This window comes from Scyliorhinus torazame, chromosome 7 (genome assembly GCF_047496885.1).
Source record: "Scyliorhinus torazame isolate Kashiwa2021f chromosome 7, sScyTor2.1, whole genome shotgun sequence".
NCBI lineage: Eukaryota > Metazoa > Chordata > Chondrichthyes > Carcharhiniformes > Scyliorhinidae > Scyliorhinus > Scyliorhinus torazame.
The window spans coordinates 233,464,845-233,609,023 of record NC_092713.1 but is presented as its reverse complement, the minus strand read 5'-3'; positions in this window follow the sequence as shown (position 1 = coordinate 233,609,023).

Genomic DNA, 144,179 nt, shown 5'->3' with positions numbered 1-144,179 from the left:
GGCGCCCGCGGGATCGCCGCCGCGCCGGTCGGGGGCCGTTGAAACACCCCCCCCCCCAGCGATTCTCCGGGCCTCGACGGGCCGTGTGCCCGCCGGGTTTGGCTGAGTCCCCCAGGCGTTGGTCACATATGGTCCCACACGGCGGGACCTGGAAGTTCTGTGAGCGGCGGCCGTCCTGGTAGGGGGGTGGGGTCTTCCAACCCCGCGGCGGGTCGGAGAATCCCCAGGGGGGCGCGAGAATCGTGCCATGCCACCCCGACGCCACCCCGGCTGAGTCCCCCAGGCGTTGGTCACATGTGGTCCCACACGGCGGGACCTGGAAGTTCTGTCAGCGGCGGCCGTCCTGGTAGGGGGGCGGGGGGATCCGGCCCCGCGGGGGGTCTCTACGGTGGCCTTGGCCCGCGATCGGGGCCTACCGACACCCTTCTGGGTTTTGGGGAATCCTCATATTGAGCATCAGCGAGGTTTGCAAAGTAGCTTACCTCCTGATTTCTCAAAGCCTGTCCACCAAAATTATGATGCCCCTTTCTCTAGTTATTGTGCTATGGATATGGCATTCTTTCCCTTTGATGTTACCCAGGCTGTGGACCTGACCTTTTAGTGTATTAGTGCAATATCCCTTATCTCTCCACTTTGAAGTTACCTCTTCTATACCCCATTGTTTTCCCATAATCACATTGGAAAACACTTGTTTTTCTCACTGGTATGCTAATTTGCAAATCAAAACCTCCTTTAGACAGCTGCCCTTATCAATTCCCTTTTTATTTTATCCAATTTCAAATTTTAATCTTAATTTCCCCCAATTCTTAACATCACTCACCACAGATAACCCAGCCCGGGATTCTCCAATCCTGCAGCCAAGTTCTGATGCCGGCGTGAAAAGCGGCGTGAACCATTCCAGCATCAACGGTCCTCGATTTTCAGGTATTCACCCCTTCCTAGGGAGCTAGGTCGGCGCCAGGGTGGTCTCTGCTGCTCCAGCCGGCACGGCACGTGCGGCATGTGCGCTACGGCCGGCATGGGTTTGTGCATGTGCGTGGGTTCCCATCTCCACGTCGGCCCACGGGCAATATGGAGGAGCCCTACAGGGGCCCAGCGTGGAGGAACATAGGCCCCCACGGAACCAGCCCGCCCGCCAATCAGTAGGCCCTGATCGCGGGCCATGCCACCGTGGAGACCTCCTGTGGGGTCGGATCCCCCCGCCCCCCCACCAGGATGGCCGCCGCACACAGAACATCCAGGTCCCGCCGTGTGGGACCATACGTGACCAACACCGGCGGGACTCTGCCGAACTTGGCGGGCACATGGACGTCGAGGCCCGGAGAATCGCTGGGGCGGGGGGTGCTTTCAACGGCCCCCGACCGGCGCGCCGGCGATCCCGCGGGCACCCGAGAATCGGTGCTGGAGAATCGGTGAGCCGGTGCGGGGTCGGAGAATCCTGGCCCCAGTCTCTAACTTGCTCTTGTATTCACTGTTGTGCTATTCAGGTTAAACTTTAGTCCTTGACAACACTCCAAAAGTTGATGATGGAGAATTTGACTGACACCAAGCGGAATTAGTTATATTCTCTCTTGTTGCAGGTAGTCATTACCTGGCACAAAGTCTGCATATTGCTGAAGTCTTTCTGCATGCAAGCGCGGACAAGAATCTGAGGAGTTGTGAATGGAACTAAAATCTGTGCAATCAATTGTGAACATCCCGACTTTTGATAATATTGTGGGACAGGGGGCAGCATGTGGCACAGTGATTAGCACTGGGGCTACGACACTGAGAACCCGGTTTCGAATCCCGGCCCTGGGACACACTCCGTGTGGAGTTTGCACATTCTCCCTGTGTCTGCATGGGTTTCACCCCCACAACCCAAAGATGTGCAAGTTAGGTGGATTTGCCATGCTAAATTGCCCCTTAATTGTAAAATAAAATAATTGGGTACTCTAAAAAAAAATTTTTTTTAAATGTTAAAAAAAATATTGGGGTCAGAAGTTCAGTGATGAAGCAGGTGAAGGTGGTTGAGCCTTCTCCAGTGCCTAAGATGATTGCTCTTCAACATCTACAACCATTTTCCTTTGTGCTAGGTATGACCCTAATCAATGGAGAATTTGACCTCCAACTCCTTTTGACTTCAATCTTACGAGGGTTCCTGAATGCCTCATCTTGTCAAAAACTTGCTGGAATTTTCCAGCCATTCTCGCCGGCGGGATCTTCCAGTCCTGCCATTGGCAAACCCCCGCCACTGAAAAACCTCACGTTACATTAGCTCACCGACACAAATCTACTGGGTCAGGACAAGAATTTCTTTGGGAGCCATGCCATCAGCCACCTACTTATTTCTATGAATTTCCCATTCATCTACAATGTGGCACTCAAATTAACTTAACCTTCCTCTGGCCTTGTTGTAAATTCCAGATTCTATGACGTCCACATGTACAAACATCACCATCTGGTTCACTACTTAAACTGAGATTACCTGAAGCACAGGAATGACCAGATGAGCTCAGACAACTTTGTGCGTATTTTCTGAAGATTCGTCTGCTTACTGTCACAAAGCAGAAAAATAGTCTACAGAATATTTGCATGCATTGTCCCAAAATATCTGGTAACATTTCAAGCCTCTGTTTCACAATAAACTGAAAAAAATTAACTGGAGAGAGTTGTGACACGTTTTAGAGATGATTTCCTCAAAGATCAGCCATTCAGATCTATTCTAATGATCCATCAAAAATGCATATTTGTTGCAATGCTGTTTTGTGATTTCAGATAGATACAAACTCGCTTCACCCTGCTCAACCATCACAACTTCCAACACTTAAATGATTGTGTTACTTTCCACCATTGCTGTATCTGAAAGTCCATCTGCAGGATTCGCCATCGGTGGGGTCCTCCGCTCCGCCGGCAGCGCACCCACACCCGCGGGTTTTCCGACGGTGTGGGGTGGCCACAATGGCCGGCTGTGGGAACGGAGAATCCCACCACTGGCGGGTGTGCGCCCGCATGGGAAAATGGGGCTGGCGGGATGGAGATTCCCGCCCATCATTAACCTCACTTCCAAGTCCAGGATTTCAAGGCCAGAATTTTATGTTGTTTGAGTGAGCATGCACCAAACCCAGTAGCGCATGAAGTTGCGCAAGCAATTGTCAGACACGCATCCTGACGTCATCATGCACTTGCGCAGTATTTCGTTTGACAGGCGTGCGCTGCTGTCAGAAGCACATCTGCTAAAAATTAAGCAGGCAATCAAGCCCATTAAAGATAAAAGCAAATTACTGCGGATGCTGGAATCTGAAACAAAAACAGAAAATACTGGACACTCTCAGCAGGTCTGACAGCATCTGTGGAGAGAGAATGGGGCTAACGCTTCGAGTCTGTGTGACTCTTTGTCAAAGCCCATTGAGGAGCCAATTGAAAATGAATTTATGTGGCACGCCCACTTTTATGGTTGGCGGATAGGCAAATCAGCCTTCCAACCGTTGCAGTTTCCTTGATCCAGGGCGGGATGAAATATCCAGGGGTGAAACATAATTTTAGAGAATGTTCGGCGACAGGTATTTTGAGTCCTGTTGATGGTATTTGACTGTGTTGCTTAGACACAGTTTGCTACATATTTTTCACCTCACTTAACCTGTCCAGGTCCGCAGTTTCTTGAGGCAGCCCCGCAGCAGATGTCGCATTCAAGGACCTCGTTAGACGTGTTTGCCCACACTCTCACTTTTCTCTGTGCTTGTCATCTTCCTGCTGCCCCTTGCCAGCAGCGCTAAGTCTTTCTCAGCAAGCATTTCACGCTGGCTGTCTTTAATTGGCCAACAACGCTGATCGGGCATACCTGCCCAACGGAAAAGTTAGCCTCCCTCCAAAATTTTAGCAAGTATTCCAGGCTGAAATTCACATGCATTAATGAGGATGACATACATTGTTAATGGTGCCATCACTCAGATAAAACCCACAGTTTATGTGCCTTTATCTCAGGTGATCACTAAAAATCTAATAATACTCACATCTGAAGAACAAAGAGTTCTCTGGTGTTCTGACCAGTATACCCCACCCTCCCACCCCCTCACATTAACAACATTAAAAACAAATTAACTGGTGACTCATCAGTTATCATTTCTAGGATCATACTGCGGCATCAATATTTGCCAACATAACAATTACTATATTTCAAATTGTTTGCAGTGTGTTTCAAGGACCATTTCTGATTGATGTTGTGATGTACTTTCCTTTTACAATTCTACGTGCAGTTACTTCTTTATACCTGAGCTCTTCATGGCTTGCCTTGAAGTAGGAATCTGGGATTAACATTTCATTACGAGTAGCTATCCTACAACAACTGTAAAAGGGCCAACTCAGCCACCTTCCTCCAAGGCTGCAGAGCAAGTCGTACAAAAGCTAAATTCAACAGAGTATTGAACGAAGGAATTTGGTGAGTGAGGGAATTCAGCAGAATCACAGGATTGTTACTATGCAGAAGGAGGCCATTTGATCTATTGTGTCTGCATTGGTCCTCCAAATGAGCATCATGGCTTAGTGTCATTCCCGTGCCTTTTCCCTGCACCTCAGCACATTGTTTCTATTCAAATAATCATCTCACGCCCTTTTAAATGCCTCGATTGAACCTGCGTCCACCCCAATTCCAGGCAGTTCAATCGAGACCCGAACCACTCCTTATGTGAAAACGCTTTTTCTCACATTACGTTTGCTTCTTTGCAAAATCATTTTAAATCTGTTGAAGGTTGAACCTTTTATGAACGGGAACAGTTGCTCCCTATCTACTCTGTCAAGTCTGGACATGATTTTGAACATCTCTATCAAATCCCCTCTTAGCCTTCTTCTCTCCAAGGAGAACAGTCCCAATCTCTCCAATCTATCCTCATAACTGAAGTTTTTCACCCATAAACATTCTTCTAAACCTCTTCTGCATGCTGTCGAATGCATTCATGCTCTTCATATACTGTGGTGCCCAGAACTGTACACAATATTCCAGCTGAGGTTTAACTAGTGTCGAGTGTAGGTTCAGCATAATCTTGCTCTTGTGCTCTATGCCCCAATTAATAAAGTCTATAATTCCACATGCTTTATTAACTGCTCTCTTCACCTGACCTGCCAACTTCAATGCACATATACACCCAGGTTCTTCTGTTCCTGCACCCCTTTAAGAATGTTATCCTTTATTTTATATTGGGTGTGATGCTGACACCGCCTTGACCCTGGCATGACACGTTACACCCGGCACGATCTGGATCACTACTCCTGTCTGGACTGCTCTCTAGTTTCCAGACAGGTTTCTCTTTTCTTGAGGGGCCTTTTGGGGAGGGGTCTCTCTTTCATCAGAAGGTCCCTGTAGTGGGTCCCTTTAGTCAGGGGGTCTCTGTGAGGGTTCCTTTAGTTGGGGGGTCTCTGTGGGGGAGGCCCTTTAGTTAGGGGGTCCCTGTGGGAGGGGGGGGGGATTCTATTGGTTAGGGGATCTCTGTGTGGATCCTTCTAGCTAGAGGGTCTCTGTGGGGGGTCCCTCTAGTTCAGAAGTGTGCAGGGTTCCTTCAGTAGGTGGTCCCTGGGGGGCACCCTCTTAAGGGGGCTCCTGGAGTGTTTGCTTATTAAGGGAATCCCTGAAGGGGATCTCCCTATTAAGGGGGTGTCTTGGGAGAGTGGGGGTGGGATCTTGTAGAGGAGGGGTGGGCAGGTGGTGCATTCTGGGGGGAAGAGTGGCCCTTGGATGGACTTTGAGGGTAACCCCCTTAATAAATTACCCCCTCGGCCCACCGCGAGGACCACCACATCTGGCTCACGTTTAGTGAGACCTGTAGTGATCCCCACCTACAGGATTCCCAGCCCAGGGACCGGAGAATCATGGGGGGCTGGAGAATAGAGTACTGGGCCTGCTAAATGGATGGTAATAGGCCATTAAGATCCATTTACATTCATTGATATCCTCCTGCTGGCGTGCGGGTGCATACCTCGATCCGGCCGCCACCGGGAAGTCAGAGCATTGCGTTCGAATCGGCGCCCGCCGATGCCCAGCACCAATCCCGATTTTTGGTGCACTACAAGGATCTGTTTTGGGGCCACTGCTGTTTGTCATTTTTATAAATGACCTGGAGGAAGGCGTAGAAGGATGGGTGAGTAAATTTGCAGATGACACTAAAGTCGATGGAGTTGTGGACTGTGCGGAAGGATGTTAAGAGTTACAGAGGGACATAGATAAGCTGCAGCGCTGGGCTGAGAGGTGGCAAATGGAGTTTAATGCAGAAAAGTGTGAGGTGATTCATTTTGGAAGGAATAACAGGAAGACAGAGTACTGGGCTAATGGTAAGATTCTTGGCAGTGTGGATGAGCAGAGATATCTCGGTGTCCATGTACATAGATCCCTGAAAGTTGCCACTCAGGTTGAGAGGGTTGTTAACAAGGCATACGGTGTGTTAGCTTTTATTGGTAGAGGGATTGAGTTTCGGAGCCATGAGGTCATGTTGCAGCTGTACAAAACTCTGGTGCGGCCGCATTTGGAGTATTGCGTGCAATTCTGGTCGCCGCATTATAGGAAGGATGTGGAAGCATTGGAAAGGGTGAAGAGGAGATTTACCAGAATGTTGCCTGGTATGGAGGGAAGATCTTATGAGGAAAGGCTGAGGGACTTGAGGCTGTTTTTGTTAGAGAGAAGAAGGTTAAGAGGTGACTTAATTGAGGCATACAAGATGATCAGAGGATTGGATAGGGTAGACAGTGAGAGCCTTTTTCCTCGGATGGTGATGTCTAGCACGAGGGGACATAGCTTTAAATTGAGGGGAGATAGATATAAGACAGATGTCAGAGGTAGGTTCTTTACTCAGAGAGTAGTAAGGGTGGAATGCCCTGCCTGCAACAATAGTGGACTCGCCAACACTAAGGGCATTCAAATGGTCATTGGATAGACATATGGACGATAAAGGAATAGTGTAGATGGGCTTTAGAGTGGTTTCACAGGTTGGCGCAACATCAAGGGCCGAAGGGCCTGTACTGCGCTGTAATGTTCTATGTTCTATGTTCTATGATTCTCCGTCTAATCGGGGACCCTGCTACTGGCGGCAGGCGGCGGAGAATTCAGGCCTAAATATTCATCAGATTTCAATGGGATCACCTCTCATTCTTTGAAACTCTGGAGAATATAGGCCCAGTTTTCCCAATCTCTCCTCATAGGATAGTTCTGCCACACCGGGAAAAGTCTGGTGAAGTTTCATTGCAGTCCCTCACTTACACATTTACACAAACCAGTAAGTGTGTGTAGTTCAAGGAAATTTGATTCAGAGTTGATGACCAGGAAACTGAGCTACAGACGCTGCAATGCATTAGCGAGGAAAAAAAACCTGGGGCTGGATTCTCCGATCGCCGAAATCGCATTCGTCGATCGGCCGGAGAGTCCATGTTTACGCCAGAATCGGGGGGGGGGGGGGGGGCAGCGCTGTTTTTGCGATGCTCTGCCCTCTCAAAAACAGCATGCTCAGAGTTGGCTGCACGCCGTCGGGACGGCCTCAGGACATCACCTGAGGCCCTCCCCCAATGCCCCGATGGGCCGAGACCTGGCGTCGCTCACCTGTGCTCACACCGTTCGAGGATCTCGTGTGGTGGCTCTGGACTGAGTCCAGCACGGCCACAGTCAGGGAGAGCCGTTCCGCTGGTAGGGGGAGGGCTTCAGCAGGGGCTGGGGGGACTGGTGGGGTGTGGTCCAGGGGTTGGTGTAAATGTGCCACCTTGGGCAGAAAGGCAGCAACAGAATCACAGAATTTACAGTGCAGAAGGAGGCCATTCGGCCCATCAAGTCTGCACCGGCCCTTGGAAAGAGCACCCTACTTAACCCCCACACCTCCACCCGATCCCCACACTTCCACCCTATCCCCGTAGCCCCACCTTACCTTACCTTTTCTGGACACTAAGGGCAAGTTAGTATAGCCAATCCACCTTCCCCTGCACATCTTTGGACTGTGGGAGGAAACCCATGCAGACGCAAGGAGAACGTGCAGACTCCGCTGACAGTGACCCAAGCCGGAATTGAACCTGGGGCCCCTGGCGCTGTGAAGTCATTGTGCTAACCACTATGCTACCGTGCTGCCCCCAAGATTTAGTCCCCCAAAGTTATTTTACTGCCTGAAAAGCTTGTCTGGTGCTTCACTATGTGTTCATTAGACTTTCAGCAATATTCACCAGAGTCAAAAGGTTCCTGGTTCAAATGCTATTTCAAAGACATGAGCGCCAAATCTAGTGCAACGGCAGATTAATGACACTCCAATGAACAGATGGCGTACTGCTGGAGATGCCACTGTTCAAGTGAGATTTTAAACTGAGGTCCCATCTGCTCTTTCAGATAATACCAAAGATCCCATAGCATATTTCAAAGAGCCTGCAGTTATCTAGTCAATATTTCATACAATCTAAGTCAGTAAAAAAAAAATCTAGTCATTAATACATTGTCATCTCTGGTAACTTAGCTGCCAGGTTTCCTATATCATAACAGTGACATTTGATTGGCTGCAAGGGGTTTTGGGGTGCCCTATGATTATGAAAGCAGCATGACCCCAACTATTAAATTCAACTAAACTGGCTTCTACCGTCCCCAAATGATCATGTCACTTACTTTTGTCACGTTCACATTCAGGAGTTAAAATCGAGTCATAGGGATCATCTTCCTGCCTTTCCTTTGCACCACCTCGGGCTTGAATTTCTCTCCATCGTATTGGTCACAGCTACACCCAAAACTCAAGTTGTGGCCTGATCAAAACTGTGAACTTTCAGGTTGACACTCCATGATCTATATGCTACTCATTTAGCAAATTAATTCAGTGTTCTATCTCCTTTCTCAATTATGGCTCCAGAAGTGACTGGATATGTTAAAGTTTACTCACAATCCAAGGTCTCTTTCAACATTACCCTTCGCTAACTCAACATCATTTAAAGAGTATGCATGCTGCCCAATTTTCTTTGAATATGTAGTATACACTTATTAATGGTGAATTCTGGGCAGCACGTGGCACAGTGGTTTGCACTGCTGCCTCACGGCGCTGAAGTACCAGGTTCAATCCCAGCACTGGGTCACTGTCCGTGTGGAGTATGAAATTAATGAAATGAAAATCTCTTATTGTCACGAGTCGGCTTCAATGAAGTTACTGTGAAAAGCCCCTAGTCGCCACATTCCGGCGTCTGTTCAGGGAGGCTGGTCCGGGAATTGAACCGTGCTGCTGGCCTGCCTTGGTCTTCTTTAAAAGCCAGCGATTTAGCCCAGTGAGCTAAACCAGCCACATATTCTCCCTGTGTTTGCGTGGGTTTCGCTCCCACAACCCAAAGATGTGCAGGTTAGGTGGATTGGCCACGCTAAATTGCCCCTTAATTCGAAAAAATGAATTGGTATTCTAAATTAAAAAAAAAATTAATGGTGAATTCCATCTGCTCCTGTTCCATCTCTGATGATCTTGAGAAAACTGTGCTGAGGAGAGAGATGGAAAATGATAAAGTAGCCAGACAATTAATTGGGAACATTACGATACAAAAGATGCTGAAAAGTAGTTTAAATTAATTTGTGAAATGGCAACAAATAATATTTAAGAGAAAAACACTTTGTTGAAAGTCCAATGTGAATTCTCCACTCTTCTTTTCTGATAAATTGGAAATGACTGAAATCATTACACTGTGTACGTTGACGTGGGGACACTGATCACACCTAATCTGAAGGAGCAGAATGGGGAGAATAGAGCATGCACATAGTGCCTTTGGTGGGAAATCACAAAATTGGGATTGTCTGTTAAAACCTGGATCAGTGGAGCTATGTAGGACATAATTCTTCCAGCGGCCTCGGTGATAACCTGGCAGTGAATCAGCCGTCCATTGTGCAGCGGGGCGGGGCGTTCCGGCGTAATGGAGTGGCGGGAACCGTTTCGGCGTCGGGCCGCCCCAAAGGTGCGGATGTCTCCACACCTTTAGGGGCCAAGCCCTCACCTTGAGGGGCTAGGCCCGCGCCGGAGTGGTTTCCACTCCGCCGGCTGGCGGGAAAGGCCTTTGGCGCCACACCAGCCGGCGGCGAAAGGACTTCGCCGGGCGACGCATGCACAGGAGCGTCAGCGGATGATGACATCATCCCCGCGCATGCGCAGGGGAGGGGGTCTCTTCCGCCTCCATCATAGTGTAGACCATGGCGAAGGCGGAAGAAAAAGAGTGTAATCACGGCACAGGCACGCACGCGGATCGGTGGGCCCCGATCGCGGGCCAGGCCACCGTGGGGGCACCCCCGGGGCCAGATCGCCCTGCGTCCCCCCCAGGACCCCGGACCCCGCCCGCGCCGCCTTGTCCCACCGTTCAAAAGGTGGTTTAATCCACGCCGGCGGGAGAGGGTTGACAGTGGTGGGACTTCGGCCCATTGCGGGCCGGAGAATCGCCGGGGGTGGGTCCGCCGAAGGCGCGGCGCGGCGTGATTCCCGTCCCCGCCGAATCTCTGGTGGTGGAGAATTCGGGACACGGGGGGGGCGGGATTCCCGCCAGCCCCCAGCGATTCTCCGACCCGGTGGGGGGTCGGAGAATCACGCCCGAGTTATCCATTTGAAGGTGGAAAAAGTACAAGTAATCCCAATAAAGTCTTCTGGTCAGACAGGTTGGGACAGAGTCATCGAATTTTACAGCTCAATGGGAGGCCGTTGGTTCTGCCACACTGATGCAAGTTCTGTGAAAGAGCTATTAACTTAGTCCCACATCTCCAATTATTCCCCTATACCATTTTACACTTTTATTCTTCAAATATTTATGCACTTATCTTTTCAAAGTTGTTATGGATTCTGGGGCAAAATTCTCTGGTATCGGCGCGATATCCGCCGACCGGTGCCACAAACGGCGCAAATCAGTCCGGCATCGCGCCGCCCCAAAGGTGCGGAATCCTCCGCATCTTGGGGGGCCGAGCCCTAACCTTGAGGGGCTAGGCCCGCGCCGTCTGATTTCCGCCCCGCCAGCTGGTGGAAAAGGCCTTTGGTGCCCCGCCAGCTGGCACGGAAATGACATTGCCGGGCAGTGCATGCGTGGGAGCGTTAGCGGCCGCTCACAGCATCCCCGCGCATGCGCTGTGGAGGGAGTCTCTTCCGCCTCCGCCATGGTGGAGACCGTGGCGAAGGCGGAAGGAAAAGAGTGCCCCCACGGCACAGGCCCGCCCGCAGATCGGTGGGCGCCCCCCAGGACCCCGGAGCCCGCCGGCGCCCCTTGTCCAGCCGGTAAGAGAGGTGGTTTAATCCACGCTGGTGGGACAGGCATTCTAGCAGCGGACTTCGGCCCATCCAGGCCGGAGAATTGCAGGGGGGGCCCGCCAACCGGCGCGGCGCGATTCCCGCCCCCGCCGAAAATCCGGTGCCGGAGAATTCGGCAACCGGCGGGGGCGGGATTCACACCAGCCCCCGGCGATTCTCCGACCCGGCGGGGGGTCGGAGAATCTCGCCCCTGCTTTCGATTGTTTCTGATAGGGCACTTTCCATGCATTGTCCCTCTGCAGATACAAGAATTTCTTTGTCTTTCTTTATGATTTGTAGGTGAAAATTTCAAATTAGGTACCTACTGACCAATGGAATTGATGTTTCCTGATTTACCGAATCGAAACCTCTCAGTTTTGAATACCACTGTTAAATCTCAGCTTAACCTTCTTTGTTCCAATGAATAAAATCTAGTTTCTGCAGACCTAACTCGACCCTTTTTTGTCTGGCATCACCTTAGCAAATTTCTTTTGCACCTTGTCAAGGATCCTCCAGCTTTTTTGAAACAAAACCCGAAAAACTGGATACAATATTCCAATATTGACCATCGGCCCTCAGGAAGCGGAGGTTGTTCCCCCCTTTAACTCAGTTATCCTACAGTACCAAACTCAGTTATCGCTGACGTCATTCAAAAGAGTAAGTATGCGGAGAAATGTTTTATTAAAAAATGTAAAAGAACCCAAGATAAGGGCCAAGCAATTAATTCTAATTATTATATTAAATGTTTATGGGTTCTTGAATATTTTGATGTTAGGCGCGAATCTCTGGCCGTGTTAGGCTCTCGCTTGATCGCAACGCGGCCAGAGAATGCCAGGAGAGACCATCAGCGAGCCTCCCAAAAGGGGCCACGCCTCCCGGGATTCTCCGAAGTCCCGCGAGATGTCGGAGTCGGAGCCTGCCTCAAATGGGCGGGACCAAATTATGCTCGCGGAAGTAGATGGTAAACCTACTTAAGACATACGTAAGCAGGACCTACTGGCCCTCCGCGATTCTTCGGCCGCCCCACAAATGAGGAGCAGGCGGAATGGGACTCTAAGTCTCTCGGGCCACCGGAGACCCCAGGGTGGTCAGGGTAAGTGTAGGGTGGTCCCCTGGCACTCCCCATGGAACATGGGTATATTGGCACTGCCCAGCTGGCACCATGGCACTGCTACCCTGGCACTGCCAAGGTGCCCAGATGGATCTGCCAAGCCAGCAGGAGCACTGCTTGGGTACCAGGGTGGCAGTTCAAGTGTGCCTGAGTGCCAGGGTGGCACTGCCAAGGGTCAGGGGGCAAGGGGGGCCATGCCCATAAAAAGAGGGTGGAGGGGGGTTTTGAAGGATGGGGGAGTGCAGGACAGGTAAATGGGACCTCCAGGAGGTTGGGTGGGTGATGGATGGGGGTCCTAGAAGGAAGGAAGTGCTGCAATGGGGTTATGGGGGGCCTGAAGAGGGGGGACCCTTGGGACCCCATAGTGGGGTATCCTCACTTGGGGGGGGTGAGATTGCATCCATGTGTGTAGGGGGTGACACTGCCCATGGGTGGGGTTGTGCTCACCTAGAGATCGAGGCACCCTTTCAAAATCGCGACCCGATCTCTGAGATCAGCTCCCCAGTGCTGTGGTTTAAACTGGTGAGAAACTCCCCAGGGCTCAAAAAAGTGATTAAATGTAATTGAATGGCGGTGGGGAACTCGCTGGTAGAGCCGACGGGAAACTCGCTAAAAATTAATTTTGAAATTTTGGGGGAGAATCAGGCCGATTAAATCTGTTAATTTGTTCGACAGGATTGTTACAGTTTTCCAGTGTTTTATTGCTGATGAGCCATCAGTGAATAATTGGGGGCTGCGCACTGCAATGATCCTGAAGGATTTGGCTGTGGGAAGTTGGAATTGCGCTTTGTTCCCAACACTCCTTGAGAGAGGGAGCGATTTATATATCAAAATCTCTGCAGAGCGGAAGAGAGGGAGAGTTGTCGATGCTCCTTGTTCAGGTTCATCACAACATTCAGATTATTAATTACTTGGCTCGCTCCCAGGGTGTGATTGCTGTGGTACTGTAATACAGAAGTTTCATCTTTATAGTCCAGGCTTAGGACGTCAGTATGGAACCAACCCTGTGACCCCACTTACGTAAATCATGAGTCATGACGATGCTATTTTGGAGCATGCACACGCCGAAACCAAACATTCATTAAGCTATCTTCAACTTGTCAGCAATGAAAGAATAGTTAAATGCATGATAACTTATATATATATATATATATATATTATTATTCTTATGGATAAGGCAATAGGTATCTGGCATTCAAGTCAAAATATATACTGAGGACGATCTTCCAGCCCACACCCCACACAGATCTCGCCGCTATGTCGGGAAAATATCGGGAGAGCCCTGAAACGGATTTGCACCGGGCACCAAACAGTTCCTGATGTACCTGGGCCCTCCCAGCAGGCATAATCAGATTTGTGTCCAGCAAGGGCTTGAACCTGATTACCGTGCATTAAATATATTTTAATATGCAAATTTGACGCCAAATCTTCCGGGAACATGCAATGTTCCCACCCGCCAGCTTGACATGGAGCTGGTGGGAATCACAACTGGTCTCCACAAATGGAGACCACCTATGATGATCTCACCCGGGGTCTCAGAAGCCATAGTAGCCCCTCCTTGGTCGGGGACATGACAGGGCAGCCCCCGGCACTGCTCCCTGGCACTGCACCCCGGCAATGTCAACCTGGCAGTGCTAGGTGCTGGGGGCAGTGCAAGGAGGGGGGTGTCGTGTTATGTACTCTGGGATAACACAGGATGCAACTGGATGCAACTTTAACCAAAAGATACTCCAGACCTTGAAGTTAGTTCAATCTGATTTATTGAACCAGTAGCACAGTTAGCACAGTTCTCTATGAGTTCGACTCTCTGCTAACCTGATGCACTATCAAATACGACGAGACGAGAGTAGAGAGTAATTGAGGCTTTATTACACAGAGATGTGTGGCCTCCTACAGCTGCTGCCAAAATGGCTGCAGTTTGGAGAGCACACACATTTATACTCCGCCTACTGGGCAGAGCCAGCAGACAGGGATCTACCCCTGTACCTGTAGTGCAGGGGCCTTACCGTAATACCCTCGTATGCAGTGCAGTATAATACAACAGTGGTGACTATCACATAACCTAAGTGTAGTTACTCTGTCTGACTGAACCAGACTAGCTCTTAGCCATGTGCTGGAGGTGTGAAACTGTAAATACACCCTGACTCACTCTGTAGATGCTCATCAGTGGAAAGCGCTGCAGTGTGAGTGCCTCGTGCCTTTTATAGTGAGATACCACCACTGAGTGTCATGCCTGCTCATTGGTCATGTCCTGTTCTCTGTGTTCATTAGCTGCCTGTTTGTGCCTCTCTGTATATCATTATCTGCATGTCTGCATATCATGACATCTCCCCCCTTTTAAAAAATGTTTTGTTAGCATTTGGGAACGTACTTACATGTGGTGGCATATATTAACATATTTACAAGCGGTGGCTTATGTGAACGTATTTACATGTGAAGACAGCTGACTAATGTGAGAAAACAACATTGCAAACAAAGCAAATGTTCATAAGTCCAGTCTCTGGGGCTTGCGTCTGATCCTTGTCGACCGCCGGAGAGGTGGTGGTGGGGACGACAGCGCCTTGACAGGCGGGATGGAAGCCTGACTGGTGGCCTCATAGTTCGAGGTATCAGGAGGTGGCAAAACGGATGGAAACGGAGAAGAAAGCGGTTGCGGGCAGGCAGCTTTGTGCAGCGCCCGTCTCTTTCATCGCACAACAGAACCGTCAGCCATATGTACAACATACGAGCGGGGCGCAGCCTGACGAACAACGACAGCTGGAGCAGACCAGCCACCATCCGGTATCTTGATCCTGACCGTGTCTGCCGGGGATAACACGGGCAAATCAGTGGCATGAGCATCATAGCCCTGCTTTTGCTGGTTTCGGAGCTGCTGCACTTTCTGCAGCACTGGGAGGTGATCCAGGTTGGGCAAGTATATGGCAGGAAGTGTCGTCCGCAGGTCCCTGTTCATCAGGAGTTGAGTCGGTGACATGCCAGTGCACCGTGGGGTCGCCCTGTACACAAGCAGTGCGAGGTAGATGTCAGAAGCAGAATCTGCAGCTTTACAGATGAGCTGTTTCACAATGTGCACCCCTTTTTCAACCTTCCCATTGGACCACGGATAGTGTGGGCTGGAAGCGACATGTTTGAAATGGTATAACTTGGCAAACATAGACCACTCGTGGCTGTTGAAGCATGGGCCATTGTCACTCGTGACAGTGAGTGGGATTCCATGCCTGGAGAACATCTCCTTACAGGCCTTGACGACGGTCCGAGATGTGATGTTTGAGAGCTTCACGACTTCAGGGTAGTTGGAGAAATAGTCAATGACCAACACGTAGTCATGACCATTCGCACGAAAGAGATCGATGCCAACCTTGGACACGGGGAGGTCTCGATTTCATGCTGCTGGAGCGTCTCCTTGCTCTGCGCTGGATGGAAGCGTTGACAGGTCGCACAGTTGAGGACCATGTTCGAGATGTCCTGGCTAATACCGGGCCAGTAGACAGCCTGCCTGGCTCTGCGTCTGCACTTCTCGATGCCCAGGTGTCCCTCATGGATTTGGCGGAGCACCAAGTTCTGGAGACTGGGTGGAATGACAATCCGGTCCAGCTTGAGGAGGATACCATCAATCACCGTCAGGTCATCCTTTACATTATAAAATTGAGGGCACTGCCCTTTCTGCCAGCCATTGGCGAGGTGGTGCATGACACGCTGCAAGAGGGGGTCTTTGGCTGTCTCCTCGCGGATACGGACCACCATCTTATCAGATGCGGGGAGGGTGCTAGCACACAGCTGCGCCTATGATTCAATCTGCCGGATGACTTCCAGCGGTTCACAAGGCAGTGTAATGGAGCAGGACAATGCATCAGCAATGATGAGCTCCTTGCCAGGCGTGTACACTAAGTCAGAGTCATACCTTCTGAGTTCGAGGAGGATGTGCTGCAACCGAGGCGTCATGTCGTTCAGGTCCTTGTGGATAATGTGGACCAGAGGCCTATTATCCGTCTCGACAGTGAATGTCGGCAGGCCGTAGACATAGTCGTGAAACTTGAGAATGCCAGTGAGAAGACCCAGGCATTCCTTCTCTATTTGCGCATACCTTGTTTCGATGGGCGTCATGGCCCTCGATGCATAGTCTACCGGTGCCCAGAATGAAGTGTCATCGCGTTGAAGCAGCACCGCACCGATGCCATCCTGGCTCGCATCTGTCGAGATCTTCGGCTCCCTGTCTGGGTCGAAAAATGCCAAGACGGATGCAGTGGTGAGCTTGGCTTTCAGCTCCAACCACTCTGCCTGATGTGCTGCCTTCCACTCAAAGACAATGGACTTTTTCACCAGGTTTCGTAGGGCCGTGGTGTATGAGGCCATGTTTGGGATGAACGTGCCCAGAAAATTGACCAAGCCCAGGAAGCGCAACACCGCCTTCTTGTCTTCAGGGACCTTCGTGGCTTCGATGGCCTTGACCTTGTCTGTGTCCGGGCGCACGCCCCGCTGAGAGATCTGGTCACCTAGGAACTTGAGTGTCGACATGCCAAAACAACATTTGGACCTGTTCAACTTCAGGCCATTGGCATTGACACGGCGGAATACCTGCTGAAGACAGGAAACATACTCTTCAGGGGTTGTGGACCATATGATGATGTCGTCCACATACACACAAACTCCTTCAATGCCCTCCATCATCTGCTCCATGATGCGATGGAAGATCTCCGATGCCGAGACAATGCCAAACGGCATGCGATTATAGCAGTATCTGACAAACTGTGTGTTGAAGGTGCAGAGCCTTCTGCTGGACTCATCCAGCTGGATTTGCCAAAACCCATGTGACGCAGCTAACTTGGTGAAAAAACGTGCGTGTGCCATCTCACTGGTGAGTTCCACCCGCTTCGGGATGGGATAGTGTTCACGCATTATATTCTTATTGAGATCTTTGGGATCAATGCAGAAGCACAGGTCTCCCGAAGGCTTTCTTACACATACCATCGAGCTGACCCAGTCAGTCAGTTCGGTTATCTTGGAAGTGATGCCCTGTTGGTGAAGATCCTTGAGCTGTGCCTTTAGGCGCTCCCTCAGCGGAGCCGGGACCCGGCGTGGTGCGTGGACCACTGGCTTGGCATCAGGTTGTAGCAGAATCTTGTATTGATATGACAGCGTGCCCATCTCGTCGAACACATCCGGATACTGAGCGAGGATGTCGTCAATGCCGGCCTGAAGATCCACATTGGAGGATGTCATTGTGTAAACCCGCTGCACAAGATTCAGCTGCTTGCAGGTATGTGCACCAAGTAGGGATGCCCTGTCTGGCTTGACAATTTCAAAACATAACTGTGCATGGATGCTCCGGTTGGAGATGAGTAGATGGCAGGATCCCAGTGCCGTGATGGTATTTCCGGTGTAGTCCAGGAGCCTGCAGGCTGCTGGAAGGACCTTGGGGGGGCTTCTTGATGCGTTTGAAATCTGCCTGTGAGAGGAGGTTGGCAGAAGCACCTGTGTCCAGCTTAAACTGGATGGAGCAGTGGTTGACCTGCATCACCGCACGCCATTCGTCCGCAGAATCCACAGCGAGGATGGATTGAATTTGTGATGAGTTGGATGTGGCATATTCACATTTGATAATGATGCCCACACAGTAGGCGGAGTCCAGGCATTCTTCCTCTGGATCCGTTGTGCTGCCAGGATCAGAATCCTGTAATTGTTGTTGCACACTCTGAACGCACCGTCGTCTGAATTGGGAGCGCTGGCCCCTGACTGGTGGTGCAGACCTGCACAAGGCTGCATCGTGTCCAGGCTTCCCGCAGTTTAAACATCGCCTGCCTCTTGTGGGCGTTGCCGCAGTTCGAGCACGTCATTACGTCGGCATCCTGACGCTCTGCGCGTCGTCGCACATGTGCAGTACGGGTGTCGGCCACTTCGTTATCCCATTCGCATTGCGCATACGTGGGGCCACGGGAAAAGCGCGCGAAATGGCTGCGTTCAGCAATGCTGAGGCGCTGCATCCGGGAGATGGCCCGCACACACACTGCCTCGTGGGAGGCAAGTTTCTCATTTTCAGCCGATTTGTGCTGGGCATAGTGATTTTTGGCGTGCTCATGCACTGTGCATGTTTCAATCGCATCTGGCAGGGTCATATGCTTGATTTTCAGTAGCTGCTCTCTCAGAGGATCAGAGTGAACTCCAAAAACGATTTGGTCTCTGATCATGGAATCAGCAATATCACCAAAGTTGCAGGACAGCGCTAGCAGGCAGAGGTTAGTTAAGGAGTTGAAAGATTCATCTTTACCTTGTAGACGCTGTTTGACTATGTAGCGCTCGAAGATTTCATTGGTGTCCACTTCACAGTGACTTTCAAACTTGTCCAGGATGGTCTGAAACATTGTCTTGTCCTGGCCTTCAGTGAAGTGAAAAGAGTTGAAGAGTTTGATGGCTTGATCACCCGCTGTTGAGAGGAGAAGCGCGATCTTCCTTTCATCAGATGCACCCGCTGTCATGATATTCAAACACACACATCATGATGGACACACTAACAGGCAAATCAGAGTACACAACACCACAACCAATCACAGACAAGAACACCAACCACATAAAAAGCACGAGCACGACACCTGGAGGTCAGTAGGTCTGGGGAGAAGGAAGCATGAAAGAGCTGTTGAAACACCACAAGCAGGGAGCCCCCCACGTGCAGAGTGCAAAGACCAAGTTGTAAATAGTGAGTTTAAATAAACAAGCGTTGTACCATATGCAACTGTGTTGGCTCTTCTGTGTGTTAGAACACCCAACACCACATGGTACAGGAGTGGATCGATACCTGCCTACCAACCTGCCATTCTGGACATGGACCACACCGGCAAACCGCAGCCGATGCAAGTCACGGGGAACCTAGGCACCAACTGGAAGCTCTACAGGCAGCGATTTGACCTGTACATCCGTGCCACCGAAAAACAGAATGTCTCGGATGATTCGAAGATTGCAATGCTCCTCTTCTACGCAGGCCCCCACCCAAATGATGTCTTTAATTCACTGGTGTTCGAGGAAGGCGAAAACCAGGCCAAATATGACACGGTCATCCTCAAAATGGACCAGCACTTTCAAACTGAAGTAAACGAAACTTTCGAAAGATACATCTTTCAGCAACGCCTGCAAGGTAAGGAGGAGCTTTTTCAACCCTTTTTGACGCACCTCCGGATTCTGGCGCAGTCCTGCGGTTACGGCACCACCACAGAGTCCATGATCAGGGACCAGATTGTTTTTGGCGTTGCCTCCAGTGGCCTACGCCAGCAGCTTCTTAAAATAAAGAGCCTCACCTTAGCGTCTGCTGTGGAAGCCTGTGTCCTCCATGAGAATGCTGCCTGCCGTTTTGCCCGATTTCAGGCGTCCGAGTTGGCACGGAGGGGGTCCCCAGCCGTCGAATCGGCAAGCCAGGCCGCCCACGACGTTGAACGCATCCAGGCCGTCGATTTCTTCCCGCCCCACGGCCCGGACGACAGCGGCCGCTTCCCGCGCTTTTCGCGGTCTCCCGCGCAGGTGCGCGCCAAGAATAACGGCCACAACGAGGGACGCACTGCGCAGGCGCGCCCACCGCAAGATCGCACTGCGCATGCGCAGTGGCGCAACGAACGCCGTGACGTCATGACGTGCAGCAAGTGTGGAGGTCTACACTTAAAAGGGCAATGTCCTGCAAAATACCAACAGTGCAACAGATGTGCCATGATAGGCCACTACGCAGCCCGCTGTCGTGCGGCTCAACCCATGGATCCGGCGCATCCTCGACAACCTCGCACACGAGTCAGGACCGTCCAGCCCACGCATCAAGACTTCCAGTTAAGTGATGCAGATGACCAGGATGACTTCAGAGTTGCCGTCATTGATGTCAACAAGGTCAATGCCATCAATCCAGACGATGAGTGGTGTGCCACCCTGACGGTCAACCGATCGCGCGTCGCCTTCCGTCTGGACACCGGCGCATCCGCCAACCTGATTGCTTACTCTGCAGTCCAGGCCATGAAGGTCAAACCACTCATCACACCATCCCGGCTTAAGATGGTTGACTATAACGGGAACGTTATCCCGTCCGTAGGATCTTGCCAGCTACAGGTGACTCACAAGAGGTACACGGCCACACTCCCCTTCGAAGTTGTGGGCTCATCAAAGGACTCGTTACTGGGCGCACAAGCGTGTAAGGTCCTTCACCTGGTACAGCGCATCATGTCTCTCTCTCCAGATGAGATATCCGACTTCCCGGATGCTGAGTTCCACGCGAATCTCCATTCCCTCCTCGCTCACAACCAGGAGGTTTTTGAAGGCATGGGGACATTGCCACACACGTACAAGATTCGACTCAGACCGGACGCCATCCCTGTCGTTCACGCACCTCGCAGGGTTCCTGCGCCTCTCAAAGACCGCCTCAAGGCACAACTGCAGATTCTTCAGGACCAAGGGGTCCTATCCAAGGTCACGGAGCCCACGCCATGGGTCAGCTCCATGGTCTGTGTAAAGAAGCCCTCTGGCGAGCTCCGTATATGTATAGATCCAAAAGATCTGAACAACAACATCATGCGGGAACACTATCCCATCCCGAAACGAGAAGACCTCACCAGCGAGATGGCGCGAGCCAACATATTCACTAAATTGGATGCGTCCAAAGGATTCTGGCAGATCCAACTGGACCCGGCCAGCCGAAGACTATGCACATTCAACACCCCTTTTGGCAGATTCTGCTACAACCGGATGCCATTCGGCATCATTTCGGCATCTGAAGTATTCCACCGCATTATGGAGCAGATGATGGAAGGCATCGAAGGGGTACGTGTATATGTGGACGATATCATCATTTGGTCCACCACTCCGCAGGAACACATGCATCGTCTTCGACGTGTCTTCACCCGCATACGGCAAAATGGCCTGCGTCTCAACCGTGCGAAGTGTGCTTTCGGCCAGACGGAGCTGAAATTCCTCGGGGACCACATCTCAAGGTCCGGGGTCCGTCCCGATGCAGACAAGGTTAGCGCCATCACAGCCATGCCACGACCGGCTGACAAGAAGGCTGTCTTAAGATTCCTGGGCATGGTCAACTTCCTTGGGAAGTTCATTCCCAACCTGGCTTCTCATACAACAAACATGCGCCATCTCGTAAAAAAATCGACGGAATTCAACTGGCACCAGTCGCATCAGCAGGAATGGGAGGAGCTCAAGCACAAACTGGTCACGGCACCAGTGCTGGCCTTCTTTGACGCGACTCGCCCTACAAAGATCTCAACAGACGCCAGCCAATCTGGTATTGGAGCGGTACTCCTGCAAAAAGACAGCACGTCATCATGGGCCCCGGTTGCGTATGCCTCACGAGCCATGACCCCTACCGAACAGCGCTACGCGCAAATCGAAAAAGAATGCCTGGGCTTGTTAACTGGACTGGACAAGTTCCACGACTATGTGTATGGCCTGCCACGATTCACGGTCGAAACTGACCACCGCCCCCTGGTCAACATCATTAACAAAGACCTGAACGACATGACTCCTCGCCTCCAGCGCATCTTACTCAAACTCAGGAGGTACGATTTTGAACTGATCTACACTCCGGGGAAGGAACTCATAGTGGCGGACACTCTTTCCCGAGCAGTGAGCACACCACCAGATGCGGAGGGGTTCGTGCGTCAAATTGAGGCACACGTGACTCTGACAGCAGCAAATATGCCAGCTGATGATCCTTGTCTGGCCCACATACGCGCAGAGACGGCGACTGACCCTCTGCTGCAGCGAGTGATGCGCCACATGACGGAAGGGTGGCTAAAAGGGCAGTGCCCCCAGTTTTATAATGTGCGAGATGATCTCACCAATATAGACGGGGTCCTTATGAAATCGCATAGGATCGTCATTCCACACAGTGTGCGCCAGATGATTCTTCGTCAACTACACGAAGGCCACTTGGGTGTCGAAAAATGCAGACGAAGGGCCCGGGCGGCGGTATATTGGCCGGGTATTAATGAAGACATAGCCAACATGGTGCTCAACTGCACAACCTGTCAGAGGTTTCAGCCGGCGCAACCTCCGGAAACACTTCTACCACACGAGATGGTGACGTCCCCCTGGGCGAAGGTGGGTGTTGACCTATTTCACGCGCTCGGCAGAGATTACATTGTTATTATAGACTACTTCTCAAACTACCCGGAAGTCATGCCTCTCCATGATCTGACGTCGTCCGCAGTCATTGGGGCCTGCAAGGAAACGTTTGCTCGCCATGGCATTCCAAGGACTGTCATGTCAGACAATGGACCTTGTTTTGCCAGCCGTGAATGGTCGTCCTTTGCCGCAGCATATGGTTTCACTCATGTGACATCCAGCCCTCTGCATCCACAATCGAACGGGAAGGCTGAAAAGGGTGTCCACATCGCAAAGCGGCTCCTGTGCAAGGCGGCTGATGCCGGATCGGACTTTAACCTTGCCTTGCTGGCCTATCGATCGGCCCCGTTATCCACGGGCCTCTCGCCAGCGCAGCTACTAATGGGTCGCTCCCTCAGGACGACGGTACCTTCCGTCCTGGCACCGACAACAGACCATGAGGCGGTTCTTCGGGACATGCAACTGCAGCGTGATCGCCAGAAAGGTCGGTACGACACACGAGCGACGGACCTGCCCCCCCTGTCCTCCGGAGACAAAGTACGCGTCCATCAACCGTATGGTGGCTGGTCAGCACCGGCCGAAGTCCTCCGACAAGTGGCTCCCCGCTCGTTCCTGGTTCGCATGCCGGATGGTTCCGTGCGTCGCCGCAATCGGCGCGCCCTTCGCCGACTTCCACGTTCACAGCCACACAACACGCCAGATCCTCAACAGGCTTCCGAGGATGACTTTGTGGAGCTGCCGCACATCACGCCCTTTCCATCGCCACCCATGGCCATGCCTGCACAGCAGCCGGTGGTTCTTGATCCACCCTTAAGGCGGTCAACCCGAATTCGTCGCAAACCCATTAGAATGGACTTATAATACAGTTCATATGTTTAATAAGTTGGACAATTTTACATGATAACCTGTTGTTGTTTATCGTTCCAGATGTCGTCTGACTGGACAACTGTTCAAAATTTTTTTTTCTTCTTCTCTCGTTCGCATTTCTGTTATGTTATGGTACAACTGGATTCATGTGACGCACTCGACATCGCCCCATGTACATAGTTCCGTCATAGACACATGCTGCACACGACACACACACACTCTTAGATGCACTCACGTCACGATCATATTTATTACCACGTAGGCACATATCTTTGTAAAAAGGGGGGATGTCATGATATTCAAACACACACATCATGATGGACACACTAACAGGCAAATCAGAGTACACAACACCACAACCAATCACAGACAAGAACACCAACCACATAAAAAGCACGAGCACGACACCTGGAGGTCAGTAGGTCTGGGGAGAAGGAAGCATGAAAGAGCTGTTGAAACACCACAAGCAGGGAGCCCCCCACGTGCAGAGTGCAAAGACCAAGTTGTAAATAGTGAGTTTAAATAAACAAGCGTTGTACCATATGCAACTGTGTTGGCTCTTCTGTGTGTTAGAACACCCAACACCACACCCGCGAGGTCTGAAACTTCGATGTACAGCAGAAACTTTTGCTTGAATGTCCGCCAGTTGGCACTGAGATTGCCGGAGGTCCTGAGCTGGTGAGGAGCCTGAATCTTCTCCATGGTGCCGGGATACATTCGTTGGTCGCCACAGAACTGACTGAGGTAAACCACCTAGATTAAACAGTCTCCTGGTAGCATGCCGTGTTATGTATTCTGGGATAACACAGGCTGCAACTGGATGCAGCTTTAACCAAAAGATACTCCAGACCTTGAAGTTAATTCAATCTGATTTATTGAACCAGTAGCACAGTTAGCACAGTTCTCCATTAGTTCGACTCTCTGCTAACCTAAGTGTGGTTACTCTGACTGAACCAGACTAGCTCTTAGCCACGTGCTGGAGGTGTGATACTGTAAATACACCCTGACTCACACTGTAGATTTTCATCAGTGGAAAGAAGCAGAGTGAGTGCCTCATGCCTTTTATAGTGAGATACCACCCCTGAGTCCTGCCTGCTCATTGGTCATGTCCTGTTCTCTGTGTTCATTAGCTGCCTGTCTGTGCCTGTCTGTTTATCATTATCTGCATGTCTGCATATCATGACAGGGAAGGGTCCTTATGGGGATGGGGGTCTTTGGCAACCCCATAGCAGAATGTCACTCATTTTGGAGAAGGGGGTTCGGGACACCCTGATGTCTGCGTGGTGTGGAGGGGGTGGGTGACCCGAACATTTAGTCATGGTTGGGAGGTTGTTCCTCTGTGGTCAAGGATTGGAGGTGTTCCCCTTGTCTGTGGAGGTGTGAGAGGGACGGGGGCCTGCCACTTAACTTTGTGATCGGGGCTCCCTTTATAAACAGTGCCCAATCTCAGTGGAGTCAGACCTGCCGGCATGCTTAGGCCGCACCTTTCTCAATGCCAGTGCAAAACACGCCCCCTTCAAAAAAATGAGTAAGTCCAGGAAGATCGCAATCAAATTCATGCCAGAATAGCCAGCACAATTCGCACCGATAGTTGCACCTGAAATGACACTTAAGGGGTGATTCTCCATCCCCATTCATTCAGGCGCTTAATCGCATTTTGGCCAGAGACTCTCGCGAATGGGGGCCATAACACGAGTTGCGCCAGGAAGAACTCATTTTGAGATTCTCCCCGCCCCGCCGATGACGTGATCTGGTTCATGCCCAGTGAGGGCATGAACTACATTAGCATAATTAAATTCTCATTAACATATTCAGATTTGGCTTCATGCCAAATTTACCAGGCTCCTTCAACCCTCCCAATGGCCGACGCAATATGATGCCTGTGGGACTCACTACTGGTCTCCAAAAACGAAGACCAGAATCGATGACCATGCCAGGGGGTATTGAAGCCCCTTGGTAGTCAGGCACATGTCTGGAAAGTGCCCAGGCACTGCCCACTTGCAGCAAGACAGTGCCAACCTGGCAGTGTGCTGTATTGGCACTGCCAGGGTGTCATTTCTCAGGCGCAGGGCCTGAAGGGCGGGCATGAGGGGCAGGCATAAAGGGGGCCTGAATGGGGGGGCCTTTGGATGTTAAAAAAGGCACCCGATCCCTGAGGAGCTGTACCTACCAGCATCTTTATGTCCCACACCTCACTCTGGTGCAAATCGTCCCAACCTCCAAAATAATTTCTAAGTGTGGGTGGATTGCGATCTGGATCAAGTCAACCGACCGAACAGGAATTGCACTATGTTTCCCGCTGGACACCACAAGAACTTATTTTCGAGAGTTGCACCCACTATCTCAATTAAAAATTAACTTCAGTACCTAACAATGCAATGGATTCAAATATAAACAGGGAGTTTGATGACAATTCAAAGTTGATTAGTGAGGGACATGGATAAGCTGCAGCGCTGGGCTGAGAGGTGGCAAATGGAGTTTAATGCAGAAAAGTGTGAGGTGATTCATCTTGGAAGGAATAACAGGAAGACAGAGTACTGGGCTAATGGTGAGATTCTTGGCAGTGTGGATGAGCAGAGAGATCTCGGTGTCCATGTACATAGATCCCTGAAAGTTGCCACTCAGGTTGAGAGGGTTGTTAAGAAGGCGTACGGTGTGTTAGCTTTTATTGGTAGAGGGATTGAGTTTCGGAGCCATGAGGTCATGTTGCAGCTGTACAAAACTCTGGTGCGGCCGCATTTGGAGTATTGCGTGCAATTCTGGTCGGCGCATTATAGGAAGGATGTGGAAGCATTGGAAAGGGTGCAGAGGAGATTTACCAGAATGTTGCCTGGTATGGACGGAAGATCTTATGAGGAAAGGCTGAGGGACTTGAGGCTGTTTTCGTTAGAGAGAAGGTTACAAGGTGACTTAATTGAGGCATACAAGATGATCAGAGGATTGGATAGGGTGGACAGTGAGAGCCTTTTTCCTCGGATGGTGATGTCTAGCACGAGGGGACATAGCTTTAAATTGAGGGGAGATAGATATAAGACAGATGTCAGAGTTAGGTTCTTTACTCAGAGAGTAGTAAGGGTGTGGAATGCCCTGCCTGCAACAGTAGTGGACTCGCCAACACTAAGGGTATTCAAATGGTCATTGGATAGACATATGGACGATAAGGGAATAGGGTAGATGGGCTTTCGAGTGGTTTCACAGGTCGGCGCAACATCGAGGGCCGAAGGGCCTGTACTGCGCTGTAATGTTCTATGTTCTATGTCTGTGATCCCACTGATACTATAAAGATTCATCTGAAAACATCTTAAATAATAAATCCTTATTTTCCAAGGAGGGTTGATATGGCACAGATAAACTGTAGATATAATCATTAATCACAGATCAGGGGCGTCATTCTCCGACCCCCCAGCGGCGTGACAAAAAAGGTGGTGGTGGACCAGAAGAAGGGAGGGAAGAAGGACAAAATGGCGGCGGGCGGAGACCAGGCAACGTGGAGGCAGTGGGCGGAGGAGCAACAGGAGGGTATCCAGCGCTGCCTCAGAGAGATTAAAAAGGATCTGCTAGAGCCGATGAAGGCTTCTATTGATAAGCTGCTGGAGACACAGATGGCCCAGGGGGTGGCGATCCGAGAGGCTCAACAAAAGATCTCTGTCAATGAGGACGAGATCTTAGTCCTGGCGGTAAAGGTGGAGGCGCACGAGGCGCTCCACAAGAAATGGCAGGAGCGGTTCGAGGAGATGGAGAATCGGTCGAGGCGGAAGAATCTGCGGATTCTGGACCTCCCGGAGGGGCTGGAGGGGCCGGACGTGGGGGCCTATGTGGTCACCATGTTAAACTCGCTGATGGGAGCGGGGTCCTTCCAGGGGCCCCTGGAGCTGGAAGGGGCCCATAGATTGTTGGCGAGGAGGCCCAAGGCTAACGAGCCTCCGCGGGCGGTACTGGTGCGGTTCCATCGGTTCGTCGATCGGGAGTGTGTGCTCAGGTGGGCCAAGAAGGAAAGGAGCAGCAGGTGGGAGAACGCGGAGGTTCGGATATATCAGGACTGGAGTGCGGAGGTGGCGAAGAGGAGGGCCGGGTACAATCGAGCGAAGGCGGTGCTGCACAGGAAGGGGGTGAAGTTTGGCATGTTGCAGCCGGCGCGATTGTGGGTTACCTACAAGGACCGGCACCATTATTTTGAGTCTCCGGAGGAGGCGTGGGCCTTTGTTCAGGCCGAGAAGCTGGACACAGACTGAGGGTCGGGATGGGCGATTGGGGACTGCGGTGGATATGTTATGCCTATTTTTGGTTGTGTGGGGGGGGGGCCTTTGCATTGTTTTGGGTTTCTTTTTCTCTGTGTTTTTCTCTTTCAGGTTGGGGAGGGTGGATGGGGCGGGTTGGGCACTGTTTTGGTTGGTGGCGGGGCCTGGTAGGTGGAGAGCGCGGGATTTTTTTCCCGTGCTGAAGACTGGGTGGGACGGGACCGGGGCGGGGAAGCGAGGATTGTTTCCCACGCTTAGAACAGAGGGGGAGAGCCTGTGAATGGGGAGCGGGAGAGGAGGGTGTGCCACACAATGGGAGGAGTCGAAGGGGAGGTGGGAGTGGCCGGGGTCAGCAGGAGTCAGCTGACTTGCGGAAGTGCAATGGAGGGAGTAAACCAGCTAGGATGGGTCCTAGCCCGGGGGGGGGGGGGGGGATCGAGTTGCTGCTGCTAAGATCAAGGAGGAGCTGGAGTGAGTGGGGTGGGTCAAGATGGGGGTATGCCGCTGTGGGGAACGGGCCGGGTGTGGGGTGCGGGCGCGTGGCTGGCCGAGGAGGGGTCATGGCTAGTCGGTGGGGGAGGGGGGCGGGTAGCCCCCTAATCCGGCTGATAACCTGGAATGTAAGGGGACTGAATGGGCCGGTTAAGCGGGCCCGCGTGTTCGCGCACCTGAAGGGGCTCAAGGCGGATGTGGTTATGCTCCAGGAGACACACCTGAAGGTGGCAGACCAGGTAAGACTGAGGAAAGGGTGGGTAGGTCAGGTGTTTCACTCGGGGCTAGATGCCAAAAATCGAGGGGTGGCGATCTTGGTGGGAAAGAAGGTATTATTCGAGGCGTCGAGCATTGTGGCAGATAATCGGTAGGTACATAATGGTAAGTGGTAAGTTACCAGGGAGAGAGGGTGGTACTGGTCAATGTGTATGCTCCGAACTGGGACGATGCGGGTTTTATGCGGCGTATGTTGGGTCGGATCCCAGACTTGGAAGTGAGGGGCCTGATAATGGGGGGAGACTTTAACACGGTGTTGGATCCTGCACTGGATCGCTCCAGGTCTAGGACGGTAGGAAGCCGGCGGCGGCTTGAGTGTTGAGGGGATTTATGGACCAAATGGGAGGGATGGACCCTTGGAGATTTGCAAGGCCGGGGGCTAGGGAATTTTCATTCTTCTCACATGTCCATAAGGCTTATTCTCGAATCGACTTTTTCATTTTGAGTAGGGCGCTGATAGCGAGAGTAGAGGATACCGAGTATTCAGCAATAGCCATTTCGGACCACGCCCCGCATTGAGTGGACTTGGAGATGGGGGAGGAGAGGGACCAGCGCCCGCTGTGGCGCTTGGAGGTGGGGCTGTTGGCGGACGAGGAGGTGAGCGAGCGGGTCCGAGGAAGTATAGAGAGGTACTTGGAGACCAACGACAACGGGGAGGTCCGAGTGGGGATGGTATGGGAGGCACTGAAGGCGGTGGTGAGGGGAGAGCTGATCTCCATCAGGGCCCACAAGGAGCGGAGGGAGCAGGGGGAGAGGGAGAGGCTGGTGGGGGAGATGGTGAGGGTAGACAGGAGGTATGCGGAAGAACCTGAGGAAGGATTGTTGAGGAAGAGGCGCAGCCTCCAGGCCGAATTCGACCTGGTGACCACCAGGAAGGCGGAGGTGTAGTGGAGGAAGGCCCAGGGGGCGGTCTACGAGTATGGGGAAAAGGCAAGTCGGATGCTGGCGCATCAGCTTCGGAAGCGGGACGCAGCTAGGGAGATCGGGGGAGTTAAGGACAGGGGAGGGAGTGTGGTGCGGAGTGGGGTTGGCATCAATGAGGTCTTCAGGGACTTTTACGAGGAATTGTACCGATCCGAGCCCCCACGGGAGGAGGGAGGGATGGGCCGTTTCCTGGACCAATTGAGGTTTCCAAAGGTGGAAGAGGGACTGGTGGCGGGACTGGGGGCCCCGATTGGGCTGGAGGAGCTGATCAAAGGGATAGGAAGCATGCAGGCGTGGAAGGCACCGGGGCCGGACGGTTTCCCGGTCGAGTTCTATAAAAAATATATGGACCTGTTGGGCCCGCTGTTAGTTAGGACCTTTAATGAGGCAAGGGAGGGGGGGGGCTTTACCCCCGACGATGTCCCGGGCACTGATCTCCTTGATCCTGAAGCGGGACAAGGATCCCCTGCAATGTGGGTCTTACAGACCGATTTCCTTGCTAAATGTAGATGCCCAGGTGCTGGCGAAGGTCTTAGCCACGAGGATTGAGGATTGTGTGCCGCAGATCATCCATGAAGACCAGATGGGGTTTGTGAAGGGGAGACAGTTGAACGCGAATGTGCGGAGGCTTTTGAACGTTATCATGATGCTGACGAGGGAGGGGGAGGCGGAGATAGTGATGGACGCTGAGAAAGCCTTTGATAGGGTAGAGTGAGGGTACCTGTGGGAGGTGCTGAAGAGGTTCGGGTTTGGGGAGGGGTTTGTCAGGTGGGTTAGGCTGTTGTACGAGGTCCCGATGGCGAGTGTGGCCACAAATAGGAGGAGGTCCGAGTTGCACCGAGGGACGAGACAGGGGTGTCCCCTGTCCCCCCTGATCTTTGCACTGGCGATTGTACCCCTGGCTATGGCACTGAGAGAGTCGAGGAACTGGAGGGGGTTGGTGCGGGGTGGGGCGGAGCACAGGGTGTCGCTTTATGCGGACGACCTGCTGCTGTATGTGGCGGACCCGGTGGGAGGAATGCCAGAGGTAATGAGGATCCTTAGGGAATTCGGGGACTTTTCGGGATACAAGCTCAATATGGGGAAGAGCGAGCTGTTCGTAGTTCAGCTAGGGGACCAGGAGAGGGGGATTGGCGAGCTCCCACTAAAAAGGGCAGAGAGGAGTTTCAGATATTTGGGGGTCCAGGTGGCCAGGAGCTGGGGGGCCCTGCATAGGCTTAACTTTACAAGGCTGGTGGAGCAAATGGAGGAGGAGTTCAAGAGGTGGGACGCGTTGCCGCTGTCCCTGGCGGGTAGGGTGCAGTCAATCAAAATGACGGTGCTCCCAAGGTTTTTGTTCCTGTTCCAGTGCCTCCCCGTGTTTATCCCGAAGGCTTTTTTCAGGCGGATTAACAGGAGTATAATGGGGTTTGTGTGGGCGCGAGGGACTCCGAGGGTGAGAAGGGTGTTCCTGGAGCGGAGTAGAGATGGGGGGGGGGCTGGCGCTGCCCAACCTCTGTGAGTACTACTGGGCCGCCAATGCGACAATGGTGCGCAAGTGGGTGATGGAGGGGGCTGCATGGAAGAGGCTGGAGACGGCGTCCTGTGTGGGTACGGGTCTGGGGGCGCTGGCAACGGCGCCGCTGCCGCTCCCTCCAAGGAGGTATACCACGAGCCCGGTGGTGGTGGCGGCCCTCAAAATATGGGGGCAGTGGAGGCGGCATAGGGGGGAGGTTAGGGCCTCGGCGTGGACCCCATTACGGGGGAACCACCGGTTCGCCCCAGGAAGAACAGGTGGAGGGTTTTCGGGGTGGCACAGGGCAGGCATACGAAAGTTAGGGGACCTGTTTGTGGACGGGAAGTTCGCGAGCTTGGGTGAGCTGGAGGAGAAGTACGGGCTCCCCCCCGGAGAACACCTTCAGGTACTTACAGGTAAGGGCGTTTGTCAGACGGCAGGTGGTGGAATTCCCACGGCTACTGCCACACACAGTACAGGACAGGGTGCTCTCGGGGGGGTGGGTGGGATTGGGGAAGATCTCGGAAACTTACCAGGTGATGCAGGAGGAGGAGGAGGCCTCGGTGGTGGAGTTGAAAGGTAAGTGGGAGGAGGAGTTGGGAGAGGAGATCGAAGAGGGGACGTGGGCAGATGCCCTAGGGAGGGTGAACTCTTCCTCTTCATGCGCGAGGCTCAGCCTCATACAGTTTAAGGTGCTGCACAGGGCACACATGACCGGGACAAGGATGAGCAGGTTCTTTGGGGGTGAGGACAGGTGTGTTAGGTGCTCAGGGAACCCAGCAAATCACACCCATATGTTCTGGGCATGCCCAGCGCTGGAGGAATTTTGGAAGGGCGTAGCGAGGACGGTGTCGAGGGTGGTAGGATCCAGGGTCAAACCGGGCTGGGGGCTCGCAATATTTGGGGTGGCAGAGGAGCCGGGAGTGCAGGAGGCAAAAGAGGCTGGAATTCTGGCCTTTGCGTCCCTGGTAGCCCGGCGGAGGATTCTCCTTCAGTGGAAAGATATGATGCCCCCAAGTGTGGAATCCTGGATCAGTGATATGGCAGGGTTCATTAAATTGGAGAGGGTGAAATTCGCCTTGAGAGGGTCGGTACAAGGGTTCTTTAGGCGGTGGCAACCGTTCTTAGACTTTCTGGCAGAACGCTAGACATTGGTCAATGGCAGCAGCAGCTCGGGGGGTGGGGGGGGTGGTTTACTTTATTTTTGTTTATGTTATTTACACTGGAAGGGTCTGAGGGGGTGTATACACCTGTTGTCTTAAGTCGGGGTGTTAATGTTAATTTATTATTTAGGTACGGGGGGGAGGGGTTTGGGGGGTTGCTTTTTTAGATTGTGTTTTGTACTTACCCCTGTTGGGTTCTTTTTTCTTTCTCATTTTGTTATTGATATTTTATGAAAACCTTTAATAAAAATTATTTTTTAAAAAAAATGTTCAATACAGGTCCCCAATCTCCTGATGGTGCAACCCCCCCCCCCCCCACTTCATTCCTCCTCCCCGCTGTGCCCTCAGTGATCCTCGATGCGCTTTGCCCTCCTAGCTCTCCCACTACGTCTAGGTGTTTCCCCAGGAGGCACATCAGTGGTGGAGGCCGCCAGCTGCCTATCTCGTCCGTGGTCTTCGACGCCCCTGGCAGTCATCCTCTGGGGACTCCGAGGCCAGAGAGCCACAGCTCACTTGTCGGCAGCACATGTACAGCAGTGTTGCCCTATCCCATGTGTTGGCCCTGAGACGTGGCTTCATCAGAGGAGTGGAAATTGGGGGAGCTGGTGGCCACCGTTGCTGCCCATGGGACGAATCCAGGTAGGCACCGAGCGTCCCCTCTTCCTGGTCGGTGCCCATAGGGCCCTGAGGTCCACCTTGGTTTGAGCCCCAGCCGCCCCTGCAGCAGGAGTGTGAAAGTACAGTTAGGTAGGGGGTTGAAGGTGTGGGTGGTGGGAAGGGGGAGGGGAGTGGAGGGAGGTTTGGGGGTCACCTGTGGGGTTGGGGAGCTGGATGTTCCCTTGGGGTGGGGGTGGAGGCGTTGATGTCTCCTCACTCGTACTGTCCATGTAGGTCATTGACTTTTTTCTGACACTAGAGGCCATTCCTCCTCACACTGCCCGAGCTGACAGCTGCCGCCACCTCATCCCAGGGAGCACTGGCTGCCTTGCGGCTCACTCTCTGGGGCCCCCGATGGAACAGGACATCCCTCCTGGCCTCCACCATGTCCAGGAGCCTGCACAGGCCAGCATCCCCAAATCTTGGGACTGGTCTCCTCAGCGCCATTGTTGCAGGCTGGCTGGGGTTGATTGAGCAAGCGCAGTTTAAGCGCTGCTCGACCTTGTTAGCGGGGGCTGGCGAGTGCGGCCCCGGCGAATCAGTTGCTGAGCCATCATTTGCGGCAAGAAGCCTGTGAGGCCTCGTTAAGTGGGCCAAGTAACGTTAAATTGCGTTGCCAGCCTCGCTGGGTCGAGATCACGCTCGCTACCACACCAGAATGTTTCCGGAGAATCGCGCCCTTAGAATTTTTTTTAGCACTGGGGAGTCACAATTTTGAAAGCATGCCCGGATCTCTAAGTGAGCTTGTGGGTCCCCCACATTCCCCACCCATGGGCAATGTCACCCCACACACATGAGCAGTACCTCACATACCCCTAGTGAGGACATCCTGCTATGGGTCCCTGGGGGGTCCCCACTCTTCATGCCCCCCATGCCCACTTACAGGCCCCACCCTTCCAGGACCCCAACCCACCATCTTCCCAACCTCCCAGAGGCCCCTACTTACCTGCACACCACCCCCCTTCAAGCCCTCCTCCACCCTCCTTTTTCGGGCATGGCCCCCCTCGGGCCTGGACTTTTGGCAGTGCCACTCTGGCACCTCGGCAGTGCTCCTGCTGACTTGGCAGTGCCATCCGGGCTCCTTCGGCAATGCCAGGGTGGCGGTGCCAAGGAGCCAGCTGGGCAGTACCAACGTGCCTGAATTCAGGGGGTTGGCCAGGGAGTCACCCTGCACTGACCACCCTGATATTCAGGAGATCCCCCCGGTGCCGTTCCGCCTGATCCACATGTGTATGGACCAGTACTGAACAGTGCCCAACTATGGCCTCGCTGGGGAGGCGGGTGGATCCCATGATGACAGTAGATACAGGGTAAGTTCACAGAAGTCAGTTTAAAACTGGCTTCAGCGCGTGCCATTTGGTCACTTCCCTTGTGGACAGGATTCTGACTCCGATACCTTGGGTGAATCCCATGAGGCGTGAAGAGTTCTGGGAAACCATGAGAGGGCTCTCCCAACATTCACCAGCCGCACCGTGCTCAAATGAGAGTATGCCGCTGCTGGTGGACGCCACCCTTAGTCTCAGGACAGATAATTCCGCCGAGAGTATTGCACGATGTTATCGCTATTAGCTCCAGGATCTACTCTGGATGCACCAAGAGTGCACCTTGCACTCAATTCCAATTGGGTGACTTGGCCACATGGCCCTCCTGATGTATACCCCTTAAAGGGGCCAGCTACTGCAATTTTGCAAATAACCTTCATTACATCATCGTGTCTTGTGAGTTCTGCCGAAAGGCAGGTCCTTGGTTCATTGTCGACTGAAGCTTCTTTCGGAGTTGTTTGCTTGGAAGCTTTTGTCAATGTGGTTTACTGTTGCCCCCCTCACTCTCGGGGGCAGGGTGAGGAATCAGGTCCCAAATTAACCTCAGCTGTAACCGGAATTAAACCCACAATGTTGTTGTTACTCTGAACTACATGCCAACCATCTAAGATGCCTGGCACCCACGGTACAGGCAGGTTCAAAGTGGCCATTTCAAAATAAAAACAAAGTAGCCTGGTATAGCCTTGGTTATTTGATCTATTGCTTCAAGGCACCAGTCATGAGAAAAACAATGGGCTGGATTCTCCGCACCCCGACTCCGAAATCACAGCCGGCGCCAGGGCAGAGAATCCAGTTTCACACAGAAATCGGGACCGCCGCTGGTTCGCCGATTGTCCGGGCACCGAAAAGCGGCGTCACTGGGGAGCACACCGCACCGCCTGGGGCCATTGCCAGAAGCTCACTCTGACATCCTCTGCCCCCAACTGGCCGGAGGCCCGACGGCATGGATCTAACCTGGTCCAGCCGGTCGGGATACTCATGTGGCAGCTGCGGACTCAGTCCCTGGCCAGAGGCAGGCGGGTCGGAGGCCAGGGGGGGCCTTATAGGTGGCCGGGGAATCTACGTGCGGGGGTTTAGGGTGGGGCGGGCGGCCGATCGGGGGGTCTGCTTTGTGGGTCTGCCTCCGCGGTCCGAGTCTGCCATGGAGCACGGCGCGGCTGCTGGAGGCCACCGCAGTGCGCATGCTCGGCCTCTGACCCGGAGGTGCGGGGGCCCATATCTGCAGCAAAAGCTGTGAGATTTACTCCGGGTTCCTGCTAGCTCCCTGCAGGGCTGGGAACTCGTGTCCCTTCCATCCAGGATTTTCAGGAGTAGACCTCCACAGTTTTGACGCAGATGTGGGGACATAGTCCCAATAATGGAAAATCCAGTTTTTATTAATCCGCTCAGTTTACAAATATTTCATGGGAGTTAAGTTCTATAAGTGAAACAAAGTGACTGTTTCACGATGCAGCCAGTGTTTTTCCTGTTAGGTGGATGGGAGTGGCGCGGGGATGAGGATCTGCCAACCGGTTAGTCCACCTTTAAGAAACAAAAGGTACAAAGGAAGAACCAGGTTCTCTTGACCTTAATTCTTCCAATGCCTCAGATGCTACTGACAAGGATTGGCACCCACACTTTAAAACATGAATACACCTGCAATTACACCTAACTTCTCAAATTAAGATTCACACCCTCTGACTCAGAGACTGTTTTATTTCTGATTCAACCAACATCTTTCACCTAGGTTTTCGGTTTAATTGGAACATTTTGATAGAATCATAAAATCCCTACAGTGCAGAAGGAGGCTATTTGGCCCATCGAGTCTGCACCAGCCCTTGGAAAGAGCACCGGCCCTTGGAAAGAGCCCCACACCTCCACCCTCTCCCCGTAACCCAGTAACCCCACCTAACATTTTATTTTGACGCTAAGGGGCAATTTATCATGGCCAATCCCACCTAACCTGCACCTCTTCGGATTGTGGGAGGAAACCGGAGCACCCGGAGGAAATTCACACAGACACGGGGAGAACATACAAACTCCACACAGTCACCCAACGCTAGAATTGGACCAGGGATCCTGAAGCTGTGAAGCCCACATGGCCCCAACCATCTCTCCATCTCACTGTGCCGCCCATTAAAGTGAGGGGGAAATAGAAATCATTTGAGGGCAGCTGGAAATGCATCAAATACGAACAATGGGGAGAGACTGTGGTGGTACATTGACGTGGGATTTTGGGATGTGATGCTCCAGGCTTCTACCAAACACCCTGCTGAAATTTGTAGAGTCAGGAGGAAAATCCCTTTCTGTGAATGGCAATTGGAGGACGGGGGGCGTCACAGATTTCCAAAACCATTCGTGGAAAACCAACTACCTAACCGTCACATGAGGAAGTGTCGGTACCATCTAGGAATAATTAAGGATTGCACAACCCCCCCCCCCCCCCCCGCTCCCACCATCTTTGTTAGGGTGCAGCATTTAAGTTTGAATGTTATCTGTTTATCTCTGGGGCTCCAGGTCACGATCCTGGCCTGGAATTCCAGGCTGCACCCATTATCATTGCATGATCTGCTATATTTCACCTCAGTAGAAGTAACACCACTGATTACGATTCTTTGTGAATGGATATGTAGGAAATCCTGGCAATGAGAGTACATGCCATCCTCTCATGTTGTAACAGGCATATCGAGGTTCCAACTCCAGAAGGCCAATCAGTAATTTTCATTGAAGCTCAGAACACAGCTTACTTTCCAGTCATCTTGGTGCACTTACACTTGGCAGGAAAGGTGATGGATTTTCATTCCCAATGTTCTTGGCTGAAATAATTCTTAATTGGGATGAGGGTGAGGAGGGGGCACGTGAAGAGGAGCCAGACAACAAAGGTAGGTCATTTAGATCTGAGATAGCAGAAATCTATTACCAACTCTCTGTCCATTATGATATTCCACTTAAGTTTATTTCTGGTACACTATTGTTACTGATGAAAAGATAAACACTTGCTTGACTTTTCAAATGAGCAATTATGGTTTAATTGACTTTGTGAAGTTGTTCATTTGGAAAGACTAATTACACATTTGTAAAGCTTGAGAGAATATGCAAAATTGTAGTCTGAATTCTTTCCACTCAAAGGGCGGAATCTTCCGGTGCTGCCAGCAGTGGGAATTGTGGCTGACGGGGGCACTTACATTTGGTGGGAGGCAAATAATCTGTTTCCCGATGGGATAAGCTGTTAGAATTTTGTTGTTCTGACTTTCAAGGCGGATCGAGCTTCCTGATGAACAACCCCATTTGCGTGTATTAGCATCTTATGCATGTTCATTAAAAGGCCATCTTGCCAGAATTAAGTTTGCCCTCCAAATTAACTTCCCCGCCACAAATAATTTAGAACATTCGGTTTTACGACTATATATAAGTGGTGTGGAGGACTTCATTTCCTCCACGACTTTAAGGTCAATAGATGATGCTTTCGACTTCTTGGGCACTTCACATAACTTCACTCACATCCAGTGCTGGCAGCAAAAGCTGTGCCAAGGCTGGACACACCCACAGCCCACCCCCTAACCCCCCCTGCAACTCCCCCGGCCCTAGCAGAAGCCGCCCAGCTAGCGGGACAACTGTCAGCAAACTATGGCGATGTTGGACACTTTCCGTACCCCCTCTCCCTCAGCAGCCACCATGCCGGTTTCATGATTTTAAAAAATACGAGCGAACCGTGCCATTGGGAACTCGGCCCATCAGAGGTAGAGCACCATGGAGGCCCCAGACAATACCAGATCAGGCCCGCTAATGATATGCAAACAGTGTCCACTGTACGTGCGTTCCGGTACGCATTGACACTGCTGTCGAGGAGAAGGAGAATCGTGATTTGACGTCAAATCGACGCTCGCTACAATTTTACCATCAGAACCTATTTTCCGCCCAATCGCGTTTTGTGATTTTGGCATCAGGAAACGGATAATCCAGCCCATTTTTTTTTTAAACAGACGAAAGTGATTTTAACCTAATCAAGATGGCCAACACTAATTTGCATGGCTATAAATATTCCACATTCAAAACCAAAGGAGAAGAGATGGAAAGTCTGGCAAGCTTACCAAATACAATGATCCCCCTGACCACATCACCCATCACAACCCAGGGTGGTACTGCTAAGGTGGTACTGCTAGGGTGGCAGTACCAATTGCCCCCCCCCCCCCCCGCCCCGAGAACTATACTTAGCTTTGTGCCCCGTCGGGTTCACCTTGACTGCTTCCTGTTTTTCAATACCTGTTGTAATTCTCAACAACATCACGTCGGAGAGGGGGTAATTCCTTACCTGGGCGGAACAGATTTCGGGGAACCCCTTTTCCTATATTTAAATTTGTTCAAATGCATTTAAATGAGGTCCCAGCCCTTCCTGGGCAGGAACATCATTATATCACAGGCGAGTGGCAGGAAAAATCAGAAAACAAGATCGCGCCAGCGCGAATCCCATTTTCTAACACTTGTGAGAATCGAGGCCCTTTTAGTCATTTACTCTCACAGCCTACCCCGCCTCAACCCTGTGTATGTGTAGGTCGGAACATTGTTCATTATTTAACCCAGGTCGGTTAAAATGTAATAAAACTAACCTGCTCCTTTGCGAGACGTAAGAAAACCTGTCCAATTTGGTTCTTGATGACCACAGTGTGTAAACAGTTAAACAAACACTAAATTTGCAAACAAATCCTTATCTTCAACAAAAAACCTGCTTTGGTAAAATTTGGTAAAAACCTCCTCACCTGGTTCTAATTGTATGATCAGATAAGCATCCAATGTACAACACAAGGGCACATTAATAAACTAGCCTGTCTTGAATGCTGTTTAAATTTTGCCAATACAAAAACAGGGCGCAGATTTTGATGGCTGTAAACAGAATCCAAGGATGTGCAGGTTAGGTAGATTTGCCATGCTAAATTGTCCCGAAGTGTCCAAAAGTTAGTTGGGGCTACAGGAATAGGGCAGGGGATTGGGCCTAGGTAGGGTCCTCTTTCAGAGGGCTGGTGCAGACTCAATGGGCTGAATGGCCTCCTTCTGCAGTGTATGGATTCTATGATTCTATGAATGAGCAAATGTCTCATTGTATCTTCTAATTGTGGGCAATCGTGATTTAGTTTCTTATCTTCACTAATTGGGCAGTTGACTGGCTGAGCAGATTGCTTACCCTGCATAGCAGGCTTGTGCAATTGGCAGCCCATACGTTGAGTTAGGTTGGGACCTGGGGAAACCCATGGCGGAGGTGTACCGTCGGCGGGTCAGGAGGATCCCACCAGCATGAACTACTGGAAAACACTGACCCAAGAGTAAGTCAGACACACACACACACATTGGTCATTTCATACTCCAATGGTCATATTTCTTAATTAATTACTTTTTAAAAAAAATCTATTTATTGCTTTGCATGGCTTTATTTTTGCTCAGCAATTGTTTCTTTTCTTCATACTCAATTATTTTTTAAAGTCATGTATCTTTGCGAAATATGTTCATTGGCCTCTTGAGTGAGAAAAAAATGCCACCCTCCCTATGTAAACAGGTTGGACAAGCCTGCTTCATAGAATGCAACTCAATTACCAGTGGTTCTGGGCGGGATTCTGTGATCCTGAGGCTAAGTGTTGACACCATTGGAAACGCCGTCACGTTTCTCGACAGCGTCAACACGGCCTCAGGATCAGCAATTCTGGCCCCTACAGGGGGCCAGCATGGCACTGGAGCGGTACACGCCGCTCCAGCTGCTGATCCTGCCGTCAACTGGGCGCCGCGGGATCCGCGCTTGTGCAGTGGCACCGGCGCCAACGCGCGCATGTGCAGTGGCTTCCTTCAATGCACCGGCCCTGATGCAACATGGCACAGGACTACAGGGGATGGCGCGGAAGAAAGGAGGCCCCCAGCCAGAGAGGCCGGCCCACCGATCGATGGGCCCCGATCGCGAGCCAGGCCGCTCCTAGGGGGTCGGACACCCCTCCCCGCCACCCCCCCTACCCCCCCACAGGCCGCCCCCCGACCCTTCCATGCCAAGTTCCCGCCGGCTGAGAGCAGGTATGGATGGCGCAGGTGGGACTCGGCTTTTTTATGACAGCCGCTCGGCCCATCCCGGGCCAAGAATCGGCGGGCCGGCCATGTAGAACAGCCCTCACCAGCGCCGCGCCAACCACGCCGGCACCAATGGCGGCGATTCTCCACTCTGCGGAGAATCACGTGCCGGCATCGGGGCAGCGTGGCACGATTCGCGCCGGTCGAGGGGATTCTCCGGCCCGGCCCCGGGCTGAGAGAATCCCACCCCCAATGTCCATTCTTGCCTCTCTCTTACCTTTTATATCGAAAAACTCTTGCAATCTTCTTTTATATTACTAGCTAGCTTACACTCATGCTTCATCTTCTCTCTCCTGATTGTTTTTTTGGTTGTCCTCTGCTTACTTTTAAAGGCTTCCCAATCCTCTGGCTTCCCACTAATCTTTGCCACATTCTATGCTTTTTCTTTTGCTTTTATGCTTTCCCTGGCTTCCCTTGTCAACCATTGTTGCATCGTCCTCCCCTTAGCATGTTTCCTCCTCCTTGGAATGAATTTCTGTTGTGCCACCCAAATTACCCGCAAAAACTCCTGCCATTGCTATTCCACCGTCTTCTCTGCTAGACTCCCCTTCCAATCAACTCTGGACAGCTCCTCCCTCATGTCTTTGTAGTTACCTTTATTCAATTGTAATACCGTTACATCTAATTCCAGTTTTTCCCCCTCAAGCTGCAGGGTAAATTCTATCATATTGTGGTCACTGCCCCCTCAAGGTTCCTTCACTTTAAGTTCCCTAATCAAGTCTGCTTCATTACACATCACCAAATCCAGAATTGTTCCCTAGTGGGCTTTCCCACAAGCTGCTCCAAAAAAAACCATCTTTTAGAAAGTCCACAAATTCCCTTTCTTGGGATCCGCTGATTTTCCCAGTCCCCCTGCATATTGAAGTCCCCCATGATTATTGTAATATTGTCTTTCTTATATGCCTTTTCTGTCTCCTGTTTTGAGAGCTACTTGTCCAGCTCCCTGTCCTATGGAAATATCCCTATCCTCAACAAATAAGGAAAGAAAAGGGAAGCAGAATGGATACAAGATAGTGAAGTAGCATTTAAGGAGGATGAGGCGAGCTAAGTATTGTTCCATCTCCTAACACTTATATACCCCTCACGTATCAAATCAAGATTTGAGTGAGGAGCTCAGCAGTGTGAGATTAAGATTTACTGTACAGGAGAGAGATGAATTGTGCCACCTTTTGAAAGCTGAATTGAGATCTAAATCAACAGTCTGAATAGCTCTCTTGGTTGCTGTGAAAGTCTCTACCACTTTCAGTATTTTTTTTGTCTGTGGCTCCTTTCAAGCTGTACCCAGTCGTCTTTATCGATTGCACACAGTTCCATTTGGATATGCAACTGCTAGGTGACAGATAAATCTTTAGAAGACTTTTACTTTGGGAAAATTCGGGGGAAAGAGCACGAAGGGGGCTGTTAATATTATCGTGTTAACTTCCCCGAGGTGCAAAGTGCTATTAATAGCATTTGCATTGTCACGTGAGCACCAAGAGCCAAATGACTGAATTTTTTTCCACTTAAAGCGAACCTCTTCTTTTACTGTACAAATGTCTTTGACAAGCTGCATATAAATGTCAAATATGCAGGCAGTTTGGTTTGTGGAATTCCAGCCCCCTTATCTATTCAGAGAAAATGTCCATTATTCAGGATTCATTTTGGGGGGGTGCAGCTGGGTCACTGAATAGATCCAAGGCTGTGTTCGACAGATATTGATCTACAAGGACATCAAGGATTATTGGGGGCTGGGGTGGGGGGGGGGGGGGGGGGGAGGGGGTAGAGAGGGGTCACAAGGGGAGTGCAGCCAGAAAACTGCAGTTATTGTCAGAATGAGATCAGTTGTGATTTTATTGAATCGTTCTGGAGAGGGGATACAGAGGCTGACAGCGTAAAAGGATATGGCAGCATTGCAAGGCAGCTATTTAGATGATGATAGCCAGAAGGGACGGAGAGTACACATCTTTTTAAAAATAAAAATAAATTTAAGGTACCCAATTCATTTTTTCCAATTAAGGGGCAATTTAGCGTGGCCAATCCATCTACCCTGCACATCTTTGGGTTGTGGGGATGAAACCCTCGCAAACATGGGTAGACTGTGCAAACTCCACACACCCAAAGCAGGGATCGAACCTGGGACCTTGGCGCCGTGAGGCAGCAGGGCTAACCCACTGCACCACCGTGCTGCCCAGAAAGTACACACCTAAAAAAACAGCAGCAAGTAGGGTCAAAGGGAGAGAAAATGGGATAAAAAGCAAAATTAGAGACTCTTTACTTAAATACACACAGTATTCGGCACAAAGTAAATGAATTAACAGCACAAATTGAGGTTAATGGGTATGATCTTACAGCCATTACAGAGGCATGGTTATAAGGAGATCAAAGCTGTGAACTAAACATTTAGGGGTGTGTGACTTTTCATAAGGACAGGCTGGAAGGAAAGGATGGCTTTGTTAGCGCGAGGTGGAATGAGTATGATAGCAAGAAATGATTTTGAATAGGAACATGTAGAATCCATATGCATGGACGTAAGAAATAACAAGGGGAAGAATACACTGTGGGAGTAGTCAATAGGCCCCCAAACAGTAGCTATACTGTAGGACAGAGAATAAATCAAGAGGTAATGAGGACATTTAAAATAGCCGGGATATTATGGGTGACTTTATTGGGAAAATCAAAGAGTAGCCATGCTCCGCTCACTGGAACTCTTCAGTGCTGGGAGAGATTGGGACACCATTTTTAAACCCACGATGTGACCCCCACAAGCCCCAACATGGGGCCCTCACCATCCCTGCCCCCCCCACACCCATACACCCACACAGGGAACTCCAGGCCTGATCCCCATCGCAGGAAATATGCCAGTTTGGCACCTTGGCACTGCCAGTTTTTCACCTTGGCAGTGTCCCTGGGCTCCCTTGGCAGTTCCAGGCTGGCACTCAGGTGGCACTGCCAGTGTACCACCCTGCCAAGAGGGCAAGCACCTAGGTACCTCCAATCTCTTGGGGGGACCCCCATGAGTGCCATTCCATCTGATCCCAGTTTGTGGAGACCAGTACTGAATGGCACTCACTCAAAGTCTCCAAGACGAGGGGGTTAGATCCCATGCCTTGGTTAGATCTCAGGAATGCATATTAGAGTGAGACTAGCTGTCTCACTCTAATATGCAGATTTGCCAGAAAGTGGTAGAACCACAATGCGCAAATTTCACATTGTGATGTCTCGTGAGATCGCATTAGATTTCGCAAGCCATGTCGAGCCAGATAGATCCGGGAAGAGGGATCTACTTGCCCTACCACGCTGTTTTTCGGGCGCAACACGGCTGGTAGACCTTGCCCAGTATTAAACTGAAGGAAAAAATATACAATGTGACAAGGATTAATGGTAAGCAAGAGAATTGGGAAAGTTTTGAAAACCAACAAATGATGACCAAAAAAAACCCCAAAGAGGGAGAAGATAAACTGAGGGTAAACTAGCAAGTAATATAAAAATGGAGAGTAAGAGCTTATTTAAATATATAAAGAGGAAAAGAGACCAAAGTCAACATAGGCTTCTTAGAGAATGAGACTGGGAAAATAATATTGTGAACCAGGAAATGGCAGTGGAGTTAAATAAATACTTTGCATCAGTCTTCATGGTAGAAGACATCAATAACATTTCAAAAATATTAATAATCAAGGGGCAAAAGGGGGAGGGGAGGGGGAGGAAACGAATACAATAACAAGAATTAGAGAAAAAGTACAAGGGAAACTAAAGTACTAGGGGCTAAAGTACAATAGGACCTTGGACCTGATGGGTTGTATCCCAGGATATTAAAGGAAGTAGCTACAGAGATATGGATGCACTGGTAATAATCTTCCAAGAATCCTTAAATTCTGGAAAAGTTCCAAAGGATTAGAAAACTGTCAATGTAACCCTCTTATTCAAAAAACAGGAAACTGTGTGCCAATTAGCTTAACATCTGCATTGGGAAAATGTTAAGAGTCCATTATAAAGGATGCACTAGTAGAGCATTAAGAAATACATAATATAATCAAACAGAGTCAGCATGGCTTCATGAAGGGAAAATGCGTGGCAGATTTATTAGAATTCTTTGAGGTGATAATCAGCAGGATAGATAAAGGGTAACCAGTAGATGTAATATACTTGTATTTCCATAAAGCCTTCAATAAGGTACCACACAAACGGCTACTTAATAAGAAAGGAGCCCATGGTGGTAGGGGTAATATATTAGCAAGGATAGAGAATTGGCTAACTAATAAAAGACAGAGGGTAGGATTGTCCGCCAGCTTATTCTGGAATCGTGAAAAGCGATTGGGTAGAGAAATGCGCGGGAGGTGAAAATTGTGGCCGATGCCAGGCGCCCAACAGAATGCCGTGCTCCGGAGCCTTGACAGCAGCTTCAACAAGGTAGCCAACGTGCTGCGCACCCCACTGACCACCCTCCGTGGCCCATGGTTGTGCACAGTGACACCGGCCATATGGGTGCCCCTACATCACCACGCTCCACACTCCACCCCACCACCCACACACTCCACCACCCATCCCACCACCACCTCACTCCGCCCCCCTCCACCCCACCTACAGCCGCCCCCAACCGGGTATCACCCACTGGCAGGGCATCACGCGGCCCACCCAAGGACAACGTCCACAGTAACCCCTACAGGAAGACATTGGATGAGGGCCGTCGAGTGTAGTGCTGGCATGGGTAGGGCCAGCCACCGGTACCCCTGTCAGGAGGGACAGACACCTGTCAGCAAGGACAGGTGCCATTGTCGGGGCCCCCGCAGTGTCAGGCATCGACGGAGCAGGGTATGGGGTGGAGAGCAGAGTACCAGGGGAATGGCCAAGGGTGGGCATGGGGATGGAGGAGGAGGGAGACATGCCGGAGCAGGGGCTGCAGCGCAGGCCGGGGCCACCGTGTAGCCTGGTGTACCTGGCTGGACACGGGGGGCACGCACCATGCTAATATGTTTGCCTTTCACCCCTTGCAGACAATAGCTATCAGAACCCAACCAGGAATGGTTGCCTTCATCCTGGCCACTGCAGGCCTGGGGAATGCACTGAGGCACATTTCATGGCTGTAAACAGAATCCAAAGCTGTGCATATTAGATGGATGGCCACTCCTAATTGCGCGTTAATGTCCAAAGGTGTGCAGGTTAGGCGGGGTTGCGGGGGTGAGGAGGGGGAGTGGGCCTGGGGGGTGCTCTTTCAGAGGGTTGGTACAGACTTGATGGGACAAATGGCTCCTTCTGCATTGTTGAAAGTCTATGGTTCTAATTTAAGTGAACTGAATGCAAACTGTGATGAGGTCAGCTCCTTATACCATGTGCTGGATTCTCCGAGCCTCCGTGCTGAAATCAGGGGCGGGATTCTCCCTTTGGGGGACTAAGTTCCCATGCCTGCCGGAAAACGGGTGAGAATCACTCCGGACATTTCCCTCGAAAGTCCGGGGTGATTTCCCGTTCTCCAGGGGGCAAGCAGGCCTCCAGCATGCGTCCCGCAGCTCTGGCTGTTGGCGGGGCCCTGCTGGACAGACCGCACGGTCACGCATGCGCATGGTGGCCGCAAGCGGGTCCACGCATGGGCGAGGGGGCCACCTAGGCGCGGGCTCTGCTGACATGGCAGAGCCACACAGCGGGCCCGCGCGGAGGAAGATAGGTCGCTCCCGGATCGTGATGTCCCGCCGATCGGTGGCCCCCGATCACGGGCCTGCCTGTCGTCGAGGCCCCCCCATTGTCCGATTCCCATGCCCCCCCACCATAACGCCCACATCAGCCACGACTCCGAGTTCCTGCTGGGTGGAACCATATCTGAACAACGGCGGCGGGACTCGGCGGGCACTCGGCCCGTCAAGCGCGGAGAATCACCGGGGAAGCCTTTTCCAGTGGCCCCCGACCGGCGCCACGTCGATCACGGGTGTGCGAATGGCAGCGATTCTCCGGTCGCTGGAGAATCGCGTGCTGGCATGGGGGCCTATTTTGGGTAATTCTCCGCCTCCGCGCCGAGCGTGATTTCGGCACGGAGGGTCGGAGAATCCCGCCCCACGTTCGGCGCGGAGGCGGAGAATGGCCGCTTACCCAGAAATCGGGACCGGCGTCGCTCCCGCGATTCTCCGGTCGAGAATCGCTCGGGAGCCTCTTGTGTGGGAACTACGCGGCACAGGTAGGGGGCCATTGACAGAGGCCCCCCCGTGATTCTCCGCGCAAAACTGGCCGAGTTCCCGACGGCGTGGTTCTAACCACCTATTGGCCGCCAAGAACGTTGGGTGTTCCGCAGGCGCCCTGGTGGGGGGCGGGGGGATCGATCACGGAGGGTGCTTCATGGATGGCCAGGGGAGCGATCGAGTATCACGGACCCGTGGGCGCGCGCGATCCCAGGAGGCCCTACATTTTTGATGCCGCTCTGCGGTCCGAATCCGCCATGCCCCACGGGGCGGCCGCTGCAGGCCGCCGCCGTTCGCATGCACGGACTCCCGACCGGAATTGCGGGGCCCCATATCTGCAGCCAGGCTTGCGAGGAGCACTCCAGGGCCCTGCCAGCCTCCTGCAGGTAGGAGAATCGCCCAGGACTTTCTTAAGGAAAATCCAGAGTGAAACGCCAGCATTTTTCCGCTAACGTGGGGACATAGCCCCATTATTGGAGAATCCAGTCCTTGATATTCCAGCTACGTTTTCTGGGATCAAAGGAGCGGTGTTATAATCAAATTATCAATTTGTTTAAATTCAAGACCTTAAATTCTATGATTTTTCTTTGTAAATAATAGAGTGAATTAAAAACCTATTTGTTAGTAATAAGGCAGACTTAAATTTCAAATGCATAATTTTTTTAAACATGTAAAAGACTTGGAATGCATATTCATAGATTGTCGAACATTAGTGTATTTTGCACAGATTTACAGCAGTCAGCACAGTCAGCCAGTAGACTGAACATTATAATAAAAGTGGTGCTTAATCTGAACAAGAAAACACATCGATTCTTCTAAGTAAGTATTGTATAAAATAATATTTATTGTAGAGCTGGTTACAAAGTGACATATTGCCTTAGAAGAGGAAAGAACTAAACCCGGGCTCAGTAAACAAACATTAATAAACTGGTGTAACAAAGCAGATTGCATGCAGCACAATCATCTTTGACACATGGGACAAGTCGAACAATAGCAAAAGCAGAGACCTGGCTGCAGTTGTTTGACAGTCACATCAAAGTCCCAGGAACAGAAGGACCTGTCAAGGATCGGAGAACAATTCAGTGACGTAGAGAAGGTCACCAAGGAGAAGACTGCCTTTAACAGTCAAGTCAACTGGTCATTTTATGAAGTATTCGTTACAATTAAAGGATTAACACTGAGCTGGAGCTGCAGACGTCTTCAGTGTAAAAGGGCTGCTGTATGTTCTGGAGGCAGGAAAAGTTCAGCCCAATGGTTTATATCTAGCATAGATGCAACAGAAAGTTTCAGACAAAAGCTTAAGTGCTTTTAACATGTGTCATTTCACATCTGATCCATGATGGTCAGCTATCAGATCGTGATTTGTATTTTTTTCTCTACTGATGGGTTTAGCAGCTATCTCTATTGGTGTGATTAAGTGACCTCTCCTTGGGTCTTTTTCTTCCTTTTCTACATTTTCAAACGTTTATGTCCCTCCTTTATCAACCAGTCAAACTGCCAGAAGATCTTTTGACCCAGCAGTGCCATTAGAAACCGGGCCATTGCTTTAAGAACATAAGAACTAGGAGCAGGAGTAGGCCATCTGGCCCATCGAGCCTGCTCCGCCATTCAATGAGATCATGGCTGATCTTTTTTGGACTCAGCTCCACTTTCCGGCCCGAACACCATAACCCTTAATCCCTTTATTCTTCAAAAAACTATCTATCTTTATCTTAAAAACATTTAATGAAGGAGACCAAAACTGAATACAATACTCCAGGTGTGCCTCACTAACACCTTATACAATTGCAGCATAACCTCCCTAGTCTTAAATTCCATCCCTCTAGCAATGAAGGACAAAATTCTATTTGCCTTCTTAATCACCTGTTGCACCTGTAAACCAACTTTTTGCGACTCATGCACTAGCACACCCAGGTCTCTCTGCACAGTGGCATGTTTTAATATTTTATCATTTAAATAATAATCCCTTTTGCTATTATTCCTACCAAAATGGATAACCTCACATTTGTCAACATTGCATTCCATCTGTCAGACCCTAGCCCATTCACTTAACCTATCCAAATCCCTCTGCAGACTTCCGGTATCCTCTGCACTTTTTGCTTTACCACTCATCTTAGTGTCATCTGCAAAGTTGGACACATTGCACTTGGTCCCCAAATCCAAATCATCTATGTAAATTGTGAACAATTGTGGGCCCAACACTGAACCCTGAGGGACACCACTAGCTACTGATTGCCAACCAGAGAAACACCCATTAATCCCCACTCTTTACTTTCGATTAATTAACCAATCCTCTATCCATGCTACTACTTTACCCTTAATGCCATGCATCTTTATCTTATGCAGCAATCTTTTGTGTGGCACCTTCTCAAAAGCTTTCTGGAAATCCAGATATACCACATCCATTGGCTCCCCATTATCTACCGCACTGGTAATGCCCTCAAAAAATTCCACTAAATTAGTTAGGCACGACCTGCCCTTTATGAACCCATGCTTTGTCTGTCCAATGGGACAATTTCTACCCAGATGCCTTGCTATTTCTTCCTTGATGATAGATTCCAGCATCTTCCCTACTACCGAAGATAAGCCTATAATTACCCGCTTTCTGCCTACCTCCTTTTTTAAACAGTGCTAACTTCCAATCCGCTGGGGCCAGAGTCTAGTGAATTTTGCCAAAGAACAAAGAACAAAGAACAAAAAAAAGTACAGCACAGGAACAGGCTCTTCGGCCCTACAAGCCCATGCCGACCATGCTGCCCGACTAAACTATAATCTTCTACACTTCCTGGGTCCGTATCCCTCTATTCCCATCCTATTCATGTATTTGTCAAGATGACCCTTAAATGTCACTATCGTCCCTGCTTCCACCACCTCCTCTGGCAGCTAGTTCCAGGCACCCACTACCCTCTGTGTAAAAAAACTTGCCTCGTACATCTACTCTAAACCTTGCCCCTCGCACCTTAAACCTATGCCCCCTAGTAATTGACCCCTCTACCCTGGGGAAAAGCCTCTGACTATCCACTCTGTCTATGCCCCTCATAATTTTGTAGGCCTCTATCAGGTCGCCCCTCAACCTCCGTCGTTCTAGTGAGAACAAACCGAGTTTATTCAACCGCTCCTCATAGCTAATGCCCTCCATACCAGTCAACATTCTGGTAAATCTCTTCTGCACCCTCTCTAAAGCCTCCACTTCCTTCTGGTAGTGTGGCGACCAGAACTGAACACTATACTCCAAGTGTGGCCTAACTAATGTTCTATACAGCTGCAACATGACTTGCCAATTCTTATACTCAATGCCCCGGCCAATGAGGGCAAGCATGCCGTATGCCTTCTTGACTACCTTCTCCACCTGTGTTGCCCCTTTCAGTGACCTGTGGACCTGTACACCCAGGTCTCTCTGACTTTCAATACTCTTGAGGGTTCTACCATTCACTGTATATTCCCTGCCTGCATTAGACCTTCCAAAATGCATTACCTCCCATTTGTCCGGATTAAACTCCATCTGCCATCTCTCCGCCCAAGTCTCCAAACAATCTAAATCCTGCTGTATCCTCTGACAGTCCTCATCGCTATCTGCAATTCCACCAACCTTTGTGTTGTCTGCAAACTTACTAATCAGACCAGTTACATTTTCCTCCAAATCATTTATATATACTACAAACAGCAAAGGTCCCAGCACTGATCCCTGCGGAACACCACTAGTCACAGCCCTCCAATTAGAAAAGCATCCTTCCATTGCTACTCTCTGCCTTCGATGACCTAGCCAGTTCTGTATCCATCTTGCCAGCTCACCCCTGATCCCGTGTGACTTCACCTTTTGTACTAGTCTACCATGAGGGACCTTGTCAAAGGCCTTACTGAAGTCCATATAGACAACATCATCTGCCCTACCTGCATCAATCACCTTTGTGACCCCTTCGAAAAACTCTATCAAGTTAGTGAGACACGACCTCCCTTTCACAAAACCGTGCTGCCTCTCACTAATACGCCCATTTTCTTCCAAATGGGAGTAGATCCTGTCTCGAAGAATTCTCTCCAGTAATTTCCCTACCACTGACATAAGGCGCACCGTCCTGTAGTTCCCTGGATTATCCTTGCTACCCCTCTTAAACAAAGGAACAACATTGGCTATTCTCCAGTCCTCCAGGACATCACCTGAAGACAGTGAGGATCCAAAGATTTCTGTCAAAAAATTATCACTAGTGCATTTGCAATTTCCCAGCCATCTCTTTTAGCATTCTGGGATGCATTCCATCAGGGCCAAGAGACTTGTCTCCCTTTAGCCCCATTAGCTTGCCCATCACTACTTCCTTAGTGACAACAATCATCTCAAGGTCCTCAGCTGTCATAGCCTCATATCCATCAGTCACTGGCATGTTATTTGTGTCTTCCACTGTGAAGACCGACACAAAAAACCTGTTCAGTTCCTCAACCATTTCCTCATCCCCCATTATTAAATCTCCCTTCTCATCCTCTAAAGGACCAATATTTACCTTAGCCACTCTTTTTTGTTTTATATATTTGTAGAAACTTTTACTGTCTGTTTTTATATTCTGAGCAAGTTCACTCTCATAATCTATCTTACTCTCCTTTGTAGCTTTTTTAGGAGCTTTCTGATGCCCCCTAAAGATTTCCCAGCCCTCTAGTCTCCCACTAAATATTGCCACTTTGTATGCTTTTTCCTTCAATTTGATACTCTCCCTTATTTCCTTCGATATCCATGGTCGATTTTCCCTCTTTCTACCGTCCTTCCTTTTTGTTGGTATAAACCTTTGCTGAGCATCGTGAAAAATCACTTGCAAGGTTCTCCACTATTCCTCACCTTCCGGGAGCAGAGAGGAACGGACCTGCGGGACACTGCTGCAGGGGAGACGATAAAGGCAGCATCAGGCTCGAGGCCTTCACTTACCTTCCGGGAGCATAGAGGAGCGGACCTGCGCGGGACACTGCTGCAGGGGAGAGGATAAAGGCAGCGCCAGGCTCGAGGCCTTCACTTACCTTCTGGGAGCAGAGGAGCGGACCTGCGCAGGACACTGTGCTGCAGGTAGGACAGCTGCAAAATTGAAAACAAATCCGGTAAAGTGACGTCACAGGAGACTGTGACCTGATTGGCAGAAAGGCAGACTGGGCAAAATTTGAATATTTGTGGAGTTACTAGTTTTAATTTGATTCAAATTACTATTTTTAAATTGATTTGAATTACTACTTTTTAAAATTTGACTTAGATTACTATTTTTAAGTTGATTTGAATTACTATTTCTTAAATTTTAAATCTCACTTAAATAACAATTTTGGGTTGATTTAAATTACAATTTTTAAGTTGATTTAAATAACTTTTTAAATTTCAATTAAATAACTTTTTAAATTTCAATTAAATAACTTTTTAAATTTCAATTAAATAACTATTTAATTTGTTGTAATATCAAGCAAGATAAATACTCAGGGATAAAGCTAATTAAATTATACACGGGGATTGGATTTAATCTGACACAAAAACATCTTAAGTTTAATTTTAAAGGTTTAATTTAAAGGAAAAATTCATGGCAGGACAGCTCCAATGTGTGGTCTGCTCCTCTTGCTCCATGTGGCAGGCTGGGGACAGTTCCAGTCCCCAGGGTCAGCATGTGTGCAGGAAGTGTCTCCAGTTACAGCTCCTGGAAGCTCGAGTTTCAGAGCTGGAGCGTGTGGAGCATCCGCGAGTCAGAGAGCATCGTGGATAGCACGTATAGAGAGGTGGTCACACCGCAGGCTCAGGCTCCACAGGCAGGAAGGGAATGGGTGAACACCAGACAAAGCAAGAAAGCGAGGCAGGTAATGCAGGAATCTCCTGTGGCCATTCCCCTGCAGAACAGATATACCGCTTTGGATACTGTTGAGGAGAATGACCTCTCAGGGGAAAACAGCAACAGCCAAACTTGTGGCACCACGGTTGGTTCTGCTGCAGAGGGGAGGGGTGATAAGTGTGACAGTGCAATAGTTATAGGGGATTCAATTGTACGGGGAATAGACAGGCGTTTCTGTGGCCGCAAACGAGACTGCAGGATGGTCAAGGATGTCTCGGAGCGGGTACAGGACATTCTGGAGGGGGAGGGTGAACATCGGTACAAACGACATAGGTAAAATAAGGGATGAGGTCCTAAAAGCAGAATACAGGGAGCTAGGAAGGAAGTTAAGAAATCGGACCTCGAAGGTAGTGATCTCAGGATTACTACCGGTGCCACGTGCTAGTCAGAGTAGAAATGACAGGGTATATAGGATGAATACATGGCTGAAGGGATGGTGTCAGGGGGAGGGTTTCAGATTCCTGGGGCATTGGGACCGGTTCTGGGGGAGGTGGGACCTGTACAAACTGGACGGGTTGCATCTGGGCAGGACTGAAACTGATGTCCTAGGAGGGCTATTTGCTAGAGCGGTTGGGGAGTGTTTAAACTAATGTGGCTAATTTCCCAGGGATGGGAAACGATGCAGGAAGTCGGAAGGTAGTAAAATAAGGGCAGAAACAAAAGGCAGTAAGGGGAAAAGTGTAAGGCAGAGAAGCCATAGTCAAAAATCAAAAAGGACGACAGTACAAGGTACAGTGACTGAGGGGAGCTCAGTGAATAGGCCCAGTAATACTAAAAGAAATAAAACGAGAAGTAAAAACATAAATGGTAAGCGACGCGGCAGATTGTTACATGAAGGTATGGGTTCAATGACAAGGAAAGTTAGGAGAAACTTTAAGAGGAAAAATAACTTAGGAGAGGTTACTGATCAAGGTGTTAAGATTCAAAACAGAGGTATAAAAGCCAACATAAGTGTACTTTACCTGAATGCTCATAGTATTCGGAATAAGGTAAATGAGTTGATGGTGCAAATCATTGTGAATGACTATGATTTAGTGGTCATTACTGAAACATGAGTAAAGGATGGTCACGAATGGGAGTTACATATCCAAGGGTATCAAACTATTCGTAAGGTCAGAATGGGTGGTAAGGGAGGTGGTGTAGCTCTGTTATTTAAGAATGACATCCGGGCAATAGTAAGGGATGACATCGGTGCTATGGAGGATCAGGTTGAATCCATTTGAGTGGAAATCAGGAAGAGTAAGGCAAAAAAGTCACTGATAGGATTAGTCTATAGGCCCCCAAATAGTAACATTATGGTGGGGCAGACAATAAACAAAGAAATAACTGATACATGTAGAAATGGTACAGCAGTTATCATGGGGGATTTTAATCTACATGTCGAATGGTTTAACCAGGTCGGTCAAGGCAGCCTTGAGGAGGAGTTTATAGAATGTATCCGCGATAGTTTCCTAGAACAGGCTGTAATGGAACCTACGAGGGAACAAGTGGTCCTAGATCTGGTCCTGTGTAATGAGGCAGGATTGATTAATGATCTCATAGTTAGGGATCCTCTCGGAAGGAACGATCATAATATAGTGGAATTTAAAATACAGATGGAGGGTGAGAAGGTAAAATCAAACACTAGTGTTTTGTGCTTAAACAAAGGAGATTACAATGGGATGAGAGAAGAGCTAGCTAAGATAGACTGGGAGCAAAGACTTTATAGTGAAACAGTTGAGGAACAGATAGTCCCCTGAAGAAGAGGAGATTTGGAGCCTGGTAATTCGGGTGTTTCGCTGGGTCAAAGCTGGCTGGAAGAGGGGGGTGGAGGGGATTCTGGGATGGACAGAGTAGAGGGAGAGGGGACACATGAGGGATAATACCTTGGTGTGACGGCCTCTGAAAGGCAGGGGAGACTGAAAAGGAGACAATCCTCCCCTGGCTGACCACCAGTAAAGTTGCAGCACCAGGAATCATTTCAGGGCTTCAATTGGCCCACAGGTCAGCAGGTCGTCTGATGTCTAATCCCTGCCATTCTTAAAGTTGTAGTGGGGGAAGGTAGACAATGGGCACTGCGCCATTGCTATAATGCCCAATTTTACCTGCCTGCCATTCCAGGAGGGACATAAAAGTTGGCCCTCGTCTGACATCAAGGGTAGAAATTTTGGGTCATGGAGAGCTCAGGAACAGAGGTGCACAAGGCCGAAAATTATGGTCTATTGCTTTGCTGCTTGCAATGTGGTCTACTTTACATTAGAGAGATTAAGCGCAGACTAGGTGACCACTTTGCAGAAGACCTTCGGTCCATCTGCAGGCAGGACCCAGATCTTCCTATTGCTTGCCATTTCAACTCACCATCTTGCCCTCGTGTCCACATGTCCATCCTTCGCCTCCTGCAATGTTCCAATGAAGCCCAGCGCAAACTGGAGGAATAGCGTCACATCTTCCAATTAGGCACGTTACAGCCTTCCGGACTTAACATTGAGTTCAACAACTTCACACCGTGAACTCTCTCCTCCACCTGCACCCCCTTTTTAATTTAATCAATTTATTTTCATTTCTTCCATTGATCTGTTTTTAACAGGAAGTGGTTCCACTCCTAGAATGTTCAGATTGTGTGCAACCACCACCTCCGTATCATGCACATGTATGCCTACTACCCAGGGAGCGTACATGACAGCTACATCCTGGGGTACTCGGAGATCCCCAGTGTCTTCGAGGACCGCTCCAGTATGACGGGTTGGTTCGTGGGGACAAGGAATGCCCGCTGAGATCATGTCTGATGACACAAGTTTGGAAGCCTGAGACCGAGGCGGCGATCCGTTATAATGAGATCCGTGCTGCCACCCGTGCTATCATTGAGAAATGCATCGGGCTGCTGAAAATGCAGTTCCAATACTTTGCCCACTCTGATGAGTACACTCCCCAAGGGTCTCCCGCTTTGTGGTGGTCTGCTGTGCCCTCCACACAGCAGCAGGGTGACATGCTGGAGAAGGAGGAGGAGCAGAAGGAGGAAGAGGGCCATGTGGCCTCATCTAAATAAAATAATAACAATAATCTTTATTAGTGTCACAAGTAGGATTACATGAACACTGCAATGAAGTTTCTGTGAAAAGTCCCTAGTCGCAACATTCCGGCGCCTGTTCGGGTACACAGAGGGAGAATTCAGAATATCCAATTCACCTAACAGCACGTCTTTCAGGACTTGTGGGAGGAAACTGGAGGAAACCCACGCAGACACAGGGAGAACGTGCAGACTCCACACAGACAGTGAAACAAGCCGAGAATCGAACCCGGAACCCTGGCACTGTGAAGCAACAGTGCTACCCACTGTGCTACCGTGCTGCCCCTCTGAGGAGGAGGAGGAGGCGGGGTGGGGGGTTGGATCCTGCCTGACCTACTGAGCATTTCCTGAAATTTTTACTTCAGATTTCCAGCATCTGCAGTATTTTGCTTTTGTATTAATGTTCCCCCAGAGCAATGGACAAAAACTTGGAAGGTGCGATTGGACTGGATTGCTCTTCTTTCATCAGATTGGACCTGTTGGGCCAAATGACTGTGTTGCAAATCTTTCTATAATTTAATGCTTCTAAGGTTACAAACAACCTGGTTCAGCCTGAGGAGAAAGATGTCACCTGTCAACAGTTAGCTAAATGTTGAGCTGAAGGAATATAAGATAGGTTCAAAAGTTTTTTAAATTCATTTATGTGATGTGGGCATCGCTGGTTAGGCCAGCATTTATTGTCCATCCCTAGTTGCCCTTCAAAAGGTGGTGGTGAGTTGCCTTCTTGATCCGCTGCTGTCCTTGCAGTGTAGGTACACCCACTGTGCTGTTAGGGAGAGAGTTCAAGGATGTTTCCCCTGCCAGATATTTGCTTTGGGGGCAGGAAACAGGATCTCAGACTGTGTCTGGATCCCAAATCCGTTCCCAAAGACCAATGCTCACTCACCCATGTCACCATGCGAGCATCGATTGCCCCCTGGACATGGGGCATCCCGGCGATGGTGGGAATTCTGCAGCCCGGGCACCTTGGTGGGCCTGGTCCAGGTTGAAAGTGATATAGTTGGCTTCCCGGGCAGACAGAACATCCGCCACCCCCCGGATGCAACTGTGGGCTGTAGATTGTGAAATGCTACACAGGTCCCCACTCCAGCCCTGGAATGACCCGGTGGCATAAAAGTAAAGGGCTTCGATGATCACCATGGCCTCCGGGAGCAGGTATTCTCCTCCTCCACGGGATGCCAAGTCCCCGAGGATGTGGCACAGGTGCCATAATGTCTCTGCTGGGATGCGGTGATGCGGCCAGATCTTCAGGGTGTACCATGGCTCCCTACACATAGGGTGCCATCTCCAGCCTGCGTCATAGCAGCTCCCTTTTCCAGTCTCAGTCGACCTCGTCTGCCACCAGCAACGCGAGGGCAGCCTCTGCCGGATCGACTCCAGCAAACATTTTTTGATCTGGAAGGAATTGGAGAAGGAGAGAGACCAACAATCAGTTAGGGCTTCCATCCCAGGACCTATCAAATCCCCCAAACCTCCCCCATCCTTACATGCCTTCTCTCAAAGTGCCATTGAGCCTGTTGTGCTAGCAAACCTTGCTCACTCCCGGCCACATCAGGAGTCCATAGACCCCAGACTTCTGCCGGGAACATTAGGGCGGCCCTGCTTGGGTGCCCTCCCCTGATTCACACACTTACCCTTTGGTCGCACGAAAATCCACAGTGCTGAAATATTGCTCTTCAGTGTTTGATTGTTGGCAGCTGCCTGCTAAAGTTCAGGCACACTGTTCAGGTATCAATGTTTGCTTGACATGTTATGCACTAATCATCCTCTGAGATATGGAACATGTGCATTTGAAGAGACACTTGAGAGTTGAGGAGTGTGAAGTGCTATCACAATTAACAAGGCAAATTCCTCATTTGAAATTGCCTTCAGCTGTGAAGCAGGAGGATGCTCACAGTTAAAGGGAGTGACATTTGCTTTCAGGATAGAAGCAGCAGCAGGGCTCTTTCTTGGAAGTGTTTGGTGGGGCAGACAGGCTGCAGCCGCGGTTGCCCCTGTTATGGGTCTCCACAATATTTAAAGATTGCTTGAAGGCCTTACAGAGACAAAGCCCCTCACCATCCCCCCCCCCCCCTCCACCCTAGGGACAACCCCTGACCTAGGCACTTCAGCCCCCTAAACAAACCAAAGGCCCCTGAGGGCCTCCCCCCGCCCTTGAGCACAGGTCCAACAGCTCCAGTGTTCTTGAACTGCATGCCGGAAAATGTAAATGGCTTCTTACCTCCTCACTTCCCCTCAGAAGCCATGACCCCAGATTCACGTTTTTGAAAAGGAGTACGAAACGATGCCTGCGTGATTTCCCACTGGGGAGTCGGGTAATTCCCTGAAGGCCGCTGCATTCGAGATTGAATTGAATGCAAACAAGGGTTAATGATAATCTCGCCATTTTAGGGTGAGATTCAGAACTCGCCATCAGGAGCAGACCGGGTGAATTGCAAATTTGTTCACGCCTGGTGCGAATATTGATTTTGGCATTTCCCACTATTTGCCCAGTGCATCCCGATCCGTGCCGGACGCAACGTGGTGCTTAAATCTTGCCTGTTATCTCTGTTTCTCTCCACAGATACTACAGTTTGCTGTTTTTATTTCAGATTACCTTTGGGTCCTCCTTGACCCCGAATTGACGTTCATATCCAAAATCCCTGCATTACTAAGAATGCTTATTTTCCCCTCTGGGACATTTTCCACCCCTGCCTTACATCAATCACACTTCTGCTGAAAGTCTCCATCACCTCATCCTATCTGAAAATTCCTCCGACACTATATCTGTTATAACCTGCCGATTTACCATTGGCTGGGGACTAATGACAATCCCACAATCCTGTGGGAGTATGAGCTTCCCCAATGAGGGGGGCGGAGAAACCATTAGTAAACTCCTAGTATAAATAAAGCTGGCCAGTTTGGAACCGGCAGGAAGGAGTATGCAGCAAGGGAAGTTACTGCTACTGTTATATGTATATATGTTATTGTAAATAAATGTTATTACTTTGTATCCTTAAAACCCGTGCTGGATTCTTCGTGGCCCTCACAAAACTGGCGACGAAGGTTAAAGTGAATAGCTGTCTACACTGCTGAAGCCACCTCCCTGGATTTTTGTTGGATACAGGTTGGAAGTTGTTTTCTATTATACCATGCCTCTGTACGGACGTTTGGATGTTTTTGATGCTGCGCTGGAAAGCTGGAACCAGTACACACAATGGATGCATTACTATTTCCGGGCAAACAATATCACCAAAAACGAGCGCCAGGTGGTCATATTGCTCACTGCCTGCGGCCCGCATACGTTTGGGGTGATTAGGAGCCTTACGTACCCAGCTGCGCCGGACACCAAAACGTTTGATGAACTTGTGAATATAGTGGGGCAACATTTTAACCCAACCCCGTCCACGATAGTCCAGCGTTACCGGTTTAATACCGCTGAGAGGACCTCTGGAGAATTCCTTGCCGATTTTCTATCCAGGCTACGCAGGATTGACTATGGTGAGACCTTGTCAGAAATGTTACGCGACCGTTTGGTTTGCGGTATTAACAATGCGGCCACCCAGAGAAAGTTGTTAGCTGAGTCAACATTGACCTTTCAACAGGCCATTCAAATAGTATTGTCCCGAGAGAGCGCAGAACGAGGAGTGCAGGAGCTACAGGGAATGGAAGTGCATGCCTTGGGGCGCAACCCCTTCCGTCCAAAAACATCCCCCCGCACTCCTGTGGTACCTTGGGCGAGGCAACGTCCGGACCGACGCCTGTGGCCGTCGGACATTCCTCCCCAAAGGGAGCCTTCTCCAGAACCAATGGATGAGGAGCCATGTCCGTGTCAGACTTGTAGGCGCCGACCCCGTCGCAGACGGCGGTCCTGGGGGCGCCAGAGGCGCCATCGTTCCGACCGAAACTGGGACCAGCCCAGGGGCCGTGACTGGGACCAGCCCAGGGGCCGTACCTTCCATGTGGATGAACCTGCGGCGACTACTCCTGAGGACGTGGAGACGGAGGACGACTGCCTGCAGCTGCATTGTGTGGCAGCTCCCCGTGTGGCCCCGATTAAGGTGACAGTACGGGTCAATGACCACCCGCTTGAGATGGAGTTGGATACTGGCGCAGCGGTCTCCGTGTTCGCCCAGAGGACATTCGACCGCATCAAGCAGGGTATACAGACCCTTGCATTAACCGACTCACAGGCCAGGTTGGCCACCTACGCGGGGGAACCACAGGACATTGCAGGAACTACAATGACCCCTGTTGTTTATGGACGCCAGGAGGGGCGTTTCCCACTTATCGTGGTGCGCGAAAATGGGCCCAGCCTGTTGGGTCGGGACTGGTTGCACCATTTGCGGTTGCAATGGCAGCACATTCTCCAAACATTTTCTGAAGGGTTGACTGAGGTGCTAGGACGATACACAGATGTATTCCAGCCTGGTTTGGGGAAAATAAAAGGGGCCGTAGCCCGTATCCAAGTCGAACCAGGAGCCACGCTGCGCTATTTCCGGGCGCGCCCAGTGCCTTACACCTTGCTCGAGAATGTAGAAGGGGAGCTCACTCGTTTGGGGAGTTTGTGTATTATCAGGCCCGTCCATTTTGCTGACTGGGCAGCACCAATTGTACCTGTAATGAAGCCAGATGCCACAGTTCGCTTGTGTGGCGACTATAAACTTACAGTGAATACGGTTTCCCGACTCGACCGATATCCAATGCCTCGCATAGAGGATCTCTACGCGAAACTTGCAGGTGGACTCTCGTTCACAAAATTAGATATGAGTCACGCCTACCTGCAGTTGGAGCTGGACCCTGCCTCCCGACTATATGTAACGATTAATACACACCGGGGCCAAAGGTTGCCCTTTGGAGTATCCTCTGCCTGCGCAATTTTTCAACGTGTTATGGAGGGCATTTTGAGAGGTTTACCACGTGTGGCTGTCTACTTAGATGACGTTTTGATTACAGGGACGTCGGAGCAGGAACATTTGGAAAATCTGGAGGCTGTCCTTAGACGCCTTTCGGAGGCTGGAGTCCGTTTATGTCGCACAAAGTGCGTATTCCAGGCAAAGGAAGTAGTCTACCTAGGTTATCGGGTGGACCGCGAAGGTTTTCCCCCTGTCGCAGAGAAGGTGCGTGCAATTCAACATACCCCCGCCCCGACTGACACTTCGCATCTTTGTTCTTTTCTCAGTCTCGTAAACTATTATGGGAAGTTCCTCCCCAATCTGGCAACTACGCTGGCCCCTTTGCACCTTCTGCTAAAGAAAAATCACACCTGGGTTTGGGGTCAGCCGCAAGAAACCGCTTTCCGGCGGGTAAAGCAACAATTGTCGTCGCCTGGGTTACTAACCCACTATGATCCTGGAAAGCCTTTGCTCGTCACATGTGATGCATCCCCGTATGGTATTGGGGCTGTCATGTCCCACAAGATGGAGAATGGGGCCGAGCAACCGATAGCATTCGCCTCCCGCGCATTGACTGCAGCGGAGAAAAAGTACGCGCAGATCGAGAAGGAGGGCCTGGCAGTGGTTTTTGCGGTGAAACTCTTCCACCAGTACGTGTATAGCCGCCATTTCACTATCGTGACTGATCATAAGCCTCTGCTGGGACTTTTCAGAGAGGATAAGCCAATACCGCCCATTGCTTCTGCACGGATCCGGCGCTGGGCTTTGTTGCTTGCTGCATACGAGTATTCTCTGGCGCACAAACCAGGTACGCAGATAGCAAATGCCGACGCACTGAGCCGATTGCCTTTATCGACCGGCCCCATGTCGACCCCCACGGCCGGTGAGGTGGTTGCAACCCTAAATTTTATGGACACCTTGCCTGTCACGGCATCACATATCCGTGAGTGGACCCAGATGGAGCCAGTCCTGTCAAAGGTTCGGCACATAGTCCTGTATGGTGGGCAGCATAGACGGCTCCCAGGCGAGTTGCGGGCATTTTTTCCAAGCTGTCAGAATTCAGCGTGGAAGACGGCATCCTCTTGTGGGGGACGGGTGTGATTGTCCCGGAAAAAGGCCAGGAGCTGATTCTAACAGACTTGCACAATGGGCATCCAGGTGTGACCAAAATGAAAATGTTGGCCCGGAGTTATGTCTGGTGGCCAGGCCTCGACACCGACATTGAGAAGGTGGCCCAAAACTGCTCCATTTGCCAGGAGCATCAGAAGCTTCCGCCGGCCGCGCCCCTACATCACTGGGAATGGCCAGGGCGGCCTTGGGCACGCTTGCATGCAGATTTCGCAGGCCCTTTTCAAGGATCCATGTTCCTTTTACTAATTGACGCCCAGTCTAAATGGCTAGAGGTGCATAAGATTCAGGGGACAACGTCATGCGCAACAATTAAAAAGATGCGTTTATCGTTTAGTACGCATTGCTTCCCCGAGGTGCTGGTCACGGATAACGGCACTCCATTCACGAGTGAGGAGTTTGCGAGGTTCACAAAGATGAACGGCATCCGCCATATCTGCACTGCCCCTTACCACCCGGCTTCAAATGGGTTGGCAGAGCGCGCAGTGCAGACATTCAAAAGAGGCCTAAAGAAGCAGTCTTCCGGATCAATGGACACGAGACTGGCTCGCTTTTTGTTTACGTATAGGACCACCCCCCATGCAGTGACTGGGATAGCTCCCGCAGAACTCCTAATGGGCCGGAGACTTTGCACCCGCCTTAGTATGGTTTTCCCGGACATTGGCGCAAAAGTACGCCGCACACAAGAACGGCAGGGACAGGGATTTTCTCGGCATCGGCCGATTCGGCAGCTTGCGCCCGGTGACCCAGTGTTCGTTCGGAATTTTGCTGGTGGTGCCCAATGGGTTCCTGGTGTAATCTTTCGCCAAACGGGCCCTATGTCTTACCAGGTGCAAGCCCAGGGTCGTCTCCAGCGCAAACATGTAGACCACGTTCGGTCCAGAAGACTATCCCCTCAAAAGATTCCCCGCTCCCGGAGCTCATTTCTACAGCCGCAGAGACCAGAGACAAGGGAAGGTAGTCCTCACAATCTTCTACTGGTGCCTCACTCGAAGCCTGCGCAGGTCGTTACAGAACCGAATGGAGATAGAGACGCTGACATGACGGAGGCAGCAGACTCTGACTCCGAGATGGAGACACAGGATGCATCAGAGGGGGAATCCTCGGGTCCATGGGCTGTGGATGTACAACCGTTGCGCCGTTCATCACGGAAGCGCCGGTCTCCGTCTCGTTACACGCCGCCTGATCCAGCGCCGTGCGCAAATGGTGTCCGGCCTGCGGCCAAACGAGTCCGACGCCCTCCTTCGCCAGGGTCTTCGGTGGATTCCTTGGACTTTGGGGGAGAGGGATGTTATAACCTGCCTACTTACCATTGGCTGGGGACTAATGACAATCCCACAATCCTGTGGGAGTATGAGCTTCCCCAATGAGGGGGGCGGAGAAACCATTAGTAAACTCCTAGAATATATAAAGCTGGCCAGTTCAGGAACCGGCAGGAAGGAGTATGCAGCAAGGGAAGTTACTGCTACTGTTATATGTATATATGTTATTGTAAATAAATGTTATTACTTTCTATCCTTAAAACTCGTGCTGGATTCTTCGTGGCCCTCACAAAAATATCCCACCAAGTTATTCCTTTCTCTGAGTCCAGTCTCTTGCACATCCTTCCTTGCCATTGCTTGGATTCTATTCCCTGGAATTCTCCACCTAAAATCCTCTCACTTTATCTCCTCCATTACAAACCTTCTCAAATCTCCCTGTCTCTTTGACCAAGCATTTCTATACCCCCTAAAAATAGAGTATTTGGTCATTTATCCTATAACTATTTGCTATTGTTGTACACAAATTGGCTGCTATATTTTCCTATATTAGACTGGGAATACACCCCATTGTCTAGGAAAGCTTTAGAGATGACTTGAAAAGTGCTTTGTAAATGCCAGAATATTATGCTCCCCCCACTGGCTGTATTTTAGATGGGCTGTGGCGGGGGGGTGAAATAAAATTGAAAGGACGAGATTCCCTCCGGGTGTCCACAACCCTGACCACAAAATTTTACACTTGGTGAACTAAGCCTCTGATGGGAAAACCTGCTGTTGCCCCAGTGGAAGCCCTGTAGTGACCATTTTATAAGCTGGCGGCAAGATTGAACCTCCTTGGGGAAATTCCGAAAAGATCAAAGTTACATCTCAGGCAGGAAGTGTGGGGGGCACCTCCATCAAAAGCCCCCTTCTGAAGTCGGTCTTCAGAGCCAATGGCCATGGGCCCTCCGGCCGCCCCATTCACCCCTTTTATGTCTTCCCTATCCTTCCTGCCCTAGGACCCTTTGAACTTAGGTGGGACTCCAGTTCCCAGAGCTAGTCGCAGGGGCCCTACTGCATTTCTTTTTCAATCCACTGCAGGGCTGTTGGGGCAGGCACAGGACAGCTGCTGGCCAATCAGATTGGCCAGCAGCTCTCTGAGACAGGACTTCCTCCCGAGTGAGGGGAAGAAGTTCAGCCTGCTCATAATGCTCAATCGATGGCTGCGGGACACTCAGAGTTAGTGGGGATGTGTTCCCCGCCAACTCTTTGAATGGTAGGAAGCCAGACCACACCATCCAAAAATGTCAGGCCCATGATTCTACTTTCTAGCAATTTATTCTTATCAGCTATTGTTCTCCCCATATGCAAATTATGTCCAAATTGTTCTGTAATTTTTCAGCTGCCTCTGCCAAAACCATTGTCCCTCCTAGTTTAGCATAATCAGCAAATTTGACAATTTTGCAGTACATTTCATAACCCAAGTCAATTATGTACATTAGAGAAGCAATGATCCCGGCACTGAGCCCAATCTGACAGAACTCCTCCAATGAGTGTCATATATCCAACTCTTTTTCCAGTTTATTCTCAATTCTCATGGTTGGCAAGGACTGTCCACAGCTTTGAGTTTATTTAATAACCTCTGTGTGGAGCTCTATCAAAAGCCATTTGAAAGGTGAGGTAAACCACTTTCTATTGTCCATTGCAGTTGTTACTTCCTCAAAGAAGTCGAGGAGGTTGATCAGGCAAGAAACTGCATATAGTCGTAAAACTTGGAGCAGTTTTCAATTTAATTGAAATCTTTCTGATAAATGAAATCTACCATTTAATGGGCATTATAGTTCTGTTCAAAAAGACATAGAAATTATTCAGCGGATTAATGTGAAGATCTTTATTGTTTGACTTCTTCACCATGTCAGGCTAAGATTTGAAAGTGGAATCATGCATTTACTATATAACCTTATTTTCAGGTTGTAAATTTACAGTGGCGCTTATAAATAATCCTAGTTTAACAGGGCAGATTGTAACTTTTACAAAATTAACACTTGCAGAATCCTGTGACACACTTGCGGCACAATAATGACATTTTATTTCACATCCTTACAAATCCTAAAAATGCCTAGGTTTCAATTAAGTATATACGCACCACAGTTGTATTACTGGAATGACAGTGCTGTGTACAAAAACAGAAAAATCACCAAACCTCAGCATTCTTTTCAGCAAGATTTTAACAAACACAATTTGCACTGTGGAAATTTTTTTCCACATATTATTTTGTTATTGAAACTGGAGATGTATGGGCCTGAAATTGTGCTGATGGATGCTAAATTGTATTACAAACGTCAGGTTTACTGGAATGTCATATAGTAAAACATTAGCTCAATTAAAAACCTGTAAAATTGTTGTTTCTGCTATCTGCAGAAAAGCCTTTGTAACTTTTTGCCTTCGGATTTGTAATTCAAGGGACGCACGGTGATGCATTGATTAGCACTGCTGCCTCATGGCGCCGAGAACCCGGGTTCGGTCCCGGCCCCAGGTCACTGTCCATGTGGAGTTTGCACACTCTCCCCATACCTGTGTGGGTCTCACCCCCACAAACCAAAGATGTGCAGGGTAGGTGAATTAGCAATGCTTATTTGCCCCTTAATAATAATGGAAAAAAGGGGGAGAGAGGATTTAAAGGATATGTATTTCATCTCAGTTACCAGTCACCGGGAAAGGCCTTTTGAATAAACCTTTATTTACTAACCCTGGTGAAGATCTGACAAAATTTGGTTTCTGATGCCAAAGAAATTAACATGACCTCCTAACCGCAAACGGTCAAAAGGTAAGACCTATTATCCCAATATAAGCAATAAGGCTCCTTGTGCTTCGGAAAAAAATGAATAAAATTCCCTCCCTTTCACTAATCACCTCTGGACAATACCTCGGCATCCAGGCAGGAAAATGAGGCAGGAGGCAATCCAGCTGCTCTCCACCAGTTGTTTCCATTTCCAGGATTTTCCTCAGCAGTGAAAGTCGCCATATTTAGTGGTCGTACTCAGATGACTTTCATGAGGGAAAGACATGAATGTGTATTTTCTTTCATTAATGCCTTCATAATCCTGGGGGGGGGGTCAGGGATACTGTTGCATTCTGGCATTCAGCATTAGATAGTTAGGAGAATTGGGCGGTGAGGTAGCAGATGGAGTTTAATCCGGACAAATGTGAGGTAATGCATTTTGGAAGGTCTTATACAGGTAGGAATATACAGTGTATGGTAGAACCCTCAAGAGTATTGACAGTCAGAGAGATCTTGTTGTACAGGTCCACAGGTCACTGAAAGGGGCAACACAGGTGGAGAAGGTAGTCAAGAAGGCATACGGCATGCTTGCCTTCATTGGCCGGGGCATTGAGTATAAGAATTGGCAAGTCATGTTGCAGCTGTATAGAATTGGTGTTAAAAATGTAGATGTCCTTTTGGACCTCCGGTTTTATTTACAATCTAGAGAGTTTGTTGCATTTGGTAACAAAAGCCTGGAAATGGTGCTATCACATGAATGATTGATGTGCCCGTATCAATTTACTGTTTCCACTATTGACAATAAATGGGTGAATACATCTATTTAAAAATAAGGAGGAATTCATTGCGCATATTGTGTGTTTCTGCATTAACATTTGTACAAAGAAATTTCCAGGCTAAATTCTTGATCAAACACCAACTGTATGGGTTGTATAAGAACTTATGAAGAATTCCATGTAAGTTTATATGCTGATTTGGCATAATCCATTTTATTTAAAAAAAATATTTTTATTAGGGTATTTGCAATTTTTATAATAATAACAGCAACATATACATGGTACAATAAACATTTCCACCCCCATCACAATCTTCACACACCCCAACCATAAGATAACAGTCTGCACCCCCCCCCCCCTTTTTGCATTCTGCTGAAATTTTAATTTTCCTCGAAAGTCGACGAACGGCTGCCACCTCCAGGTGGGGGGGGGGGGGGGGGGGGGGGGGGTGGGGGGGGGGGGGGGGGAGAATACAGCCAGTAGATGGCAGGGGTGGGCTATCGGAGATGTTGCTAGGGGGGGAAGAGGGGGATGGAGGGAAGTTATTTTGCTGACATGGGAGGGGTCTGAAGTAGGTAATGGAGAGGAAGTCGGGATGGAGGTGGCCAAGAGTCGAGCCAAGAGCGGCGTGGTGCATGGGCCGGGGCGGGCCCAAGAAAGGTTATGGCTGACCGGCGTGGGGGGGCGTGGGGGGGCGGGGGGGGGGGGGGTGTGCCCCCCAACCAGGCTGGTCACCTGGAATGTCAGAGGACTAAATGGGCCAGTCAAAAGGGCACGTGTGTTCACGCATTTGCGGGCTCTAAAGGCGGACGTAATTATGTTGCAGGAGACACATTTGAAAGTGTCTGACCAGACTATGCTAAGGAAGGGCTGGATCAGCCAGGTCCTCCACTCGGGCTTGGATTCTAAGTCCAGGGGGGTAGCAATTATGATCAATAAGCAGGTTCAATTTGAGGCGGAGGGCGTAATCACAGACGGCGGGGGCAGATTCCTTATGGTAAGGGGCAAGCTGGAGGGGAGGAGAGTGGTGCTGGTGAACGTATATGCTCCGAACTGGGACGACGTTGACTTTATCAAAAGAGTGCTGGGGAAGATCCCGGACATAGACTCATGCAAGTTGATGATGGGGGGAGACTTTAATACGGTCCTCGACCCGGGGCTAGACCGTTCATGTCCCAGAACGGGCAGGCTCCCAGCAATGGCAAGGGAGCTGAAAGGGTTCATGGAGCAAATGGGGGCAGTGGACCCATGGAGAGCCAGACAGCTGACGGGAAGGGGCTACTCGTTCTACTCGCATGTTCACAAAGTATACTCTAGGATTGATTTCTTTATCTTGAGCAGGGACTGTGTAGGGGAGGTAAAGAATACGGAATACTCGTCAATCACTATTTTGGACCATGCCCCACATTGGGTGGACCTGCAGGTCAGTTGGGCGAATTACCAATGCCCGCAATGGAGGTTAGACGTAGGATTGTTGTCAAAGGAGGGGATATGTGAGAGACTGCGGAAGTGTATGCAAAATTACTTGCAGGTGTACGATACGGGGGAGGTTTCAGCAGCAACCCTGTGGGAGGCGCTGAAGGCACTAGTGAGAGGGGAGCTGATCTCAATTCGGGCTCACAGGGATAGGGCAGACAAAGCAGAAATGGATAGATTGGTTAAGGAGATTCACCGGATAGACGAGGAGCATGCGGGGTCCCCGGGGGAGGACCTACTCAGGGAAAGACGGAGACTGCAGGCGAACTGGGAGTGCTATCCATGAGTAGGGCCGTGGAACAACTTAGGAAGGCAAGGGGAGTGGGGACTCATGGGGAGAAGGCCAGCAGATTGCTCGCGCAGCAACTCAGGAAGAGGGAGGCGGCCAGGGAAATAAGTAGAGTGGTGGATGGGAAGGGGAGCAGAGTGGAGGACCCGTCAGGACGGAATAAGGTATTTCGGGACTTTTATAGTAAGCTTTACACTTCAGAACCCCCGGAGGAGCCGGAGGAGATTAAACGGTTCGTGGATGGACTAACCTTCCCAAAAGTAGGCGGGGGTCTAATGGGCGGGCTGGGGGCCCCAATTAGAGCGGAGGAGGTACTGGGGGGCCTTAAGGCCATGCAGTCGGGGAAAGCCCCGGGACCGGATGGATACCCAGTAGAATTTTACAAAAAGTTCTCGGAGATAGTGGGATCGGTCCTGACTAGGGTTTTTTATGAGGCGAAGGATGGAGGGATCCTGCCTCCGACGATGTCGCAAGCCACCATCTCGCTGATATTAAAGCGGACAAGGACCCGGAATACTGCGAGTCATACAGGCCAATCTCCCTGATCAATGTGGACGCCAAGCTCCTGGCCAAGGTCCTGGCGATTAGAATTGAGGACTGTGTACCGGAGGTGATTGGGGACGATCAGACAGGGTTTGTGAAAGGCAGGCAGCTGACAACCAACTTGAGAAGATTGCTTAATGTGATTATGATGCACCCGAGGGCAAGGAGATAGAGGTAGTGGTGGCAATGGACGCTGACAAGGCCTTCGACCGGGTGGATTGGGACTATCTGTGGGAGGTGCTCGAACGGTATGGGTTCGGGGAGAGACTTGTTAATTGGGTCAGACTATTGTACCAGGCCCCAAAGGCTAGCGTAAGGACGAACAGGATGTCAGATTACTTCAGACTACATCGCGGGACCAGGCAGGGATGCCCACTCTCCCTGTTGCTGTTCGCGCTGGCCATAGAACCATTGCCGATTGCGCTGAGAGCTGCAAAGGGGTGGAAGGGAATGACTAGGTGGGGGGGGGGGGGAGAACAGGGTCTCTCTATGCGGATGACCTGCTCCTGTACGTGTTGGACCCACTGGCCGGGATGGAAAATAAACTGGAAACATTGAGGCCGGTTCTCAGGGTACAAATTAAATATGGCCAAGAGTGAGATGCATGTAGTGCAGGCAAGGGGCCAAGAGAATAGGCTGAAGGAGCTGTTATTTAGGCTGGTTGGTGAAAGTTTCCGGTACTTGGGGATACAGGTGGCACGAGACTGGGGCAGGTTACATAAGTTAAATTTGACTAGAGTGGTGGATCAAATGAAGAGGGAGTTTCGGAGATGGGATGCACTCCACTGTCACTTGCGGGGAGGGTGCAGACGGTAAAGATGACAATCCTCCCTAGATTCCTGTTCATCTTCCAGTGCCTCCCGATCTTTATCCCACGGTCCTTCTTCAAAAGGACCGGCAAAATCATCATGAGCTTTGTCTGGGCGGGAAAATCCCCACGGGTGAGGAAGGCGATACTTGAAAGGAGCCGCAACGAGGGGGGACTGGCATTGCCGAGCCTGATCAACTGTTACTGGGTGGCTAACATACCCATGATAAGGAAATGGATGGTGGGTACGGGGTCTATCTGGGAGCGGGTGGAGGCGGCTTCGTGCAGGGGCACCAGTTTGGCACCCCTGGTCACGGCTCCCCTACCGCTTGCGCCGGCCAGGAACTCCACCAGCCCGGTAGTGGGGGCGGCCCTGCGGATTTGGGGCCAGTGGAGAAAGCATGCAGGGGAGGTGGGTGCGTCAGTCTGGGCTCCAATTTGTGATAACCGTCGATTCGCACCCGGGACCATGGATGGAGGGTTTCGAACATGGCGGCGGACGTGGATGAGGAGGGTGGGTGATATGTTCCTGGAGGGGAACTTTGCGAGTTTGAGGGAGTTGGAGGAGAAAGCTGGGCTGGAAAGGGGAAATGACTTTAGGTACTTACAGGTGCGGGACTTTGTACTCAGACAGGTCCCATCCTTCCCACGCCTCCCACCAATAGGGATCCAGGACAGAATACTCTCTAGAGGAGAAGGAGGAGAGGGTAGAGTCTCGGATATTTACAAGGTGCTCATGAAGGGAGAAGAGTCCCAGACGGAGGAACTGAAACTCAAATGGAGGATCGGCTCGGCGGGGAGATGGAGGACGGGGTATGGGCGGAAGCCCGGAGTAGGGTAAACTCAACCGCAACATGCGCCAGGCTCAGCCTGATTCAGTTTAAGTTTGTTCACCGGGCCCACATGACGGTGTCTCGGATGAGCAAATTCTTTGGGGTAGAGGACAAGTGCGCTAGATGCGCGGGAGGACCATCGAACCACGTTCACATGTTTTGGGCATGCCCTAAGCTTAGGGGGTACTGGGAGGGATTTGCGGGGGTCATGTCCCGGGTGCTGAAAACAAGGGTGGTGATGAGCCCAGAGGTGGCAATTTTCGGGGTTTCGGAAGACCCGGGAGTCCAGGGGGAGAAAGAGGCCGATGTTCTGGCCTTTGCTTCCCTGACAGCTAGGCAGTGAATACTGCTGGCATGGAGGGAGTCAAAACCCCCGAAGACCGAACTATGGCTTTCGGACATGTCAAGTTTTCTGGGTATGGAAAAAAATCAAGTTCGCCTTGAGGGGATCTGTATTGGGATTCGCCCGAAGGTGGCAACCATTCATCGACTTCTTCGCGGGAGAGTGAACATCAGCAGGCAGGGTGTGGGGGGGGAGGAGATTAGAGTAGAGTAGGAGGGATAAATAGGCAGGTAGTGTCTATGGGAGAGGAGCGGGTATGTGCCTTATGGCTTGGTTGAAGTGTTGGTTTTTCGTTGATGTTTCCATATTTCTGTAATCTGTAACTGTTTACAATGCCAAAAAATACCTCAATAAAATTGTTTGTTAAAAAAAAATAAAGCCTCGATTATTCCACTACTCTAGTCTTTGTGGTAATTGATCGTGCATCAAGGGGCATCTTGACAAATACATAGATTAGAGGGATACGGACCCTGGAAGTGTAGAAGATTTTAGTTTGGACGGGCAGCATTGTAGGCGCAGGCTTGGCGGGCCGAAGGGCCTGTTCCTGTGCTGTACTTTTCTTTGTTCTTTGTATTACTGAGGACACAATTGTGGGATGAGGAAGGAGTATTTATATTTGGCATCATAAAAGCTGAGAGGAATAATGACCTTGAAAGCCATTGGGAGAGTAGCCTGTTACTGCAGGTCAGTGTGAAGAAGCCATCCAGGCTTCCTTGGTGAATTGTGTGCAATGGCGATGCTCCTCGCTCTTTCCTAGTAGGATCTCTCAGGGAATAGACATGATGGGAACAGAAATAATAGCAAACTGGCTTCTTTGTTGCTTTTTGCCTCTTTTTCTCCCCTTACCTTTCCTGCTCCATCTCTCCGGCATTACATTTCACGCAGAGGAACCCATAAGTCAATCTGTACTGCTCTGTGGTCATTTTCACAGGAGGTCGGGTTCATAAATTTGCTGCTGACCAAGCATTCTCTCATTCTAACAGTTTAACGTCTATCTCAGCAACTTCCAAAGGAAATCCTAAAATGCTCAGGAACATTTGAAATATTGATAAAGGAGCCCAAGTTGCAAACTAATTCAAATTGAACATCTCCACCAGACATTGTTGGTCTGACAAACCACTAGAGGCTGTATATGGGCTGGTTTAGCTCAGTGGGCTAGACAGCTGGTTTGTGATGCAGAACAAGGCCTGCAGCCTGGGTTCAATTCCTGTACCGGCTTACCCGAACAGGTGCCGGAATGTGGCGACTAGGGGCTTTTCACAGTAACTTCATTGCAGTGTTAATGTAAACCTAATTGTAACAATAAAAGGTTATTATTATGTTATGTTAAGTGTCATGGGACAAAAATTATGGCAACTGCAATATCAACAAATCATAAAATAATATAACACAGAAAGAGGCTGTGTCGGTGCTGGCTGTTTTAAAGAGTTACCCAATTAGACTCATCAATCTATTCCTTTTCGATAGCTCTGCAGATTTTGCCCTTCCAAGGATTTATTTAATTCCCTTTTGAAAGTTACTATTGAATCTACTCCCACCAACCCCTTCAGGTAATGCATTCCAAATCACATCAACTCGCTGCGTAAACATTTTTCTCCTCAGGTCACCCTTTGGTTCTTTCGTCAATTACTTTAAATCTGTGTGCATTGAGTACGTAAAAGGCTGTCCGAGGCACAGGTGTTTAAGATGGTACTATTTAATTTATATTGTCTCAGTTGGAACATTTAAATACAAATCTGAAATTTGTGATTAACCTGCATGTGTCAAAAATGACATGACAATTGGGATAACTTCCAGAAAGATTTAACAGGTCTGCCAATGCCTTGCTAAAATGACCTTGCAATTATAACATGCAAAAATCAAAAGTACCACAACTATTGTTAACATACAACAGTTAGCATTTTAGTTAGATAATAGGACTGGAAAATGTTGAAATATGAAGTTCATACTAAAGCGGGCAATTCTCCGCCCGTGCGTCACCTGCTTCAAGAAGACCACCATCATACCGGTGCCAAAGAAGAATCAGGCAGCGTGCCTCAATGACTACCGTCCGGTGGCCCTGACTTCAGTCGTAATGAAGTGCTTCGAGAGGTTGGTCATGAAGCGCATCACATCCATACTCCAAGAATGCCTTGATCCACTGCAATTCGCATACTGCCGCAACTGCTCCACAGCAGACGCCATTTCCCTGGCCCTGCACTCATTCCCAGAGCATCTCAACACCAAGGACTCCGACATCAGACTCCTATTTATTGACTACAGCTCCGCCTTCAACACCATAATCCCAGCCAAGCTCACATCAAAGCTCCAAAACCTAGGACTTGGTTCCCCACTCTGCAACTGGATCCTCGGCTTTCTGACGCACAGACCACAATCAGTAAGAATGAACAACGACACCTCCTCCGCAATAGTCCTCAATACCGGGGCCCCGCAAGGCTGGGTACTTAGCCCCCTGCTCTACTCCCTGTACACACACGACTGCGTGGCACAATTTGGTTCCAACCCCATCTACAGGTTTACTGGCGATACGACCATAGTGGGCCGAATCTCGAATAACGACGAGCCAGAATACAGGAGGGAGATAGAAAACCTAGTGGAGTGGTGCAGCGACAATAATCTCTCCCTCAATGCCAGCAAAACTAAAGAGCTGGTCATTGACTTCAGGAAGCAAAGTACTGTACACACCCCTGTCAGCATCAATGGGGCCGAGGTGGAGTTGGTTAGCAGTTTCAAATTCCTAGATCTCCAAAAATCTGACCTGGTACACTCACGTTGGTGCTACCACCAAGAGAGCACAACAGCGCCTATACTTCCTCAGGAAACTAAGGAAATTCGGCATGTCCACATTAACTCTTACCAACTTTTACAGATGCACCATAGAAAGCATCCTATCTGGCTGCATCACAGCCTGGTATGGCAACTGCTTGGCCCAGGACCGCAAGAAACTTCAGAGAGTCGTGAACACCATCCAGTCCATCACACGAACCTCCCTCCCATCCATTGACTCCATCTACACCTCCCGCTGCCTGGGGAAAGCGGGCAGCATAATCAAAAAACCCTCCCACTGGCTTACTCACTCTTCCAACTTCTTCCATCGAGCAAGAGATACAGAAGTCTGAGAACACGCACGAACAGACTCAAAAACAGCTTCATCCACGCTGTTACCAGACTCCTAAATGACCCGCTTATGGAATGAACTCATTCACATTACACCGTGTAAGCTTCAACCGATGCAGATGCTTATATAGTTACATTGTGTACCTTGTGTTGCCCTATTATGTATTTTCTTTTATTCCCTTTTCTTTCCATGTGCTTAATGATCTGTTGAGCTGCTCGCAAAAAAATACTTTTCACTGTACCTCGGTGGTACATGTGGCGATAAACAAATCCAAATCCAAATCCGTGTGGTTCTTGGCACCCATCCCGAATAGCAACGCGATTAGCACTGGACTCGCGCTGCAGCTGATGCAACCTGGTTCACACCCTCGCTGGGCATGAAGCAGATCAGCATGCTTTCTCAATTGAAGATAGATTCTCCTGGGATTCCACCCCCCTCCCAACATCATGAGGGGCGGAGCATCTGGCAACCCCATTGCAGACATTGCTCTCCTGGTGGGGGGAGCGAGTTAGGAGGCCTGATGCTGGCGAGAAAGGGGTGGTCTGAAGGATGACCCAATGGAGCGGCCCTAAAGCCAGTGATCCTTGTGGGAGGGAGAGGGGGGGGGGGCAGGGTGGTTACCTGGCACTTCTGGTGCCACATGGGTACCCTAGCTGTGCCAGCCTGGCACCTTGTCAGTGTCACCTGGGTGCCAGCCTGGCACTGACAAGGTGCCCAGGTGGCACTGCCATGGTGCCAGGTTGGCGTGCGATTGGGCCTGGGCTGCCCATCATGAGTGTTGTGGGATGTGGTGGTCCCTCCTGTTGCGTTTGGGCAGGGGAATGGTCGGGTTTTTCTGTGGGCCTCGGAAATCGGGTCGCCGTTTAATAGCATACTGATCTTTCTCTACAAAGTGGAGTTCCGGCGAGCAGAGCTCCCCATGGTAAAAAAACATGTGCGGCCTCAGCCCCTTTAAGCCCCCTTATTCAATGCGAGTAGCGTTGAATCGTCACGTGTTTCTCGCTGCTGCGAGTGCCGGGAAACACGCGGCTAAACACACTCGCTAGGGGACTTTGCTTACTTTTGGGAAGATCGCAACCTATGTGTTGACACCGGGGCAGAATCCGTGGACATACACGACAGCAAAACTGGCGCCGCACCTGGGCAACTTCAGAAACTGTTAAGGGGCTACCACCAGCTCCACGTGGAACACAATCGATTCCAATGAGAAATGGTTCTGGATTCGGTAGATTCGTGATTGACACTCGGGAGGCTGACATGCTGCAGCCGCATCTACACACTTCACGCCCCACACACACCATCCCAACCAACAAGATGGCACTGGTTGCATTGGAGTGCGCCCATACGGCTGATGGGTTGGCAGGGCCAGAGGGCACCTAGGGGTGTGGCCTGGGGGGGGCCACCTATATGACCGGTGACCCTAAATTCACAGCGGGCAGTCGATAGCGTGCACAGCTACATGGCTCCCTTGCAGGCTGGGGCAATGGTGTTCCATGCCCATCCACACAGCCCACCTGCTGGCCACGCCCTCCCCGCTACCCCCCCCAATCCTGGTAGAAGCCCCATTCCCCGGACAGCGGCACGACATTCAGCAAACTGTACCTCCTCTCTCTCCCTCAGCAGCCATGGTGCTGGTTTCACGATTTTTAAAAGCACAAGTGAACCTCGCCGTTGGGAATTCGGCCCATTGGAGGCGGGAAATTACGGATACCCCGGAGAATACCGGTTCGGGCCCGCTAATGATATGCCAAGTGTTTTTACTGTATGCAAGTTCTGGAACGCTTTAACGCCGCTGTTGAGGTGACGGAGAATTGCGATTTGGCATGAAATCGCCACCTGCCGTGATTTGGGCGTCGGGACATATTCTCCACCCAATCACATTTCCCGATTCCGGCGTCGGCCGACGGAGAATCCTGCCAGAACTTTTTCATTTGGAAAAGAGCGCATACATCCTTTTTATTCTTTATTCTGAGATTTCCATTTCTGCTCAAATGCGATGTAATTTCTATCTTGGTGATGCTGCTGCTATTGTCAATCTCACGTTTTTTCTGCAGTTGCACTAGCACAACTTACCTTTCTGAATAAATGAGACAAAAACACCACCCCAGGATATTATTCTAAAAATAGGTACACAATTATGGTGTATCTACTTTGCTTGTGCCAATAATTTGCAAGTGTAATACACAAGTGATTGAATTCATTGATGTGCAGCAGGAACCCTGCAGAACACCATTTTAAAAGGTCAATAGCATAATGTATTTCATTGTATGCATGCTGCTTAAATTAGCTTTGTGAGTTGCCTCTTTCTCTATTGGCTGTTTGATTTATAAATAGTTCGTAGGAAGAAATAACATGGCCAGTTCTTCAGAGAAAACAGCCTTTATCTGCTTTCTGACAAAATTGAACTTTAAGAAGCTAAGGGTGGTAATGGGGAAGGAAATGAACATTAAAATAAACTAAATGTTGTGTTATGCTGCTTCGGATAACACAGGCTGCTACTTGATGCAGTCTTAACTAAAGGATGCTCCAGACTCTGAAATGAGTTCAACGTGTTTATTGAACTATTAACACAGTTCTCAAATGAGTTTGACTCTCTGCTAATCTAACTGTAGTAACTCAGTCTAACTGTACCAGCTTGCTCTAAGCCGCATGCTGGGGTGTGATGCTGCTGATCAACCCTATCTAACTCTCTGGATGTCTGTCTGTGGAAAGAGCCAGCGTGAGAGTGCCTCATCCCTTTTATAGTGTTTATGTCATGCCCCCTTGTGGTGATGCCACCTCTGAGTGTCCTGACTGCCCATTGGTTGTGTCCTATTCTGAGTGTTCATTGGTTGCATGTTTGCATATCATGACATCTACCCCTTTTTAAAAAGTTTTTTTTTAGATGTACATACATGTGAATGTGTCTGTCTAATGTGACTGACTGAGGAATACAGAACAGAACAAACAAAACAAATGCTCATAAGTCCAGTCTCTGAGGCTTGCGTCTGATCGTCGTCGACCGCCGGAGAGGTGGTGGAGGGGATGACGGTGTCTTGACAGGCGAGTGGGAGGCACGACTGGTGGCCTCGTAGTTCGAGGTGTCTGGAGGTTGCAATTCGATATTTGGAAATGGAGGGGTAAGCAGTTGTGGGCAAGCAGCTTTCCGCAGTGCCCTTCGATTCCTTCGCACAATGGAGCCATCAGCCATACGTATGACATAGGATCTGGGCGCGACCTGTCGAACAACGACAGCCGGAGCAGACCACCCACCATCCAGTATCTTGATCCTGACCGTGTCTGCCGGGGATAGCACGTCCAGATCGGTGGCATGTGCGTCATAGCCCTGCTTCTGGCTGTCGCGAAGCTGCTGCATCTTCTGCAGCACCGGGAGGTGATCAAGGTTGGGCAGGTGTATGGCTGGAAGTGTCGTCCGCAGGTCCCTGTTCATCAGCGGTTGAGCTGGCGACATGCCAGTGTACAAGGGAGTCGCCCGGTACGCAAGTAGTGCAAGGTGTATGTCGGAAGCGGAGTCCGAGGTCTTGCGGATGAGCTGCTTAACGGTGTGCACCCCTTTTTCGACTTTGCCATTGGACTGCGGATAGTGCGGAATGGAGGTGACATGCCTGAAATTGTAGCTCTTGGCAAACGTGGACCATTCTCGACTGTGGAAGCACGGGCCATTGTCGCTCATGACGGTGTTCGAGATGCCATGCCGTGAGAATATCTCTTTACACGCTTTGATGACGGTCCGTGAGGTGAGGTCTGGCAGCTACAGCACCTCAGGATAGTTCGAAAAGTAATCGATGATTAAGATATAGTCGCGACCATTCGCGTGGAATAGGTCAATGCCAACCTTGGACCACGGAGAGGTCTCTAGGTCATGTGGTTGGAGCGTCTCCTTGCTCTGTGCTGGTTGGAACCTCTGACAGGTTTTGCAATTCAGGACCATGTCCGTGATGTCCTGGTTGATGCCGGGCCAGTAGACAGCTTGCCGGGCCCTGCGTCTGCACTTTTCTACGCCCAGGTGTCCCTCATGAATCTGCCGCAGCCCCATGCTCTGGAGACGTAGCGGGATGACTATGCTGTCCAGCTTGACCAGGATGCCGTCGATTAGCGTCAGGACATCCTTGACGTTGTAGAATTGAGGGCATTGCCCTTTCTGCCAGCCATTGCTGAGGTTGTGGATGACTCGCTGCAACAGGGGGTCTTTGGCCGTCTCTTCTCGGATCTTCTCATCTGTTGCCGGGAGAGTGCTTGCACACAGTTGTACCTGCAATTCAATGTGCTGAATGATCTCCAGTGGTTCACTGGGTGAGTTGGCGGAGCGGGACAATGATTGGCGATGATGAGCTCTTGCCAGGTGTGTACACCAAATTGAAATCATACCTCCGGAGTTTGAGCAGAATTCCCTGCAAACGAGGCATCATGTCGTTCAGGTCCTTTTGGCTGATGTGGACCAGAGGCCTGTGATCCGTCTCAACAGTAAATGTTGGTAAGCCGTAGACATAATCATGAAATTTGAGGATGCCGGTGAGAAGACCTAAACACGCCTTCTCAATCTGCCAATATCTGGTCTCAGTGGGTGTCATTGCCCGTGACGCGTATGCTACTGGTACCCAGAATGTCGTGTCGTCTCTTTGAAGCAACTCCGCCCCAATGCCATCCTGACTCGCATCTGTGGATATTTTGGTCTCTCGGTCTGGGTCAAAGAATGCAAGGATGGGTGCAGTGGTGAGCTTGGCTTTCAGCTCCAGCCATTCTGCTTGGTGCTCCTCCTTCCACTCAAAGGCGGTTGACTTTTTCACCAGGTTGCGTAGGGCCGTGGTGTGTGTGGCCAAATTCGGGATGAACTTGCCAAGGAAATTGACCATTCCCAGGAAGCGCAGTACAGCCATCTTGTCCTCGGGGACTTTCATTGTCTCGATGGCTTTAATTTTGTCTGTGTCCAGAACTTCAGCGTGGATGTCCCAAAACAGCACTTGGACCTGTTTAGCTTGAGGCCATGTTCATGTATGCGTTGGAATATTATCTTGAATCGTGACACATATCCCTCTGGGGTTGTGGACCAGATTATGATATCGTCAATGTAGACACAAACCCCTTCTATTCACTCCATCATCTGTTCCATGATGCGCACCTAGCAGGGACTGGTTTAACAATCTCGAAGCGTAAGCTTGCTTGTGTGTGTCGGCTGGACACCTGCAGATGGCAGGACCCCAGTGCCTTGATTGCGTTTCCAGTGTAGTCCAGGAGTTTGCAGGCAGCTGGAAGGATTGTGGGGGGCTTCTTGATTCTCTTGAAGTCCACCTGCGAGATCAGGTTGGCGGAGGCACCTGTGTCTAGTTTGAACTGGATAGGGCAGTGGTTGACCTTCATCACTGCATGCTATTCGTCCTCAGAATCCACGGGCAGGATTGATTGGACTCGCGATGTGTCCTGTGTGGCGTATTCGCACTTCGTAATAATGCCCACTCGGTAAGTGTTGTCCAGGTATTCATCATCTGGATCCGTCGCACTGCCTGGATCAGAGTCATGCATTCGGTGTTGCACATTTCTGATGCGCCGCTGTCGGAATTGGGAGCGCTGGCTCCTGACTGGTGGTGCAGATCTGCACAGGGCTGCATAGTGGTTTGGTTTCCCACAGTTTAAACAGCGTTTGCCTCTTGCAGGGCAGTTTTCTAAAAAAATGGACAGTGCCGCAGTTCGCACACGTCATGACGTCGACGCTCAGTGCGTTGTTGCACATACGCGGTGCGGTTCTCGGACGTCTGCACCTGCGCAGTGCAGTTTTCGACCGCTTCGTGTTCCCGATCGCATTGCGCATGCGTCGCGCCCCGAGAAGAGCGTGCCAAATTGCCTGCTTTCGTCAATGTGGAGGCGCTGCATCCAGGAGATGGCCTGAACACACTCCACCTTGTGGGAGGCTTGTTTTTCACTTTCTGCCATTTTGTACTGAGAATAGCGATTTTTAGAGTGCTCATCCACAGTACACCTTTCAATCGCGACTGGCAGGGTCATGTGCTTGATTTTCAACAATTGCTCTCGCAGAGGATCAGAGTGGACTCCAAAAATGATTTGGTCTCTGATCATGGAGTCAGTTATATCACCGAAGTTGCAGGATTGCGCTAGCAGTCTAAGGTTAGTTAGATAGGAGTTGAAGGAGTCTGTACCTTGCATCCTCTGCTTGGAGATGCAGCGCTCGAAGATGTCCACCTCGCAGTGGCTGTCGAATTTGTCCAGGATGGTTTGGTACTTCGTTTTGTCCTGCCCTTCGGAAAAGTGAAAGGAGTTGACGATCTCTATCGCATGGTCACCCACAGTGGTGAGTAGAAGAGCTATCTTCCGAGCATTGGTCGCTCCATTGAGGTCGGATGCTTCCACGTATAGTTGAAATGTCAACTTGAATGATCGCCAGTTGGCACTAAGATTGCCGGTGGTCCTGAGCTGATGAGGAGCCTGAATCTTGTCCATTGTGCCTGTATTTAGTAACTGGTTGCCATGGATCTTGCTGAGTTGAACTAAATAGATTGAACAGTCACTCCTGGTATCATGTTGTGTTATGCTCCTTTGGATAACACAGGCTGATACTTGATGCAGTCTTAACTAAAGGATGTTCCAGACTCTGAAATGAGTTCAATGTGTTTATTGAATTATTAACACAGTTCTCAAATGAGTTTGACTCTCTGCTAATCTAACTGTAGTAACTCAGTCTAACTGTACCAGCTTGCTCTCAGCCACGTGCTGGGGTGTGATGCTGCTGATCAACCCTGTCTAACTCTCTAGATGTCTGTCTGTGGAAAGAGCCCCAATTTCAGGTGGCTGGAATAATATTGCTTTAAGACCGTATGTTCAAATGTCTTACAAATCGATGAGTAGTTTCTGCACTCCCATGTTTTCATCAATGTAGAATATCTAATATTTCAGAGCGTTGAACAGTAGTTCACTATCATGCAGCTTGAGATAGAGACCAATGCTGCAGTGAGTGTAATGATATATACACTGGTGCTTATACGAGTACTTTATACAGAAAGTAAACTTTTCTTCTCTTCAGTTGTGCTTTCTTCTGAACAAAAGCACTGTTTACAATGGTTTGGCTGGAACTCCCTACATTTTGGATGCAGGCTACTAGTAAATTTTATCAGGTTCCGTGGGGTGGGATCAAAGTGCAAGAGAACATTGTAATTCACTTCTTTTCAAAGGTCATAAAGTGGAATAATATCACACCTTTTCCATTTGGGCAAGGGTGCATACATCCTTTATATTCTATATCGTGAAATCGGCAAATTTCCCCCCTTTTAAACAATCAATCTATATTCAGTTTTGCTTTTGAGAAAATGAGAGAATGGATATTGTGGGAAGGTATGCATTTTAATTGGCATTTTCTGTGCCTGGCAGTACCCGAGTGCATTTTTGTCCCATGTACAGGCTTACTTGCTAGATGGGTTGTCTCTCGATATTTACCAACACATTCTTTGCACGAATGGATCGGTGAGCGTGATCTAGTACTTCCCTAAATTAGGGGACAGAAGTTATAATAATAATCTTTATTATTGTCACAAGTAGACATACATTAACACTGCAATGAAGTTACTGTGAAAAGCCCCTAGTCGCCACATTCCGGCGCCTCTTCGGGTACAATGGGGAGAATTCAGAATGTCCAAATTACCCAGCAACACGTCTTTCGGGACTTGTGGGAGGAAACCGGAGCACCCGGAGGAAACCCATGCAGACACAGGGAGAACGCGCAGACTCCGCACAGACAGTAACCCAAGCCGGGAATCGAACCTGGGACCCTGGCGCTGTGAAGCAACAGTGCTACCGTGCCTACAGTTAAAGCTTCTGACTGAAAAACCCAACTAGAGGCAACTGACATAAGGGACATCCAATCTACCTTTATTGGGTCGCCATTGATCCACTGCCACCTGAACTGCCTGTCCTCACTGCAAGTTCTGTAACATCCAATGTTTCCTCATGGTGTTCATCCAGTGCAAGTTCCAAAATGTGAAAGTGTAGATGGCACTGAGTAACAGGGCTAATGGTGATATCTGTTGCTGTGATAAATCATGCAGCATTGTTTGATATTGGAGACTACTGATTTCTCTGCTGCCATCTGTGAACGAGCAAAGGGAAAATTTATGACTATCTTAAGCATATGTGCTTTTTGTGTTTGAATGTAACGAACTAAGAAGACACCTTTACAGCTGGTCTCTGGCTTTCTCCAAAACCCTCAGTGGAATGTTTTCATTTGAAAAACTTTCAAATCTTTTCTCTGATGGGGTCCGTTCTCAGCCCTTCAGTTAAAATGCCACAGTGAAGTGAAGTGAGCAGTTGTATTAAAGGGTCCGGAGATCATGCTGGAGGAGCAGAGGGGGGGGTGGGTTGAAAGGTCGGGGCGGCATTTAAGAATGGTGCCCAGATCCGTGAGTCATCTTCCTGCACTGGCAAGCTGAGCTCATCAGTGCAAGAAATGAGTATGTGCGGCTTCGACGGGGCGTTCCTGACCGAGGCTAAAAACGGCACAGTTTTGTTAGATAGTGGGGTTGTTCTTGGCACTGCAGGTGCTGAGAAACACCCTGCTAAACGCGCCTAAAACAGGACTCTGTTTTTGCACGGTAAATCGTGCCCTCCAGGTTTCCTGTTGTGTCAAGACGTGCATTTTTAAAAATAAATTTTGAGTACCCAATTCCTTTTTTTTTCAATTAAGGGGTAATTTAGCATGGCCAATCCACCTACCCTGCACATTTTTGGGTTGTGGGGGCGAAACCCACGCAAACACGGGGAGAATGTGCAATCTCCACAAGGACAGTGATCCAGAGCCTTGACCGAGCCTGGGACCTTGGGGCTGTGAGCCAGCCGTGCTAACCACTGTGTCACTGCCCGTGTGGAGTCTGCACATTCTCCCCGTGTCTGCATGGATCTCAATCCCACAACCCAAAGATGTGCAGGAGGGTGGATTGGCCACGCTAAATTACCCCTTAATTGGGAAAAAAATAATTGGGTACTCTAAATTTTTATTAAAAAATGGAAATATAATATGATGCTCCTGAAGGAAAAAGTTGAAGTCCATTAGGGTCACTTTAGTTAAATATATTTATGCCAGGATTGAAATGAGAAATTTTATGTTTGAATTCAAATGTCTTACACTGTCAAATTCAGATATGTGCTCTTGTCAACAGTGAAGTATTACATTTTCTTTGTAGCTATCCAAGGAACTTGTTCCTCACCTTCTTCTAGAAAGTTTGAATTTCTGAGCTGCCGCTGATGTGCTTGGCAATCCATGGTCTGACATCCTGGAACAGACCTTGATTAATGAGCTACGTTCTCAATCCAAAAAGGTTATCTCGCCTTTCATGGGACTCATCAATAAGGATAGTCAGGTCGTGGTCAGTAACTAGGATTTGAAAACAATGCGCACAAATATTTTTGTGAAGATAAATATCAGAAATATATTTAGTTCATACGTTGTAACACTATACAGACTCATTATTCTCATGATTGTCTCATACTCAGCAGAAAAATCTAAAAGGTAAAACAATTTCAGCTCAATTTTTATAATGATGATGAATGAATTAGAGGAGAAATGCAGAAATCCTGACATCAAGAAAGTTTCTGTTCAACAGTAGGGGAACAGTCATGTTTATAAATTGCAGAATTAAGGAACAGAATTGTATTCTCACAATTATCAGGTTGTATGACAGTACTAAGAGTGATTTGCAGGTTAAAATTAGATTGCATAGGCTGAGCGGAGATCCATTTATGCTTAAGTAGACCATGATCATGGAGCTGTCCTCCAACCATGAAAAAGTGAATGAAATTCATTGGCCTAGTTTAGGGAAGGTTGTGGTGGGGAAGGAGGCAAAGGCAGCAACAGAAATATGGTGGTGTTCTTGTTCCCTCCCCTTTGCTGCTCTCTACATCTCCTGCCTGCTCACTGTGCTCTCTCACCCCCATTGTCCACCTCCTTTTGCTGCAATCTGACAGTTTCCTGCCTGGCACTCCCTCCTGCTCCTCTCGGAACTTGCAACCCCGCCCCCAACCCCAACATCCTGCTCTCTTCACTGCTCCCTCCTGTAAATCTCTCCCTGCTGTCTTCACTGCGTACCCCAGTTCCCTTGGCTGTTCCCGCCTTCTTTATCCGGTGCTCCTTCTGCCATCCTTTCCTGTTACCCATTCTTTTCACCGCTCCTTCCTACTTCCTCCACTGATCTCTTTGCTGCTCCCCTTCCACTTCCCTCCACTGCTTCCTCCCACAACTTGCTCCCACCATTCCCTCCTCCTACATCCTGCTTCCCTCTCTCTCTACTACTCTCTCTTACTTCCCACTTCCCACATCCTCCCACTTCCCACATCCCGCTCCTTCCACTGCTCCTTTCCACTTCCCATTTCCCACTCCCTCCACTGCTCCCTCCCACTTGTCACTCCCTCCCCTGCTCCCTCCCACATCCCACTTCCCACCCCGCTCTCTCCACTGCTCCCTCCCACGTCCCACATCCCGCTCCCTCCCACTTTCCACTCCATCCACTACTCCCTCCCACTTCCCACACTCTCCACTGCTGCCTCCTGCTTCCCATTCCCTCTCACTTCCCACTCTTTTTGCCACTCCCTCCCATTTTCTGCTTCCCCCACTCTATTCACCGCTCCTTCTGCTGTACATATCACACCGATCTCCACCACTCCTTCATGCATCCATCTCTGCTCCTACCTGCTTCAACACACTTCACCGTTCCCTCTGCCATTTCCCCCCACTTCCCACTCTCTTCACCATTCTGTTCTGCGTTCAATGCCTCTTGCTCTCATTACTTTCATTGGTCCTTCCCACTTCCTATATCCCCACACTCCCTCCATTGCTCCTGTCACTACTTCCCCTGCTCTCATGCCCCACTCCCTCCCGCTCCTTTCATCACTTCCCATTTCTCCCTGCCTCCACCACTTCCTCCCGTTTCCCATGCCCCTGTTCTCTCTTTGCCACACCTGTGGTGACAGATGGAATTGGATTTGAGTCCTTGTTCACATTCAACAGCAGAAACAATGATTTAAGACGTTGATGATACAAAGCTAGGTGAGAATGCAAGCGATGAAGAGGTCACAGAGAGTCTGGAAAGCGATGTGGACAGGTTAAATGGGTGGACAACAAGGTGGCAGTTGAAGTATAATGGGAGGAATTAGGAGATTATTCACTTCAGTCATGATAACAGAAAAGCCAAATATTTTTATAAAAGGTGCAAAACTTGTAAAAGTTGATATGTTGATGCTCACAGGGACTTAGGTATACTCCTACATGAAACACAAATGGTTAGCATACGGATAAAGCAAGTAATTCAGAAGGCAAATGGAATGTTGACCTTGAATGCAGAGCGATTGGAATACAAGACTGAAGAAAATTTGTTACAATTGTACTGGGATTTGGTGAGACTACACCTGGAAAACTGTGTGCAGTTTGGCTTCCATATTTAAATAAGGATAGATTTAACTGGAGGCCGTATGGTGAAGGCTCACTAGATTGGCCTCTGGGATTAAAATGTTGTCCTAAAATGAGAGGCTGAGTAAATTGTGTCTCTATTCTCTGGAGTATAGAAACATAAGAGATTTCATTGAAACATACAATATTCTGAAGGAGCTTGACAGAGTAAACAAAGAGGGATTGTTTTCCCTGGCTTGGGAATCTGAGAGATGGGATCACCGTTTTAGGATATAGGATCAATCATTTAGGACTGGGATTAGGAGAAATTTCTTCACTCAAACGGATGTGAATCTTTGGAAGTCTCTACCCTAGGGGAGCTGTGGATGCTCCACCATAGAATATATTTAAGGGACTTCCGGTTGCGGTGATGCCGAGCTAGCCGCACGTTTTGGCGGCTCCCGATCCGACGGACCTTCGGGTTCTTTTAAGAGCCCCAACGGGGAATTTTTCGACGACGCGACCCGGTGTGGGGTGTGTGGGAAGGGAGTCCCCCCCGAACGAAGAAGGAAGAAACCGGCGGCGGCGGCTGCAGCCCGAGGAATCATCGAACAAAAGGTCAGAGGGAGAGAAATACAAGGTGGCGGCGGAGAAAGCGCAGGCGACATGGGGGCCTGAGCAGGATGAGATCGTGAGACGGTGCGTGGAGCTGCTGAAGAGGGAGGTGCTGACCCCGATGCTACAGGCAATTGAGGGGCTCAAGGAGACATTAAAGACCCAGGAGACAGAGCTCCGCGTGGTGGAGCAGAAGGTGACAGATATTGAGGACGAGATCCTGGGCCTGGCGGTTAAGACTCAGACGCACGAGGCACTTCATAAAAAGTGTACTGAAAGGATCGAGGCCCTAGAAAACGGAGCGCGATGGAAGAACCTTTGGATACTAGGTCTCCCTGAGGATGTGGAAGGAGTGGACTGTGGAGAGTACGCAAGTAAGGTGCTAAGCTCGTTGATGGGAGCTGAGGCCCCTGCGGGCCCCATGGACGTGGAGTGGGCAAATCGGATTCCGGCGGGAAGACCAAAAGCGGGAGAACCACCGAGGGCGATAATCGTGCGATTTTACCGCCTTAAGGTCAGAGAAGAGGTCCTGAGATGGGCTAAAAAGGTACGGAGTAGCAAATGGGAGAATGCGGTGGTACGGATATACCAGGATTGGAGTGCGGAGGTGGCGAGAAGGAGGGCGAGCTTCAACCGAGCCAAAGAGGTGTTGCATAAAAGGAAGGTGAAGTTTGGGATGCTGCAGCCGGCAAGACTATGGGTCACGTATCAGGAGAGACACTATTATTTCGAGACGGCGGAGGAAGCATGGACCTTCATCAAAGAAGAGAAATTGGATCGGAACTGAGGGACTGATGCTGCAGGAAATGTTATTGTTATTGTTTTTGTTAATGTTACGGTGGAAGTTAATTGAGAAGTAAACAGGGAAGGGGGGAGACATTGGGGAAATGTGGGCGCCGGTATGGGGGGGGAAAGACGGGACATAGTCGGAGAATGGGGAAGGAGAGGGGGAGGGGAAAGGGAGCTGCGGCATAAGAGGCGGGTCAGGTAAAGGGATGTTCCCGCGCCAGAAAGAATAAGGCGGGAAGACAGGCGCAAGGCGGATGGGAGTTCCCCCACACGGGGGGGGGTCGAGGAGTGAGCAGGAGCAGCCGGGGTCAGTTGAAGTCAGCTGACTTACGGAAGTGATATGGGGGGAGCAATCATGCTAGATAGGGATCTAGCGGGGGGGGGGGGGGGAGTGGGAGGGGGGACAACTGGGTTGCTGCTGCGGAAATCCAAAAGGAAATGGCTAAAGAGTGGGTGGGCGGGGATGGTGTGCGACGCTGGGGGAGCGAGCGGGAGCAAGGAGGCGGGATATGGGACTGGCCTAGAGAAGGTAATGGCTAGTCGACACGGGAGGGGGGCAGGTAGCACCCTAGTGCGGCTGATCACGTGGAACGTGAGAGGCCTGAATGGACCGATAAAAAGGGCCCGAGTGCTCGTGCATTTGAAAGGACTAAGGGCAGACGTGGTTATGCTCCAAGAGACGCACCTAAAGGTGGCGGACCAAGTTAAGCTAAGGAAAGGATGGGTGGGACAGGTGTTCCACTCAGGACTGGACGCAAAGAACAGAGGGGTGGCCATCTTGGTGGGGAAACGGGTAGCATTTGAAGCAAAGAACATCGTAGCAGATAGCGGAGGTAGATATGTAATGGTGAGTGGTAGGCTGGAGGGAATGGAGGTCGTGTTGGTTAATGTGTATGCCCCAAATTGGGACGATGCGGGATTCATGAGACGGATGCTGGGGCGTATACCGGACCTGGAGGCAGGAAACTTGATTTTAGGAGGGGACTTTAATACGGTGCTGGACCCGGGGCTAGATAGATCCAGCTCAAGGACCGGAAGAAGGCCGGCAGCGGCCAAGGTACTTAAGGGGTTTATGGACCAAATGGGGGGAGTGGATCCATGGCGATTTTTTAGACCTAGGGCTAGGGAGTTTGCCTTCTTCTCCCATGTCCATAAAGTGTACTCCCGGATAGATTTTTTTGTTTTGGGAAGGTCGTTTATCTCTAGGGTGGAAGAAGCGGAGTACTCAGCCATAGCGGTTTCGGATCATGCCCCACATTGGGTGGACCTGGAAGTAGGAGAGGACAGGGAGCAGAGAACACTCTGGCGATTAGATGTGGGACTGATGGCGGATGAGGGAGTGTGTGCAAGAGTGCGGGGGTGTATTGAGAGATACCTGGAGGTCAATGACGATGGCAAGGTCCCTGTGGGAGTGGTCTGGGAAGCATTAAAAGCGGTGGTCAGAGGAGAGCTGATCTCTATTGGGGCCCACAAAAGGAAAACAGAGGCCAAGGAAAGGGAAAGATTACTGGGGGAGATTTTAAGGGTGGACAGGGAATTTGCAGAGACCCCGGAGGAGGAATTGTACAGGGAGAGGAGACGACTCCAGACGGAGTTTGACCTTCTGACCACCAGAAAGGCGGAGGTACTGTGGAGGAAGGCACAGGGGAGGAGGTATGAATTTGGGGAAAAGGCTAGTCGCCTGTTGGCGCATCAATTGCGAAAGAGGGCAGCAGCGAGGGAGATAGGAGGAATTACAGACGAAAGGGGAGACACGGTGCGAAGGGCAGGAAAGATAAATGAGGTGTTCAAGACCTTCTATGAGGAACTGTATAGGTCTCAACCCCCAGAGGGAGAGGAGGGGATGCGGCAGTTCCTGGACCAATTGAGGTTCCCGAAAGTGGAGGAGCAGGAGGTGGCAGGCCTGGGGGCGCCGATTGAGGTGGACGAGGTTATTAAGGGACTGGGAAGCATGCAAGCAGGGAAGGCCCCGGGGCCAGACGGGTTCCCGGTGGAATGTTACAGAAAATATGTGGACTTGTTGGCCTCATTGATGGCGAGGACGTTCAATGAGGCCAGGGAAGGGGGGACTCTACCCCCGACGATGTCGGAGTAGACCTATTTCACTATTGAACGTGGACGCCAAGTTACTGGCAAAGGTACTGGCATCGAGGATAGAGGACTGTGTCCCGGGGGTGGTGCACGAAGACCAGACAGGGTTCGTAAAAGGGAGACAACTGAATGTTAACGTGCAACGACTATTAGGGGTGATAATGATGCCCCCAGTGGAGGGGGAGGCGGAGATAGTGCCGGCAATGGACGCAGAGAAGGCATTTGATAGGGTGGAGTGGGAGTATTTATGGGACGTGTTAAGGAGGTTTGGGTTTGGGAATGGGTTTATTAGCTGGGTTAGACTTCTTTATGGGGCTCCAACGGCAAGCGTAGTTACAGGTCGACATAGATCGGAGTATTTCCGATTATATAGGGGAACAAGACAGGGATGCCCGCTGTCTCCATTGTTGTTCGCGTTAGCAATTGAACCTCTGGCCATGGCGTTGAGAGACTCCAGGAAATGGAGAGGGGTGATTAGAGGGGGAGAAGAGCACCGAGTCTCGTTATACGCAGATGACCTATTGTTATACGTGTCGGACCCAGCGGGGGGGATGATAGAGGTTATGCGAATTTTGACGGGGTTCGGGGAATTCTCGGGGTATAGGCTAAACATGGGGAAGAGTGAATTATTTGTGATACATCCAGGGGACCAGAGTAGAGAGATAGAAGGCTTACCGCTAAGGAAAGTGGAAAGAAACTTCTGATACCTGGAGATTCAGATCGCTGGGAGCTGGGGAACCTTGCACAGACTTAATCTGACACGGCTGGTAGAACAAATGGAGGAGGACTTCAAGAGGTGGGACATGCAGCCTCTATCGCTGGCGGGCAGGGTGCAAGCAATTAAGATGATGGTCCTCCCGAGGTTCTTATTTGTATTTCAATGTCTCCCTATAATAATTACCAAGACCTTTTTTAATAAAATAGATAGGAGCATCACGAGCTTCGTGTGGGCAGGGAAAGTTCCGAGAGTAAGGAGGGGGTTCCTTCAGCGTAGTAGGGACAGAGGAGGACTGGCACTACCGAACTTGGGTGATTACTATTGGGCCGCCAATGTGGCAATGATACGTAGATGGATGATGGAGGGTGAGGGAGCAGCGTGGAAAAGACTGGAGAGAAAGTCCTGTAAAGGGACGAGTTTAGAGGCGCTGGTGACGGCGCCGCTACCGTTCTCACCTAAAAAGTTTACCACGAACCCGGTGGTGGCGGCAACACTGAATATCTGGGGGCAGTGGAGGCGACAGAGAGGGGTGCGGGGAGCCCTGGTGGGGTCCCCTATCAGGAACAACCATAGGTTCGCCCCAGGAAGAATGGATGGAGGATTTCAGAGCTGGTACCAGTTGGGAATTAGGAAGGTGGGAGATTTATTTATAGATGGGACTTTTGCGAGCTTGGGAGCATTGGAGGAAAAGTATAAGTTGCCCCGGGGACATTTTTTGCGATATATGCAGGTGAGGGCGTTTACTAGACAACAGGTGAGGGAATTTCCGTTGCTCCCGACACAGGGGATACAGGACAGGGTGCTTTCAGGGGTGTGGGTCGGAGAGGGCAAGGTGTCAGAGATTTATAGAGAGATGAGAGAAGAGGGGGAGGAGTTGGTGGGCGAACTAAAAAGAAAGTGGGAAGAAGAATTAGGGGAGGAGATAGAGGAGGGTATGTGGGCTGATGCCCTAAGCAGGGTAAATTCCTCTTCCTCATGCACCAGGCTTAGCCTGATTCAATTTAAGGTGCTACATAGAGCACACATAACGGGGGCAAGATTGAGCAGGTTCTTTGGAGTGGAGGACAAATGTGGGAGGTGTGGCGGGAGCCCGGCAAACCACGCACATATGTTTTGGGCGTGCCCGGCACTGGAAGGGTATTGGAAGGGAGTGATGGGAGTGATTTCGCAGGTGGTGAAGGCCCGGGTCAAACCAGGCTGGGGGTTAGCTCTATTTGGAGTTGCGGAAGAGCCGGGAGTGCAGGAGGCGAAAGAGGCCGATGTCGTGGCCTTTGCGTCCCTAGTAGCCCGGCGCAGGATCCTACTCATGTGGAAGGAGGCAAAACCCCCCGGACTGGAGGCCTGGGTAAACGATATGGCGGGGTTCATTAAACTTGAGCAGATAAAGTTTGCCCTGAGAGGATCGGCTCAAGGGTTCACCAGGTGGTGGCAGCCATTTCTCGACTACCTAAGGGAACGTTAGAGGGAAGACAGATGACCAGCAGCAGCAACCCAGGGGGAGGAGGGGGGGCGGGGGGCTTTAGTTTAGTTTAGGTCAATAGATAATGGGGTTTTGTTACTTGTGTATCGTTAAAAATCTCTGTTTTGTTATTGTTTCGTTTGCTTTGTAAGAGGGAAAAATTGTTGTTTGGAAAAAATTTTCAATAAAATATATATTTTTTAAAAAGAATATATTTAAGGGTAAGATAGATAGATTTCTTTCGGCTGGACTTTCACAGACTCATGGGGACACTGCACCTTATCCAAAATGGCACAGGAGCACTGAATTTGGAAGCCCAGTCCCAAATTTCTGGCAGATCTTAATTTCACTGGAGAGAACAGGATGTGATTCACAATGGTGAGAAGCAAAAAACCACTAGGGCTATTTGATGGTACTGAGTTCAAACTGAGCTGATTTTTGCTGGAGTGAGGTTTGTTTCCTGCAGTGTGTGACTTACCACTTTTAAGAGTAAATGTGAATACTCCTAAGAGGCAGAGAAAGTCTGTGGGATTTTCAGGTTGTCAAGTTGTTTAGTTCCCTGTTCTTTAAATTTTGTAAAAAAAGCCTGCTATGTACTTGAGTTGAAAATAAACGGTGTCTTCAGTTTAAATATCTGTTAACATAACCCAAAGCATTATGACTGCTTGACTGGTTTCCCAACCTATCATTATTTCAATGGGGGGCTGTTAATTCAGAGTCTGTTCATAGCTCCACAAGGTTATTCAGGTTATTCAGCTCTCTTTGAATGCCAGTGTTTGTTCTGATAAGGGATTAAATACATAAGTAGATTGAAATGTATTAAATGGCCCATTATCAATGAGATAAAAACAAGTAAGCTTAAATTTCAACCATGATGGATACTGAGTGAGTTGGCTTGGAGGGTATAAGGATAAAGGGTGATTGCTGGGTGGCGTGCATTGGCGTGAGTTAGCACTAAATTGGCAACAGGGTGAAAAGAGGCCATGGGTGTGAGTGGGGGCCACGTTTTGGCACCTAGCATATCAATGGAAATGGTGGGTAGTTAGATGAGCATAGATGTGCTGTCTGTAAAATTCTCAGACACTTCGACCAGTTTATTACTCAAGCGTTTTACCCAGGTGCTCTTACTTGCGAGATGAACAAAGGACAAATACAAGTTTATGATTCAACCAAATTTATTAATAAACACAGTAAAACAGTCACCACCCTTTAAATTATCCCAAATAATAATAATCCAAAGATTCTTAACACTACCCGTGCCGATAAAGTCAATCGAGCCATGGGTCTAATTCTCCTAGTCTCGGTTGTCTCAGGGCTTTCATTTGCATAGGTGGGTCTTACACGTTGCTTACTTCCATCTCTGGTCTGTCGTCGAACCTTCTCTATAAACTCTGCACCGAGCCTTCGCTGGAGAGGGTCCTATGATCCCTCTTTATACCCCTTGTCATGACTTTCCAGAAAGTTCTCTGTCCCTCAGCAAATGAGGTCTTAGGGCTGGGGTTACAACACTCAATGGAGTTGCCGATTACAATTCTGCAGGACACAAGGAACCCACCCCCAGGGGTCCATCTGCTGATGTGTTGTTGGCAGGGCAGGCCCAGCAATGTCCTGGCAGTCTCTTTGTGTTCAGTGTATTCAAACTTAGCCAAGTTCGAATTCCCATCATTCCTGCCTGAAGCTGACTGGGGTCTAATTTAAAATGTCCAATTCTAAACTTAAAGTGACTAAGCTTATATCGGGCCTAATATTCAAGCCGTTGTCCATTTTACCACAGGCAATAGGGGTGGATAGAGGGGCATGAGTTTGCATGGAGGGTATGATGGGTTGTACGTTAAATAGAGGGGCATGAACATAGAACATAGAACATAGAAAATACAGCACAGAACAGGCCCTTCGGCCCACGATGTTGTGCCGAACCTTTGTCCTCGATTAATCATAGATTATCATTGAATTTACAGTGCAGAAGGAGGCCATTCGGCCCTTTGAGTCTGCACCGGCTCTTGGAAAGAGCACCCTACCCAAACTCAACACCTCCACCCAACACCAAGGGCAATTTTGGACACTAAGGGCAATTTATCATTGGCCAATTCACCTAACCTGCACATCTTTGGACTGTGGGAGGAAACCGGAGCACCCGGAGGAAACCCACGCAGACACGGGGAGGACGTGCAGACTCCGCACAGACAGTGACCCAAGCCGGAATCGAACCTGGGACCCTGGAGCAATGAAGCAATTGTGCTATCCACAATGCTACCGTGCTGCCCTTAAGAACAAATAAATCTACACTATATCATTTTACCGTAATCCATGTACCTATCCAATAGCTGCTTGAAGGTCCCTAATGTTTCCGACTCAACTACTTCCACAGGCAGTGCATTCCATGCCCCCACTACTCTCTGGGTAAAGAACCTACCTCTGATATCCCTCCTATATCTTCCACCTTTCACCTTAAATTTATGTCCCCTTGTAATGGTTTGTTCCACCCGGGGAAAAAGTCTCTGACTGTCTACTCTATCTATTCCCCTGATCATCTTATAAACCTCTATCAAGTCGCCCCTCATCCTTCTCCGTTCTAATGAGAAAAGGCCTAGCACCGTCAACCTTTCCTCGTAAGACCTACTCTCCATTCCAGGCAACATCCTGGTAAATCTTCTTTGCACCTTTTCCACAGCTTCCACATCCTTCCTAAAATGAGGCGACCAGAACTGTACACAGTACTCCAAATGTGGCCTTACCAAAGTTTTGTACAGCTGCATCATCACCTCACGGCTCTTAAATTCAATCCCTCTGTTAATGAACGCAAGCACACCATATGCCTTCTTCACAGCTCTATCCACTTGAGTGGTGTGGTAGTATGCATTAGGGGTCATGTGGGACTGTGAAGCTGTGATGTCATTGGCTGACAGATCCCGGGTCCTGGTTGGCTGTTGACCTCTAGCTCCGCCCTGAAGGCGGAGTATAAGAACCAGGAGTTCTCCCCCGCAGGCCAGTCTGCTACTGAACTGCGGGGAACAAGTCACGCTTAATAAAGCCTCATCGACGTCATCGCTATTCGTCTCTTGTGAGTCTTTGTGCGCTACAATTTATTAAACGTGCTTAAAAGAACTATGGAGCTCAGGATCATCCCGGAATGCCTGAGGATCAGCCCCAACGCAGTGAACTCAGCAGCAGTTTTCAAACACTGGCAGACTTGTTTCGAGGCCTACCTCAGAACGGCCCCCGGCCGGGTCACAGAAGACCAGAAACTACAGGTCCTGCACTCGAGGGTAAGCCTGAAAATTTTCCCTCTCATCGAAGACGCAGAGGATTTCCAGACGGCGTTCGCAGCACTAAGGAGCATCTATGTTCGCCCAGTGAACCAGATCTACGCACGCTACCAACTCGCAACGAGACGGCAAAGTCCCGGAGAATCGATAGATGAATTCTACGCCGCGCTACTAATTTTGGGACGGGCCTGCAGCTGCCCGCCGGTAAACGCGATGGAACACACGGACATGTTGATGCGTGATGCTTTTGTGGCTGGTATGAACTCTTCCCAAATCCACCAAAGACTTTTAGAAAAAGAGTCGCTAGGACTCTCAGAGGCACGGGCCCTTGCAGCCTCACTAGATGTGGCCGCGCGAAACGCCCGCGCCTACGGCCCCGACTGCGCGGCAGCCCCTTGGGCTCCGTGGACCCCCGTCGCGACAAACCCCCCCCTCCCCCCACCCCACAGGCTTGCGCGGTTCAGACGCCAAGTCGTCCCGGGGGAGCCCGCTGCTATTTCTGCGGCCAGGCGAAACACCCCCGGCAGCGCTGCCCGGCCCGCGCAGCGATTTGTAAGAGCTGCGGGAAAAAGGGCCATTTCGCGGCTGTGTGCCGGTCCCGGGAGGTCGCCGCTGTCCCCGGCGAACAAGGATTCCTGCGCGCTTCTAACGCTCCCCAACCCCCCCAGCGCCCCATGTACGACCCGCAGGCGCAACCAGTTTGGGTCACGGCCACCGCGTCCAGCGCCCCATGTACGACCCGCCGCAGGCGCAACCAGTTTGGGTCCCGGCTACCGCAGTCCCCGGAGAACAAGGCGATCTGCGCGTTTCTGACGCTCCCCAACCCCCCCAGCGCCCCATGTGCGACTCGCAGGCGCCGCCATTTTGGGTCCCGGCCACCACGAGGGGAGGAGGGGCGCCGCCATCTTGGGACCCCCCAGACCTGTGCGACGCATGGGGACGGCCATTTTGTCCACCCCCGCCGCCATCTTGTGACCCCCCAGACCTGTGCGATGCATGGGGGCGGCCATTTTGTTCACCCCCGCCGCCATCTTGGACGGCAACAACGGACCCCAGTGTCGACGGCTCCACGGGGTTCGAGGAAGACGCTCAAGCACTACGATCGCGTCTGGCCTCAATGACGCTGGACCAAGCACGGCCCCGGACACTCCAGACGACGACAACAACGGTGCTGATAAACGGGCACGAGACACCATGCCTGGTCGACTCCGGGAGCACGGAAAGCTTCATTCACCCCGACACGGTAAGACGCTGTTTTTTGACCATCCGTCCCAGTGCGCAAAAGATTTCCCTAGCTGCAGGATCCCACTCCGTACAGATTAAAGGCTTCTGCATAGTGACCCTAACGATGCAAGGGAGGGAGTTTAAAAACTACAGGCTCTACATCCTTCCCCAACTCTGCGCGCCCACATTACTGGGATTAGATTTCCAGTGCAACCTGCAGAGCCTAACGTTTCAATTCGGCGGCCCAATACCCCCACTCACTATCTGCGGCCTCGCAACCCTCAAGGTTGAGCCCCCATCCTTGTTTGCAAACCTCACCCCGGATTGCAAACCCGTCGCCACTAGGAGCAGACGGTACAGCGCCCAGGACCGGACATTCATTCGGTCCGAAGTCCAGCGGCTACTGAAGGAAGGCATAATCCAGGCCAGCAACAGTCCCTGGAGAGCACAGGTGGTAGTAGTAAAGACAGGGGAGAAGCAAAGGATGGTCATAGACTATAGCCAGACCATCAACAGGTAAACACAACTAGATGCGTACCCTCTACCCCGCATATCCGACATGGTCAATCGGATTGCCCAATATAAGGTCTTCTCCACCGTGGACCTCAAGTCCGCCTACCATCAGCTCCCCATCCGCCCAAGTGACCGCAAGTACACAGCCTTCGAGGCAGACGGGCGATTATACCACTTCCTAAGGGTCCCATTTGGCGTCACAAACGGGGTCTCGGTCTTCCAACGAGAGATGGACCGAATGGTTGATCAACACGGGTTGCAGGCCACGTTCCCGTACCTCGACAACGTAACCATCTGCGGCCACGATCAGCAGGACCACGACGCCAACCTCCAAAAATTCCTCCAGACCGCTAAAGCCTTGAACCTCACATACAACGAGGACAAGTGCGTGTTTAGCACAAACCGGCTGGCCATCCTGGGATACGTAGTGCACAATGGGATAATAGGCCCCGACCCCGAACGCATGCGCCCCCTCATGGAATTTCCCCTCCCGCACTGCTCAAAAGCCCTAAAACGCTGTCTGGGTTTTTTTTCATATTACGCCCAGTGGGTCCCCCAGTACGCAGACAAGGCCCGCCCCCTAATACAGACCACGACCTTCCCTCTGTTGACAGAGGCTTGCCAGGCCTTCAGCCGCATCAAAGCGGATATCGCAAAGGCCACGATGCGCGCCATCGACGAGTCCCTTCCCTTCCAGGTCGAGAGCGACGCCTCCGATGTAACTCTAGCGTCCACCCTTAACCAAGCGGGCAGGCCCGTGGCCTTTTTCTCCCGAACCCTCCACGCTTCAGAAATCCGCCACTCCTCAGTGGAAAAGGAAGCCCAAGCCATAGTGGAAGCTGTGCGACATTGGAGGCATTACCTGGCCGGCAGGAGATTCACTCTCCTCACGGTAGCCTTCATGTTCGATAATGCACAGCGGGGCAAAATTAAGAACGACAAGATCTTAAGGTGGAGCATCGAGCTCTCTACCTTCAACTATGAGATCATGTACCGTCCCGGAAAGCTGAACGAGCCGTCCGACGCCCTATCCCGCGGCACATGTGCCAACTCACAAATTAACCGCCTCCAAACCCTCCACGAGGACCTCTGCCACCGGGGGGTCACTCGGTTCTACCACTTTATAAAGTCCCGCAACCTCCCCTACTCTGTGGAGGAGGTCCGTACAGTCACAAGGAACTGCCACATCTGCGCAGAGTGCAAACCGCACTTTTTCAGGCCGGTTGGTGCGCACCTGATCAAGGCTTCCCGTCCCTTTGAACGCCTTAGTCTGGATTTCAAAGGGCCCCTCCCCTCCACCGACCGCAACATATTCTTCCTGAACGTGGTGGACGAGTACTCCCGTTTCCCCTTCGCCATCCCCTGCCCTGACATGAGAGCGGCCACAGTCATTAAAGCCCTTAACACCATATTCACACTGTTAGGTTGCCCCGCATACGTCCACAGCGACAGGGGGTCCTCCTTTATGAGTGACGAGCTGCGCCAGTTCCTGCTCAGCAACGGTATAGCCTCGAGCAGGACGACCAGCTACAACCCCCGGGGGAACGGGCAAGTAGAGAGGGAGAACGGCAGGGTCTGGAAGACCGTCCTACTGGCCCTACGGTCCAGGGACCTCCCAGTTTCACGGTGGCAGGAGGTTCTCCCGGACGCTCTCCACTCCATCCGGTCGCTACTGTGTACTAGCACTAACCAAACGCCTCATGAGCGCATCCTTGTCTTCCCCAGGAAGTCCTCCTCTGGAACGTCGCTGCCGACCTGGCTGGCGGTCCCAGGACCCATCTTGCTCCGAAAACATGTGTGGGCGCACAAGTCGGACCCGTTGGTCGAGAGGGTTCGCCTCCGCCACGCGAACCCGCAGTACGCTTACGTGGAGTACCCCGACGGCCGACAGGACACGGTCTCCCTGCGAGATCTGGCGCCCGCCGACAACACACACACCCCCCCCTGACACCAATCACCCCCTCCCTGCCACCGGCGCACCCCGCGAGCGCCCCCTTCCCGGGGGGATCGGTCCTCCTCCCAGGTCTGACCAGAAGTGAAGCGGAAGCAGAAACCGTAAGGCTCCCGGAGACGACAACACGGGAACAAGCACCACCACTGGGGCCGAGGCGATCGGCGAGGACGACCAGACCATCCGACCGACTCGTGGCATTGATGTAACACTACTATATTGTGGACTGTAACGAGAACGTTTTCCTTTTCCCCCTTTTACTGTAAATAGTTCAAAACAAAAAAAAAAAACCTCTGTACATGCTGTGATGACATGCAAAAGTTTTCCTCCCAGGACCAGCCTTGTAAACCCTTACCACCATACGAAGCACCACCCCGCCGGGTTCATTTTTAACAAGGGGTGAATGTGGTAGTATGCATTAGGGGTCATGTGGGACTGTGAAGCCGTGATGTCATTGGCTGACAGATCCCGGGTCCTGGTTGGCTGTTGACCTCTAGCTCCGCCCTGAAGGCGGAGTATAAGAACCAGGAGTTCACCCCCGCAGGCCAGTCTGCTACTGAACTGCGGGGAACAAGTCACGCTTAATAAAGCCTCATCGACTTCATCTCTATTCGTCTCTCGTGAGTCTTTGTGCGCTACAAGTGGCAACTTTCAAAGATGTATGAACATAGACCCCAAGATCTCTCTGCTCCTCCACATTGCCAAGAACTCTACCGTTAACCCTGTATTCCGCATTCATATTTGTCCTTCCAAAATGGACAACCTCACACTTTTCAGGGTTAAACTCCATCTGCCACTTCTCAGCCCAGCTCTGCATCCTATCTATGTCTCTTTGCAGCCGACAACAGCCCTCCTTACTATCCACAACTCCACCAATCTTCGTATCGTCTGCAAATTTACTGACCCACCCTTCAACTCCCTCATCCAAGTCATTAATGAAAATCACAAACAGCAGAGGACCCAGAACTGATCCCTGCGGTACGCCACTGATAACTGGGATCCAGGCTGAATATTTGCCATCCACCACCACTCTCTGACTTCTATCGGTTAGCCAATTCGTTATCCAACTGGCCAAATTTCCCACTATCCCATGCCTCCTTACTTTCTGCATAAGCCTACCATGGGGAACCTTATCAAATGCCTTACTAAAATCCATGTACACTACATCCACTGCTTTACCTTCATCCACATGCTTGGTCACCTCCTCAAAGAATTCAATAAGACTTGTAAGGCAAGACCTACCCCTCACAAATCCGTGCTGACTATCCCTAATCAAGCAGTGTCTTTCCAGATGCTCAGAAATCCTATCCTTCAGTACCCTTTCCATTACTTTGCCTACCACCGAAGTAAGACTAACTGGCCTGTAATTCCCAGGGTTATCCCTAGTCCCTTTTTTGAACAGGGGCACGACATTCGCCACTCTCCAATCCCCTGGTACCACCCCTGTTTACAGTGAGGACGAAAAGATCATTGCCAACGGCTCTGCAATTTCATCTCTTGCTTCCCATAGAATCCTTGGATATATCCCGTCAGGCCCGGGGGACTTGTCTATCCTCAAGTTTTTCAAAATGCCCAACACATCTTCCTTCCTAACAAATATTTCCTCGAGCTTACTAATCTGTTTCACACTGTCCTCTCCAACAATATCGCCCCTCTCATTTGTAAATACAGAAGAAAAGTACTCGTTCAAGACCTCTCCTATCTCTTCAGACTCAATACACAATCTCCCGCTACTGTCTTTGATCGGACCTACCCTCGCTCTCGTCATTCTCATATTTCTCACATATGTGTAAAAGGCCTTGGGGTTTTCCTTGATCCTACCTGCCAAAGATTGTTCATGCCCTCTCTTAGCTCTCCTAATCCCTTTCTTCAGTTCCCTCCTGGCTATCTTGTATCCTTCCAATGCCCTGTCTGAACCTTGTTTCCTCAGCCTTATATAAGTCTCCTTTTTCCTCTTATCAAGACATTCAACCTCTCTTGTCAACCATGGTTCTCTCACTCAACCATCTCTTCCCTGCCTGACAGGGACATACATATCAAGGACACGTAGCACCTGTTCCTTGAACAAGTTCCACATTTCACTTGTGTCCTTCCCTGCCAGCCTATGTTCCCAACTTATGCACTTCAATTCTTGTCTGACAACATTGTATTTACCCTTCCCCCAATTGTAAACCTTGCCCTGTTGCACGTACCTATCCCTCTCCATTGCTAAAGTGAAAGTCACAGAATTGTGGTCACTATCTCCAAAATGCTCCCCCACTAACAAATCTATCACTTGCCCTGGTTCATTACCAAGTACTAAATCCAATATTGCCCCTCCTCTGGTCGCACAATCTACATACTGTGTTAGAAAAGCTTCCTGGACACACTGCACAAACACCACCCCATCCAAACTATTTGATCTAAAGAGTTTCCACTCAATATTTGGGAAGTTAAAGTCGCCCATGACTACTACCCTATGACTTCTGCACCTTTCCAAAATCTGTTTCCCAATCTGTTCCTCCACATCTCTGCTACTATTGGGGGGCCTATAGAAAACTCCTAACAAGGTGACTGCTCCTTTCCTACTTCTGACTTCAACCCATACTACCTCAATAGGGTGATACTCCTCGAACTGCCTTTCTGCAGCTGTTATACTATCTCTAATTAATAATGCCACCCCCCCCCCCCACCTCTTTTACCACCCTCCCTAATCTTATTGAAACATCTATAACCAGGGACCTCCAACAACCATTTCTGCCCCTCTTCTATCCAAGTTTCCGTGATAGCCACCACATCGTAGTCCCAAGTACCGATCCATGCCTTAAGTTCACCCCCCTTATTCCTGATGCTTCTTGCGTTGAAGTATACACACTTCAACCCATCTCCGTGCCTGCAAGTACTCTCCTTTGTCAGTATTCCCTTCCCCACTGCCTCATTACACGCTTTGGCGTCCTGAATATCGGCTACCTTAGTTGCTGGACTACAAATCCGGTTCCCATTCCCCTGCCAAATTAGTTTAAACCCTCCCGAAGGGAACTAGAAAACCTCCCTCCCAGGATATTGGTGCCCCTCTGGTTCAGATGCAACCCGTCCTCCTTGTACAGGTCCCACCTTCCCCAGAATGCGCTCCAATTATCCAAATACCTGAAGCCCTCCCTCCTACACCATTCCTACAGCCACGTGTTCAACTGCACTCTCTCCCTATTCCTAGCCTCGCTATCACGTGGCACCGGCAACAAACCAGAGATGACAACTCTGTCTGTCCTGGCTTTTAACTTCCAGCCTAACTCCCTAAACTTGTTTATTACCTCCACACCCCTTTTCCTACCTATGTCGTTGGTACCAATGTGCACCACGAATTGGATGAGTTGGATGGCACAGTGATTAGCACTTCTGCATCACGCCGCTGAGGACTCGGGTTTGATCCTGACCCAGGGTCACTGTTCCTGAGGAGTTTCCACATTCTCCCCGCGTCTGTGTGGGTCTCACCCCCACAACCCAAAGATAAGGGGGCACGGTAATGCAGTGGTTAGCACAGTTGCTTCACAGCTCCAGGGTCCCAGGTTCAATTCCCGGCTTGGGTCACTGTCTGTGCAGAGTCTGAACGTTCTCCCCGCGTCTGCGTGGGTTTCTTCCGGGTGCTCCGGTTTCCTCCCACAGTCCAACGATGTGCAGGTTTGGTGGATTGGCCATGTTAAATTGCCCTTAATGTCCAAAAGAAGGTTGGGTGGGGTTACTGGGTTACGGGGATAGGGTGGGGATGTGGGCTTAGGTAGGGTGCTCTTTCCAAAGGGCCGGTGCAGACTCGATGGGCCGAATGGCCTCCTTCTGCACTGTAAATTCTATGATTCTGTGCAGGGTAGGTGGATTGGCCACACTAAATTGCCCCTTAGTTGGAAAAAGAAGGGCATGAGTTGACATGGTGAATAAGATGAGCCATAGGAGTGGGTAGAGGGACATGGATTGAAATGTGTTGGTATGTCTTGGGCATGGGAGTCGGTGGGGGATAGGGTGTGAGATTTTAGAAGGCCTAATGTTTAACTACACAATTGGGATGAAATCCCAGAGCACTGAAGTGGGCCTTTTAACCAGTCTGCCTTGGCACTTGGCAGCCCCTTGTTGCTCGTTTTAGCCTTAGTTTATTTGCTCTAATTCTGTCACCTTTGCTCTTGAGTCGCCAGGTATCTTTCTGATACCGCCACGTGGTTCAAGTCCGAGTAATGATTAATAATTCAACACACCGCTTAGTAAGAGTTAAATCAACGCTCATTTATTATATACAGCAATTAATACTTATACATTAATTCTACTTCTAAACTACTTCCTACCACTAACAGGCCAATACTTAACTTTGGAAATGGCCCACCAGGGCAGGGAAACGAATGGCCTTTCGAATGGGTTCTGAGCCTGCGGGATTCAAAAGCTGGTACAGGTCGATAGTCAGGAGTGTCTATCTGGTAGCGATCGTTGGAGTAAAACTTACGTTCTCTTTCAGCAAGGGTCTCGAAGGGTGCGGAGAGGAGAAGAAGGGTCGATGTGAACTTGGCCCCTATTCTTATAGTCCCCAGGGGCTTCCCGCCTGGTTCCAAGTGATTGGACTTGGTCCCAATCACTTGGTTCGATACTCTCCAATACTGGAGCGATTCCTTGATCGAGGGGTGGTCGTTTACCTCTCTTTGTGTCAGCTCCTGCTGGCGCCGAAAGGTCTGGGTCGGCTTTGTGTGTCTATTTTGTATCAATTGTTCCCGGGGATTGCTGATTAATATGCAGATGGCTGGGGTGTTGTGATGTTGATGGCTGCAGGTATCGGTTCGGTCTGGCTTCTCCAGAGGCGAATACACTGTTTTACCTGCAGCTGTCTGTTTGAGTCCCGTTGGCTGATTTTCCCATCAGCCTCTTCCTTTTGCCATTTTAAATCGGGGTTTGGCCACTCTAATCGGGAGTCAGCCATTTTACATGGCTACATCCTGTGGCTGCTTCCAAACCTGGGCACGCAACTAGTGCCTGGAACAAAGATCAGGACATTTGTCCCAAATTGAGTGCAGCGAGCCTGGAAATTTCCTGACAGTGTGCACCTGAATGGGAACAAAACATCTGACCCTTGGGTCGGCATTTTCTGGCCGCCCGTGGCGTGTATTGTTTATAAATCTCAATTTCAAGCTCTCCATACTCGGGTGTAGCATGAGGTAGATACAAAGTATAGCTGCATGCTTCTATCCTGGCAAACCACTTTCATATCTATTCATTTTGTTTCATTTTCCACAGCAACTATCCTTGTTGCTAAGTAGGACGACCAATTTAGTGCCAAATTATAGGCAATTTTCTGCTATAGATTCACACCCGATTGGAGTTGGATTGAAACTGTCAAAATTCAATTTACTCGGGCTCGTAAATTGAACAGAAACTTTTATCCCATCACACCAGGCAACCTCAATTTTTAAACAAGGAAGGGAAGGTGCAACAAGGTCATTTCCAACCTCCAATAAGAGTGCACCTGAATGCCATGCATGTGAGAAACTTTGATATTTATTCAACAGCATGGGGCCTCACTTTGCATGACTGACTAGAATAACTGAAAGACTGAGCCCTTGAACTCCGCAGTACCAGATGATTTTATTTTAATTCTAACTTTCACGACTGTGCATTTCTTTTGCTGTGCTGGATAGGAAGGAATGATCATACTTGCTGCTCGTACTTAAAAAGGTAAATACACTGCAGCGGATTGCATGTATCTTTTTCAAAATTCTCACTCCACATTACAGTGTCAAGGCCAGCTTAACCAAATTCCAAATTCGTTGGCGTGAAGCTATCTGTAACAGTCAAATGAGGTGGGTTTCTTCAATTTGGACAACATTTTTACTTTCAGAAGTGAAGGCCGTTTCTTCCTCAATATCAGTCTGTCAGATGAGAATGCTGAACTTTGGAGTCAGAGGTTTCAATCTGCAGTAAATCCAGCTATTAGGCTACCTGACTGTCGGATTTGTGTGAGACGGCCTAATTTCCAGTTAAAAATCAATGTGTTTCTTTTCTTACAAAGATCTTTGTCTCACATGGCCAAAGAGAGAGGATCCCTCCAACTGAAAAAGAAAGATCATTCTATCCATCTACCATTGCCACTCTTAGACAATAAAATGATCCCATTGCTCTGGTCCCAAGGCCTATTATCCGGGATTTACCCGACTCGTCACACCATGCGATATCTAAAGGGATCTTGTGAGATGTTGCAATCTGGATCCCGCCCATTGTGAGCGGGATGCGTATTTGGCAAATCTGCATATTAGAGCGAGTGGCTAGTCTCACTCTAATATGTGCTCATCTGATCTACCCAAGTCTTTGGGATCTAACCCTTTGCCTTGGGGACCTTAGACGAGTGCCATACAGTGTCCCTCAAATGGGGACCAGGTGGAATGGCACTTGGGTGGGGGGGGGAAATATCCCACGGGATCGGAGGCCTCAGGCGGTTTGTCTCTGGGCAGGGTGGTACCCTGGCACTGCTGGTGCCACCCTGGCAGTGCTGCCTGGGTGCCAGCTTGATGCTGCCAGGGTGCCCAGGTGGTGCTAGCAGGGGTAGTGCCAGGCTGGCATTTTGCCTACACTGTGGATCGGGTCTGGGAGTGACCTGCCCATGTGTGGGGGGGCCTGAGGATCCACTTATAGGTGAATTGGGGCATTGGGGTTGGGGGTGGGTTGAGAGATCCGGCCGTCATTTAAAAAGGGTCTCCCAATCCCCTCCTGCACTGAGGAGTTCCAGTGAACGGAGCTCCTCAGTGCAGGAAATTGTGTGGCTGGACCACCAAAAAAAGAGTGCCGTTCGATAGCGCAGTAGGAATTTTGTTAGCAGGGGAAAGGTGGCGGGCGTAAAGAATCCTGAATTCCATTGAATAGACCTTTGTGCTAACTTCAAACAGACCCCATTTTTGCTGCAGATAGAGCTCTATCACACACAGTGGTAGTTATAAATCTTTAGCGAGCTCGTAAATACTCTAGAAGGGCATATAAGGTCTGTAGAACACTTAAACTGTCAAGTTATTTAATCTTTTTATTTATTCATGTGATGTGGGCGTCACTGTGCAAGCATTTATTGCCCATCCCTACTTGCCCTTTAACTAAGTAGCTTGCCAGGACATTTTAGAGAGCATCTTAAGAGCAAACCACATTGCTGTAGATCTGAAAGTAATGCATTAGTAAGGATGGCACCTTCCCTAAAGGACATTAGTGAACCAGACGGATTTTTACAACAATCGACAATGGATTCATGGTCATCATAAGACTTTTAATTCCAGATTTCTGTTGAATTCAAATTTCAGCATCTGCCAAACTGGGATCCAAACCCAGATCCCTGGAACATTACCCTGTGTCTCTGAATTGTTGGTTCAATGAAAATACCACGATGCCGCCACATCGATAATGACGAGTCCTTTAATTTACAAAAAACTACCTGTCTGTAAATGTGAGGGTTATTTTGAGCATTTAGAACTTTGCTTTATTTCCTCTCACCATGGCTCCTGAGGTCAGCCTCGTGGATGCTGGGTGATTTGGCATGGAGAGAATAAAGGCAAGAGGTAGTGAGTGGGGTCCTGAGTTGGCATATTGGCAATAGGTTGATGGGGAGGCTAAAAGGAGATAATGGTTTGGGTGGAGGGTCATGAGTTGGCATGACTTGGCACTGAGTAGGCATAGAGCCTATAAGAGACCATGAAAATGGGTTTGGGGCATAAGTTGGTATGTAAGAACATGTGGAATGGGTGGGGTATTGACAGAGTGTGAGGAATAAGGACTATAGAGCCTAATATTTAACAAAACAACTGGGATGAAGCTGCAGAGAACCAAGGTGGATCTTCTAAATAACCCACCACAGCACTCAGCGGCCCCTGTGGCCACTTCCAATTTGCATCTGGGGATGGCAAGCTCATCTCCATCCCACACCTGCCACTCGCTGAAGTGAAAATCATGCTATTTGAGGCACTTCTTCCTGAGGCAGGTGCACCAAAGTGAGTAATTCCCCAACTTGAGCTACCCACCTTGGGAGTGTAATCCTGGCCCATATTTCCAAGTCAGGATGTTGAGTGATTTGGAGGGGAACTCACAGGTAGTTGTGTTCGCATGCACCTGCTGTCTTTGTACTTCTAGATGGTAGAGGTTGTGGGTTTGGAAAGTGCTATTGCAGGAAACGTGGTGAGTTGCTGCAATGCAGCTTGTAGATGGTAAATACCGCTGCCCACTGCATGTCAGTAGTAGAGGGAGTGAATGTTTACGGTGGTGGATGGGGTGCCAATCAGACAGTTGCTTTGTCTTTGATTGTTTTCAAGCTTCTGGAGTAATTTGGAGCTACACTCATCCTGGCAAGTGGAAAGTATACCATCATAAGACCAGAAGGTATAGGAGCAGAAGTCAGCCATTCGTCCCATCTAGTCTGCTCTGCCATTCAATGAGATTATGACTGATCTGACATGAGGATTAATCCTGAACTCCATTTTTCCGCCTTATGCCCATAATCCTTGATTGCCTTACTGATTAAAAATCTGTTTATCTCAGCCTTGAACGTACTTAACGGTCCAGCCTCTACAGCTCTCTGCGGTAAAGAATTCCACAGATTCACTACCCTCTGAGAGGAGAAAGTCCTCCTCATCTCCATCTTAAATGGGCGACCGCTTACTCTGAGATTATGCCCTCTGATCCTAGACTCTCTCACAAGGGGAAACAGCCTCTCAGAATCTAACTTGTCAAGCCCCCTCAGAATCCTATTGTTATATTCTCAGTGTTTCACAAAGGGGAAAGGTATGGAGGTGCCACACACTTGGGTTTCTTCCAAACACAATATATGATTTATTCAGGAAATGTTCAGAATCACAGAATACTACAGTGCAAAAGAGGCCCATCGGCCCATTAAGTCTGCACTGACACAGGTAAAACACCATTCCTGCCTACCTAATCCCAATTACCTGCACTTGGCCCATAGCCTTGACTGTTATGGTGTGCCAAGTGTTCATCCAGGTACTTTTTAAAGGATGTGAGGTATCCTGCCTCTGCACCCTCCCAGGCAGTGCATTCCAAACCGTCACCGCCCTTTGGGTAAAAAAAAACATTTTTCCTCACATTTCCCTTAAACCTTCTGCCGCTCGCTTTGAACTTGCGTCCCCTCATAACTGACCCTTCAACTAAGGGGAACAGTTGCTCCCTATCCACCCTGTCCATGCCCCTCATAATCTTGTACACCTCGATCAGGACACCTCTCAGTCTTCTCTGCTCCAGCGAAAACAACCCAAGACTATCCAACTGCTTAAATGTTCTGGCAACATTCTGGTGAATCGCCTCTGCACCCCCCCTCCGGTGAAATCACATCCTCCCTATAATGTGGCGGCCATAATTGCACACAGTACTCCAGCTGTGGCATCACCAAAGTTCTATACAACTCCAACATGACCTCCCTGTTTTTGCAACCTATGCATCGACTGATAAAAGCAAGTGTCCCATATACCTTTTTTGCCACTCTATTTAACCTGCCCTTCCACTTTCAGAGATCTATGGACAAACACACCAAGGTCCCTTTGTTTCCCAGAACTTCCCAGTGTCAGGCCATTCATTGAATACTTCCTTGTCACATTATTCTTTCCAAAGTGTAGCACCTCACACTTTTCAGGGTTTAACTCCATCTGCCATTTCTCTGCCCATTTGACCATCCCGTCTATATCTTCCTCTGACCCAAGACACTCAACCTACTGTTAACTACCCAGCCAAGCTTTGTGTCATCTGCAAACTTACTGATCCTACCCCCACATAATCATCTATGGAGTTTATGCTCATACAATAAGATGGAGAACTGAAACCCGCGTAAACACTCTACTGACGTGACATTCCACCAGCAGAGATGTATTACTTATAGACGTACCACACCCTCCTCCTTTACTTCCTCAGTCCAACAACAATTTTAAATTATATATTACTTTGCATCCTTATTTTTATACATATCTACAACTTAATAAGACAATCTCTCAGGTGGACGTCTATTTCTTTTGGGTCGTACTCGACGTTCTGGCCCTGGCTACTTGAGATCTTTGAAGTGACCTCTTTTTCTACATCAGGTTGTACTTCCTGTAAAGTTACTTCAGTGTCTGTCTTTATAAGTATTGAAAAGTCCTCAGAAACAGAATCTGAACTGGTCTCTGTGTTTGGTCCCTGTACAAAAGGATAACTGCGTGGAGATTCTGACGGAAATACATCTTGAGAGGTTTCAGTGATTTCACTTTGTGAAGCTAGCAGTTGGTCAGTATGATGTCGCCAAACTCTCTCATTATCCACCTGTATGGTGTGTGATCCTGGACCTGTTTTTGCCAGGATAACTGTGTACCCATTTCACATTCACAGTGTAGCTTCTTGCTAGCACTCACTCTCCTTGAGGGAATACTCACTTTTAAGAGTTTTGTTCCCTCTTTACAATCTGTGCTTGTTGTCATTTGACAATCTCTGAAGTATCAGGTGTTATCAAAAGGTTAAACATTGTTATATTTCTTTTGAAAAGCAGCATTGCTGGTGAACTTTGTGTCGTCGCATCTGCGGTGTTCCAATATGACAGCAAGAAGTTATTCACTTGTCTTGACAATGTACCTTGGTACTTTGATGCCTTGATTGAATGTTTAAGTGACTGTACAAATCATTTGGCCAATTAATTTGTTGAAGTATAGGGGGCGACATTCTCTGATCCTGAGGCTAAGTATTGATGCCGTCGAAAACGCCGTCGCGTTTTACGACGGCGTCAACAGGCCCCCAGGAGCAGCGATCCTGAGCGCTACAGGAGACCAGCATGGCACTGGAGCGACCCATGCCACTGCAGCTGCCGATACCGGCGTCAAATGGGCGCCGCGGGTCTGCTCATGTGTGCTGCGACTGGCGCGAATGCGCACATGCACGGTAGCTCCCTTCTCCGCGTCGGCCCCGGCACAATATGGCATAGGGCGACAGGGGCCATCACAGAGCAAAAGAGGCCCCCACCACGAGAGGCCGGCCCACCAATCGGTAGGCCCCGACCGCGGGCAAGGCCACGGTGGGGGCCCCCCTGGGGTTGGATCTCCCGCCCCCCACCAGGCCGTCCCCGCAGGATGGATGCCAAGGTCCCGCCGGGTAAGACCACACGTGAACGGCGCCAGCGGGACAGGGCTTTTTTGGGCTGCCACTTGGCCCATCCCGGGAGGAGAATCACCATGGGGGGGACCCGTAGAGCAGCCCTTGACCGGCGGCACGCCGACCACGCCGGCACCAATGGAGCCAATTCTCTGCTCACTGGAGAATTGGCGGACCGGCGTTGGGGCAGCGTCGCGTGATTCGGGTCCGGCCCGGCGATTCTTTGACCTGGCGTGGGCAGAGAGAATTCTGCCCAGGATTTGTTTAGGATTTGTTTATTGTCACGTGTACCGAAATACAGTGAAAAGTATTTTTCTGTGAGCAGCTCAAACAGATCATTTAGTACATGAAAATACTAAAATGAAAATACATAAAAGGGAATCTCAAGATCCACAATGTAAATACATAGACACTGGCATCGGGTGAAGCATACAGGAGTGCAGTATTAATCAGGTCAGTCCATCAGAGGGTTGTTTAGGAGTCTCGTAACAGCTGGGAAGAAGCTGTTTTTGAATCTCAGACTTTTGTATCTCCTGCCCGATGGAAGAAGTTGGAAGAGTGAGTAAGCCAGGTGGGAGGGGTCTTTGATTATGCCTGCCCGTTTTTCCCAGGCAACGGGAGGTGTAGATGGAGTCAGTGGATGGGATAGGTTTGTTTGATGGACTGGGCTGCATTCACGACTGTCTGAGGTTTCTTGCGGTCTTGGGCTGTTGCCATACCAGCCTGTGATGCAGTCAGATAGAATGCTTTCTGTGATACATCTGTAAAAGGTGGTAAGAGTCAGTGTGGACATTCTGAATTTCTTTAGTTTCCTGAAGAAGTACAGGCGCTGTTGTGCCTATGATACGGAGCCAAAGTTTTGTGCTGTATACCATTTCCTTTTAAGCAGTCTTCAAACTCTTTGGAAGTGAACTGAGTTCCATTGTTACTTATGGCCTGCTCCAGTCTACCAAATCTTGCAAATATTTCATCCACCTTCTCAATAGTTTGTTCTGTCGTTGTGGATTTCATACTCACCATTTTCAGCCATTTAGAGTGTGCAACCACAATTAGTAGGAACATGTGTCTCTCAACTGAACCAGCGTAGTCTACGTGTCTTCTCTGCCATGGCTGTGACGGTGATTCCCAGGTTATAAGGGTTGCAGCAATGGAGAGTTTCTTAAATTTGCACAGAAGTGGCATTGCTCTACTTTCTCTTTGAGTTGAGCATCTAATCCTGGCCACCAAAAATAACTGTGTGCCAGTACTTTCATCATCACCACGCTAGGACGTCCCTCATGTAGTTGATCAAGGATTTTATTACGCAAGCACAGAGGAATAATCATTCAGATTCCCCATAATAAAACTCCATTCTGTCCTATCAATTTAAGTCTTCTTGTGTTGTACGGCTTGAGGTCTGGATTTTTTGTGGTGTATTTCTGTCCTTTTAGGACCATGTCCATAACCTTCCCATCACTGGTTCAGTTCTTGTGCATCTCTGTACTTGTGATGAAGTAACAGCTACACTATTCACGTGTGCAAAATCTCGGATATTGATGAAATTTCCTTCAGGCTCTTTCTTGATTTGTAACGGCAATCTTGATAAAGCAGCAGTATTAGCATGTTGCTCTGATTTACGATATTGAATATCGTCAATGTGTGCCGATAAGATCAAAGACCACTTCTGTAACCTACTAACTGCTAAAGAAGGAATACCTTTATACGGCTCGAAGATTGTTGTCAAGGGTCGGGGATCTGTCGAGAGTAAGCTGATGTCCATAAAGATAGTGGTGAAACCTTCTTACCCTGAAAATGACGCTCAAACCCTCTTTATCTAGCTGAGCATAATTCATTTCTGTGCTTGGGCATGTTCATGAAGTGAATGCTTTCAGTCGTTTCTCTCCTGAAGGCATTATGTGCGAGACAACTGCGCCAACCCCATAGGGTGACGCATCACAAGCAAGTTGTAACTTCAGCTCGAGATTGTAGTGAACCAATAGCTCTGACTTCTTTAAGGCTTATTTTACCTCTTTACACGCGCTTTTGCATTCTTCACTGCAATGCCTTACCTGTTTGGCACATAACATAATATGTAAAGGCTTCAATCACATAGCTAAATTTGAGACAAAGTTTTCATTATAACAAAATAATACTACATTATACAACAAATTCATAAAGGTAAATGCAGGAACAGCACAATCAGTACTTAACAACCCCAATAAACCCAACCCTTTAAGTATAACTAAGAAAGAAAAATCTAAAAAACCCCAACAGCTGGCGGTGACTAAATGAATGAAAAAGGAAATGAATGGCTGTCATCTTACATAGAACCCTTCTACCAACCTGCCAATGGTATACTTAACCTTCTTCAGACATAGGAACACTTTTAGGTCACCCAAACAGGACGAGGACTGGGTGGAGTAGGAGACCTCCACACCAGCAGAATTCGCCTCCGGGCTATCAACATCCGCCTTCAGCCCCGTCTGCAGATACGGCAAGTCCAAAACTCCATAAATGGCCACCAGTGGATAAGGCCCCAGCTCAATATCAAGAATCCCTGACATGGTGTTAAAGAAGTAGACCCAGAGATTTACAAGTTTAGGACATATCAGAACATGATGATTCGCTGGCCCCCAAGAACAAACTTTGCACCTATCCTCCAACCTAGAGGAAAAATAACCCATCCTCATCTTGGTCAGGTGCACCTTCTGCACCACGTTGAACTGAATCAAGCTGAGCCTAGCACATGAGGAGGTAGAATTGACCCTGTGAAAATCCTCACTCCACCCCCCCCACCCATGCCGTCAAGAACCGGACCCAATTCACCCTCCCACTTCCTCTTCATCTGATCCAACGGAGTCTGATCCGCCGCCAGGATCTGGCATAAATACCTGAAATTCTTCCCTCACCCAAATCAGCCAGAGATAAGGGGCAAAATTCTCCGGTATCGGCGCGAAGTCCGCCGACTGGCGCCCAAAATGGCGCAAATCAGTCGGGCATCGCGCCGCCCCAATGGTGCGAAATGCTCCGCATCTTTGGGGGCTGAGCCCCAACCTTAAGGGGCTAGGCCCGCGCCGGACGAATTTCCGCCCCGCCAGCTGGCGGAATAGGCCTTTGGTGCCCCGCCATCTGGCGTGGAAATGACATCTCCGGGCGGCGCATGCGCAGGAGCGTTAGCGGCCGCTGACGGCATTCCCGCGCATGCGCAGTGGAGGGAGTCCCTTCCGCCTCCGCCATGGTGGAGACCGTGGCGAAGGCAAAAGGGAAAGAGTGCCCCCACGGCACAGGCCCGCCCGCGGATCGGTGGGCCCCGATTGTGGGCCAGGCCACCGTGGGGGCATCCCCCGGGGCCAGATCGCCCCGCGCCCCCCCCAGGACCCCGGAGCCTGTTCGCGCCGCCTTGTCCCGCTGGTAAGGTAAGTGGTTTAATCTACGCCGGCGGGACAGGCATTTTAGCGGCGGGACTTCGGCCCATCCGGGCCGGAGAATCGCGGGGGGGCGGGTGCCGCCAACCGGCGCGGTGCGATTCCCGCCCCCGCCGAATATCCGGTGCCGGAGAATTCGGCAACCGGCGGGGGCGGGATTCACGCCAGACCCCGGCGATTCTCCGACCCGGGGGGGGTCGGAGAAACTCGCCCCATATCCTGTTCATGAGGGAGTGCGAAGGTGCCAAGTGAAACGTTGAAATCTCTTTGCACAAGAAATCACAAACCTGGAAATACCTGAATAAATTGGCCTCAGGTTTTTGGAATTTGACGAATAGCTTCTCAAAACCAACAAACCTACCCTCTACAAACAGATCCCCAAACCTCTCCAGACCTCCCTCACCCCATGACCTGAGCTTCGAGTCTAAATCCGTTAGCACAAAAAGATGATTCCGAATAGCAGCGTGGAGCCAAGCTTAAAATATTGTTTAAACTGCCCAAATCCTCAGCGTGGACACCACTACCGGACTCTCTGTAAACTGTGCAGGGGAAAATGGAAGCAGAGCTCGCCTCCATCTGCCCCCATATGGAATTGGATCCTTGAGCCACCCCAGTATCTTTTCAATATTAGCTGCCTAGTGATAAAATTACAAATAGGTAAGGCTCAGCCACCCAACTGTCTATCTTTCTGAAGAAATGTCCAACAAATCCATGAAGTCTTTCCCACCCAAATGAAGGAAGCTATCACTTTGTTGACTCTAGCAAAGAAAGATTTGAGGAGAAAAATGGGGTGACACTGAAAAAGAAACAAAAACCTCGGGAGGATATTCATTTTAACAGTCAGAACCCTGCCCGTCAAGGACAGGGGGAGAGGTCATCCCAAAGTCATCCCTTCTGCAAGTCAGATTTAATCCCATTCACCAGACTAGCATAATTAAATTTATGAAGCAAGGCCCAATCATGGGCCCACCTGGATACCCAGATAACGAAAGCCTGATCTGGCAAGCTGAAAAGGTAACATCCCCAGATCGGCTCACCTCCCTGGGGGATTCACCGGAAAGTACTCACTCTTGTCCACATTCAACTTATGCCTTGAGAAGGAGCCAAAGCTCCTAAGTAGCCTCACTATCTTATCCATGGTGCAGACTGGGTCCGTGATATAAAGAAGCAGATCATCTGCAGAAAAGAACATCCTGTGCTCCCTCCACCCCGCCATATCCTCTTCTAGTCAGTGGAAGATCTTAAAGCTATAGCCATCGGTTCGATTGCCAAAGCAAACAAAAGCGGAGACAATGGACCACCCTGCCTTGCACCCCTTCTCAACAGAAAGTAACCTGAGCTCAATGTATTTGTCCGAACAATAGCAGTGGAAGTCCTATGCAGAAGACGAATCCAAGATATAGGACTGGATTTGTCCACCCAATTCAACCCACATTCTGTAGAGCCCTTATCCTTCTCCAGAATTAAGAAAATGGAGGTCTGCGCCAGTGTACGGCAATATCCCCCCAGGACAAGGAATCATTAAACATGTCCAATATCAGTAGGATCAACTGCCCCGCAAATTTCTTATTGAACTTGATGGGGAATCCATTCGGGTCCAAAGCTTTATCCGACTGCATTAAACCAATATGGTAGGGCAGTGGTTAGCACTGTGGCTTCACAGCGCCAGAGACCTGGGTTCGATCCCAGCTTAGGTCACTGTGTGGAATCTGCACATTCTCCCCGTGTCCGCATGGGTTTCCTCCGGGTGCTCCGGTTTCCTTCCACAAGTCCCGAAAGACGTGCTTGTTAGGCGAATTGGACATTCTGAATTCTCCCTCAGTGTACCCGAACTGGCACCGGAATGTGACGACTAGGGGATTTTCATAGTAACTTCATTGTGGTGTTAATGTAAGCCCACTGGGACTTCCGGTGGCGGCTATGAAGGAGTAGGTCGCACATTTGGTGGCTCCTGTTTCGGTCGGACTTTTGGACCTTTTCCCCTGACTTTTTTGCGCTTTTGAGCGCGGAACTGGAAAGCAATAGTACTCAGGCACTGGACCCATACAGAATTGTGTGGACCTAAGAAGCCGGAGGGACTGTAAACAGCAGAAGAAGTGGTCGAGTAAGGGCACAGTGGAGGCTGTGAGAGAGACCAGCATGGCTGGTGTTCAGATCAAGGAGCCGACAGCCCAGCCCACAATGGAGCAGCTGCTGCAGACTATGCAGGGGGGCTTTTTGGCTTTGAAGAGTGACAACTTGAAGCCGCTTCAGAAGTCGATTGATCGGATGGGAAAAAGGCTGGATGATCAGGCTGAGAAGCTCCAGCAGCTGGAGAAGTCAGTGGAGGAGCAGGCTGACTTTCAAATGGTGGCAGATGTGGAAATTCAGAGGCTGAGGGACCAGCAAAAAGTGCTTCTAGAAAGGCTGGAGGACCTGGACAACAGACCTCGTCGGCAGAACGTGAGAATCGTGGGCCTCCCGGAGGGGGCAGAGAGGCTAGATGCTGCCGCATATGTAGAGGGTATGTTTCAGAGGTTGCTGGGGAACGAGATGTTCCTGCGCCCGGCGGTGGTGGACGGGGAACACAGAGTGCAGGTGAGGCAGCCGCGACAAGGTGGTCCCCCACAAGCGATGGTGGTACGCTTTCACAGGTACCTGGACAAGGAACGGGTGCTGCAATAGGCAAAGAGCACACAAAGTTGTATTTGGGACAATACCACCCTCCGTGTGTACCAGGATTTGAGCGCTGAGGTGGCCAGGAGGAGGGGAGTCAGGTGAAGGAGATACTGTATAAAAACAAGGTGAGATTTGGGCTACTTTTTCCGGCGCGTCTGTGGGTTACATATAAGAGTCAGCACCACTATTTCGAGGAACCCGAAGAGGTGATGAACTTTGTTAAGAAGCAAGGGCTGGCCCTGAGCTGAGGACGTTTGGACTCATGTTAGAGCTTTTACGAGTATGTGGTGTCTCACCTGTTTTGGAATGTATCTTTTTTTTGTTGTGGTTGTTTTTTGCGTGCTCTTTGCGTGGTTTACCTGAATGTTTCCTGTTTGGGCTCTTTGCTTAGTTGGAGTTTGGCTGGGGGGGGGGGGGAATTAATAAAGAAAACAGTTAAAAGGGTTGGGTTAAAATGGATGCTTCAGGGGAACTTTGTGCAAGTTTTTCTCTGTGTCTGTATGGGAAGGACTGAAGAGGGCCTGTTATTTCTTATCTCTTTTTTTCTTGTTTAACTTGAATTGTGCTATTGTGGGGGTTGTTTATGACTTGTATAGACTGTTTGCTTAAGTAGGGCTGATCTGGGGAAGTGGTGTGGAGGGGTCGGGGGGAGGGGTGACTGGGACCAATCGGTGGGAGACAGGCTGGAGCCGAGGCTGGGAGCCCCAGGCTAGCTGAGTGCAGCGAGTCAACGGGAGCCGAGGTGGGGGGGGGGGGGGGGGGGGGTCCATATAGTTTGATTAGGGCAAGGGTTAGGTGATAGGATGGTGTTGCTAGGGGGGGGAGGGGGGAGTTCTGCTGACGGGGAGGAGAACTGGGCATAGTAACAGTGAGGAGGTTTTGGGTGGAGCCGGCCAGGAGGCGGGCCAGAGGAAGCGCGACACATGGCTGGGGGGCTGGCCAAGGAAAGGGGATGGCTGATCGGCAAACGGGAAGGCCGAAGTGCCCCCCAACCAGGCTGATCACCCGGAACGTTAGAGGGTTAAACGGGCCAGTGAAGAGGGCGCGTGTGTTTGTGCATCTGCGGGTTCTGAAGGCGGACATAGTCTTGTTGCAGGAGACGCACCTGAAAGTGGCAGACCAGGTTAGGTTAAGGAAGGGCTGGGTCAGTCAGGTCTTTAATTCGGGGCTTGATTCTAAGATGAGGGGGGTTGCGATCCTGATTAATAAAAGGGTACAATTTGCGGAGGGACAGTCGTGGAAGGGGGTGGCAGGTTCGTTATGGTGAGGGTTAAGCTCGAAGGGGTGAGAGTAGTCCTGGTCAGTGTGTATGCCCCTAATTGGGACGATGTGGATTTTATGAGGAGGATGCTATGGATGATCATCGACTTGGACTTGCGTACGTTGATCATGGGCGGGGACTTTAATACGGTCCTGGACCTGAACCTGGACCGGTCATGCTCAAGAACGGGCAGGTTGCCAACGATGGCAAAGGAACTGAGAGGGTTCATGGAGCAAATAAGGGGAGCAGATCCGTGGAGATTTAGCCGGCCGACGGCGAGGGAGTTCTCGTACTACTCCCACGTCCCGAAGGTGTATTCCCAAATTGACTACTTTGTTGTGAGTAGGGACCTGCTGGCCGGAATGGTGGGGGCAGAATATTTGGCAATTGCCATATCGGACCATGCTCCGCACTGGGTCGACCTGCAGTTTTGTAAGGACAGCTTTCAAGCACCCACCATGGAGGCTGGAAGTTGGACTACTCGCGGACGAGGCGGTGTGAGAGGCTGAGGAAATGCATGCAGAATTACCTGCAGGTGAACGATACTGGAGAAGTCTTGGCAGCGGTGCTCTGTGAGGCACTGAAGGCAGTGGTGAGAGGGGAGCTGATTTCAATCTGGGCGTACAGGGACAGGACAAATAGGGCAGAGACGGACCGACTGATTAAGGAAATTCTACGGATGGACAGGAGTTATGCGGAATCCCTGAGGCCAGAGTTACTCAGGAAACGACAGAGGCTGCAGGCAGAATTTGGGGTGCTGACTACAGGCAAGGCTGTAGAGCAGCTTAGAAAGGTAAAAGGCGCGATGTATGAGCATGGAGAGAAGGCCATTAGAATGCTTGCACAGCAACTGAGGAAGAGGGAAGCGGCTAGGGAAATAGGGAGGGTAGTGGATGGGAAAGGTAATCTAGTGGGTGATCCAGCAGGGCTGAACAAGGTCTTTAGGGACTTTTATAGGAAGCTGTACACTTCAGAACCACTCGGGGGACCGGGGGGGATGAGGCGATTCTTGGACGGACTGACCTTCCCAAGAGTGGGGAGGGGGTTGGTGGACGGACTGGGGACCCTGGTCAGGATCGGAGAGGTGTTGGGGGGTCTTAAGGTCATGCAGTTGAGTGAAGCCCCGGGGCCGGACGGGTATCCGGTGGAGTTTTACAAAAAATTTGCCGGGATAGTTGGGCCGGTGCTGGTCAGGGTCTTTAACGAGGCAAGAGGCAGGGGGAGTTTACCCCTGATGATGTCGCAGGCCACCATCTCGCTCATTCTGAAACAGGATAAGGACCCGGAGGCCTGTGGGTCATACAGGCCGATCTCTTTGATCAACGTAGACGCCAAGTTACTGGCCAGGATTTTGGCGACCAGAATTGAGGACTGTGAACCGGATGTAATTGTGGAGGACCAAACCGGGTTTGTAAAGGGGAGGCAGCTGGTGGCCAACATAAGAAGGCTGCTCAACGTGATTATGATGCCCCCGGAGACTAGGGAGGTAGAGATAGTGGTAGCCATGGATGCTGAAAAGGCTTTTGACCGGGTCAAGTGGGATTATCTGTGGGAGGTACTAGGATGGTTCGGGTTCGGGGGGGTTTCATCGACTGGGTTAGGCTATTGTATCAGGCCCCGGAGGCGAGTGTAAGGACGAGCAGGACGACATTGGACTACTTTACACCGCACCGTGGGACAAGACAGAGCTGCCCTCTCTTCCCACTGCTGATTGCGCTGGCCATAGAACCGCTGGCAATTGCATTGAGAGCTTCTAGGGGCTGGAAAGGGCTGGTGAGGGGGGAGTGTATCATAGAGTCTCGTTATACGCGAATGATCTGCTGTTATATGTATCGGACCCAATGGTGGGGATGGACGGTATTATGGCAACCCTGAGGGAATTTGGCCGGTGCTCCGGATACAAACTGAACATGGCTAAGAGCGAGTTGTTTGTAATTCAGGCGAGGGGGTAGGAGAGTAGGCTGAAGGGGCTGCCGTTCAGGCTAGTGGGGGAGAGTTTCCGATATTTGGGGATTCAGGTGGCGCGGGATTGGGGCAGGTTGCACAAGCTCAACCTGCCCCGACTGGTGGAACGAGTGAGGGAGGAGGTCCGGAGGTGGGATGCGCTCCCGCTGTCATTGGCGGGGAGGGTGCAGACTGTTAAGATGTCGATTCTCCCGCGGCTCTTGTTTGTTTTTTAGTGTCTCCCCATCTTTATCCCGCGGTCCTTCTTTAAGAGGCTGAATAAAATTATTCTGGGATTTGTATGGGCAGGGAAGTCCCCACGGGTGAAGAGGGTGGTGCTTGAAAGGAACAGAGTAGGGGGGCTGGCGTTGCCGAACTTCAGCAACTATTACCGGGCGGCCAACATAACGATGATAAGGAAATGGATGGTGGGTGCGGGAGCGGATGGAGGCTCCTTCGTGCAGGGGCACTAGCTTAGCAGCTGTGGTCACGGCGCCTCTGCCGCTTTCGCCGGCACAGTACTCCACCAGCCCAATGGTGGTGGCGGCTCTTCGGATCTGGGGCCAGTGAAGGAGGCATGTAGGGGAGGTAAGAGCATCGGTGTGGACCCCAATCTGCAGCAACCACCGATTTGCCCCGGGGAACATGGATGGGGGTATCAACTGTGGTGGAAGGCGGGGATTGTGAGGATGGGGGATCTGTTCTTGGAAGGGAGCTTTCTGAGCATGAGGGCGCTGGAGGAGAAGTTTGGGCTGACGAGAGGGAACGACTTTAGATACTTGCAGGTGAGGGATTTTGTACGCAGACTGGTGCCGTCCTTTCCACGTCTCCCGCCGAAGGGGAGGCAGGATAGGGTAGTTTCTAGGGGAGAGGTGGGAGAGGGTAGAGTTTCAGACATCTACAAGGAGCTAATGAGAGCTGAGGATACGCAGACCAAGGACCTGAAGCTTAAGTGGGAGGAGGAGCTCAGGGGGGAGCTGGAGGACGGTATTTGGGCAGAAGCCCTGAGCAGAGTAAACACGACCGACCGCACCATGCGCCAGGCTCAGCCTGATCCAGTTTAAGGTCGTGCACCGGGCCCACATGACGGTGGCCCGGATGAGTAAATTCTCCGGGCTGGAGGACAAGTGTGCTAGATGCGCCGGAGGGCCGGCTAACCATGTACACATGTTTTGGTCATGCCCTAAACTCGGGATGTATTGGCAGGGATTCGCAGATGTCATATCCCGGGTGTTGAAAACTGGGGTCGTAATGAGCCCAGAGGTGGCAATCTTTGGGGTTTCGGAGGATCCGGGAGTCCAGGAAGAGAGTGAGGCCGATGTTCTGGCCTTTGCTTCCCTGGTCGCCCGGCGACGAATACTGTTGGCATGGAGGGACTCAAGTCCCCGAGGGCTGAGGTATGGCTATCAGACATGGCGAGCTTTCTTGGCCTAGAGAAAGTCAAGTTCGCCTTGAGAGGTTCGCTACTAGGTTCGCCCGAAGGTGGCAGCCATTTATTGACTTCTTTGCGGAGGGGTAAGCGTCAGCAGGGGCCGGAGTGGGGGGGGCTAGGGTAGAGTAGAGTAGAGTAGGGGGGTATTGAGGCAGGTCCGTGCGTGAGCAGAGCAGTGGTTTGCATTATGTTTAATGTGGAATTTGTATCTTGACTTCTTTTTTTGTTTGTACTGTACAATGTCATTTTTTCTATATGCGTAAAGTGCCTCAATAAAATTGTTTGTTCAAAAAAAAAAATGTAAGCGCACTTGTTACACTAATAAAGATTATTATTACCGATTCCAACTCCCCAATTCTTTCCCTCTCCACAACCGGGAAGGACAATCCTTCCAAAAACTGCATCATGAGCAACCGACCTCCCCTCCGGGGTCTCTGATCTGTACAAACTTCGGTAAAAGGCTTCAAACACAGCATTAACCTTCGATCTGGTGGAAACCAACCTGCCGTCCGAACCCCTTCAGCTGGTGCACTGAAAGGTGACTGGCCTTCTCCCCATGTTCATAGAATGTCCCCCTCAAGCAGCTGACTCACTGCTTTCCCCATTGGGGGTAGATCAAATTGCATCTGCAAATTTTTCCTGCTCACCAGCAACTCCGGTGTAGGGGCAAGCGAGTTCTGGTGGTCCATACCAAGGATGGAATCCACGAACCACAGCCGCTCCACCCTCTTTCTTTGAGTGACTTGTAGGAAATTACCTCCCCACTAATGACTGCCTGAAGGGCCACCAACAACATAGAAGGTGAGATAGACTTTCTCTTATTCAAGGTAATGTACTCCCCAATGTGCTCGCATAATCCTTTGTCTGCCAACGCTTTGTCCAATCTCCACAGTGAGCGTTGAGAGGGACCTGACTCGAACACCAGATCCATAAAATGTGGGCCATGATCTAAGTTAACAATTGCTGAATACACCGCCCTCTTCACCTCATCAAGAAGTGACCTATCCACCACAAATAGGTCAATCCAAGAATAAATCAGATGGACATGGGAGAAGAAAGAACAAATCCTGATCATTCAGATACATAAACCACCACGGGTTTGCCCCACCCTATCTGTCCATAAAAGGCAATAATGCCTTTGCTGTGTCTGATGGAATCAGTCACTTAGGTCTAGTCAGGTCCAACTAAGGGTCTAAAATCCAATTTATATCCCTCCCAAAATTAACTGAAATGAGTCCAAGTCGGGAATAGAAGGCAGTAACTTGTTAATAAAAGCCATATCATCCAAACTTGGAGCATACACGTTAACCAGGACCGACGAGCTGCTGGCCCAAGACCCACTGATAATCACATGTCGCCTGTTTGGGTTCGCCAAGACCTCAGCAGCTGATAAAGGAATCCTTTTATGAATCAACACTGCAGTACCCCCCCTCCCTTCCCCGCCCCGGCCTTACCACCGAAATCCGAGTAGAATACCTGTCCAACCAACCCTTCTGTACCATTGCCTGGTCTCTAATCTGCTAATGGATCTCCTGCAGAAGCACCACATCGGCATTCAAACTTTTCAGGTGAGTGCATATCCATAACCTTTTTACTGGACCGTTTTACCCCCTTACATTTGTGGTAGTACCAGGTATTGCAGTACCTGAGAGGTGGATGACCATTGGTTAGACCCAGGAGCCTACCATTGGCTGATGTACGTAGCTCCGCCCTGAGAACCGGTGCCATCCCAGCAGCCTTCACTTTCTGTATCGAAGCTGCAGGGGAAGAGTTCTAGCAGATTAAAGCCTTCAGTTATGAATCACTTCATCTTGAGAGTAATTGATTGCGCATCAATTTAATCTGCTACAACTTCAGTTGAAAGGATAGAGCTCCGTATCAAACCGGAGTGCCTACAGCTCAGCCCCCACGTGTACAACTCTGCTGCTATTTTCAAACATTGGCTGGCGTGCTTTAAGGGCTACCTCAACACGGCCGCCGACACCCCCACGGAAGGACAAAAGAGGCATCTCCTACACTCACGGGTCAGCCCTGGGATCTACACTCGTATCGAGGAGGCGGAGAATTATGCTGCCACGATTGAGCTGCTAGAAGGACATTATATCCACCCTGTGAACCAGGTCCATGCTCGTCACCTGCTGGCAACAAGGAGGCAAAGCCCCGAGGAAACGTTGGAAGACTTCTACCGGGCGCTGCTGGTGCTGGGCCGATATTATGGCTGCCCGCCAGTTTCGGGGAGCGAGCACACAGAACTTTTGATCAGGGATGCTTTCGTGGCAGGTATGACCTCCCCCGATATCCGCCGAAGGCTCCTAGAAATGGACACTCTGGGACTTACAGAGGCACGGGCCCTGGCAGGGTCCATGGACGTTGCCTATAAAAACGCGCTGTCCTTTGCACCCGATCGCGCGGCGGCCCCCTGGGCTGCGTGGCACCCCGTAGCGGCAGCCCCTCAGACCTTTCCCCTGACCCCGCAAGCCTGCGCGGCGTGACGGCCCACTAACACCGCCGGACACCGCTGTTTCTTCTGCGGGCAGGCGAATCATCCCCGCCCGTGCTGCCCGGCCCGCACCGCCACAAGCAAAGGGAGCGGCAAGAAGGGCCACTATGTGGGGGTCTGCCAGGCCTGCGCAGTGGCCGCGGTCTCCAGCGACTATCGGCAACCCCCCTTCCAGGCCCCGACCGCTCAGCACTCACCGCCACCCCCCTATCCTAAGGCCACGTGCGACCCGCGGGCACGGCCATTTTGCCCCTCGAATACCACGCTGGACAGGTGGGCGCCACCATTTTGTCCATCGCCGCCGCCATCTTCTTCATCCCCGGACACCATGTGCGACCCATGGGTGACGCCATCTTGGAGGCCCAGGCCCCCAGCACAGCCGACTACAAGCTGCCCAACCAGAACTCTCAATTACTTCAGCTGGCCTCGGTGACTCTGGACCAGAGTCGGCCCCGGACGCTTGCAACAGCTACAACGACGATCTCCATCGACGGCCACGCGACGTCGTGCTTGATTGACTCTGGGAGCACGGAAAGCTTTGTTCACCCTGACACGGTAAGGCGCTGTTCTCTTGTCACCCCTCCCGTAAACCAAATGATCTCCCTGGCCTCCGGGTCACACTCGGTGGAGATAAAGGAGTTCTGCCTAGCAAACCTCACTGTCCAAGGCAGGGAATTCCACAATTTCTGCCTGTACGTCCTGCCGCACCTCTGCGCAGCTACCCTCCTGGGGCTGGACTTCCAGTGCCATTTGCAAAGCCTGACTTTTAAATTCGGCGGCGCTATACCCCACCTTACTGAATGCGGCCTCGCGACCCTTAACGTCGACCCGTCTTCCCTGTTTGCGAACCTCACCCCGGATTGCAAACCCGTCGCCACCAGGAGCAGACGGTACAGTGCCCAGGACCGGACCTTTATCAGGTCGGAGGTCCAAAAGCTGCTGAGGGAAGGGGTCATCGAAGCGAGCAACAGTCCCTGGAGAGCTCAAGTAGTGGTGGTAAAGACCGGGGAGAAACATAGGATGGTCATTGACTACAGTCAGACCATCAACAGGTTTACGCAGATGGATGCGTACCCTCTCCCCCGTATAGCCGACCTGGTGAACAGGATCACTCAATACAAGGTTTTCTCCACGGTGGATCTCAAGTCCGCCTACCACCAGCTACCCCTCCGTAATGGTGACTGCCAGTACACTGCCTTCGAAACAGATGGGCAGCTCTATCACTTTTTAAGGGTTCCCTTCGGTGTCACAAACGGGGTCTCGGTCTTCCAGCGAGAGATGGACCGAATGGTTGACCAGTACGACTTACGCGCAACATTCCCGTATCTGGATAACGTCACCATCTGCGGCCATGACCAGCAGGACCATGACACCAACCTCCGCAAATTTCTCCAGACCGCAAAAATCCTTAACCTGACAGACAATAAGGATAAATGCGTGTTTAGCCATTCTAGGCTATGTAGTGCGAAGTGGAGCCATAGGCCCCGACCCTGAGCGCATGCGCCCCCTCATGGATTTCCCTCTCCCTCACTGCCCCAAGGCCCTAAAGCGCTGCCTCGGGTTCTTCAGCGATTACGCACAGTGGGTCCCCAACTACGCAGACAACGTTCGACCCCTGATCCAGTCCACAACCTTCCCCCTGTCGACGGAGGCCCGCCAGGCCTTCAGCCGCATCAAAGCAGACATTGCAAAGGCCACGATGCACGCCATCGATGAGTCCCTCCCCTTCCAGGTCGAGAGCGATGCGTCCGACGTAGCTCTGGCGGCCACCCTCAACCAAGCGGGCAGGCCTGTGGCTTTCTTCTCCCGTACCCTCCATGCTTCCAAAATTCGCCACTCCTCGGTCGAAAAGGAGGCCCAGGCCATAGTAGAAGCTGTGCGACACTGGAGGCATTACCTGGCCGGCAGGAGATTCACTCTCCTCACGGACCAACGGTCGGTTGCCTTCATGTTCGATAATGCGCAGCGGAGCAAGATTAAGAATGACAAGATCTTGCGGTGGAGGATCGAACTCTCCACCTACAATTACGAGATCTTGTACCGTCCGGGGAAGCTAAACGAGCCTCCTGATGCCCTGTCCCGCTGCACATGTGCCACCGCACAAGTGGACCGCCTCCGATCCCTCCACGAGGACCTCTGCCAGCCGGGGGTCACTCGCTTTTTTCATTTTGTCAAGACCCGCAACCTGCCCTACTCCATCGAGGAGGTCAGGACCGTCACCAGGGACGGCCAAATCTGCGCGGAGTACAAGCCACACTTCTACCGGCCAGAGTGGGCGTACCTGATAAAGGCTTCCCGTCCCTTTGAACGCCTCAGCATAGATTTCAAAGGCCCCCTCCCCTCCACCGACCGCAACACGTACTTCCTTAACGTGATTGACGAGTACTCCCGGTTCCCATTCGCCATCCACTGCCCAGACATGACCACAACCACCGTCATCAAGGCCCTCCAGGGTATCTTTACACTGTTCAGTTTCCCCGCATACATTCACAGTGATAGGGGGTCCTCCTTTATGAGCGACGAACTGTGTCAATTCCTGCTCAGCAAGGGCATTGCCTCGAGCAAGATGACAAGTTACAACCCCCGGGGAAATGGGCAGGTAGAGAGGGAGAACGGAACGGTCTCGAAGACCGTCCTGCTGGCCCTACGGTCCAGGAATCTCCCAGTCTCCCGCCCTCCACTCCATCCGGTCACTGCTCTGTACAACCACAAATCAGACACCTCATGAACGTCTCCTTGTTTTCCTCAGGAAGTCCCCCTCCGGGACCTCGCTCCCAACCTGGCTAGCGACACCCGGACCCATCCTGCTTCAGAAACATGTGAGGGCGCACAAGTCGGACCCGTTGGTCGAGAGGGTCCAACTGCTGCACGCCACCCCCAGTACGCCTACGTAATGTTCCCTGACAGCCGCCAAGACACGGTCTCCCTTCGGGACCTGGCGCCCGCCGGAGCCCCACGCGCACCCGAACAATTGCCCCCACCCCCACCCTTCCCACAGCACCTAACTTCAGGGTCAGTACTCCCGCCCCTCCTGCCTAGGCCCGAACACACACCGACGACCCTACAGGCGCTTTCCCCCACTGTCCACCTTTTGCCCCAACAGCGCCGCCTAGGGGTGACGAAGCTGCCTGGGAGGACGACACCACGCTCCCGGAGTCGCAACCGCCGGGACCCCATCAGCATCACCGGCGAAGCCCAGACGCTCCAGAAGGACGACCAGGCCACCCGATCGGCTGATTGCTGCACTTTGTTAATACCCTCGACATCACGGTACCTCCATACCTGGTCATACCATGCGAAAGGCGACTATTAACGCTGGCCATCACCCCGCCGGGCTCTTTTTTAACAGGTGGTGAATGTGGTAATACCAGGTATTGCAGTACCTGAGAGGTGAATGACCATTGGTTAGACCCAGGAGTCTACCATTGGCTGATGTATGTAGCTCCGCCCTGAGAGGCGGAGTATAAGAACCGGTGCCGTCCAAGCAGCCTTCACTTTCTGTATCGAAGCTGCTGGGGAAGAGTTCTAGCAGATTAAAGCCTTCAGTTATGAATCACTTTGTCTTGAGAGTAATTGACTGCGCATCAACATTCTAAGTGACCTGCCGAATTGGGAGCCTTCCACTCACCCCCTGCCCAAACCAGAGTCAACCATTTCCACCAAGAGGAGTAATCCAGTGACTACTTAGAAACTACAGGTTCCGGGCCCACCCAAGGTGGCCACCAAACCCTCCTTCAAGACTAAACAAACAACAAGCTGTAGCCACCGTTAGAAAACTATCCCTGCGCCCCGCTTCCCCGCCTCCCAACAGTACCACACCCAAGTAAACAAACAAACAACCAAAAGGCGAACAAAAACCCCTATCCTCTATCCCAACTACCCCTAAGTCCAGACAAAACAGAAACCCTAAGCTCATTATCTAAAACTACAATAAAATAATGAGCTGCATTTAACCCCAGCACTCCGCCCCCATGAGCCAACTCTGCAGCCAGCCCCCCCCCCCCCCACACCCACATCCAACTTTAATAATCAGAGAAAAAACACCCATCCCACACAAGACCAAGAAAATACAAACTTGTACAAGAAATCCCAACAAATCCCCATAACCACATGCGCTCCCCAAAAAGTCAAAGACCTCGTGAAAATTACAATTAACTCGCCCCAGCCCATACCTCCTAACAAAAGCATCTGCCTCCTCTGGCGAATCAAAATAATATTCCTTTGAATCATAAGTTACTTGGCGGCGTGCAGGGTATATCACTCCAAATCGAACTTCACTCTTATACAGTGCGACCATGGCTTTGTTAAAACGCCGCCTGCCTGTTAGCCAGTTCTGCGCGCACACCCTGGTGGAGCTTGATGACGTGGTTTCTCCAATTGTAGTCCCGATGATCCTTCACCCACCTCAGGCCCAGCTCCTTCCCCTGAAAACTATGGAACCTCACGGTGATTGCCCCTGGTGGTTTCTCCAGAACGGGGCTTATGCCTAAGTGACAGGTGAGATCAATCCAGAGCGGGAGTGGACATCAATCTACCCTCCCCCACCATCTTCCCAAACAGCTTTGAGATGTAGTGCATCGGATTTGGGCCTTTCATTCCCTCTGGAAATCGCGCAATTCTAAGATTCTATCTCCTGGAGCAATTCTCCAGATCATCCACCTTGGCCTTCAGTGTTTTCTTCACATTTGGTTTCTAAGAAGCCAATCTGATTCTCTGCCTTGAGAGAGCCGCCTCTATACAATGCACCATGCTTCTTTACTGTCTCCTTAGTCTTCGCTGACTGAATGGGAGCTCATCCGCTTCTCCTGACTTGTGGATGTCCTCGGAGTCAGCCCGCGTTGTTTCTGAAATCCCGTTGCCAAGATGCCCAAAAGCATCTCGCCTGTTAATGGAGTGACCAGAGTCACGGCCTCTGCCATTTTCTCAGCAGAAGAGCCTTGGGAAGCCACTGAATCCGTCAACAAATCTTTATTTACTGGCTTCCTTATCTTCGACCTTCTGGGAATTTTTCTTGTGTGGGAGCCTTATACCATTCGTGGTTTTAACCCAAACTCTGAAAAACTGGGCAAAAAGGACCAAAATTAAAAAACATGGCAGAAGCCACCTCATGTGCGACGACTCCCTACGTGCCATCACCGGAAGTCCCCATTTCTAAGATTTCTGTCATCATTTTTGGCTTTTATGCAAGCCTTCTCTATGAATGATGTGACCTTTGTAGTTCATGGATGTCTTGAAAAAATCATGCTTTTCCTTTTTAATTCGGACCTTATGGTTAACAGCACAGGTTCAATTCCCACACCGACATTGGTTAGCATGATGGCTCAACCTTCTCCCTTGCCTGATGTGTGGTGACCCTCAGGTTTCAGTCAGTTGTCTCTCAAAAAGGGGAGAGCAGCCTATGGTCCTTTTGACAATGGAGACTTACATTTCAGTCAGCAGCCCTGGGGCTGCATTCTCCGTTGCGCCGGCAGTGCACCTACGCCTGGGAATTTCCCGACGGTGTGGGGCTGCCCACAATGGGAAACCCCAATGGCTGGCTGGCGCGATGGAGAATCCCGCTGTCATAATATCCACTCATGTATATAATGAGATGCAGACAGGCAGTGATTGACACACAGGATGACCAGTAAGCACACAATACAGTGCAGCCAATCACCAGACAGGACACTACAACTATAAAGCCAGAGGGCACTAGGTTTCCCACTCTCTCTGGAACAGCCACTGAGACAGTCAGAGTCCACGAGCTAGCAAGAGCAAACACCATGCGGTAGCTAGTAAGTCTGGTCAGGCTACTATAAGGTCTTCAGTCAGTTCAGTGTAGTGTCGACCCACAGCTGAATATGTATATCAGTTCTATCATTGAATAAAACAGTGTTGGATCTTCTCCAGTGTTAGACGTCTGTTTCTAGCTTCCCTGCATCAAGTGCAGTCCACATCTAATCTACCTGCCTAACACATCATGGTACCAGAATGATACTGATCTTGACGGACCTACCTCGAGTGAATCAGCATTGACCAGCAAGCAGCCATCCGGTGAAATGGAAAACATCCAGCCTTCTACGCAGCTCCGCATCTCCGGCAACCTCGGCTCCAATTGGAAAATCTTCAAGCAAAAGTTTCTCTTGTATATCGAGGCCTCCATTCTCGAAGCAGTATTGAATGCCAGGAAGATCGCACTATTTCTCTCCACCGCGGGGGACCACGCCATCCACATCTACAACTCCCTTACATTCGCTGACGGTGAAGACAAAACAAAATTCAAAACAGTCCTGCTGAAGTTTGACAGCCCCTGCGACATTGAGGTGAATGAGAGCTTTGAACGGTACATTTTCCAGCAGAGGCTTCAGGGTAAGGATGAACCTGTTCAGTCCTTTGTCACCCATCTCCGCATCCGAGGGCAGTCATGTAACTATGACTCGATGGCTGATTCCATGATCCGGGATCAGTTCATTTTCGGAGTCCACTGCGACTCCCTTCGGCAGCAGCTCCTGAAAGTCAAACAGTTGACCTTCTCGGTCGCTATCGAGACGTGCGTTGTCCATGAGCATGCTAAGAATCGTTACTCCCACATCAGGGCGGCAGCAACTGCAAAGCTGGCCTCCCACGAGGCGGAACGGGTGCAGGCCATTGCACAAATGCAGGGCCTGAACATCGAGGAGAGTGGCCATTTCGCGCCCCTTTCCCGGGTCCCTGCGCATGCGCGCCACAACCGAGTGGACGACGAGCCCGACAACTCCATTGCGCAGGTGCGTATGTCGACCGACCGCACTGCGCATGCGCGATGGCGGGTGGAACGCGCTGACGTCGGCGTCATGACGTGTCCGAATTGTGGCTCCGCCCATTTAAAGTGGAAATGTCCGGCAAAAGGACGCCGGTGTCTACAGTGTTGCAAGCTTGGCTACTACGCAGCCCTTTGCAGATCTGCTCCACCGCTCAGCAGCCAGCGATTCCAGCTACGGCACAGAGTGTCCGCTCAATACAACATGGCATGCCAGATTCCGATCCCGACAGCCCAACAGACCCTGATGCTGAGTGCCTCAAGTCCCCATACCGGGTGTGCATCATAACTACACATGCGCTGCCTTCCACTACAACAACAAAACGCTTCTCGATCCTCAGTGCGGAACCCGACGACGAGTGGTGTGCTGTCCTCACAGTTAACAAGGCTCGCATCCGATTTGAACTGGACACCGGCGCATCAGCGAACCTCATCTCAAAATCCGACCTCAACACCATCCGCGCCAGACCAAGCATTCTTCCGCTGGCCTGCCAGCTCCTCGACTACAATGGCAATGCCATAGCTGCCAGTGGCTCCTGTCAATTACGGGTATCCAACAAGGCGATCAAGGCAACACTGCGGTTTGAAATCGTCGGACCTGACAGAGTGTCCCTGCTCGGGGCTCGGCCTTGCAAGCTCCTGAGCCTGTTTCAGCGAGTCCACACCATGTCATCATCACCGGCAATGGCCTCGTCTGATGGAAACTTGCAAGCCGACATAGGTGACATTCTCACGCTGTACCACAGCACATTTGATGGAATGGGCATGCACCCATACCGATATAAAATCCTGCTCAAGCCGAACGCCACCCCTGCAATTCATGCACCACGCCGGGTGCCGGCACCCCTCAAGGATCGTCTGAAGAAGCAATTACAGGACGTCCAAGACCAGGGTATCATATCGAAGGTCACAGAGCCAACAGACTGGGTCAGCTTCATGGTCTGCGTAAAGAAGCCGTCAGGGGAGCTTCGCATTTGCATTGACCGCAACATCATGCGGGAACATTACCCGATACCAAAACGTGAAGAGTTGACCAGTGAGATGGCTCATGCCAAATTCTTTACTAAGCTGGACGCCTCGAAGGGTTTTTGGCAAATACAGCTGGACCCGTCCAGTCGCAAGCTGTGCACGTTCAACACCCCGTTCGGTCGCTACTGCTACAACCGGATGCCTTTTGGGATCATATCTGCCTCTGAAGTATTTCACCGCATCATGGAGCAGATGATGGAGGGCATCGAGGGGGTGTGAGTATACGTTGACGACGTAATTATCTGGTCCACAGTGCCCCAGGAACACATCGCTCGCCTCAAGAAGGTATTCCAGAGAATTCATGAACATGGTCTCCAGCTCAACAGGGCCAAGTGCTCATTTGGTCAATCGGATATTAAGTTCCTGGGTGACCACATCTCGCAGCAGGGTGTGCGGCCAGATGCCGACAAGGTCTCGCTGATCAACGCCATGAAGACCCCGGAGGTCAAGAAGGCGGTCCTCCGCTTCCTCGGGATGGTCAACTTCCTCGGGAAATTCATTCTCAATATGGCATCCCACACCATGGCCCTCCGCCATCTCGTCAAGAAGTCGACGGAATTCCAGTGGCTGCCCACGCATGAAGAGGAATGGCATGAGCTGAAAGCAAAGCTCACCACAGCCCCGGTTCTAGCATTCTTCGACCCAACCAAGGAAACCAAGATATCGACTGATGCAAGCCAGGACGGTATTGGGGCGGTGCTCCTTCAGCGAGATGACTCCTCGTCATGGGCTCCAGTGGCGTATGCCTCCAGGGCCATGACGCCCACTGAGAAACGGTACGCTCAAATTGAGAAGGAGTGTCTGGGCCTCCTGACAGGGATAGTCAAGTTTCACGACTACGTTTACGGCCTGCCAAAATTCACGGTAGAAACGGACCAGAGGCCTCTAGTCCATATAATCCTGAAGGATTTAAATGACATGACACCTCGGTTACAGCGAATTCTTCTTAAGCTACGCTGCTACGACTTCGAACTTGTCTACACGCCAGGCAAAGAGCTGATCGTTGCAGATGCTCTATCCAGGTCCATTACACACCGTGTGAACAAAGTGACTTCATCTGCCATAGAAGCACAAGTGCAGTTTTGTGCCACCAACCTTCCGGTCTCTGACGAACGGGTGGTCCAAATTCGTGAGGAGACGGCCAAGGATCCTCTGCTGCAGCGTGTGATGCAGCACCTTACCAATGGCTGGCAGAAGGGATAATGTTCCCAGTTCTATAACGTAAAAGACGACCTGACGGTGGTGGAGGGAATCCTTCTGAAACTCGACAGGATCGTAATTCCTCAGAGCATACGGGCTATGGTGCTGGGCCAACTTCATGAGGGTCACCTTGAGGTCGATAAATGCCGACGAAGAGCTCGGGAGGCGGTCTATTGGCCGGGCATCGGCCAGGACATTGCTGACAAAGTCTTCAACTGCCCTACCTGTCAGAAGTTTCAACCAGCTCAACCCAAGGAAACGCTGCAACAGCACGAGATCGTGACCTCTCCGTGCTCCAAAGTAGGTGTAGACCTTTTCCACGCCAAAGGGCGTGACTACGTACTCCTGGTCGACTACTTCTCCAGTTACCCAGAAGTGGTGAAACTGTCCGACCTCACGTCGAAGGTGGTAATCAAAGCCTGCAAAGAAACGTTCGCCAGGCATGGGATTCCGCTCACGGTAATTACCGACAACGGTCCTTGCTTTTACAGTCAGGAATGGTCTGTCCATATTGTAAAGGTGTCCATATTGTAAAGCGGTTGCTGTGCAAAGCTGCAGACTCAGGCTCCGACTTCAACCTGGTGATGCTGGCATACAGGGCAACCCCACTGTCCATTGGGTTGTCTCCAGCACAGATGTTCATGATTCGCACTCTGAGGACCACAGTTCCAGCCATCCATGTTCCAGAAATTGACCACCTCAAGGTCTTACAGAAAATGCAGCAGTCACGGGCCCAACAGAAGGCCACATACGATGCTCATGCCACGGATCTATCCAAGCTGGCCCCAGCTGATCATGTTCGTGTCCAGTTGCCTGAGGGCGGCTGGTCAGCCACAGCTGTTGTGAACAAACAAGTGGCCCCAAGATCGTTCCTTGTCCGCATGGCTGATGGCTCCCTGCTACAGCGCAACAGACGGGCACTGCGAAGAGTTCCACGCCCGCTACCTGACCGAAGTGCCCCGCCGCCTACGATGCTTCCTCTGGATGTACCCTGCCACGAGGCCACCGATCTACCAGCAATCCTGCCAGCCCATGCGACCACCACGATGGCAGCGATCCCGCCTATCCATGTGCAAGCGGCTCCTGATCCACATCTGCGGCGATCGACAAGAATTCGTCGCCCACCACAAAGACTGAATCTGTAGACTGAACTTTTGTACATTTTGTGACTTCATCGATTTAACCTCTGTAAATATTGTTTTGTTTGCCATGTATCTGCACTATCGACACCTTCCTATGTATATACATTCATTTAGACACCTTTTGTATATAGTCAGGCATATATATATATATATATATATATATACGCACGTACACCTTAGTATTTATTAATCTAAAAACAAAAGGGGGAGATGTCATAATATCCACTAGGCAGCGATTGACACACAGGATGACCAGTAAGCACACAACTCAGTGCAGCCAATCACCAGACAGGACACTACCACTATAAAGCCAGAGGGCACTAGGTTTCCCACTCTTTCGGGACCCAGCCACTGAGACAGTCAGTCCATGAGCTAGCACAGTGCAAACACCATGCGGTAGCTAGTAAGTCTGGTCAGGCTACTAAAAGGTCTCCAGTCAGTTCAGTATAGTGTCGACCCACAGCTGAATATGTATATCAGTTCTATCGTTGAATAAAACAGTGTTGGATCTTCTCCAGAGTTAAACGTCTGTTTCTAGCTTCCCTGCATCGAGTGCAGTCCACATCGAACCTACCTGCCGAACACATCACCCGCTGCCGGCGGGATGGAGAATCCCGCCCCAGATGTTTCCTGATGTGAGTCAGTGTCAAATGTTATTAGCAAACCATCCATAGGAGACATGTTAACAATACAAGAGATGCCACATAAATCTATGATGTTGGGTTGCTGAGTCAACTAGGACACGAATAACCTGGTTAAACAGAATCATTTAAGGCCTTGTTTTGTTCATTTTACATTGAATATTCTTCATTAAAGAATTACGGTAATTCTGTGAAGTATGACTTGAGCTTGTGCCAGTTGACCAGTAACACTGCATTATTGGGTACCAGCCTGGGTTTACTTGTTGCACCTTCATGATTAAAAGTTATATTCTAGAGAGCTGAGCATCTAATTTAGCGAGGGTTAACACTTCAGTGCACTACTGAGGGAGTTGTATACTATTTCAGGTATTCATTCTCAGATGAGATATTTAGCTTTGCTTCATCTGATTACTCAGCTGGATCTAAAATATATTGTAGCACAGTTTGAAGAGGTGCAGAGATCTTCCTCTCTATCCTGGACATCATTTATACCTTAACCAACATTAGTATACTGGTTATCTGATCTTTCATTTCATTAATACTTGTGGGACCTTATTGAATACAAATTGGTTTCCACATATCTCTTACATTACAAAGGCAACTACAATTTAAAAAGCACTTAGTTAACTCTTAAACACTTTGAGACTTCTTAATGTCATGGAAGGTGCTATCTTTCTTTTATGACTGCTGTAATTCCATCACAATGTAATGTCAGATGTGCAGTAAAGGAAACAAGCAAGATAAGTATACAGCACAGAAAATTGAGAAGAATGGTTTGGTCTCGGAATTTGAGGAAGTGGGAGGAAGACATTCTGACTGGGGAAGTCAATGATCATTGAAGCTGTAGGAGCCAAAGGGCATCATGGTAGCACAGTGGTTAGCACTGTTGCTTCACATCACCAGGGACCCGGATTTGATTCCCGGCTTGGGCCACTGCTTGTGCAGAGTCTGCACGTTCTCCCCGTGTTTGCGTGGGTTTCCTCTGGGTGCTCCTGTTTCCTCCCACAGCCCAAAGATGTGCTCTGTCGTGCTCAAAATGTTAGGTGGGCTTGCTGGGTTACGGGGATAGGTTGGAGGTGTCGGCTTAGGTACGATGCTCTTCCAGGGACCAGTGTAGACTCAATGGGCCGAATGGCCTTCTTCTGCACTGTAAATTCTATGAAATCCAGGATGGATGACCTAGCAGGGAAATTATCAGAAAGAAAAGAGTTGTGAAAGGCATCTGGTTTGTTCATTCTGACTCAACTCAAACTTTAGGGCCAGTTAAAGTTGTTGGAGGAAACGTATATTTGTGATAATAGGTTTTATCTATAACTGAAATCAGTAACCATTAAGTGTATCAATGTTTTGGAGATTGACGGCCTCCAAAACTGAAGATTAACAGGATATTCAAGTATAATTGAACACAATGCTGCTGAGAATAGCAGGAAAATTTCCTGTGATCTTAAGGAAAGCATTTTCATTCCAATTGTCTAGAGCTCACACAACCTCTCTGTCTTTTAAAGAAGCATAACTACTTTTTCACCAAGAAACTTTATCTATTCTTCACACACAAGCTAGAAGTATACAGCATTATGAGTTATGGTCCATGTCATTACAATGTCCTGTGGCCACCAATATAATGTAATTGCTTTCATTGGCTTGTCAGTATACTAACTCACAAGGCCCACAACTACAGAAACTCTCTCCATTAGCAATGCATTTAAGATGAATCGTAAAGTTGTGATTGATTTATATTGTATATTATTGCTCATACAGCTTTCTAAAGGATTTGGGATAATATGAAATAGAACTATATTTTACTGTCCTGAAAGAAATGTATTTATTAATAACAAAATTCATTTATAGATGTTATTTTCAAATGAAAATTTTGCTGGACAATGAGTAAAGAAAGACTTGCATTTACAAAGTGTATAAAGTGTTCATTTACACCTGAATATCCCAAAGAACTTTATAGCCAATGAAGTAGTTTTGAAGTGTGGCCACTATTGCAGGATATTGCCTTCTGTAAAATTCTGAAATCAGATCTGATATAAATAGTTTTACACAATGCTTGTATGGTTAATTTCACAAATTAAAGCTTACTTTGATCATACAAAGTGCGCATTGGAATACGGAGGAGTTTTTTGATACGATCAGTGAGATTCCGGCTTAGAACCTGCAAATCATTGTGATCAGTAATGTACAGAGTAGTTGTTCAATCATGAGCCCCAAAAATATCACTTAATACTTTTCCTTATGTCTCCAGTGTTATTATTAATATGGGGCAAATACACAAATAATAACACTGTGCTCACAGCTACTTTCTTAACTCCTCCTGGGAAAGGTTTGTTGAGGGGATAATTTGTGAACTTGGATTCTCCGCCCCACCGCGCCACATTTTGGCCCCGACCCACCGGCGGGATTCTCCGTAACGACGGCCGGTCAAAGGGGTTTTCCATTGTGGGGCAGCCCCAAGCCTTTGGGAAAACCCGGGCGCCAGCAAAACGGAGAATCACACTGGCAGAGAATCCCACAACATCGAGCTGGAAGGTGCCATAACTATCTTAGATCGGACAAGGAAAAAACAACCATTAGCAGCAGCAACATCCTGGTCAACAGAGGGGAGCAGCACAAGGGGTCGAGGTTGCAGGATTCCCTATTCATGTAACAAGGTGCATCGACAGAGGCACCTTTTCCTTGACCTTTTGGGCGAGCAGATCTTTTGGAGGTTGAAATTGTCATGTCAAATGGCAGTGATCTGCAGTCTCCTAGAGGAAGATGTTCAAACTGCTGGTTATGCATTACCAATGGTAGCTGAAAATGGCCACCATCCTCAATCTTTTCTCCTCCAGGTTTCCGGTGATGGGGATGTGCTGAGCAGACCCACAAAAGTTGGCTCTCCTCCTTTAGCCCAAAATAGATCACTAAAACCGGGAGCTAAACCCCCCACTCTCCTCCAACACCACCAAGACAAGACGTGCCAAACGGCAGCAACTTCAGGGGCTGAAAAGACGGCAAAGGCAATAAAAGCCTTGAGAGAATGACCATGGCGATGGTAAGTAGGTGGGGCGATAAGGCCCCGGCCACACCTGATCGGGAACGACCGCCCGACCACATACAGGGCTCCCCCGCCCTGCCGATGAACGAGTGGCGGGAATTCCGAATGCAGGAACTCTAGGAGCTCAAGGATGCCATCAAAACAGATGAGGCAACTGTATAAGTGGTGTTGGCAGACGTGCTGGTCACCCTGCATGCAACACTGGAAAAGGGAGAAAGGTGACTGGAGACTCAGGAGACGACGATCAGGGAGCTGGAGAAGGCATTAACCGACCGGAGATTGGATCACTGTAATGGAGACGGAAATGGCAAGGTTGGTGGCGACGCAGGGGGAAGGTTGAGAATCGAGAGAATCAGTCGCACCACTAGAACCTCCGCTTGGGGGCCGATCAGAGAGAACCGAGGGCAGGAACCCTATGGAATACATGGTCCAAATGATAGGCAAACTTGTGGGAAGGGAAAGCTTCCCCCAGCCACCAGAAATAGAAAAAGCCGTCAGGTCACTCCGGCCAAAGTCCAAGGCCAGGGAACAACTGCGGGCCATCATTGCAAAACTGTGCCAGTACCAAGACCGGGAAAGGATCCTAAATGGGACAAGACACACAAGGTCCTGCAACTCGATCCGGGTGTATCAGGACCTTGGGGCAGACCTGGCCAAGTGCTGGGCGGAATTTTACAAAGCCAAGGCAGCCCCTCATAAAAACAAAGTGCGGTTCGGAATGCTATGCCCAGCCAAACTCTGGTCTGGGTGATGTTCCAGAGCAGGGAATATTATTTCAACACACTGACAGATGAAGATGAGTTCGTCCACAAACATGTGCTCGGAAGACAATAATGCAACCAGCATTGAACCAGATACCCCAGTGTATCGAGTCACTGAGAGACTATCTGCATGGCACTGAACCGCCTCATTTTACATTCTGGAGAAGTCTCAGAGTCGACGGGGGGGCAAGAGCAGCAGGGTGCAGGAGGGTCTGAAAAGGGGAAGGGGGAATGGGCACACATCAGGGGGTGGCATAGATTGTTAGCTTCTGGCTGCTGTTGAGCAAAGAGTCAAGCGTTATGCTCCTTTTCACAAACACCTTTATTTTCCTTCAACACAGTCTGTACAAAACTCTATCACCACATCACATGCACAAGAGCCACCTGTAACCTCTTTACATATCAGTGTCAATTATTGGATACTTAACATCAATGAGACATCTAATTGGAATGTCTCTTAACCAATTCCTTAACAGTCTCCCCTTCCTTGGAGAAAAACAATAATTTGTTAAATATTGTTTTCCCCCGATAAAACAAAATTATAAGAAACTCAAAAAAACACACAATTCCCCCTCTTTTCTTTTGAAAAAGTCACAGAAACGGGCACCCTTCATTAACAATATCCAAACGTTTCGGTGAACTAGTCCCTCTTTTCGTAAAACAATCGGACAATTGATAGCTACTGTCGACCCATATAATTTTTGCTATCTCCCCTCTGTCCAACATCTGCTTCAGACTTGCGATGCCTATCCTTAACCTTTTCTCATTCACATTTTTTGTAGAGTGCACATATTCCCACAGGGATTTAATGTCAATGTGGCATTCAATGGGTATGTTCCCCAAATTCCCTAATCCCAAAATGTCTGTCAATATCTGGGATATATAAAAGGCCATATCCACTGCCTCTACAAGGCTTAACGTCTCAGCGGCCAAAGTGCTTTTGACCACCCTCCTTATTTTCTTTGTTTCCCACACAAGAGGACAACATTTACCATTGTTCCCCAAAAGGAAAATTATAAAACCTCCTGTGCTTGAAACCTCATCACATAAATTTGCATAGGACTATAAACTATGAGTTTCAAGTGCCTAAGATCACCTAAAACCAGGAACCTCAAAACACACTCCTGCATTTTTAGTTTGACCAACACTTTATTTGCTCTCATTAGGTCTTCCACCTTAGGATCATTCCTTTTTGTACTCAACTCTAAGACATCAAAACTAACGTCCGGTCTAGTCTGTCTACCTAACCAATTCAATTGCCCAATTAAACTATGCAGTTGCTCTTTTTCCATCTTTGAAACCACTGCGTCTTTTTGTGAAACCTGACCACGACCAATTGTTATTGGGCTGATGCTCTCCAAATAAGATTGCTGACGTAAAGTTGCCCCTAACTAGTCTGTCCGATTTCCAGTCCAATATATTTAAAGGCCTGACTTCCAACCCTGACTTCTTTCCTCAACACAGAGATTACAATAGCTTCGAAATCACTAGTCCCACCCCACAAAGAATCATCGACATGCATCATAAAGATTCCAGAAAGATTTCCCTTATAGTGCCAGTAAAACATTGCCGGATCCGCTTTCAACCGGCAACAGCCTAACTTTAACAAAACTGACCTGACCATAAAATACCAAACTCTAGACACATCATTTAATCCATATACACATTTGTTCAACTTCCAGAGTACCCCTTCTGTGTTGGCTGCCACTTTAGGAACACGGAGAAAAATGTCTCTCTGAAGCTGATGCCCCTGTAAAAAGGCAGCTTTTATATCTATAGATTTGCATTCCCATGCCTTTGTGGCTAATAGAGCCAAGAAAATAACCTTTCATGCTGTAGGTGAATCTACCCTTAAATCCTGATCTTCTAAGTTTTGTTCAATCCCCTTGCCACAAGCCTGTTCCATCCGGAAGAACCTGTTCCGTACAAATCCATTTGTAGGATAGAGCTCATTGTCCCCTATCTGGTACTTCCGTGTATACCCCACATTCACTCCAACTTGCAGTTCTTGCGTTTTGACATCTTTGATAACTTTTTCATCTAATTTAGTGGAAGCCACCAAAATATCACGTGCATGTGGGCTTCTATTGGTTTCTACTCCAAATAGTATTCGTAGTCTTACCCATGGACTGAGACCTTGACAAACTACATCCCCTATCCCGCCTGGTATCTCGTTCTGTACTGCTACTGCTTGGTCTTTCCCGTCTGCTGTGGGATGTCCTTTCAATAGTTCTCGACCTTTTCCTGCGAACCTGTTCACTATCCGATGTGCTATCTGAACTGGCACTGCATTTCTGTGCCCTCCATTTTTGAACTTCATGTTCCTAATCCATTGTCTTGACACCCTTCCATGAATGCTGTACATACAACCAGTTTTTATACTTTCCAGTGGTCATCCCTGCTCTACTAATAACAGTTGCATCCTTCCGTTGATGAGACCCTTCAGGCAACTTTTGTACCAACTTTTGGCAGTTGTCCTTTCGGGAAAATGGCCGGTTCCAATTCATCAGAATCATTGTGTTCCTCTACAGAAACCCTGTCTATATCAGTTAACTGATTCTCATAGTTCTATAACATGGGCGTACCAAATGGCCCTGGTTCCTCCTCGTGCCTGTCTGCTCTGTCTAAATTTGAAAATTTGTAATCTGTACCCATTATCCTTGATGAATGTACCCTAATAGTCTGATTGCCATGTTGCAAAACAATTGATTTGCCATCTAAGCCTATGATCTTCCCTGGGCCTTTACATTCATTACAATTGTCTCTCTTATAGTATACTATGTTTCCTTGCTGAAAAACTGTATTTGATGGCTGTACATTATGCCTTAAAGCTCTGCGAATTCTTTCAGAGACTTCTGCTTCCAAAAAAGCTTTTCTACTGCTGTGTAATGCATTTAAATGCTCAGCAAAAACAGAGCTACTTGCAGTCCCTTCCCAAGCTGAAGGCTGGTGAAATTTTCCAGCACATGTCATCTATTACAGCATGGTTTCTTTCACACACACCATTACTAGATGGGCTTTCCGCAGCGTATTCATAACTGTGATATTCACGTTTTCACACATATCCCTAAACTCGTCATTAGCAATTCTCCCCCATTGTCTGTAAGGAATTTTGCCGGTGGGCCCATTCCTGTCCCTATTCATTTTTCCATGATCTGATCCAGAATTACTCTATTTTCTTTACTTCGTACAATGATTGATTGACTAAATCTGGTTGCTAAATCTACAAAATGCAAAATAAATATATAGTTAGCTTTATCCCAGATCTTAAGGTCCATAGCCACAATGTCGTTAAAATCCCTGGCCAAAGGTAGGGTTATTATCGGTTGTGATGGTGTCCTTCTGTACTTCCTAGAAACCTCACAGTGATCACTAACCTGTTCTATCAGCTTAGTACAGTCTTCATCCCTTACCCCTGCATCCTTTAATAGATTGTTCTGCTTCCGAGGAGACATATGCGCAAATTGCCTATGCAGTTTTAATACAACAATCTTTTTATAAGCTAAAGTTCCATTTCCAGCTGCCAATAACACATCCTTAACAACTGGAACTGAAATATTATTTGCCAGTAATGGAATACAATAGTGTCCTGACTGTGTAAATTGTAAGTCCACCCAAAAACTGTTGCCTTATCCGGTTCTTGAATTCAAAGAATTTACAGTGCAGAAGGAAGCCATTCGGCCCTTCGAGTCTGCACCGGCTCTTGGAAAGAGCACCCTACCCAAGGTCCACACCTCCACCCTATCCCCATAACCCAGTAACCCCACCCAACACTTAAGGGCAATTTTGGACACGAAGGGCAATTTTAGCATGGCCAATCCACCTAACCTGCACATCTTTGGATTGTGGGAGGAAACCAGAGCACCCGGAGGAAACCCACGCACACACGGGAAGGATGTGCAGACTCCGCACAGACAGTGACCCAAGCCGGAATTGAACCTGGGACCCTGGAGCTGTGAAACAATTGTGCTATCCACAATGCTACCGTGCTGCCCCTATCCAGTTTCATGTGTGCTTTCTTCATTGACGGTCTGATCATAAGCAAAGGTATCTTACTTGATACAACATCTGTGCTAATGAAATTATTCACTCCGGCAATATTGCAAGGGATCACCACTCTTTTCAGCGACTTCAGAGTATTATCATCCCCAAACCTGAAACTTGTGGAACTTTCAAATTCCTTAACCTTGTAATGATTTTCAGCATTCAAAGATTCCAGGTAACATTTTAACCAGTCAATTCCACACACAGATGTGCAGCCACTGTCCAATACAGCACAATGGAAGGATTCTGCAACCAACACTCTCATTACCAGAGTAAAACTGCTCATTAATAGGACAATGCCTTCTTTCTGGTCACTATCTTTTTCCTCTTCCAACTCTTCTGTGCCATGTGTAGCTTCAAACATTCTATTTAAATGTGTTGGACAGTTGAAAGCATAATGGTACAGAGAGTCACACCGAAAACATCGATTTATCATACTCCGGGTATTTCTGGGGTTCATTTTCCTATTACCATTCTTCATGTCCCTCCTCCTGTTATAGGTTTTGTGGTGTTGGGTGTTCTGACACACAGATGAGCCAACACGGTTGTATATGGTACAACGCTATTTTATTCAAACTTACTATGTACAGTTTTGTCTTTGCACTCTGCACGTGGGGGTTCCCTGCTTGTGATGTTGTAACAGCTCTTCTCTGTTTCTTTATCCCCAGACCTACTGACCACCAGGTGTCGTGCTCGTGCTTTTTATGTGGTTGGTGTTCTTGTCTGTGATTGGTTGTGGTGTTGTGTGCTCTGATTTGCCTGTTGGTGTGTCCATCATGATGTGTGTGTTTGAATATCATGACATCCCCCCTTTTTACAAAGATATGTGCCTATGTGGTAATAAATATGATCGTGTCGTGAGTGCATCTAAGAGTGTGTGTGTGTCGTGTGCAGCATGTGCATATGACGGAACTATGTACATGGGGCGATGTCGGGTGCGTCACATGAACCAAGTTGTACCATAACATAAATGCGAACGAGAGAAGAAGAAAAAAAACTTGAACAGTTGTCCAGTCAGACGACATCTGGAACGATAAACAACAACAGGTTATCATGTAAAATTGTGCAACTTGTTAAACATATGAACGGTATTATAAGTCCAGTCTAATGGGCTTGCGACGAGTTCGGGTTGACCGTCAGGGTGGCACACCACTCATCGGCTGGATTGATGGCATTGACCTTGTTGACATCGATGATGGAAACGCGGAAGGCATCCTGGTCATCTGCATCACTTAACTGGAAGTCTTGATGCGTGGGCTGGACGGTCCTGACTTGTCTGCGAGATTGTCGAGGATGCGCCGGATCCATGGGTTGAGCCGAACGACAGTGGGCTGCGTAGTGGCCCATCTTGCCACATCTGAGGCACTGTCGGTTTTTTGCAGGACATTGCCCTTTTAAATGTAGAGCTCCACAATTGCCGCACGTCATGACGTCACGGCGTTCGTTGCGCCACTGCGCATGCGCAGTGCGATCTTGCGGTGGGTGCGCCTGCGCAGTGCGTCCCTCGTTGTGGCCGTTATTTTTGGCGCGCACCTGCGCGGGAGACCGCGAAAAGCGCGGGAAGCGGCCGCTGTCGTCCGGGCCGTGGGTCGGGAAGTAATCGACGGCCTGGATGCGTTCGACGTCATGGGCGGCCTGGCTTGCCGATTCGACGGCTGGGGACCCCCTCCGTGCCAACTCGGACGCCTGAAATCGGGCAAAACGGCAGGTAGCATTTTCGTGGAGGACACAGGCTTCCACAGCAGACGCTAAGGTGAGGCTTTTCATTTTAAGAAGCTGCTGGCGTAGGCCACTAGAGGCAACGCCAAAAACAATCTGGTCCCTGATCATGGACTCTGTGGTGGTGCCGTAACCGCAGGACTGCGCTAGAATCCGGAGGTGCGTCAAGAAGGGTTGAAAAAGCTCCTCCTTACCTTGCAGGCGTTGCTGAAAGAGGTATCTTTCAAAACTTTCATTTACTTCAACTTGAAAGTGCTGGTCCAGTTTGAGGATGACCGTGTCATATTTGGATTGGTTTTCGCCTTCTTCGAACACCAGTGAGTTGAAGACGTCGGTGGCGTGCTGACCTGCGTAGAAGAGGAGCATTGCAATCTTCGTGTCATCCGAGGCACTCTGTTTTTCGGTGGCACGGATGTACAGGTCAAATCGCTGCCTGAAGAGCTTCCAATTGGTACCTAGGTTCCCCGCGACTTGCAACGGCTGCGGTTTGTCGGTGCGGTACATGTCCAGAATGGCAGGTTAGTAGGCAGGTATCGATCCACTCCTGTACCATGTGGTGTTGGGTGTTCTGACACACAGATGAGCCAACACGGTTGTATATGGTACAACGCTATTTTATTCAAACTTACTATGTACAGTTTTGTCTTTGCACTCTGCACGTGGGGGTTCCCTGCTTGTGATGTTGTAACAGCTCTTCTCTGTTTCTTTATCCCCAGACCTACTGACCACCAGGTGTCGTGCTCGTGCTTTTTATGTGGTTGGTGTTCTTGTCTGTGATTGGTTGTGGTGTTGTGTGCTCTGATTTGCCTGTTGGTGTGTCCATCATGATGTGTGAGTTTGAATATCATGACAGGTTTTAAATGGGTTTCTGTCTTCATAATGTCCAGGTCCCGATCTCCTTCCATACTCTCATAACCTGTTTGTAACCATACGATCTCGCCATCCTGTCAGTAGTGTATCTTCCATAGTCTGCTTTATTGCTGACTGACCCATTTGTGACATGAGAGCCATAGGAATTGAATGTTTTCCCAGATACTTCTTTAAGACCTCTATCATCTGATTGAATAAGGTATCATTACCTGCAAATGTAACTCCTGTCAAAACTAGTAGCCTCTCCATATTGGTCACTCTAGCACAGTCCAGTCACTTAAATGCCAACACGGACTGTGGAAATTCCAAGCGGTGTTTGTGCAGCCTGTTGTATAGTCTGCTAAATTCCATTATATAGTCCTCAATAAAGATATCCTCTGTTTTCCGGAAACTATCAAATTCTGACCAGGCTTCATACGCACTTAACAAGTCATCCTTTTGGTAAATCTTATCCATAAAGCGCAATAGAATTTCCAAACCTTCTTCTGAGTCTAACTCTTCCAATTCCAGTTGAGAAAACACTTTGCTTCGGATTTTAATCTCATAAGGTAGAGAAAGAGCCAATGCCATACCTTGTTTCCTCTTTCCCAAGGCAGTTACCTTAGTCCACATAACTACTGCACTTCCCCATTGGTCGTAGGATGCCCTTTCAGAAAATAATGGCGGATAGTCATATCCGGACATCTTTGTTCTAGGTTCAGCCATATATATTTTTTTTTCCCTTCTCACTCACTCCTTGGTTGATGCAGAATTTTTTTTTTTCTGGAAAAGTTGTATCTTTCAAACCTTTACATTTTCACAGCAACCATTCTCTGCTACCACTGTTAGCTTCCGTCTGCTGTTGAGTAAATTGTCAAGAGTTATTCTCCTTTTCACAAACACCTTTATTTTCCATTAACGCAGTCTGTACAAAACTCTATCACCACATCACATGCACAAGAGCCATCTGTAACCTCTTTACATATCAGTGTCAATAATTGGATACTTAACATCAATGAGACATCTAATTGGAATGTCTCTTAACCCATTCCTTAACATAGATTGACCCTGGGGAGGGCACCACACTAGTGGGTAAATTAGCTCCATAAAGTACGAGGTACTGGAACGGTTTGGGCTTGGACCAGGGCTCACCCCATGGTGAGCGTATGGACTAACACCACCAGCTCTAAATACTTCCAACTGCACATAGGCACGAGGCAAGAATACCCACTATCCCCGCTGGGGTTTGTTCTGGCAATCGAGCCACTAGCGATCACCCTCAGAACGGCGAAGGGCTGGAGAGGTTTCCAGAGGGAACACAGAGAGCATAGCATGTCACTCTATGAGAATGACCTGCTCCTCTACATTTCAAACTCCGAAGCCAACATTGAAGGGACGTGGAACTCCGAAAGGAGTTTGGAGCCTTCTCAGGCTACAATCTCAACCTACCAAAAGTATCATCTTCCTGGTGAACCTGCAAGGAGG